The following is a 144,179-nucleotide window of genomic DNA, read 5'->3' as shown; positions in this document are numbered from 1 at the left end:
ACTGGGACTTGTTTCTACTGCATGTACTGGCTTTTTGGGACCCTAGTCTATTTGGATGGAAAGCTTCCTAGACCTAAATGTAGGGGCAGAGGGCCTTGGACTTCCCACACTGCAAGGTTCCTTGCCCTCTCTTAAGGAGGGAGGGGGAGGGAGGAGAGTGAATGGGGAGTGGGAGAGGAATGGGGAGAGGGAGAGGAATGGGAGGAGGGGAGGAAGTGTAAATTTTTGAATGGAAAAATAAAAAATAATAATAAAACAAACAATCAAACAAAAAAACATGATAAATGTATCTATTATTAGTTTTTAAAATATATTTGTTTGAAAATTTTATACATGATTACTGTTATGCCCAGATTACAGACCCCCCCCCTTAAAAAGAACAGCATGGAGTCTGCACTTATGCATAAAAGGAAAGAGCCTGGAAACACAGCCTGCTACTACACAGAGAGCACCAAGAGGTGAGTGACCAGCCTCTGGCAGGAGACATCACTTTCTAGGCCCTCCATACTGGGTCAAAACCCCGCCATCCCCCTCACTAGCCTCAGCTTCTCAATGGAGAAAACAAGATATTCTATGACAAAACCAGATTTAAATAATACATATCTACAAAACCATCCCTACAGAAAGTACTAGAAGAAAACTACAATCCAAGGAAGCTAATTGCACCCACAAAAAGATAGGCAACAGGTGCCAACAAAACCCAAAGAACGGAAACACACATACTACCACTGAAAATAACAGGAATTAACAATCACTGGTCATTAATATCTCCTAATATCAATAGACTCAATTCACTTATAAAAAGACACAGGCTAAGAGAATCAATACAAAAGCAGGATCCATCCTTCTGTTATGTACAAGAAACACACCTCAACCTCAAAAGCAGACATTACCTCATAGTAAAGGGTTGGGAAAAGAATTTCCAACCAAATGGACCTAAGAAACAAGTGGGTGCAGCTAATCTAATATCTAACAAAATAGACTCCAAACTAAAATCAATCAGAAGAGGTGGGGAAGGACACTTTACACTCTTAACAGGAACAAACTATCAAGATGAAGTCTCAATCCTGAACATCTATGCCCCTAATACAAGAGCAACCACATATGTAAAAGAAACATTACTAAAGATTAAATCACACAACAAAACCCACAGACTAATAGTAGGAGACTTCAACATTCTACTCTCCCCAATGGACAGGTCAACAAGAAAGAAACCTAACAAAGAAATAAGAGAAGTAACTGATGTCATGACTCAGATGGAATTAACAGACATCTACAGAACATTTCAGCCAAATGCAAAAGAATATACCTTCCTCTCAGTACCTCATGGAACCATCTCTAAAAATGAACACATACTCAGTAACAAAGCAAACATCAACAGACACAAAAATAATTGGAGTAATCCTCTGGATCTTATCAGATCACAACGGTTTAAAATTAGAGTTCAACAGCAACACTAATTTCAGAAAGCCCACAAACAAATGGAAATTGAACAGTGCTTTATTTAACCACCCCTGGGACGAGGAAGAAATAAAGAAAGAAATTAAAAACTTCCTAGAATTCAACACAAATGAAGGCACAATCTATCCAAATCTATGGGACACTTTGATAGCAGTGCTAAGAGGAAAGTTCATAGCACTAAGTACTTACATAAAGAAAGTGGAGAAAGTTCACACTAGTAACTTAATAGCACAATTGAAAGCTCTAGAACAAAAAGAAACAGACTCACCCAGGAGGAGTAGAGGACAGGAAATAATCAAATTGAGGGCTGAAATCAAAAAAATAGAAGCAAAGGAAACAATACAAAGAACCAATGAAAAAAAGAGCTGGTTCTTAGAGAAAATCAACAAGATAGACAAACCCTTATCCAAACTAATCAAAATGCAAAGAGAGAACATCTAAATTAACAAAATCATAAGGAAAAATGGGGGATATAACAACAGACACTGAAAAAATCATTAAGTCATACTACATAAACCTGTATTCCACAAAATTGAAAAATGTAAAAGAAATGGGCAATTTTCTGGATAGGAACCACATACCAAAATTAAATAAAGACAAGGTGAATAATTTAAATAGACCTCTAACCTGCAAGGAAATAGAAGCTATCATCAAAAGCCTGCCCACAAAAAAAAAACGGAGTGGATGGTTTTAGTGCACAATTTTACCAGAAATTCCAAGAAGAGCTAATACCTATACTTCTCTAAGTGTTCCACATGACAGAAACAGAAGGAACTCTGACAAACTCTTTTTATGAAGCTACAGTTACTCTGATAGCAAAAGCACACAAAGACCCAACCGAGAAAGAGAATTACAGACCAGTTTCACTCATGAACATAGATGCAAAAATACTCAATAGAATATTGGTAAACCAAATACAAGAACACATTTTAAAAAATACACCATGATCAAGTCGGCTTCATCCTAGAGATGCAGGGATGGTTCAACATATGAAAATCTATCAATGGAATCTACCATATAAGTAAACTGGAAGAAAAAAAAACACATAATGATCTCATTATATGCTAAAAAACATTTGACAAAATCCAATACCCCTAAATGAGAAAGCTCTTGAAGAGATCAGGGATACAAGGAACATACTTAAATATAATAAAAAGCAATATACAGCAAACCAACAGCAGGCATGAAATTAAATGGAGATGAACTCAAAGTGATCACACTAAAATCAGGAACAAGATAAGGATGTCTATCTATATCTCTTCAACATAGATCTTGAAGTTCTGGCTGTAGCAATAAGACAACAAAAGGAGATTGAGGGGATTCAAATTGGAAAGGAAGAAGTCAAACTTTTGTTATTTGCAAAACATAAGTGACCCCCAAAACTCTACTAGGGTACTTCTACAGCTGATAAATGCCTTCAGTAATGTAGCAGGATACAAGATCAGCTAAAAAAAAAAAAAAAACTCAGTAGCACTCCTCTATACAAATGATAAAAAAGTTGAGAAAGAAATCAGAGAAATATCACCCTTCATAATAGCCACAAATAACATAAAATAACTTGAGATAACACTAACCAAAGTATTTGACAAGAACTTTAAGTCTCTGAAGAAAGAAACTGAAGAAAATACCAGAAAATGGAAAAATCCCCCATGTTCTTGGATAGGTAGGATCAACATAATAAAAATGGCAATCCTATCAAAAGCAATCTATAGATTCAATGCAACCTCAAACTATCCCAACACAATTCTCCAGAGATCTTGAAAGAACAATACTCAACTTCATATGGAAAAACAAAAAACCCAGGATAGCCAAAACAATTCTGTACAACAAAGGAACTTGCAGAGGCATCGTGATTCCTGATACCAAGTTCTATTATAGAGCTAAAGTAATGAAAACAGCTTGGTATTGGCATAAAAACAGAGGGGATGAAATTGAATCAAAGACATGGATATTAATCCACATACCTATGAATACTTCATTTTTGAAAAAGAAAATAAAATTAGACAATGGAAAAGAGAAACTATCTTCAACAAACCATGTTGACATAACTGGATGTCTACATAAAGAAAAATGAAGACAGATCCATAGCTATCTCCATGCAGAAAACTCATGTTCAAGTGGACTAAAGACCTCAATATAAATCTGACCACATTCAACCTGATAGAAGATAAAGTGGAAAATAGCCTTCAATACATGGGCAGAGGAGACCACTTTCTAAATATAACCTCAGTAGCACAGACACTGAGAGCAACAATAAATAAATGGGACCTCCTGAAACTGAGAAGCTTCTGTAAAGCAAAGGACAGTGTTAATTAGACAAAAAGACACCCTACTGAATGGGAAAAGATCTTCAACAACCCCATATCAGAAAAAAGACTTAACTCCAAAATATATATAGAATTCTAGAAATTAGACATCAAAAATCCAGATATTTTAATTAAATAATGGGGTATAGAACTAAACAGAAATTTCTCAAATGGCTGAAAGACAGTTAAAGAAATGTTCAACATCCTTACCCACCAGGGAAATGCAAAATAAAACAACTCTGAGACACTATCTCATACCATTCAGAATGGCTAATATCAAAAACACCAATGATAGCTTATTCCTCAGAGGATGTGGAGTAAGGGAACACTTCCATTCCTACTGGAAATGAAAACTTATACAAATCAGTTTGGTGGTTTCTGAGAAAATTGGGAATCAGCCTATCTCAGGACACAACAATACCATTCCTGGGCACATACCCAAAAGATGCTCAATCATACTACAAGAACATTTGTTCAACTATGTTCATAGCTACAATTATTTGCAACAGCCAGAACCTGGAAACAACCTAGATGCCCCTCAATCAAAGAATGAATAAAGAAAACGTGGCACATTTATACATTAGAGTACTACTCAGCAGTAAAAAATAATGACATCTTGAAATTTGCAAGCAAATGGATGGAACAAAAAAAAATCATATCCTGAGTGAGGTAGCCAAGATCCAGAAAGATGAACATGGTATGTTCTCACACATAAGTGAATACTAGCATTAAAGCAAAGGACATTGAACTTATAGTTCGTGATTTTAGAAAAACAGTTAGAAAGGTGAACCCTAAGAAAAACATACATAGATCCACCTGGAAAGAGTAAATAGACAAGATTACCTGACATAATTGGGAGCATGAAGGTAGGGAGAGTAGAGGGGGCAGAAGGGAAGGTGGGGGGGGAGAACTTAATGGAAGGAGATAGTTGAGATGGAGGAAGGAAAGATGAGATCAAGGAAAGAGATATTTTGATTGAGAGATCCATTATGGAGCTAGAAAGACACCTGGCACTAGAGAAATTCCCTGGAATATACAAGGATGACCCCCCCCCCAAGAACCTAAGCAATGGAAGAGAGGGGCCCAAACTGATCTTTCCCTATAGTCAAGTTGATGAATATCTTAAATAACACCATAGAACCTTCATAGGGCAACTGATAGAAATAGAGGCAGAGACCTGCATAGGAGCACTGGACTGAGCTCCCAAAGTCCAGTTGAAGAGTGGGAAAAATGAGAATATGGGGACCAAAGAGGTCAAGACCATGATGAATATACCCACGAAACCAGTCTACCTGAGCTAATGGGAGCTCATCAACTCCTATTGGAAAGGGAAGAAAACAGCATAGGTCCAAACTAGTCCTTCTGAATGTGGTTGACAGTTCTATATCTGGAGCAGACTGAAAGGCCATTAGCAGTGGCACCAGTGTTTATCATTATTGCTTGTACTGGCTTTCTTGGATCCTATTTTTTTGGGGGGTGGATACCTTCCTCAGCCTAGATATACTAGGGAGGGCCTTGGACCTTCCCCAAAGCAATGTGCCTTACCCTCTCTGAGGAATGGATAGGGGGTGTGGTGGTGGGGTAAGTGGAGTGGATGTGAGGAGAGGATGGAGTGGGAACTGAGATAGTTGTGTAAAATGAAAAAGAGACAGTTTGTTCTCTTTTTTAAAAAAATATTTTTTTTTTTCTAAAAAATGCAGCATGAGCAAAGAAGTCGGGACCACGAGGGGTGCACCCACCCACTGAGACAGTGCAGCTGATCTACTGGGAGCTCACCAAGGCCAGTTGGACTGTGACTGAAAAAGCATGGGATAAAACTGGACTTTCTGAACATGGCGAACAATGAGGGCCGATGAGAAGCCAAGGACAATGGCACGGGGTTTTGATCCTACGCAATGTGCTGGCTTTGTGGGAGCCTAGCCAATTTGGATGTTCACCCTCCTAGATATGGACAGAAGGGGAAGGACCTAGGACTTAACACAGGGCAGGGAACCCTCACTGCTCTTTGGACTGGAGAGGGAGGGGGAGAGGAGTGGGGGGAAGGGGAGAGGGGTGGGAGGAGGGGGAGAAGAGTGGGAGGAGGGGCAGGGAAATGGGAGGCTGGGAAGAGGTGGAAACTTGTTTTTTTTCTTCCTTTTCTCAATAAAAAAATAAAAAAAAATGCAAGGAGCCTTTATTCAAGCTCAAGCTTGGATCTTCCATTTATCCAACTTAATGGTGAGGTCAGAGAGCCACAAGCCCAGTTGGGGTGGAGTTTTCATCATAGCAGAAGGTAGGTTAGGGGATTTCTAAGGGTTATGACCCCTGATTGGCTGACATTTGTCTAGGGGTATCTTGGTGAAAGGGGATGGGTATGTATTGGGCTGAGGGATTATCAGGTGATCCTACCTATAATGGTTGGAAAGTTAAGTATCTCCCTGTGGGTAGTCTGTTCCTGGGTGGTGCCTGGGTGGTCTGTTTATGGTCTTTCCTGGAACTAGGTATTGCCTTAGGGTAAACTAAAACTGTGTCCCTTTTATTCAGCTTTACTTGGCTGGGCCCTATAGTTAATTTCATTTTCTTTAAAGCTGCCCCTATTCCCTCCCCTCTACTCCTCCCATTCCTCAAGCCAACACTATCTCTGTCAAAATTTTTTTGTATTCTTTTAAAAATTGAGTTTGCTTAGTTCTCCAATATATACACGGGAATAGGACTATCCACTGGAACTTGGTAATGTGTTTTAATAGTCTTTAATGTAAATTTATGGTTTTACCATTTTCTAATAGAATTCTGTCTAAAATATTTTATGTGTGTTATTTTTTAATTCATGAGCCAATATAGGTGAATCATCATTAACTAAAAATCAGATTTCGATTAATAGAAGCTTCATGTGCTCTGAATTGTTAGGCATTTATTGTTTTTAAACAGATTTTATTAGCTTTTCTAATCCTTCAGTTTCTTGCCATTATGACTCTATGATGTTGTCAAATCAAATTAATAGAAATCCTAACTGTTACTTTTAAAGGTGATGCATCTAAACGGTCACACAAATATCTGTTTTGTTCATAAAACTACATTAGTTTGTAATTATCTGCCAGTCCCTTTTATATTCTGCTCATTCCAAACATTCCTGGTTAAATTTAAATTGTATTTTGTTTACATAATTTTTAAGCCGTAGAAATTTCACTTTATAGTCAAATTTTTCCACTGTTTGTCTTTCAGATGTTGGTGTTTCAATGAAAGTCATCCACCTTAAAAACATGTCTTGAAAATATACTTTGTTGAGTTTCATTCTCAAATTTTTAAGTTATAGGTTTTTAAAACATGAACCTTAGGTTTAATTAATCTTTCTGGCAAAATAACACAGTATTGTCTCTAAAAGTACAATGTGCGCCATAAAACTGTCTTGGATAAAAGATTATAAACCTTCTTTTAATTGTGCATTTTTAAACTCACCGTTCACCATAACCATGTGGGAAGCTTTTAAAAACTAGAGTTCCCCATTGTCAGTTTTGAATATTTGAATTTAGTTAGTTTTGGGTGAGCCATACATCAGTATTTTTCAAAGGTGGCCAACTGACACAAGTCCCAGCCATGCTGGGAACACATGTTTTTTTTTTTTGTTTGTTTGTTTTGTTTTTGGTCTGTTTGTTAGTTTGTTTGTTTTTGCTTCTGTTTTGATTTTGAGACAGGGTTTCCTCTGTGTAACCCTGCCTGTCCTAGAACTCTGTAGACCAGGCTGGCCCTGAACTCACAGAGATCCCTGTGCCTCTGCCTCCCCAGTGCTGGGATTAAAGGTGTGTGCTACCATACCTTGAACTCACAGAGATCTATCTGTCTCTGCCTCCCAGGCATTGGGATTAAAGTGTGTCCTGCCACACTTTGAAGTCACAGAGGTCAATCTACCTCTGCATCCCAAGTGTTGGGATTAAAGGTGTGTACCACCACACCCAACTACTCTCTTTATTTTAAAGAACTTTAACCGTTTTTCTTTTAAGCCTGCATATATTTTTAACACACTGTAAACCATTTAGAGGTTTTCTTCCTCTTTGAATCTCTCTTTACTGTATATCTCTCTTGTTTCTGACCACATGAGCCTTTAATTTACTAAGGAATATGGGTAGGATTAAACCCGTGACTTTGATGGCTGAATCCCACCCATTCCTTAGCTTTCTGTGATTCCAGCCTTGTGTTCATTATCACAACTCCACAACTCTACAGTGTTTCAAGGTCCCTGCTATCAAGCAAGCTGCAACACTATGTCCACAGACAACACTCAAGTCCTCTGTCTGTAGCCAGCCCTCCTGCCTCAAAGAGTCAGAGTTTGCACTGGCAAGATGGCTCAGAAAGCCAGCATTTTAAAATGGCACAGCTCTTTTCCTGCTACAGCTGAAAACCAAAAAGCATGCATTCAGCTTTTCATCAACACCTCTTAAGTGTTTTGTGGCAGGACCTTTTAAAAGAGCTACAAGGTTTTGTAGTTAAAGCTGAGTCAGGATCCCTTAGATGAGAGTGCTTGCTTGCCTCTAGCAAGCAAGGCAGACCCAAGAAATTGCTGCTACCAAGAAAACATGCTTTACTTGATTCTTTCCCAAGCTTTCTCAGGCTTTCTGGGGATGCAGTTATCCACATTGGGTGCCATTAGGATTTGCTGAAGGAGGCAGAGGCAGGAGGATCACTAGTTCAAGGCCAAAGAGCAAGCGGACAGCAGTGGCTTCTTTTTTAAAGAGATAGAAAGACCATGCCCCAATGGGCTGGTATGATATAGATATGAATAATTTGCACTGGTATGGATTTTAAGGTCAATTTTGTTATATGTATATATGTATTTCTGATATTGATTAAGGTATTGTGACTATGTATTTCATTTAAAAATGTAATGTATAATTAGAAAATATAGGTTGTTAGTGGATAATCATCAATAATAGTCAAGTTTGTAGTCATGTTAGTTAGATTTTTTTAGATATATAGAGATATATGACAGATAGGCATTCTTCATATCTTTCAAAGACTATAGAATATGGCATTTTAAATGTTTTAATAACTTAGGGCTTTTTATGACAATGTGACACATCTGCTCTTGATAGCAGCAGCTACTTCAAGAGGAGGATGGGCATCGAAGAGGCTCCTTATGGAGTTTGTTAGCCATTTGGGCAAGAAACTGCTCTTGCCTGAACTATTGCATAAACTGGACACAAAGAACCCCAGAGAGAGGACTGCTAAACTTGCCTAAAGGTGAGATGATCTTTCGGGGTTCCTGCTTCATGAAAGAGGCTGTGAGACATTCTGCAGGACATAGAAGAAAGTGACTGAACTGTCTTTGAATTTTCCTGCTTCATGGGAATGTCTGCTGGATAAAATGGGCCTGAAGGCCTAAGATGGATGCCCCAATGGTACAAAGTACAAAGGAACTTTGGGTGACTGTACAGGCAGCGAGATGTCTCTGTCATTTCTAGAGTTTGGAAGTTGCTTATTTCTTGTTTGCTTAAGTAATATTATATCCTTCTGGAGTCTTTGATGGAGTTGAAGAATGGATAGGTAGTTATAGTTTTCCTTTGTTATGATAAAAGATAAAATAGATATAAATATTGTAACTGTAATTCTTATTTGATAACTCTTTTGTTATATGTAATTTTACTATGTTAAAATTAAAGCCTTCTTTTTTTGTTTAAACAGAAAAAGGGGAAATGATGTGGGAGAGTCTTCTGTTTTGTGTTGATTTCATTGGTTAATAAAGAAACTGCCTTGGCCCTTTGATAGACCAGCCCTTAGGTGGTGGAGTAGACAGAACAGAATGCTGGGAGGAAGAGGGAAGTGAGGCAATTGCCATGCCTCTCCTCTCTGAGACAGATGCCATGGATTCAGCCACCAGGTCAGACATGCTGAATCTTTCCCACTAAGCCAGTACCTCGTGGTGCTACACACATTAATAGAAATGGGTTAATCAAGATGTGGGAGTTAGCCAATAAGAGGCTGAAACTAATGAGCCAGGCAGTGTTTAAAAGAATACAGTTTGTGTGTTATTATTTCTGGACATAAGCTAGCCAGGTGACTGGGAGCCACGCAGCAGGAGCACAGCCTGCCACTCCTTTCTACACTGGTATCTCAGCAGCTATTGGCTGAAGGAGCAGAAGAAGCTCTCACAACAAAGCAGTTTCTTTATTCATTAACCAATGAAAACAACACATGAACAGAAAAACCTCCTACACCACTCCCACTCTTGAACTGGACTCTGGGAGCTCAGTCCAGTGCTCCTATGCAGGTGTCTGCCTCTGTCTGTATCAGTTGCTGGATGAAGGTTCTAAGGTTATGTTTAAGCTTTTCATTAGTCTGACTATAGTGCAAGTCAAGATTGGACCCCTTTTCCTTTATTGCTTAGGGTCTTAGCTGGGGTCATCCCTGAGGATTTCTGGGAATTTCTCTAGAGCCAGGTTTCTTACTAACCCTATAATGGCTCTCTCAATCAAGGTATCTCTTTCCTTGTTCTCATCTCTGTCCTTCCTTTTTCTCAACTATCCCATTCCTGATGTGGACAATTGTCTGTAATCTGTCAATCATGTTTTAAATAAATGCTTATTAGCCAGGCAGGAAGTATAGGTGGGAAAACCAGACAGGAAATAGAGTTGATGCAATGAGAACAGGAGAATCCTGGGAAGGAGGAAGCTGATTCCTCCCTTTCCTGCCCAGACCACCAAGAAGCAAGATGTAACCTACCCAGCTGATAAAGGTACTGAGCCATGTGGCTAACATAGATAAGAACAATTGGTTAATATAAGCTACAAGAGATAATAAGAAGACTGAGCTAATGTTCCAATCAGTTTTATAACATATAGAGATCTTTCTGTGATTTTCTTTGGGGCCTGCTGGCTGTGGGGGACTGGGCGGGACAGAAAACCTGAACTAGCAGGACCCTCATGTTACAGAATGGTGTCCACATGGATAACTGCATCCACAGAAAGCCTGAGAAAGCTTGGGAAAGACTAGAGTAAAGCATTTCAGTTTTCAGCCATAGTAGGAAAAAAGCTGCACTGTTTTAAAATGCCAGCTTTCTGGGCTGTCCTGCCAGGGAAAACTGTGACTCTTTCAAGCAGGCGGTCCCGACTAGGAGCTTTTGAGTGTTGTTTATGGACACACTGTTGCAGCTTGCTTGCTGGCAGAGACCTTGAAATGCCATAGAGTTGTGGCAATAAACATGGCTTAGGCTAGTAACTCAGCCATGATTGCTTAGCAAATTAAAGGCTCATGTGGTCAGAAAAAGAGAGATATACAGTAAAGAGAGATTCAAAGAGGAAGAAAACCTCTAAATGTTTTACAGTGTGTTAAAAATATATACAGGCTAAAGGTTAAAGTTCTCAAAGTAAAAAAAAAAAATAAAAGAGTAGCCGGTTGTGGTGGCACATGCAGGTAGGATATGCCTGGGAGGCAGAGACAGACAGATCTCTCTGAGTTTGTGAGTTCAAGGATAGCCTGGTTTACAGAGGGAGTTCTAGGACAAAGATACATAGAGAACCTGTCTCAAAAAGCCAAAAGTTAAAAGTAAAAATAAAAGAAATAGAGGTTAAAATAAAGCCACGTAAAGATGGAAAATACACAGAGAATCTTGATACTGTATGCTATTATGCTCTCTTTAAATTGTTTGAATGCCAAGGAAGGAGCAATAGCTGCTAAAAGATATTGCTTATAAATGCTGCAGAATTAATCCAAGATAGGTATTTTGAAAATACCCTTACTTCAAAATTGAAGTTAAAAAAATATGTTACTTTGGAGAAGAGATTTTGCTTTTTGTTTCCACAGAAAATGAGAGGCTCTGAATTTATTCAGAGTTAAGAAAAATCAGTTTTGATCAAGGAAGATCACCTGAGAAATCTCCAGCAGGAATGGATGGCCCAGATATCAGAGTTCTACATCCAAAACAGATTCAGGACTGCTGACTGAGATAATTAAGACTCACAGGATACTCCAGTCAGGACTTGATGATAATTTTCTTTAGGTCCCCATAAGATTATTAGCGCCTCCAACCAGCAGGAAGTAGCCTGGAATACTATGCCCACACTCCCAAAAAATGGACTATGGATATTTTCCTTTTTTTTTTAAAGAGGGGGGAGTGGTACAGGAGAATTGTCTGTAATCTGTCAATCATGTTTTAAATAAACACTGATTGGCCAGGCAGGAAGTATAGGTGGGAAAACAAGAGAGGAAGTAGAGGTGATGCAATGAGAACAGGAGAATTTTGGGAAGGAAGAAGCTGATTCCTCCCAGTCCTGCGCAGAGCACCGAGGAAGCAGGATGTGACCTGCCAGCTGAAAAAGGTACCAAGCCATATGGCAAAAATAGATCAGAATAATAGGTTAATATAAGTCATAAGAGCTAATAAGAAGCCTGGGCTAATGTGCCAGTTTTATAACCTTATGGAGACCCCTGTGTGATTTTCTTTGGGGCTAAACAGCTGTGGGAACATGGTAGGACAGAAACCCCCAACTAGCAGCCCCTTCATGTTACACATTGCCTCAAGTTCTCTTCACCCATGCCATTCTTCTTTTCTCTTCCCCTTCCAACCTCCTTTCACCCCCCAACCCAATGCTCCCAATATTGTTAGGTGACCTTTTTTGTTTCTACTTTCCAGATAGATCTATATATGTTTGTCTTAGGGTTCTCCTTTTTGCTTAGCTTTTCAAGGATCATGAACTCTAGGCTCAATGTCCTTTGTTTATAGCAAGTATCTACTTATGGGTACATACTATATTCATCTTTTTGGGTCTGAGTTAAAATTGGGTTATTTAGAATTTTGATGTCAGATTTCTTGAATTCTTTACATATTTTGGAGATCAGTCCTTTGTCTGATGTGGGGTTGGTGAGGATATTATCCCATTCAGTAGGCTGTCTTTTTGTCTTATTGACTGTGTTCTTTGCTTTATAGATGCTTCTCAGATTCAGGAGGTCATTTTCGTTTATTGTTGGTCTCAGTGTCTGGTGCTATTTAGGAAGTGGTTTCCTGTGCCCATGCTTTGAAGACTACTTCCCACTTTATCTTCTGTCAGGTTCAATGTGGTCATATTTATATTGAGGTCTTTAATATATTTGGACTTGAGGTTTGTGCATGGGGATAAGATAGATATGGATCTATTTTCATTCTTCTATATGTTAACATCCAGTTATGCTAGCACTATTTATTGAAGATACTTTCTTTTTCATTGTATAATTTTAGCTTCTCTGTCAAAAATCAGGTGTTCATAGGTCTGTGGATTAATATCTAGGTCTTCGATTTGATTGGTCAACCTTTCTGTTTTTATGCTAGTGCCAAACTGTTTTCATTATTGTAGCTCTATAATAAAGCTTGATGTCAGTTTCTTTATTGTACAGATTTTTTTGATATACTCTTTGGTTTTTTTCCATATGAAGTTGAGTATTATTCTTTCAAGATCTGTGAAGAATTGTGTTGGAATATTGATCGGGATTGCATTGAATCTATAGATTGCTTTTGGTAGTATTGCAATATTTATGTTGATCCTACCTATCCAAGAACATGGGAGATTTTTCCATTTTCTGGTATTGTCTTCAATTTTTTTTCAGAGCTGGCTGGACAGAAAAGCGAGGGAGTTGGGGGGGAGAGGCTCCAGGGTTTTGTCCCAGTGTGGTTGTCCTAGAGACAGGTGTGTCCCACCAAGAAGCTGTTCACTCACCTCTTAAGTCCCCTCCACATATTTTCTTTAGAACTATGTTTATGTGGTTATGCATTCTGACACCTTTTATTGGTATCAAACTTTTCATGATTCCTGTCATTTGGGCATGCTGCCCCACATCGTAATATTTATGACCTATTGATAAGGAATGAAGTAGTAGATGTGTGTGATGTTCTGCATCAGCAAGATACTATTTAGATGATTTTGTTTACAGTGTCAACAAGCAAAGGTCTATAAGGAAAGTACAAAACATAACCATAAGAATAATATTTATAGAAAATATGAATCGCATAAAAGTACTTGAGTTGTCTTTATGAATTTTATTAAAATACTATACAGAAGCACGAAAGCTATGGATAATTAAAGACTTGGGCAATAATTGCTAGACTACTTCAAATGGTTTAACAATTAACAAATCAATCTAGTTATTTTCATTGCATATAGCATTCTAGTACTTCGGAAAACCAATGCTTTAATCCTTTTCACTACAAAAGTGGTACTGTTTGGATTGTGAAATCTTTGAAAGCCTTTTGTGAATTGATTGTACTCATACGAGTTATGCCTAGCAAAGACACTTATAGTAAATAAGCTAATAAAATGATTTTCAATATACATTATTTCATAGTATTTTGACTTTATTCTTTTTATTACAGTTTTCTGTTTTATTTTGCTTTTATCTTGGTTTGTTTTGTTTTTGAGGCTGGATCACATGTAACTGAGAGTGATGTGGAAGTCCATGTGGATCCAAGGATGGCCTTGAACCCCTTACCCTACTGTCAGCACCTTCCAAGGACTGAGAATGCAGGTGTGTATCTCCGTATCTCACTTTAAATATTTCTGTAATTGTGTAAATAATATGCTTTTATATTTCAGTAAGCTCATGCTTGAAAACCTCTATTTATTAAGAAATTGTCACAAAGGAATTGTGTCATTTTCATCCTTTACATACCAGTTTGAAATATACTTGAGATGAATCTAGTTTGTTAGCAAATCACTTCATTTCCTCTCATTTTCTACTATCCTTGGGGATGCAAAAAAGAAGCTGAAGAAAATTTAAGCTCCTTGTAGAACACCATTTTGGAGAAAATTCATATCAAAGTTTGGGTAGCCAATAGAAATTTGTAGAACATCAAATTTTCACTTGCCACTCAAAGAACTGGAGTGCATTCTTAGTAGGGCAAGCCTGCAGTAATTCTTCCTCAGGGTCACTGAATTAGTAGCAGCTTACTTCTCAGGCCCACAAAAATGTTACTAGAGATCTCTCAAAGAGTTATTCAGGCTGAAATACAAGCAAGTGAGTTTCGATGTATTTATGCTTCTGAATCTTTATTTCACAACAAAGCAGTACCTCAAGGCTAGTCAAGCCTCAGATGGTAGAGATAATTTATTTCATGTCTTGGTGATACTGCAAAGTGTTCAAACATGAGTCCAGATGACTTTCTGGCCCCAAATGTGGAGATGAAGATTTCTGCATAGTCTAAACCCATGAATGCCTAATCAGGTGACATAAAAATTTAAAATGATTACTCTGACTAATAAAATCAGAATGTTTTTGTCATGAAAGCAAACAACAACTAGTAAGGGGGTCACCTGAGTCTTTAAACTGGCAGACATTTCAAATGTGCCTTCTTTAGAACCTGGTATCAGGAACACAAAACAAACTAAGGACTGGGCCATCAAATCCTACCAGAAACTCTCCAAATCAAACAACAACTAGAGTTTCCTTCATAAATTATACCAACTCAGAAGTTCTATTCTTCCTGAATTTATCAAACTGTATTTATAGGCAACCTGATACCCAACTATCAGAGAAACTGGGAAAGAACTATGAACTGGAAAATACCCTGCATTTCAATGGTAGGTAACCACCATCACCTGTTGTTGGGCAAATACTGACCATCAACTTGACTTGGAGACAAATCTCTAAGTATATGTGTGAGGGAGTTTTTAGATTGGAAAACTGAGATGGAATTACCTACCCTGAATGTGGGTGGCATTGCCCAATGCATTGGGAGTCCTGGAATGATATAAGAAGAAAATTGAGAACCTTTTCCTTACTTATGGTTGCCTTATTTGGGTGCTAACATTCTCAATGTCAATTTCTTAAAGGAGAAAATATAAAGATCTCCTAATATTGAAATTTCTCCTAAAAAATAGATCTTATTTACTTATTTATTTTTGTTTGAACTTTTAATTCTAAACCAGAAACCAAGAAAGGAAGAGTACAAGAAAAGGAAAAGTGATTCAATGTATTGTGTCATTACAGAAAAATTTATTTTCTTTGCTGAATTCTTTGGAGAATTATTCTAGTACTTGGATTACCCTATTCCCCAATAAAAGTCAACTTCAATTCCCTGAAAGAAATGACCGTGACTATTTAGGAATGAAGTTTACTAAGGCCTTAGTTTAGATTGGCTTGTCCCATGTGTTTGTACTTTCCAAAACTGTTTGACATACAATCTTACTTTGAAGAATAGTTTGTAAGGATAAGTAGACAGTATTGTCAGGCACTAAATTAGATAAGAACTTGCTTGAACAGTATATACTCTAGGTTCTATGCATTCAACATTTGCTCATTACTTAAGTTAATTATTCTAAGTCCTCTACCTTTTCACTCTATTGTTGAGTGGCAGAAAATGATTTCTCTGACAAAACTGGTTACAGCTCTGCATATCAGTCCCAGGCAACCTTCTACTGATTGTTTCAAGACAAAATGATTTCTTTACTATGTGAATACATTCCCCATTAAATGGAAATTAAGGAAATTGCCATTCAGAAGTCTAGAAGGAATTGATTTCACTCTTTATCCTCTAAAAAATCGCAGGCAAGCAACATGCTTCAAGGGCCATATCTTTAGATACAATGAGAAAAAAAACAATGGAAACAGTCCAGAGCAGTGAATCTCAAATGCCTATGTACAACCTGTTCTGGATCAGTGCTTTCATAACCACAGGAGAATTTGTTTTTAAAAGAACCAGTATAGCTGGAATCCTGTTCCCTATGCTAATCACTCATTCCAGTAGATAGTCATTTACTAGGGCTGGTGTTTATGCTTCAGTAATCTCCTGTTTCTGGTACTAAGTCAAATATGAGCAAGAACATTCCAGTATATTTCATAGAGTGGTCAGATCATCTTGCTTTATTTTACAGGCATTGTCAGGGTCAAAGCAAAGTTAAATTTCCATATATAGGATAAATGCTTTAAAAACATTCAAGTTGTCATAGTGAAAGAATGTATCATACTGACTTAAAACGTCAATAATTCAAGATATTATATGGGTGTGAATTTATGGGAACAGTATATCATTTATTTTTAAAATTGTGGTCAATATAAAGCTATTCTAAAATAAGTAGGTTTATTTTTAAATTGGAGTTGTGAATAGAATAGCGGAGAGATTATAAAGTACCTAAACTAACATTAACCACTTTAAATTTCCCAAATCATATATGATAATTGGACTGTTTTCCAAATGAGGATGGAAAAAGAACTCAAATGACCTGACTGATTTTGTAGTCAATCAATTCCAGAACAGACCTTACCTGTCAGATTTTTCTCAAACTCCAATCCAATTTCTTTTCTTATTAATGTTTTCGTTGAGTATGCCATATTGGTGCCAATAAATAAGTCATTATTGATATAGTATTATTAACTAGGGTTAATTTTTTCAAATTTCCTTGCATTTTCCTTAATACTTTCTAATACCTTTTCTCTATTATAATTTAAAGATTAAATTTAGTCATATCTGTTTTGACCACATTTTGATTTGATTACATCTCCAAAGATGAAATTCCTAATTAATGTCATAATTATAAGTTATTCTTGGACATGAGTTGAGGAAGCCAATAATAACCCCACCACAAAGCCTGTTTTTTAAGATGTATATAGTCATTCTAGCTTTTATTTTCATAGTCTCTTACTTCTTTCAACCTATTTATGTCTGTGAGTCTAAGGTGTCTTGTAGACGAATACCATAGGATCATGTTTCTTTGATCATTTCTCAATATCAGCCACTTAAATGAGTTTACAGCCCCTATGTACTTAAATTGCTGATAACTTAGCCTATACATGTACCAGTCTACAATTGGTTTTCTCATTCTTATTTTCTACTCTGATCTATTCCTCCAGTATCATTGTTTCTGATTACACAGGTACATTTTTTTTAATGACATCTTAACCAATGTGCTTCTTTTACTTTAATTTACTTTAGTTATTTTCTTCATAGTAACCTTGAGGAATACAATCAATTGTTTAACTATTTTATTATGATCTAAATCTAATTGATTTAGATTAATCTGTTATTAATCTGATTTGATTAATACCACTTTCATTTCAATAGTAAACAAAATGTTCCTCATATTGAGTTTCATTTCGTCTCTTCTCTATGCTGTAATTGTTAAATTGCATTCATATAAATTCAATGGCAAAAATATAAGATTTTATAATTATATTTTTATAACATATTTACTTAAATTATAATTAACTTAACTCATAAAAATATTGCAAATAGCAACAATAAAATTCATTTTAATTTCATTTATATTTACCCTTATTGCCATATTTATCTCTTTCTGTGTGGCTTTGAGCTACTGTCAGTTCTGTTTGAAAGATGTCCTTTATTATTTTGTATAGAATAGGTATGCAAGGGAATATTAATCTTGAATCTTTCTACATTTGGTAACATCTTAATTACTGTTTTACTTTTTACTTGCTTTTTTGAAAAAGTTTTCTCAGTTATGGTATTCTTCCTGGATGAGTTTTTTTTAATAACTCTATGACATATGACTTCTTCTCAGCCTCCATTTTTTCCAATGGAAAAATCGGTTAAATCTTACGAGGATTTCTTTCTTCTATATCACTTCTTTCTCATAATTTTCAAGATTTGATCTCTTTGCTTTTCAACAGTTTGACTCTGTTTTATGTGTTAGCTTCTTTATGTTTATCCTCTTGGGAGCTGGTTGAGACTTTTGGATTAGTAGCTAAATGTCTTTTATCAAAGTTGTAGTATTTGCAACAATGATCTCCTCAAGTATCTTCCCTTTGTTCTTCTCCCTGTTTCTTATACACAGATATTCCTGGTAAGGTTACACAGGTTGATAAAGAAGCATTCATATTTCTCTGCTTTATCTTTTATGTTTCAACCCAACAAATGTTTTTTAAATAGTTTTGTTTCAGTTTGTTTGTTTGCTTATGCATGTGAATGTGTTTGCATGCCAGGACATGTACGGGTACTTTAGAGGACAACTTGTAGAAGTTGTTCCCTCCTTCCACCATGTGGGTCCCAGGGATTGAACTTGGGTTATTATGCTTGGCAGCAAGTATGTTTAATGGATGAACCATCTCACTAGCCCAACTTCACTCCTTCATTCATGGCTTTCATTGTTATATTACCATCTGAATTTAGTCTTGAGTTCGTTATGTTGAGAGGGGTTATGAGCAAAGATCATATCCTGCATTCGATGGCATAAACCAGGTGAGTTGTTTTAGTTGTAGTTGGAGGGCAAATGAACACAATGAGATGGTGAGAAGATGAGTCCAAAATGCATGAAATTTATCATTTAACATATCAGAGAGGATAAAGGCACTAGTAGGAAAGTAACAGATAGTCTGGCCATTGCAGAAATTTCAACCAGAAAATGAGGAACAAAGAACCTATGAGTGTATGGCTTTATGCATTGTTCCTTACTTTTTCTTAGTTCTTTTTCTTATCTTTAAATTGTTGCAGATACTCAATCTTTTTTTTATTTTTTTTAATGAAAAAAAAATTTCTGCCTCCTCCCAGCCTCCCATTTCCCTCCCCCTCCTCACACTCCTCCCCCCTCCCCTCACTCCTCTCCCCCTCCCTCTCCAGTCTGAAGAACAGTCAGGGTTCCCTGCCCTGTGGAAAGTCCAAAGTCCTTCCCCCTCCATCCTGGTCAAGGAAGGTGAACATCCAAACTGGCTAGGCTCCCACAAAGCCAGAACATGAAGTAGGATCAAAACCCAGTGCCATTGTCCTTGGCTTCTCAGCAGCCCTCATTGTCCGCCATATTCAGAGAGTCCGGTTTTATCCCATGCTTTTTCAGTCCCAGTCCAGCTGGCCTTGGTGAGCTCCCAATAGATCAGCCCCACTGTCTCCGTGGGTGGGTGCACCCCTTGTGGTCCTGACTTCTTTGCTCATGTTCTCCCTCCTTCTGCTCCTCATTGGGACATTGGGAGCTCAGTCCAGTGCTCCAGTGTGGGTCTCTGTCTCTATCTCCATCCATCGCCAGATGAAGGTTCTATGGTGATATGCAAGATATTCATCAGTATGGCTATAGGATAGGCTCATTTCAGGTTCCCTATCCTCAGCTGCCCCAGGAACTAACTGAGGACATTGCCCTGGGCACCTGGGAGCCCCTCTAGGTTCAAGTCTCTTGCCAACCCTAAGATGGCTCCCTTAATTAAGATATGTGCTTCCCTGCTCCCCTATCCAACCTTCCTTTATTTCAATCATCTCATTTCCCCAAGTTCCCCCCATCCTCCCCTTCTTACTTTTCTCTCCCTATCTTTCCTTACCCCCCTCCAACCTCACCCCCAAGATCCTAATTTTTTGCCCGGCAATCTTGTCTACTTCCCTTAACCAGGAGGATAGCTATATGTTTTTCTTTGGGTTCACCTTCTTATTTAGCTTCTTTAGGATATCAAATTATAGACTCACTGACCTTTATTTATGGCTAGAAACAAATTATGAGTGATTACATCCCATGTTCATCTTTTTGGGTCTGGATTACCTCATTCAGGATAGTGTTTTCTATATCCATCCATTTGCATGCAAAATTCACGATGTCATTGTTTTTACTGCTGAGTAGTACACTAATGTGTATATATTCCACACTTTCTTCATCCATTCTTCCACTGAAGGACATCTAGGTTGTTTCCAGGTTCTGGTTATTACAAACAATGCTCCTATGAACATAGTTGAGCATATACTTTTGTTGTATGATAGGGCATCTCTTGGGTATATTCCCAAGAGCAGCATTGCTGGGTCCAGGGGTAGGTTGATCCCGAATTTCCTGAGAAACCGCCACACTGATTTCCAAAGTGGTTGCACAAGTTTGCATTCCCACCAGCAATGGATGAGGGTACCCCTTCCTCCACAGCCTCTCCAGCAAAGGCTATCATTGGTGATTTTGATTTTAGCCATTCTGACAGGTGTAAGATGATATCTCAAAGTTGTTCTGATTTGAATTTCCCTGATTGCTAAGGAGGATGAGCATGACCTTAAGTATCTTTTGGCCATTTGAACTTCTTCTGTTGAGAATTCTCTGTTCAGTTCACTGCCCCATTTTTTAATTGGGTTAATTAGCATTTTAAAGTCTAGTTTCTTGAGTTCTTTATATATTTTGGAGGTCAGACCTTTGTCTGTTGCATGGTTGGTTAAGATCTTCTCCCAGTCAGTGGGTTGCCTTTTTGTCTTAGTGACAGTGTCCCTTGCTTTACAGAAGCTTCTCAGTTTCAGTAGGTCCCATTTATTCAATGTTGCCCTTGATGTCTGTGCTGCTGGGGTTATACCTAGGAAGCGGTCTCCTGTGCCCATCTGTTGTAGGGTACTTCCCACTTTCTCTTCTATCAGGTTCAGTGTGTTCAGATTGATATTAAGGTCTTTGTTCCATGTGGACTTGTGTTTTGTGCATGGTGATAGATATGGGTCCATTTTCGTTCTTCTACAGGTTGACATCCAGTTGTGCCAGCACCATTTGTTGAAGATGCTTTTTTTCTTCCATTGTATTCTTTTAGCTCCTTTATCGAAAATCAAGTGTTCATAGGTTTGTGGGTTAAAATCCGGGTCTTCTATATGATTCCAGTGGTCTACTACTCTGTTTTTATGCCAATACCAAGCTGTTTTCAATACTGTAGCTCTGTAATAGAGTTTGAAGTCAGGGATGGTAATGCCTTCAGAAGATCCTTTATTGTATAAGATTGTTTTGACTATCCTGGGTTTTTTGTTTTTCCATATAAAGTTGATTATTGTCCTCTCAAGATCTGTGAAGAATTTTGATGGGACCTTGATGGGGATTGCAATGAATCTATAAATTGCCTTTGGTAGAATTGCCATTTTTACTATGTTGATCCTCCCAATCCAAGAGCAAGGGAGATCCTTCCATTTTCTGGTGTCCTCTTCAATTTCTTTTTTCAATGCCTCAAAGTTCTTGTCAAATAGATCTTTCACTTCCTTGTTTAGAGTTACTCCAAGATATTTTATGCTATTTGTGGCTATTGTGAAAGGTGATGCTTCTCTGATTTCCCTCTCTGCTTCCATATTCTTTGTGTATAGGGGGGCGAGTGATTTTTTTTGGAGTTGATCTTTATCCAGCAACATTACTAAAGGTGTTTATCAGCTGTAGGACTTCTTTGGTGGAGTTTTTGGGGTCGCTTATGTACACTATCATATCATCTGCAAATAACGAATGTTTAACTTCTTCCTTTCCAATTAGAATCCCCTTGATCCCCTTATGTTTTCTTATTGCTATTGCTAGAACTTCAAGCACTATATTTAAGAGGTATGGAGAGAGTGGACAGCCTTGTCGTGTTCCTGATTTTAGTGGGATGGCTTTGATTTTCTCTTCGTTTAGTTTGATGTTATCTGTCGGTTTGCTGTTAATAGCTTTTATTATATTTAGGTTATGACCCTTGTATCCCTAATCTCTCCAAGACTTTTATCATAAAGGGATGTTGAATTTTGTCAAAAGCTTTTTCAGCATCTAATGAAATGATCATATGTTTTTCTTTCAGTTTATTTATATGATGGATTACATTGATAGATTTTTGTATGTTGAACCAGCCCTGCATCTCTGGGATGAAGCCTACTTGATCATTGTGGATAATTTTTCTAATGTGTTCTTGAATACGGTTTGCCAGTATTTTCTTGAGGATTTTTGCGTCGATGTTCATGAGTGAGATTGGCCTATAATTATCTTTCTTGGTTGAGACATTCTGTGCTTTTGGTATCAGAGTTACTGTAGCCTCATAAAAGGAATTTGGCAATGACTCTTCTGTTTCTATGTTGTAAAATACATTAAGGAGTATAGGTATTAGGTCTTCTTGGAAGTTCTGGTAGAATTCTGCATTGAAACCATCTGGTCCTGGGCTTCTTTTGGTAGGGAGGTTTTTGATAACAGCTTCTAATTCTTCGTGACTAACAGATCTATTTTGATTGTTCACCTGGTCCTGGTTTAATTTGGTATATGGTATTTATCTAAAAAAGTATCCATTTCTTTTACATTTTCTAGTTTTGTGGCATACAGGCTTTTGTAGTAATTCTCTGAATTTCCTCTGTGTCTGTGGTTATGTCCCCCTTTCCACTTCTGATCTTATAAATTTGCATATTCTCTCTCTGCCGTTGGATTAGTTTGGATAGGGGTTTATCAATCTTGTTGATTTTCTCCAGGAACCAGCTCTTTGTTTCATTGATTCTTTGGATTGTTTTCTGTGTTTCTATTTTGTTGATTTCAGCCCTCAGTTTGATTATTTCCAGTCTTCTACTCCTCCTAGGTGAGTCTGCTTCTTCTTTTTCTAGAGCTTTCAGGTGTGCTGTTAAGTCTCCAATGTGTGCTTTCTCTGTTTTCTTTAAGTGGGCACTTAGTGTTTTGTACTTTCCTCTCAGGACTGCTTTCATAGTGTCCTATAAGTTTGAGTAGGTTGTTTCTTTATTTTCATTGAATTCAAGGAAGGCTTTGATTTCTTTCTTTATTTCTTCCTTGATCTAGGTGTGGTTCAGAAGTTGACTGTTCAGTTTCCATGAGTTTGTAGGCTTTCTGGGGGTAGCATTATTTGTGAATTCTAACTTTAATCCATGGTGATCTGTTAAGACACAGGAGGTTACCAATATTTTTTTGTAACTGTGGAAGTTTGCTTTGTTACCAAATATGTGGTCAATTTTCGAGAAGGTTCCATGAGCTGCAGAGAAGAAGGTATATTCTTTCCTAATTGGGTAGAATATTCTATAGATGTCTGTTAAGTCCATTTGCTTCATTACCTCCATTAATTCTCTTATTTCTCTGTTAGGTTTCTGTCTGATTGACCTGTCCATTGGTGAGAGAGGAGTGTTGAAGTCTCCTACTATTAGTGTGTGCGGTTTGATGGCTGCCTTGAGTTTTAGTAATGTTTCTTTTATGTACGTGGGTGCTTTTATATTAGGGGCATAGATATTCAGGATTGAGACTTCATCCTGATGAATTGTTCCTGTTATGAGTATAAAATGTCCCTCTCCATCTCTTCTTGATTGATTTAAGTTTGAAGTCAACTTTGTTAGAAATTAGTATGGCCACACCTGCTTTTTTCTTAGGTCCATTTGCTTGATAAACCTTTTCCCATCCCTTTACTCTGAGTAGGTGCCTGTCTTTGTAGTTGAGGTGTGTTTCTTGTAAGCAGCAGAATGTTGGATCCTGTTTTCTTATCCAATCTCTTAGCCTGTACCTTTTTATAGGTGAGTTGAGTCCATTGACATTAAATGATATTAATGGCCAGTGGTTGTTAACTCCAGTCACTTTTTTAGTAGTAGAGTTTATATGTTTCCCTTCTTTGAGTTGTGCTGGTGAAGGGTCTCTAGATATTTGAGTTATTGTGGTCATTGTTGGACTCCTTGGTTTGTGATTTTCCTTCTATTACTTTCTGTAAGGCTGGATATGTGGCTATGTATTGTTTAAATTTGTTTTTATCCTGGAAAATTTTGTTTTCTCCATTTATAGTGAACGAAAGCTTGTCTGGGTATAGTAGTCTGGGCTTGCATCCACGTTCTCTTATTTTCTGAAGTACATCTATCCGGGACCTTCTGGCTTTCATGGTTTCCATAGAGAAGTCAGGTGTAAGTCTGATAGGTTTACCTTTATTAGTAACTTGACCTTTTTCCTTTGCAGCTCTTAATATTCTTTCTTTATTCTGTATGTTTTGTGTTTTTATTATTATATGGTGAGGAGATTTTTTTTTTTTTTTGGTCCAGTCTATTCGGTGTTCTGTATGCTTCTTTAGGTTGGGAAAGTTTTCTCCTATAATTTTATTAAATATATTTTCTGGAACGTTGAGCTGTACTTCTTCTCCTTCTTCTATCCCAATTATTCTTAGGTTTGGTCTTTTTATTTTGACCCAGATTTCCTGAATGTTTTGTGATGAGAATTTGTTGGTTTTGCTGTTTTCTTTGATCAGTGTGTTTATTTTCTCTATGGTATCTTCAGTGTTTGACATTCTTTCTTCTATCTCTTGTAATTTGTTGGTAGTACTTGTCTCTGTATTTCCTGTTCGTTTACCCACATTTTCCATCTCCATCCTTCCCTCAGTTTGTGTTTTTTTCATTACTTCCAGTTCATTCTTCAAGTCTTGAACCACTTCTCTTACCTGTTTGATTGCTTTTTCTTGTTTCTCTTGGTTTTCTTGGGTATCTTTGAGCGATTTATTCATTTCCTCTACCTTTTTGTTTGTAATCTCTAATTGTTTATGGCAGTTTTTCACCTCCTGTTTAAGGTCTTTTATTATTTTCATATAATTCACTTTTGAGTCGATTTCTTCTAATTCTTCTGGAGTAGGGTGTACAATTATTATTTCAGGATCCCTGAATTCTGGTGATGTCATGTTGCCTTTCAGGTTGTTGGAGCAATTCTTGCATTGGCACCTTCCCATCTTTTCCTTCAAATGGATCCAGGGGAGGCCTGGTGTCTTGGTCCAGTCTTTGCTGTGACTGACTCTCTGGGTGTATCTCTTTAGTGTAGAAGCAGGAACCGTCCCATCCAGATGGAACTCCTCAGCACCAAAACATGGACGCCTGGTAGTCCAATGACCCGCGGACAAAAGGGGAAAATTGGGGGGCAGGGCGGGGACGAGTAGAACACAGGAGACCCTGCTGCACAAGCTGAAGGTGCACGTGCTCCCTTTTGGGGGGCCTTGAGGCCTGCCGGGTAAGCAGGCACTCACCGCTCTGGGTGGGTAGCTTTAGTGTAGGAGCAGAAAAATGTTCCTGAACAAAGGACTTTGCAGAAAATGCAGGCTTGGGGGGCTGGGTAGTGTGTAAGAAAGACAGCCCTGCAGAAGGAGCTCGGGGAAGGGGGTTTGTGCTCTCTTCCGGGACAATCCGCCCCTGGACAGCACACACTCACCTGTCCAGATGGAACTCCTCAGCACCTAAACAGGGCCGCCTGGTAGCCCAATGATCCGGGAACAAAAGTAAGAACGTGGCAGGCAGGGCGGGGTCCAAGAGAGCACAGGAGACCCTGGAGCACAAGCTGAAGGTGCCTGGGCTCCCTTACAGGGGACATTGAGGCCTGCCTGGTAGGCAGGCACTCACTTCTCTGGGTGGGTAGCCTTAGTGTAGGAGCTTAAAACTGTTCTTGAGCACTGGTCCTAGCATACAGCAGGGCAGGGTTGGGGGGGGGCCTGGGGGGCTGGGTCGTGCGTAAGAAAGACAGCCCTGCAAAAGGAGCCGGGGGAGGGGGGTTTGTGCTCTCCTCCGGGACAATCCGCCCCTGGATAGCACACACTCACCAGTCCAGATGAAACTCCTCAGCACCTAAACAGGGCCGCCTGGTCACTTTTTCTTATTTCTTATAGTGATTTGGATTCTCTAATTTAAAGTAAACAGATGGAATAGAGTATCTGACTTACATGAGTCTAGTGTCAACCATTAGATTTTATATCATCAACAGCTGTGTGATATGTTAAATTTTGGATGAGGGAAAACAGGCCACATAATATCATCCACTTGGCAATAAGTTTGAATTAGCCTGAAGACAATGAGATACAACTAGATTTTTAGACAAATTATGTGAGGTCTAAAAAAGATGTGCAAACAACAACTGTACTAGGCAAACTTAAGACATCTATCATTATATTCTTAAATACTTTCATCGCTCCCCTCACCACATATGCTGTTATGTCTTTTCCATGAATTATTCCAATTATTAGAATTTTAAAGTTCCAATTTTCAAATTTTCTGTTTTTGCTCTATATTAATGTTCTCTATTTGGTGTATCAGCATTTTCATAATATTCTGTAATCCTTTATACATGCTTTCCTTTAGTATTTTGAGACTATTTTAAAGTAACTTACAACTGGGACTGGAGAGAAAGCTCAGGACAGCAAAGAGCTTTTACTTCTCTTGCAAGAAGACCTGTTTGATTCTCAGCACTAATATCCAGCAGCTCACAACTGCCTACCACCAGTAATGCAAGTTCCAAGGAGATCTGACACCTCTAACTCCTGCTAAGTGCTGTACTTCACGTGCTCATACATACCCATGAATAACTCACACACGTGGACATAATTCAAATAATAAAAAAAAATCCTAGAACAACAACAAAACAGGCAACTGGATATAGTGGTGTCCACCTAGAATCTCAGCATTTGGAAAGCTGAAGAAGAAGGATCATGGATTCCAGGCCAGGTGTAATGACCCAGAAATTTCATGAGACTATATGTGAAGGCCCAGTTTTGTTTTGTTTTAAAAAGGTAATTACAAAACACACTAATGAGATAACTCTGGGTGCTGGGAACTGAAATCTCATTCTCTGCAGCAATAATACATACTCCTAACAATGGAGCCATGTCTCTTGCCCCTCTATTGGATATTTTTAAAATTTTATGTGTGATTCAAAATACAATCCAAGAAAGCTAATTGCACCCCAAAACACAGGCAACAGATAATCCCATGCCGACAAAACCCAAAGAAGGGAAACATACATAATACCACTGAAAAATAACAGGAATGAACAATCATTAGGCACTAGTATCATACAAATTGTCAAATGTATAAATCAGAACTCCTCGATATTTTCCACTACTCTTTTGTTTTATTGCTTTCCTAGATTCTGTAAAATCTTTATTTTGGCATCTATGGCTACCACAAATGTCTACTTATGAATAATAGTTTAGAAGAATGGGTAGAACTAATAGATTGGATAGACTCAGTAGCTACAATAACTTGGTTGATTGAATAGAATTTCCCTAAATTTCTGATACTATTTTAATTGCCTAAGACAGTCATGAAATAATTAAATCAGAAGAAATTAAATACTAAATAGGTGAGATGCAGATAGCAAATGACAACATAAATTTAAATCAACACAAGAATCATTTTCTTTATAAAAAATAGACTTTTCCATGCAGAGCATTCACAGTGTGCCCTGTCTCATTCCCCCTAGTTCCTTCTCACCTCCCCATTCTTACAGCTCTACACCTTCTTTCTCTCTTTAGACAGCAAAGTGGCAGGTAAAAACAATAAAATAAAACAAACAAAAAACAACAGAAATACATATATATTCAAGCTCTCACACACTCTGTCGTCTCTATCACTCTCTCACACACATACACAAACACATCATAAAGTCACAACACTGAAAAGCATCACATACAAGCAAAAGACAGTAAGGTTTAAAAAAATGCCCAAACAAAACAAGATGAGACAAAAAAATATTCAAATTGCCTTTGAGTTCATTTTATTTTTAGCAATCTAGGGCTGAGTATGGGGCCTTCTCAGACTGCATCTGAGCTCCTCCTGTCTCCTCCTGACTTATATTCCTATCTCTGTCCAGCCATATCACTCCTGTCTCCAGCTCCCTAGTGCCGGGATTAAAGGCATGGGATTCTAGAGTGCTGGAATCATCTTTGTGTGAACTCTGTTTCTCTTTTAGACAGATTCAATCTTGTGTAGCCCAGGATAGCCTTGGACTCACAGAGATCTATCTGCCTCTGTCTCCTGAGTGCTGAGATTAAAGGTGTGTGCCATCACTGCCTGGCCACTAGCGGCTTAACTTGACTCTCTCTTCAGGCAAGCTTTGTTTGTTAGATTACAAACAAAATATCACCACATTGTTCAACAAATGAGAGAAAAAAACTAACATTTCTGGGCCTGAGTTACCTGTCTTAAAATTATTGCTTCCAGTGTCATCCATTTACCTCCAAATTTCGGTTTCACTTTTTTTCCCCCCAAGACAGGGTTTTTTTTTTTTCCGGTAGCTTTGGAGCCTGTCCTTGGAACTAGCTCCTGTAGACCAAGCTGGCCTCAAACTCACAGAGATCTACCTGCCTCTGCTTTCCAACTGCTGGGATTAAAGGCGTGTGCCACCACCGCCCAGCAATTTCACTTTTCTTAATAGAAATTCGTATTTCATCTGTTGAGAAATCCATCAAGTCCAACAATGACTTTCCCCTGACACAAGGATCTAGTAGTTGTTCAGTCCAGATGATTATAAACCTCAGCAGTGTTGATCTAGTGCAGGAGTCCCAGGGAAGTCCCAGAGAGCTATCAGTTCTCCTGTTTAAGTTGGAATCCTGAAGAAGCGGGTTCTAACACCAGTGAAGGAATGACTCAAGAACAAGGGAGATGGACATGAGATTCTATCACTGTTGAGGAGGCTTGGAAATAGTTTTGGGGAAGGGAAGGGTCAATTGTCTCTAAGAGTGTAGCATGTGAAAATCAACTCCTCCCCAGTGGAAGGTCATATGCCCAAGAGTATCTGGACAGTATATATTGACCTTCATAACATTCTCCATTTCCAACCAATTTCTTTTTCCTTATGGTTTAAAAGAAATCCCATGTACCACATTATATTTCTTTTTTAATTTAAAACACACATCTTTCATTCAATATTTCAATCTTTATTTATTTACTGATTGACATCTAGGAAGAATCTATTTCCTTGCTGTTGTGAAGACATTTGTGAAAAGGATGGATGTTCAAGCATCTCTGTGTTAGGATGCAGTGGACTATCAGCATATGCCAGCAGTAGTATAGTTTTAAAAGTCTGAAATCCAACAGTTCATCATTTGATGCTATATAAAAGTAAGTTTGAAATCAACAACAAAAGGATATCTAAAACAGTAATTGCTGACATATGGAATTTAAATAAGAACTTTGATTCTGAAGATTTCAAGCTCATTTTTAAACAAACAATAGACTTCTTTAGATAATAACAACCAAAGCAAAACAGTTCTGCAAACCCATGTATGGCATAGCCCAAGTTAAATTATTTGAAAATTGTGCACAGATGTGTGAAGTCTAAGAGAGGTGAGATCTCGAAGTCCCTCAATGTTAGAGAAATTAAGAAATACTGATTCCCACAGGCAGCCTGGACAAGAAAGATGTTGAAAAATTATATATCTAACATTAATTTATCGTGGATTGCTGCATGTTCTCCTCATGTTTCAACAAAATTTTAGCACCTAGAAAAATCAAGACATGTTTGGTATCTGTGAGCTGATAAAAATCACAAATTATACTGAACTAAACAGTTTGTAAGGCACAACCCTAAAATAGCATTATCATGTATGGCCTGGGAAACAGATGAAAACAAAGATAAATTATTTATGTTTCAGAGCTACTAGGTAATAGTCCACATACCATTCTACTTACTAAGCCATCTTATCCTGCTTTCCTAGTGAAACATGTCAGGTATGGACTATATAAGATGAAGTCCATGTTTGTGTACATGTGGAAAAGATAAAATTTATCTGCAGTTCACTGGTCAAAAGTAATAGGTTTCACATAGTTTCAAAGCACAACCATTCATTTAAACATGGGGCTGAACAAATTATACTGCAGAGTCGTTTTATAAAAACAATTCTTAGGACAGAAAGATTTTTACAATGCCTCATAAAAACAGTTCTTCCAACAATACTTTACGCATCACATGCAATGTTCACTCTAATTCACAGGCTGACTGTAGACAGAAGTTTCTGTCCCACCTGATCCTGCAGCCGTTCAGTTCCAAATAACCACACTGAGGCTATATTAGTTACAAACTGTTTGACCTATCAGCTCAGGCTTATTATTAACTAGCTCTTACAACTTAAATTTACACATAATTTTTATATATCTTTAGCCACAAGGCTTGGTACCTTTTCTCAGCTAGGCATTCTTATGCTTCCTCTCCATCTGGCTAGTGACAGAATTCTCCTAGTCTGGTCATCCCACCTATACTTCCTGTCTGGCTACTAGCCAATCATCATTTTATTAATGCAATATGAGTAACAAACCATTACAGTGTACAAGAATATTATTCCACTGTAACTAACTATGGAATGGACAAATAATGTGGTGTTTCTTTTTCTTTTCTTTTTTTTTGTTGTTCATTTCCTTGTTTGGTTTTTCAGTACAGGGTTCCTCTTTGTAGTCCTGGTTGTTTCTGTAGATGATGCTAACATTGAACTCACAGAGATCTGCTTGTGTCTGCCTCTAAAGAGCTAGGACTAAAGGCATGTGAGACCACTGTCTGTGGTCTTCACATACTCTATTCCACTACAAGTTGCTCCCTCTCCAAAGTTTTCTGATTTATACTGTTGAGACAACAAAAGCTTTCTTATAAATAAGTATAGCAAGAAGAGATCAAATATCCTCTTCAAAGAAACCTGGCTTCCACGGGGCAAATGGCACCTCCAACTTTAGCCCTAAAATCTTTCACATCAGGGACTCAACCCCATTTGACCTCCACCACAGGACACAATTCGGAGCTCACAGATCATGGTAAACATGACCCAAATGGACACATGTACATTACAACTCTTGTATCTATGGTTCAGGGAACAACTGAAAGGGAGCAGACAAATTGCAAGAGCAAGAATACCGGGAACTCTTCTATATAACAGCCTCTCCTGGAAATAACATGAACAATAGCAATAGCAATAGACTAACATTGATGAAAGTAATTTCACAGCATCCACCCTTAGATAAAGAACTATAGGCAACCAATGACTACGGAGAAAAGGAGATTTAGCCTCTTTCAGATATGAGGCACATGGTTGGTTATCCAATACAATGGCACTTCACAATGTTGTGATGACTATGATGCCTCCTGATCCAGAGAATAAATTGATTACTTAGAGATCTGTAAAGACTGGATTACTCATAAAAATTTTTCCCCAAGTATCTGGTTAGATATTAGCAAAATGCAAGTCAGAGAACTGCCATCTAACTGTACTTGGTGATCAGGGGTTAAAAGGCATACATTGCTGACACCCAGTGGAAAGCAGGTATAAAGCAAGTTATTCCAAACCTCAGAGAGCCCTCTTACTACTACATTTCATTTCATTTGCTTTCTTCCTATATTTTCTAATTTTATGTTTTATACACACAATGCTCATCTAAAGAATGTTTAAAAGTCTAGAGATTTATAAGAAAATATGGCTCATTAGCTTTTTAACAAGAAGGAGCAGGGTTTGACCCAGACACTGGGGCAGTAGAAAGGGGGGGGGGTTATCAAATTTTTAGTGCAATTTTCAGCATAACTGAGGTTATAATAATAGTGTTATAGAAGTAATTTCTCTCTCACACACACAATGCAAGGTCATTTGTCTCCACCATGAAAAGCTATATCCATGTAATTATTGAAAGAATGAAAGAAGCAAAAGCAGGGAAGGAAGTAATTTTCCAATAGAACCCAGTATTTTGTGCTTTTGTGGTGCATTAATCTTCCCAGACATTTTAAATGCCTTAAGAAACTTGAATGCAGAACAAGTTCTTGACTTCTCTTCATTCTTTTTTACTGCTAAGATTAGCTTCCAAGAGTGTAAGACAGAATCAATATTCTTTTGCCTTAATTGTCTACCTACTAAAAGCACAGTAAGTCATAAAAACTCCTAAAGTGACAACTGGAGGTCACTGACACCATCACCATGAATCTTCTTGTCAAAGGTTTGAGCAAAACCTTTGCTGTGTTTAATGTCAAAGTGGCAGCTGCTCTGGGAAATTTGTCAACTGAAAACCAAAACCATGCTACAGGACAGCTGGAGGAAATGTGTATTTGCGCTGGGAGTGAGCCAGGAGAAACAAGCAGTGTGGCTTTGAAGTTTCAGTTTTAAGTTAATGGCAGAGTGATCACAGCCCTTAGCATGGTGGTTCTTTAAATGCTTGATTTTCACAAGGCAGTGAAATTTTATAAAACAGCCAGCATTCTTGAATAGCTGTGGCACAGTTTTTCCAAGCACAAATTGTTCGTGAATCTTATGAATTGTTATGATTCTTTCAATCAAAATGTAAGATTAAAGTAATTGAGATAGTCCACATTTTATTTGGAAGTGGGACTATTTTGGCTAACTGTAGCCTATGAAGGTATTCTGAGATTATTTAAGGTATGTCAGTTGAAGCTATAATGCTTGGTAAGTTAAGTATACTAACATGAAATGTTTATTTTGGGTTTATTGGGTATGCTTTCTATCCCTTTTTGTAAATAGAGGAGCACCTGTATGGAGAATTCCAAAATAACACAACAAAGCATTATGCCACATCCTTTCATTCTATTTTAGTTTTATACTTTGTTTTTCACTGGTCTCTAATGTGTACTTCTCCTGCCTGTACTTTTCTAGTGCTGGGTCACATGTGTGGGACACTGTCTTATTATGTTGTTCTTTAAAAGAGTACATTTTAATAAAAAAAACAAAGAAGTAATCTGTGTGCAAAGTGAATTCCGTTACAAGAAATTACAATGACAATCATCCTATCTTGTTTTTTCCACTTTACACAGTTTTGGGAAAAACACAATCAAGTACCATTAACTAGAGATCTATTCTCTAGAACATATTGTTAAATCTTTCCCTCTAACACTAGGAGGGAAATGTGGTTTCTATTTGAGAGGTTGTTTACTTAACCCACTGTGTATTTCAAAGAATAGGGACAGAATTCTATGGAAATTGGAATATATTTATATAGAAAATTCTTTATTAATTACAATGAGATATGAAATTGAACAGCACGTCTTATTTGTCAAAATCCAGGAATTCTTTTATTACTTAAAAAAATACCAATCCAAGTTCCCACTTCCTTCCCTCTTCCCACTCCCCTCCCACTCTTTCCACACACACTCCTCCTCCACCTCCTCCAATCTTAAGAGAGGGAAAGCCACCCTGCCCTGTGGAAAGTTCAACGCCCTTCCCACTACATCTAGGTTGAGCAAGGTATATATCCAAAGAGAATAGGATACCCAAAAGCCAGTACATGAAATAGAGACAAAAGCCAGGAATAGTACATTCATTAATTAATAGAACTGTATGAAATAAAAACTAATGATACTACCCCTATTATGTTTGAGCACATTCTCTAAAGTTACATATTCAGCAAGGAGCCTTGAAAGTATCTAAATGTAAGGAATGTGAAATCATAACTCACAATGTTAAGCAAAAATACTATAACCTTGGTTTTGAGTAGTTCTTTTTTTCTTATTTTCACAGATAAAAAAATACAAAACAGAGGGGAAAATTAAGCAGCTTTGGAAGAGTACTGCTAATTCATATTGGCTACACTGGAATTCAGTCCTCATCAAAGAACATATACCACATGTTTATAGAATAGGACACTGTTCAATCTCTAGCAAAACCAGTGGAATGTGTGGGAGCTGTTCTCCATGGAGGATCACTTGCCAACTATGGAGGAAACCCTGGGCTCAGGCTACAGTACAGCCAAGCAAACAACATATACATCTAATGACTTCATAAGCTTTTTCAAGGGATACAGAAATAGAATATTCCATTTTGTTTCTCGTTAGTATGTAGAAAAACACATCATAGTAATATATTGTAGGAGAGGGAGGGGAAAACAGATAGAGGGAAGGGGAAAGAAAAAGAAGGAAAGAAAAAAGGAAGGAGGAAAGGAAGAACTACATATCTGTACCACATCTCAGATTTGCTGTAAAGAAAACTCCAAGGATATTTGTATTTAGCAACTTCGCAGTGTTTTGGGTTATCCAGGGCTGTGGAGCTGACCCTCTTGGGATTACCAAAAAGACTTCCTTCTGTCACTTACAACTCTTCTCTTTTCCAGATACTGTGAACTCCTACTAACCTTTGTTTCAAGCATAATCTCCCCAACCACAACAAAAAGTGGACAATATAAAGGCAAGATGGAATGAACCATGTAAAAACTTGCTAGGGTATATTGATATTGTTTTCAAGTGAACTATTATGTCTGAGCCATAGATCACTAGTAAAGGACTTATTAGCATGTGCAAGACCATGGGTTCAATCCCCTTAACCACAGAAGCAAAATAAACACTTTCCAATTTTGACTATGAATTACTTTTACCAGAAAAGCAGGAATTTTTCAAAACCAGGTTCTAAAATGTGCTGAATTATTAACTCTAAGAACAGCTTTTATCTATCTCTATCTATCTATCTATCTATCTATCTATCTATCTATCTATCTATCTATCTATATCTTATCTATTCATTTATTTTGACAGTGGGTCTTCTTATATTGCCCAGGGCGGCCTGAACTTTATAAATCTGCCACAGTTTCTTAGAAAAATCGGATTATAGATAATAATATAAAGCTAAAATCATCAGCAATTTTATTTATCTAATTTTACAATATCTGCATGGGTTCAGATAAAAAACCATCCACAGAGCACAACAAGAGATCCACTGCATCCTAAAATTTGGTAGATATATTCCACCAATAAATTTCAGACTTGTTCACAATTCAAACTTAATAACTCTGCCTTTAAGACAATGATGATAATTTAATAAGAACAGGGGCTAGCACGCATTAATCACCATGAGCAAGGTACGGTATAAAGAAATTTACATTCACATCTGCAGCAAATCAGTGAAATGGATACTCTATTTAGGTTCATGCCATTGAGGTGCAGAGAGGTTAGGTCATTTTATCATGTTAGTAAAATTCAGAAGGTGTAGCCTAGAATTTAAGTACAAGCTTAGTTTGGTGAATTGAAAGTCAATCCTTTGTTTATACAAGCATGCTATCTATTAATTAGAGATTCATGGAGACTTCGTGAAATCCTGGGTTTTGTCTTTCTTAGCATGGATTACACGGCCAAAAGGGAAAATAAGCTGAGGATGTAGGAAACTGAACAAACAAGAGGAATGAGACTGTTTCTGCCTGAAGTTTCATAGACTGGCTAAAAAAGATGAAGTAAGGGTGAGGTAAAGCTAAATATTCACCATCTGCTATCCAGGTAACCACGGTTAAGGAAGAAGAGGAATAAAACACCTCTTATTGTTTACAATCAGAAAAAGAGTACCCTATAGTAGACATATTCAGTTAAATTTAAACTCCTTTTAAATCCTTAAAGAAGAATTTACTTTGTCTCATCTCAGCCTATTTTGTGTTATGCCACATAATATCATAGGCAGGGTAACTGACTATCAACAGAAACTTACTGATTAAGTGTTATAGGCTAGGAAGTTCAACATGCAGCATCTGGCATCTGGCAACAGACTTTTTAAGGTGCCTTCATGTGACAGAAGATGAATAAAGAATAGGAAGCTGAGCCTACCACTTTATATGAAACCAATTCCACATGTTATTGTTGAGCCCTTGTTTCTTAATTATCTCTCTCTTTTTTGTTGTTTCTTGTTTTTGTTTATATGGGTTTTTTATATTTTTTTCTTTTTCTTTTTGAGACAGGGTTTCTCTGTGGCTTTAGAGCCTTTTCTGAAGCTAGCTCTTATAGATCAGGCTGGCCTCGAACTCACAAAGATCCGCCTGCCTCTGCCTCCTGTGTGCTAGGATTAAAGGCATGTGCACCACCGCCAGGCCTTAATCATCAATCTTTCACACTATTACACAGGTGTTTAAAACTCAGCATGATTTTTTGAGAACACAAACACTCAAACCTAAGCACCCTTCAAAGAATGTTACTCTCCCCTAATTATCACATATAAGAAAATTTAAGTTTATACACCATAGTTTAGTAGACAAGGGTAGAAGTATGGTAGCAACATGCTTGGATTCTTTTTAACATAATAACAGTGTGACTATGGTTTAGTCTTTGTGTGCTTTGTATATATATAATAATTGGGGTGGGGAAATAACTCAGAGGGTAAAGTGCTTGCATGCAAGTGTGAGGACCTGAGTTTGAATCCTCAGAGCTTGCATAAAAGCCAAATGCAATGAGGTGTTCCTGCAATCCTAGTGATGATGTGGTAAGATAGGAGGTGGAGACAGGAGGATCTAAGGAAGCTGTGGGGCACATAGCCTACCATGTATCAGGAAACATCAAAGAAATACTCATCAAACAAGAGGAAAGGTTTAGGCTGACAGCTGAAGTTGTCCTTTCACATCCACATGTGTCCTGTGCTTCCCACGTGCCCATTTTCACGCGTGAACATATATGGGGGCAGGAGGAGAAGAAGAAAGAAAATGAAATAAAAAAGAAATAATAGCTACTCCTCTTTTAATTACAAGGAGTAAATAAAATAATATAAATAAAGTTATTCAAAAAGTTCCTGGCAAACAGTACCAACTTTTTACATCTTTTAAACTCCTGTGTCTACATTACTTATATTTTGGAAGAAAACTTTATAGTAAAGGACAATAAATTTATAACTAGTTCCTTGTAGTCACCATATAAAAATGATTTATTTAAGACCATTAATAAAATAATCATAACATTTTCTCTTGTGAGTTCTTTATGAATTGGTACATTATAATTGATATTAATTTCAGATATGATGTTATATGTAATTTGCATGCCTTTAGAGGGTACCTTGTGTTGTTTAGACATTTGTTATATCTTTAGTTTTTAAAAATAGAGAAAAGCACTTAACATGTAATTTCTACTCATTTTAGGACTTTTAATTTTTGTAATAAATTTTCTAGTCAGGCAGATAAATGTAAGTAACATATTTGGGTATATGCTGTACTATCTGTATATTACAAATCTACCAAATCTTCAAAGTCAAGAAGCAAATTTGTGCTCTTACTACAGTAAGATTTTTGCTTGTTTTGTTTTCCGAGACAGGGTTTCTTTGCACAACAGTCTTTGACTGGCCTGGAACTCACTCGTAGACCAGGATGGTTTCAAACTCAGCTTACCTCTGCCTACCGTGTGCTCGGATTAAAGGCATGCATCGCCATACCCAATATACAATAGAATTTTCAATGTGAGGAACATTAAGGATAAGTTTTTTTCTATGGAGAAGATCCACTTCAATTTTCTCCTTGAGGTTTTCTTTCACAAAACTAGTGGACTGAGCTCTGTTGCCATCAAAATGAGCTCATCCATGAGAAAACTAAAATCATCACAGGGGGGAATCTAAAAAAAATTACGACGAATAGCTTAACAAATGTTTTAGATTTTCAGGGGAAGCACTGTGTTTAACAAAAACACATTTCTTGGGTTTTTTTTTTTGGTATCTTTGAAGATAAGGAATCTATACTCTAAAAGAAAACACTATCAATTAGGAAAGAGTGTGACCATGAACAGGCCACTGACATTTTCCATTAGTAGAGTTTCTTATACTTAAAAGTTTAAAAATAAAAGTACACTTCTCACAAGGGTGTGGTAAACATTAAATAATTTAGCTACTTTGTACATATCAGACACATATGAAATGATTATTATAGCATAGCTATAGTTCTCCTTAATAAAAATAGAAAAAAGATGCAGATGAAAAGAGCAGACTCAATATGGTTTTAAAGCAGAGGAACACTGTTTTCAGAATATACACCTTTAGAACACATGCTCTAATTTCAGACATGCTATTGCTCAAGATGTGATTGGAACTGAACTTTTAGATTTTTCCCTTAGAGTTTGTAAACTAAAAGCACAATAAAATAATTTTGTTGAGAACTGCAAAATTATATTGCTATTAAGTAGTCGGAACACTCACTTATAATCCAGTCTTGGCTACACATTCTTTCTGGAAGTTTCCCCAACTCAGAAGACAAGATTTTCGCACCTGGAGATTATTAAAACTTTGCATGACTCTAAGCAAACTGCCACTCCTTTTTACTGCATTTCTCTGCCAAATTGCAAGGCCTTGTTAGGTGACGTCCCTTTCAAAGAAGTGGCACAATTCAGTTTGACCTGATTTTAAGGATAAATGTTTTGGTGGATGAAAACAAAAGAGTACATGATGTGATCTGCCTTGGAGCCAGGATATCTTGCACATCCCTAAGGATAGTCATTATTCTGCTAATGCAGAAGATGCCGTTTGCTAACTGATGCTCTTTGTGACTGAGAGTGGAAATCCCCAAACACAATACCAAGAAGGAAAGAAAGCATGGAACACGTATAGAGAATGACAGTTGACTCGATTTGAAGCAAATGTCTTTGCTGAGCATGATAGAGAAAAAAAAATAGGGAAATGGGCCAATCTCTTATTATGGAAGGCTTTTAATGGAAGATTAAGAAATATGGGACTCACTAAGCATTTTAAGTAGATAAATAATGTTACTTAATGCATCTTTAGGAAATTTGACCTGGGACTGTGCTTCGGAGAGGAAGGATGCAAAGAACAGAATCTATGATGCCATGCATACACTTTACTACTGAAACATATCCATAGCCCCAACATTGTCTTGTTTGGTATACAAGGATAAAAAAGAGACCATTTGGAAAAAGTCTAGCTCAAAATCTGATAAAATACTTCACAAGAAGAAAGCTAATATTTCATCTTGATAATAGAAAGAAGTAAAGAGATAATCTGTGGGGCGTGAAACTTAAGAGGTCTTATAATATGTTAGGTGTTGGGCTCAACAAAGAGGAAGGAGTTAAAGTAAAACTATGTAGTCCTGAGAATGGATTATGGTACCGCATCAAGAGAAACTGAAATCAGAGGATAGATCTAAAGTATGGCAAAAGAAAATACTTTTTTAAGGTATTGATAGTAATATTTATATTACTGCTTGAATCTGAAATGACCTTTCATGCTCTTATTTTGAATGTTCAATGTCTAGGTTTTTTGTGCTATTTTCAAGACTGTGAAGCTTTTTTAAAGTGGGTGCTGACTGTCAAAAGCAGATCACAATAGGCCAGACTTTGAAAACTTTATCTGTCCCTGAATGCTGGGCTCAAGTTATGCCTCCTGGTCCATGGTAGCTGAAAAATAGTTTCTACATGATCTTGCTGCTATGGATGGGGCTACTGTCTCTTCTGGGCATTCCCTGCCACAGTATATTTAAATATTTTTTTTCTGGAACTGGAGAGATGTCTCAATGGTTAAGAGCACTGACTGTTCTTCCAGAGGACCTGAGTTCAATTCCCATCACATAGCTTGGGTGGCTAACAATTACCTGTAACTCCAACTTCAAGGAATTCAGTACCTCTGGCCTCCAAGGGCACTTGTACCCATATGCACATACTCATACACATATTCATAATTATAAATAATAAAAACAAATTATTAAATACATTTTACCACTGTCGGCTCAAATAAACCTTAGGCTATCTTTGTCAACTAATTTGGTTACAGCAACATAAAATAAACTGATTTAGAAAGTCAGGCTTTAGAGTGATAAGAATGATCATATTATTCTTGGAACCAATTTGCAGAAGGAATGAGAAAGAGTTTGGACATAGGGGCTAGAGTAGCATTAGAATATTGTAATTTCTGTTAGATAGGCATTGTGGTCACAGTTCAAACCAAAATGTTGATAGATGAAAAGATGAAAAAGACTGCTTATGAGGTTTCAGATAGGAGGAATAAAGACTATATTGGGGATTGGTTTAAAGGCCATACTTGGTGTATTCTGGTAAAGAGTATGCTGACATTGTCTGAGGCCTGAAAATCTGGGTAAAGCAGAATGCAAAGTAAGGGTTGATTTATTTGGTGCAGGGAATTTTGTGACAGCATAACAGGTAGACTATGACATGGTTATTGCTCACTACTTTTATCCATGTTTACACAGAAAATTGGGAGAAAAAGGTGAAGTGAAAAGATGTGGAAAAATAAAATTTGGAAAGGGAATGACTGCAGTTGTAGATAAGCAATTGTACGTAAAATAGTTGTAATTATTAAATAAATTGACTTAATATAAAAGCAATGCATTTCCTACAGGGACAAAGAAAAAGTACGTGACAGAAGGACCCCACCCCTCAAAGTTGCCAAGACAAACTCATCGCAAAATTTTTCACCCTTAAGGAGATAGTGCTTGAAAAGATAGAGCAACAAGGATGACATACCAGACAACATATTCACCCAGGAAAGTATATTTCTTGGTGCAGATACTCAGGCACATGGAGGTCACTGTAGATATGCCCCAATGGGACCTGACTATTTGTTAGATGACAACAGAATATGGCATCATCTATTTGGTTCTAATTTTGCACACAGGCAAAATTCATCATGGTTTGTGATAGATTTCAGCAAAATGAAAAAAAAAAAAACACAGAAAAAATTCTGTGAGACTAACCAATTTATAGCAATGTTATTTTTCATGCAAAAAGCCTCAGAGTGGGTGGCATAGGAAGTTTTGAGGATGAAGCCTAAATTGCAGTGGATATGAGATACTAGGGGCATCAAATGTCTGTCAGGACAAGTTGTTGAGAGTAAGAGGATTGGCCAAAGCGAAAGCACATGTATATTGCAGGAGACAATGTCATTAAGTTGGGCAACACAAGTGCCTAGAGTCTCAAATAATGCTGTCATGTGGTCTGGAGGCAATACATGGAGCTTTGGAGTTAATGTTTGTTCTGCTAGGTTTTAGTCTATTTCCTTGTGTTTTCCTTTTGGAACTGGAATATTTATTCCATATTGTTGTATGTTAAAATAATGTGATTTTATTCTTTTAAAAAATTAGGGGCTATCAGCTACATGTTTGCAATCTTAGAAAAGACTTTTGATTTGTAAATTGTGCTGGAACTGTTAAGATTACGGTGATCCTTGAAGTTAGACTAAAGGAGCCTATGAGGGTCAGGGACAGAAAGTTATTGTTCTTATCTAAATTGTCTCTGATAACCTCAATTTATCATATGTATTCTCCAGATTGTGATGCTATTTTAAATACTGTGAAATCCTTAAGAGGTCATTCTAATGGGCAAAAGATGGTTACTAAGGACAAGACTTCAAAGTGTATATCTGCTCTCCAGCCAACAGGGAGAGAATCATTTTCACCACTATACCTTCTTAGTCAGGATGAACTGAAATCTGTATAAAAACACGAGTCCAAATAAAATATCTTCCTTTAATATGTTTTCCTTAGTTATTTTGGTCATAAGAACATAAAAATAACTTATATAGTAGCCATGTGCTCCATATAATAGCAGTCTGGGTTTGTTCCATCATTGATTCAGCCAGAGTGTTTTTTTCCCAGGCTCCTAACTGTTAAGAAGGTTTCTGGGTCTACCTCAATCCACTGGCAGTGTTGTAGGATCCTTACCCTTTAGGTGCTCACACGGTGATACTAAACAACAAACTACCAGAGGATTTGGGACATATATTTGACTTAGCTTGTTCTCCAGTACTGAGACAATGAGAACAGACCAGGAATAGCTTCCTGGCAAACTTGGACTTAGGTCCGCATCTAAGACAGAAATAGTAGAAGTGATGACAGACTATTATCATTAAGATTAATGGTAAGCTTCTTTCACTACCAAATAGTGTGTCAAAAGGCAAAGTATCTTTTTATGGGGCCAGTAAGTTGTTTCATTAGGAAGAGGTTCATGCAGACGTGATGACCTCAGTTCAATCCCTGGATCCCACAAGGTACGAGGAGAGAACCGACTTCCAAAAAATGTTCTCTGATTTCTGTACTGAACCATGGCCCGTATGTACCTACACTCATACACATACATGCAAATGCAAATGCACATATACTCCCTCAAATGGACAACCAAGACTAAAGTAAAATTAAAAATTAAAAGTTTTTTTCTTAAGTCGTATAAGAATCACAAAGAAAAAGTAAAAAAAAAATGTAACAAAAATGGTGGAGCAAAACACACAGAAATAGATGAAGGCTATTGTAAGAATTGTCAGAAATTGAAACTCTAATAAAGCTAGAAAACAAGGGAATAAAAGTCACACTACAGGGATGGGGAAATACATCAGTTGGTAAAGTATTTGCAATGAAAGTCCGAGGACCTGTTTTCAATTACCAGCCTACAGGTACAAAAGTTGTACATAGCAGCATGTGCCTGTAATCTCAGAGCCAGATAGTTAGAAGTAGGAGGCTCTCTGAGGCTGGCTAAGTGGACCATCTAGCTGAATCAGAAAGTTTCATATTCAGAAACAGAGCTCTTTTTTCAAAATAAGGTGGAGAGGAAATTAGGAAGACACTCAACACTGACCTTTGGTCTTCACATACACTGGAATATATATGAATGTGCATCTGAACACACATGTGCATAAACATGCAAACCCACAATGCAATATCACTTCACTGCAGTGAGGATTGCTATCATTATAAAGACAAAATTGATAGTATAGATATATAAAATAAAGGAACTGTTTGTACATGGCTGGAGGGAATGTGAATTTGATAGTCATTGTGAAAAACAGTATTGATGTTTTTAAAAATATAAAATATAGACACCACATGATGCAGCAAAACACTACTAGGTATGTATTCAAAAGAAATGAAATCAGCATATTGAATGTACAATCATACTCTCAGGTTTACTGTGTACTATTCAAAATAGTTAAGAAGTTTGAAGCAACTTATGTGTCTAATAAATTAGTAGATAAAGAAAATAAGACACATATACAAAATAGAATAGTATTCCGTCATAATGAAGAATGAAATAATCTTATCTGTGATAATATGTGCAGAACCGTAGACAATTATGGTAACTGAATTAAGTCTGGCACAGGCAAACACTACATAATCTCACTCATATGTCAAATGTAAAATAGTTGACCTCGTAGAAGCTGAGAGTAGAATAGTGGTTACAAGAAAATGTGGAGAGGAGAGATAGAAGTTTTGCGGTGCTTTGGCACAGTAGAGGCACTATAAATGGCAATAATGTACAGCACATATAAAAACATCTAGATAAAATGATTTTGAATATGTCTACCACAAATGAAAGATCAGTGTTTGAGAACAGAGATATAATTACGCTGATTTGAACGTCATGCCGACTTGAGTTTGATGCCTAGTATGCATATGTTGGAAGAGGAATTATTACATAGTACTTGATAAATGTACTTTTTACATCTGATGCTACCAAAAAGTAAATTTAGCTGGGTATGTGGCAGACATCTATAATCCCTCTATATCCATCTATAATTCAGCTACAGAGAAAGAAGATAACAGGTGTTCAAGGTCAGCCTGATCTAGATAGTGAGTTCTAGGCCAATCAGTGCTACAAAATGAAACTGTGGCTCAAAGGGCCAGACTACAAATTAATTTAATTTAAATTTATAAAGTGATAGTACCAACACTGCCCAGCTAGATAAGGATGTTTTAGGTGTCTCTTTTGCACTGTGTCTGTAAAGAAAATTCCCAAATTTCTTTACATGTATATTTCTCAACAGATGGTTGCTGCTCTATGAAGGTGAGATCATCAGCAAGCTATTGGTTATTCAACACAACATGCTATAGAACCAAGCTTTATGGTGTCAAAAGGATGAAGAGACTCCTGGTTTCTGTAAAGGAAATGACTGACTTGCTTTGATTCTGTAAACTCTGTAAACTGGGGGGGAAGGAGCTAAACTTCACTCATGTAGGATCAGCAGGATCTGTGCTTGGTCCTTTTTACCATGGAAGTTTAAACCCCCATGGAAAAGAATAGAGAGGGAAATGCAGTCAGGCCAGTAGAGGATTTTCTGGTTCTAGCAGAAGTCAAGGTAACAAATATTAGATCATAATTTTAGTTGTAGTACAAAGGTACTACAACTGGACACAAGACTGAGCTTTGAAAAAATTGTATTTGCATGTACCACCAGTAATCAAATGATAATGTTTCAAAATACGTATCATTTGCAGTGACACTGAAAATAAGAATATTACACAAGCAAGATGTCTCAGCAAGTAAGGATGCTTGCTCCTAAGCCTGATACCTGAGTTCATTTCCAGGAACCTGCATGGTAGAAGAAGAAATTGTCTTCTTAGAGCTTTCCTCTCATCTCCACAAGTATGTCACAGGGCAAGCACACACATACACACACACACACACACACACACACACACACACACACACACACTCACACACACACCAAATTTTTCAAAAACCTATAAAATATTATGAAAAACTGACCAAGACTGAGTATAGCAATACATCCTTATATTTTCAGCATTAAAAAGGGATAAGACAGAAAGAAGATTTTTTGAGGTCGGGAGGCATGCATATAGCATGTTCAAGACAAGTCTAGGATAAATAATGAATACTTTGTCTCAAATCCAAAATTAACTACTTAACTTATTATTCGAGTGTTACTCTGTTAAGGAATAGAAAGTTTTACTATAATAATGGCAATGTGTCCCACAAAGTGATTTCAATAAAAGTCTCAGTAAATATTTTTGTGGAAATGGGCAAACTAGTACTCAAAAAGAAATAGAACAAAGCTGAACTTCACACAAATCAGGTAGCCAAACTCATAAAACTACAGTTATTAAGACAGAGTGCTATTGTTCAGAATGGCAAAATGCACTAATGGAATTGAATAGAGTCCAAAACAGATTCACATTCTAGTTCCTTAATTATGACAATGATTACAATGAAGAGAAACAACTTCTTTCAACCCCAAGTATGCATGCCTTTGAGTGTGTTTGTGTACATGCACACACGGACATATACACACAGAAAGAAACAGAGCATGAAAATCAAGGGGGATCGGGAGGCAGAAGCAAGTGGATCTTTGTGAGTTCAAGGTCAACCTGTAGTAGGAGCTACGGGCTGTGTTCCTGCCACCCAGCTCCCGGCCTCCTGGCTAGCTTATGCCCCGAAATAACAACACACAAACTGTATTCATTTAAACACTGCTTGGCCCATTAGTTCTAGCCTCTTAATGGCTAATTCTCACATCTTGCCTAACCCACATTTAGTAATCTATGTAGCACCAGTCTTACCGGCAAAGATTCAGCATGTCTGACCTGGAGTCTTGCTTCATCGCGGCTGCCCTGGAGAGGAGAGGCATCGCGTCTGCCTCACTTCCTCTCTTCCCAGCATTCTGTTATGTTTACTCCACCCACCTATGTTCTAACCTATCAGGCCAAGCAGTTTCTTTATTAATTAACCAATGAAAGCAACAGATATATGACACTCCCACATCACCAGCCTGGTCTGCTAGCTCCAGGACAAACTCCAAAGCTAGAGAGAAACACTGTCTTGAAAAACCAAAAAAAAAAAGAAAGAAAAGAAAAAAAAGGAAGAAAGAAAGAAAGAAAAGAAAAGAAAATCAAGGGGGAAAAATTTGCTTTATCAGAGAAACAAGTCTATTATAGATATACTGTAGGTGTAGGTCTAAATGTAAAAACATGAAAGTGTATAGAGGAAGTAATAATATTAAATAAATCTGCATAACCTGGAATAAGAAAAGCCATTTTGTTAATCATTTTTGCATCTTATGACAAATAAAACAAAATACCTGAGAAAATCAACTTAAAGGATGGTTAGATTTATTCTAGCAGAAGACTTAAAGGTTTACTATTATGGTTATTTTGTTTTATTGTTTCTGGTGCCAAAATGAAGAACATGTAGGGGATGAAAGTTTCTAACCTCATAGTAACCAGAAAGCACAGAAGGAGGGGAACAAGGGAACCCTCAATCACGTCCATTAACCCAGGAGTCACAACTTACCAAGATTTCCACCATCTTCCAATAGTACATTGAGCTGTGATTTCATCAATAGACTATCCATTGATGAGGTTAGCATCTTCATGACTTCCCAAAGACTTCAACTCTGAATAGTACTACAGTGATGTCTTAGTTACTGTTTATAATTCTATGAAGAGACACCATGACCAAGAAGACTCTTAAAAATGAAAGCCTTCAATTAGAAACTTCTAGAGTTTTATGAAGTTAGTCCATAATCACCAAATAGAAAAATAGATAAACATGGTGCTGGAGCATAGCTGAGAGATTTCTATCCTGATACGAATCAGGTAGGGAAATAAAGAGACACTGGGCTTGGCATATGCTTTTGAAACTTCAAAACACACCCCATTGGGCACACTTCCTCCAACAAGAATACACCTAATCCAACAAGGCCATGCCTCCTAATCCTCAAAAAGTAAAAACTATAAAAGTATCAGAAAGGTAAAAGCTGAAAAGACTAATAAAATCAAATGCAAACATCAATGTAGAGTAACTAAATCTCTTACAATGTGCTGGTGGAAATATTAAATGTTACTAATCTTGGAAAAATTATGAGTTATTTACACAAAGTTAAACATACATATACCATGTGACTCTACAATCTGCTCTGAGGTATTTACTTTAAAAACAAAAACATATTTGCATTAAAATAATTGAATATAAATGTTTATTGCTGTTATGTTTTTAACAGCCAAATGCACAATCAACAAAAAGTCCTATAGGCAATGTACAAGTGAACAATTTATTGTGTATCTGCTATAGTTTTAATCTGGAATGCTCTCCAGTTTAAAAACTTGCTTCCCAGCTTGGCACTATTAAAAATGGCAGAAACTTTAAACAGTGGACTTTAGACAAGATGTTTGCTTGTTGGAGGGGCACTGTTAAAAAGAACTATGGAACTCAGTATCTTAATTCTCTTTTTCTTTATTTTATAATCTGCCATTAGGTGAATGGATTTTTTCTCCCTTGTGTTACTGTCATGAGGTGCCACCACAGGTTGAAATTAAGGTGAGAGTCATGGGTGGAAACCCTCAAAACAGTGACCACAAATCAAACTATAAAAGTAGAAAGTAGAACATCTTTAGTATTTTCTTACAGAAAAGAAAAACTAACACAACATAGGAACAATGGAAGACTAATAAAAAGGAAAAAAATGCTTATACATGCAACAATGTAGATTAATCTCATGATCAATAAGAAAACTTTTAGTGCCCAGATCTAAAAGACTGTGTAGTCAAAGAGTCAATTGTAACAACATTTTTGGTAAAGGAAGAAATAGTAGAACCTGAAATGTAGATTCATAAATGCCATTGATTATTGAGGATGTAAGAGATTGAATACAAGAAATCATAAGAAAACCTTTGAGGATAATGAAAATAGATGTATCCTAATAGTGATGCCATTTACATCGCTAGAAAAAAAATCAAGGGACAGATCTAAGACTGTGGAATTAAGGCTGTTGACTTCAGATTCATGGCCATCCTCCTGTCTCAGTCTCCCAAGCGCCAAGATTACAAGAATGTACTACTTTGCCTGGCACTGGGTGGATGTATTTTAAGCCTTATCTAAATGTGCTTTATTTGCAAAGGGCTAAGAATTAAATTTTATGAAGCTGATTTTTAAAGGCAAGTGATTGTGTTAAAGAAGATTAAAACCACTAATGAAAATTTGATGTTAAATGCTCTTTAATCATCAATAAAATATTCAGTACAGTAGAATAAAGCATATTTCAATAATAAAAGTATAATTATGACTACTCATCAAAGATACTGGTAAGTACAAAATGGTTCGCACCTGCCCCTCAGCTGCTGAGAAGACTAGTTCAGGAGTTCAGAACCAGCCTCTGGAATATTGCAAACCTCACCCCTTTAAATAGAGATAAAGGGACTAAAAATACCAAAGACAGATCGTAGAAAAATTATTATAAAACATAATTAGATGGTAAGATCTTGAAAATTTATCTTCTCTGTAAAGCAATAAACTGCCAAATATAAGGATCAGCATTTTCAGAACTCTTGCAAAATAACAGACATGCAGCCATCTGAGAGATTTTTCAAGTTGATTCTTGTGAAAAGTGTTTTCACTTACAGTGTTCTTATCCCTTTTTTTCTGGCTTTGATACCTTTGAAGATTAATAGCTAGCTGTCATATGGGAAAGCTGCAGCCAAGCAAGCATTGGAAAGACAGCATAGGATTAAAAGTACTTCAAAGCCTCATTCCCAGAGAAATGCCATGGTTTTACATGACTCCTAGTTCTCCAGAACACTCAATTGAAAACTATTTTTATTGGATAAGATTCAGGGCTTGCCCAAAGCTAAAAAAGACTTTTCCCCCAAGAAAGTCTAATGAAAGCATCCAGGGCTAGTTTGAATTTTAGACTGTCTGAGGAGGTTGAGAAGTGTTGGCACAAATGTTAAACTGAAAAGCAGAAACCTAAAAAGGACAATCTGAGGAATGAGTTACCCATAAGGGATTTGCGAGGCTCTAGCATATTCGTTAGAGTTGAGAAAGCAAGTGTTGTCAGTTGTCTGAGTATTGTAAGTGTTCCACCAAAATGCTTACAGAGATTCTCAGTAAAAACTGGCAGAATAATTGGTTCCAGGAATTTGAGGAAAATTCTGTATGTTTGTCAGTTTCTAGCTAAGTGAGAGGAGATGTTAGAGGTTACACACAGCAAAGAATACACACTGCAGAAATAATCATCAGCGATGTTAAAAATAAAAACAAATAAATACTTGGGCTGGGCTGACACATTAATTAATATTACTGAAAATGCCCAGTTTAGGTCTAAGAATACAGGAAATATGCAAAGAAGCGACAACAAAAGATGTATAGCTCATACACAAGAAAAAAGAAATTATGGAAATTATTTCTAGAGAAGTTTAATGTTAGACATACTCGATAAAATTTTTACAATAATTTCAAATGTGGTCAAAGAATTCAAGGAATTAGATATAAATTATCTTAAAGAAATTAAGAGTATAAGATCCTTCAGAAATCAGGCAATAAGAAAATTCAGTACTCTAAATGAAAAAGCTACAAGAGTTAGCACAACAACAGATGGGAGCTAACAAAGAATAAACCAAAATGTAAAACAACATGGGAAGACAAATATTTCTGATTTCAAAACTTACTATAAACCCATGCAGACTAACACAATATGCTACTAGTACAGCCTGCTATTCCATGGGATGTGGCTGCCAAAACAGAAGTAGATCTCACATTTATCATCTGATGATTTTCCACAAAAAAATTCAAGACAATCCAATGGGAGAAAGAATAGTCTTATCAACAAAGGATGCTGCGAAAATTGTTTTAATGAGAAAAGAATAAACTTCTACATTCATACACAAAAAACAAGTCAAAATCAGTTAATGATCTCACACCAGAGCCAAAACTAAAGTTTCTTAAAAGCAAATATTAAAGTCAAACTCTGTGACCTTAAAAATGACATTAAATTCTCAAGTAATACACAACTAATTATGAATTGATTTTATCATGTTGAAGATGTCGCTGTTCCAAAAGTCATTATCAAGGAAATGAAATGAAAACTCATAGAGAAAGGAAACTTTTATTAATACTGTGTATTTTGTTTGAACATCTATTTTCAGTGCCAATGGATACATAATTAGGTGTATATATTGGAATATGTAAACAAAACTTACAGTCCTATAGCAAAATGAATATTCCCTTAATTTAAAAATGGGCAAAGAAGATCTATAATAGTCTAAAAAGAACCTGAGGAAATGTGAAGCATTATTAGGCATTAGAAAATGCAAATTAACTTACAGGCCCATAGTATCCAGCAGACTTTTCCACGATGCAGGAAATTTCAAAGACAGGTCTGCCTATATTGGCAGTTTGCCAATCACTTTCTTCTGTATCCTGTAGAATGTCTAGCAGACTCTTTCATGAAGCAGGAACCCAAAGTATCATCTCACCTTTAGGTTAGATCAGCAGTCATTTCTCTTCACGTCCTTCATGTTCATGCAAGAGCAGTTTCTTGCCCAAATGGCTAACTAACTCCATAAGGAGCCACTTCCGATGTCCATCTTCCTCTTGAAGTAGCTTGTGCTGCCAGGAGCAGATATGTCTCACTGTCATGAAAAGTCTCAAGTTTTAAATATTCTAAATGCCATATTCTGAAGGTCTCTGAAAGATATGAACAATATCTATCTAACTGAAATATATCTCTATAAATCTAGAAAATCTAACTAACTTGACTACAATTTTAACTATATGAAGATGGATGCTCCAATGGTACAGAAGAACTTTGGGTGACTGTCCAGGTAGCTAGATGTCTCTGTCAATTCTAGAACTTTGGAAGTTGCTTGCAATGCACTTCCTGTTTACTTAGGTAATATCATATTTTTCTGGAGTCTTTGAGTTGAAGAATTTATGGTTATAGTTTTCCTCAGTTATGATAAAACATAAAGTAGATATAAACATCATAACTGTAATTCTTGCTTGATAACTGTTTTGTTATATGTAATTTTACTATGTTAAAGTTAAAATCTTCCTTTTTATTTAAACAGAAAAGGGGAATGTGGGAGTCCCCTCTGTGTGCTGTGATTACCATTAATGAATAAAGAAACTGCAGTGGCCTGTTGATAGGGTAGAACTTAGGTAGGCAGGGAAAACTGGACAGAATTCTGGGAGGAAGAAGGCAGAGTCAGACAGATGCCATGGAACTGCCAGAGTCAGACATGTGAAACTTTGCCAGTAAGCCACTAACATGTGGCGATATACACATTAATAAAAATGGGTTAAATTAATATGAGTTAGCCAATAAGAAGCTAGACCTAATGTTATAATTAACATTAAAAAAGAAACTGCAAATTAAAACACAAATATTTCATATTAACTAAGGCTATCTCCATTCATAAGAAAAAACATGGGATAAATCCGGACTAGCTGAACATAGCGGACAATGAGGAATACTGAGAACTCAAGAACAATCGCAGTGGGTTTTTGATCCTACTGTACATACTGGCTTTGTGGGAGCCTAGGCAGTTTAGATGCTCACCTTACTAGACCTGGATAGAGGTGGCCGGTCCTTGGGCTTCCCACAGGTCAGGGAACCCTGATTGCTTTTCGAGCAGATGAGGGAGGGGGACTTGATCGGGGAAGGGGGAGGAAAATGGGAGGCGGTGGCGGGGAGGAGGCAGAAATCCTTAATAAATAAATAAATAAATTTTAAAAAATAAAATAAAAATAAAAATCCTAACTCTTAAAAAAAAGATAACATGTAACAATTTCTAGTAAGGATTTGAGAGAGATAAAGCTTTGGGGAAATTTTATATATGAACATTATGTTCACATCATTTTTCACTATGCTCCTTCTTTTCCTTTCCCCAATTCTATACACATTTTCACTGATAATATAAAAGAATTCAATGGTTTTTCAGAAAAAAATAGTTATCACATGACTTAATAATTGTAGTCTGAGGTATACGTACCTATGTGTATTGCAAAGAAGCATTCAAGTGAAAGCTTGTTTATAGAAATCACAGTTATTTTTAAAAAGCAATGACTGAAGATGACTCAAATATAATTAATGAAAAGATAAAGAAAATTTAGAAAAACAATGGAATATTAATCACTTATAAAAAGAATGAAGTGCTGATTCATACCACAACTCAGATGAATCTTGAAATTTTTATTGTAAATGAAAGGAGGAATACATGGAAAATTTGTAAGAAGAAAGGGAAGGTAAAATGATGTAATTATATATCAAAAAATGTAAGAAAATCATTTTTAAAATCTTACCAAATGATAGAATTTTGCTAACCTAATAAAATTATCTAGCAAACCCTATAAGAAATACCGTTCTATATATTTTAAACCTTAAAATATTTCCTTTAAAATGAGGAGAGCAGAGATACTACTTCTGCTACTTTCATTCAAAGATACAATGAGCAAGTCATAGAAATAAAGTCATCAGGTCTAAAAGGAAAAAGAAAAAAGAAAGCGAAGAAGAATGATGCTGCTAGTTCATTTAGTAACACAGGTTGCTGGTTTGCTGTTGAGAACGACCTATGCTTTTCTTCCAGAGTGTAGCAATTTCCCAGTAACCTCACACTTGGGTGGAATCATGAAGTCAAGTTTCAGTAAGAAAATGTGAGTGTAAGTGATTTCTGCCATTTTAGTCACAGTAGTTAAATGGATGTGCTTGCACACTCATTTATCTGAAAGCCAAACCTTAGGACATGCTTGGACTTTAAGAAAAAAAAGCACCCTGTGTCCTCAGATCACCAGCTCAAAAGGTAGTCCCTCTGAAAATGTACATTGCACTTTCCATTAAATGACAAACTACTATTGACTTCAGACACTCAGATTTATTTGGTATTTCTGACAGAAAACTAGCTCTTAATTAATATGCTTATAAAAGATAAAATTATCAACAAAGAAAATGCAAAGAAGAGACCACAGAAATGGTTCAGTGTTTAAGATCACTTATTTACTCTTGTAGAGGATCAAATTTCACTTCTTAGAAGCTACACGGAGGCTCCCAACACTCTGTAACTCCAGTTACAGATCTGACATCTCTTCTAATCTCTGCGGGCATGACATGCATTTAAGTGTGCAGCACATGCAGACAAGAACGTACCTTATGATCAAGCTATACAGTTTTTTGGCATATGAGCATAGGACATGATATCCTACTCCAGATACTTGTTCAGTCTTGTTCATTGATAATCTATTCACATTACTTAGAACAAGGAAATAACCTAAATAGCTTTCAATTGATGAATGGGTAATGAAAATGTGGAACATCTACATTATGAAATATTAGTCATATGTAAAATTTAAATCTGGAAGGAAAATGATAGAACCAGAAAATATTATATTAAGTAAGTTAACCCAGACACAGAAAGTTGACTAGCCCCTGCTCTCATTCGTCTGTGATTCCTAGCTCTAAAATTTCAGATGTGACTATAACACCTGTAGCAAATTTAGAAACTAGGAAAGTTAAGTGATACTATAGAGGGGAGAAACATGGGGGGGGGAGCACTACAGTGAAGAATAACAGTATACAAACAATATGATGAGGAAATCAGGGAGGCCTTCACTGGAATGGAAAGAGGGTGCTCAATACAAATAAGGATGAAGGAGAAGAGGGAAAAATAACAGCAAGGATGCTTGAAAAAAGACATAATGTGCTGGCTAGTTATATGTCAAATTTATACAATCTAGCATCATTTGAGAAGGGGGAGCCTCAACTGGAAAATACCTCCATAAGATTGTAATGCAGGCAAGCCTATAGGACATTTTCTTAATTAATGAATTAATGTGCCATCCCTGGACTGGTGGTCCCAGGTTTTATAAAAATTTAGACTGAGAAAGCCATGGGAAGAAAGCCAGTAAGCAGCACACCTCCATGGCCTGTACAACAGCTCTTGCCTCCAGTTTCCTGCCCTGTTTGAGTTCCTGTTCTGACTTCCTTTGATGATGAACAGTGATAAAGAAGTATAAGCCAAATAAACCCTTTCCTCCTCAACTGGTTTCTTGGTCATAGTGTTTCATCACAGCAAAAGAAACCCTAACTAAGACAATGATTATTTACCTAAAATTGTGTGTGTGTGTGTGTGTGTGTACTTTTGTAGTTTAAATGTGTGTGTATACTTCTGTAGTTTAAATGAAAATTTCTCCAACCAGATTGTTAATATTTCTTTCATGATAGGTTGTCTAGCAAAATTCCAAGTACCAAGGATGAAACACTCCCTTTTGAGTTCTTGGTAAGGGGAGTCCAAGAGAATTCCAAAACAATATGGGATATTGACATTGACATTGGTTGTCTCACAGAAGTTGAAGGCAAGTCCCTCTTGTTGAAAACACTATGTCCTGTGCTCGACTATGTTTATAGCAGCATTGTTTGTCATAGCCAGAACCTGGAAACAACCTAAATGCCCCTCCACTGAAGAATGGATAAAGAAAATGTGGTACAGTTACACAATGGAATACTACACAGCAGAAAAAAAATAACATCTTAAATTTTGCAGGCAAATGGATGGAGCTAGAAAACATCATTTTGAGTGAGGTAACCTAGACACAGAAAGACAATTATCACATGTACTCACTCATAAGTGGTTTTAAAACATAAAGTAAATAAAACCAGCCCACAAATCACAGTCACAGAGAATTTAGACAACAATGAGGACCCTAAGAGAGACATACATGAAACTAAAGTACATGGGATGTAGAAAACAAGATCTCCTGAGTAAATTTGAGAGGCAGTCATGAGGAGAGGATATGGAAGGGAAGAAAACAGAAAAGAAAGAATGTGATTTTATTTTCATTTCTAAACTGTTAAAACTTAAGATATAAATAAATATTTATAACATAATGCAAAGAATGAGCATCTTATATAATATTTAGCATATTGAACAACATATAATTAATTAAAAAATAATTTATATAATAGCAAAAATCACAATATGCTAATAGATTTCAGTATTGAAAATTTAAGTTCCTTAAAATAAAGTTATTAATGTAGGAGTGCAGTTTTACAGGCAATTATAAATTTTTATTCAAATATAATCATCAAGTCATATGTAAATGGAGATAAATTTCTCTGGATAGAATTTTTGTGTCAATATATTATTTCTTATAAAATTCTTATAAAGATTTAATGATTCTAATACAAATCCCAACAGAGACTTATAAGAAATTTGACAAGTTGAATCTAAAATTTACAGGTTACAGTAAAGATCCAAGAATAGGTAAGAAACTCCTGAAGAACAACGAAGAGGAAAAGGGAAACAGGGTGCAGAAAAAGATAAATAAGAAAATTTGATCTATCTGATCTCAGGACTGACAAATCCATAGAAATGAAGGCTGTGTAGTTTTACTACAAAACACACACACACACACACACACACACACACACACACACACACAAAGCAATGAAACAGAACTGAGGTCCCAATCATGTACTCATAGACTTCAGAGTATAGATTCCATATATATTTTAAAATTTATAACTTGTGGCTTTTTATTTCCATTGACCCTATTATTGAAGATACTTATACTTGAGTCTTAGAACATGGCTGAATCAAGTTGGTAATGACCTAAATATTTCATCCCTGGTGGCTGGATTTTATATGCTGGAAGGCGCTATTTATCCTACCGAAAGAAAAACAGTAATCATCAATCATACCCATCTATGAGCCCTTTGAGTTACAACAATGATTAGCATAACACATGGTCATTGGTGCAATCGTAACACAAATATTTTTGGTGCAATCAATCACTTTTTTATTGGATTTAAGGCTCACTCCAAAAGATAAACCCCATACGTAGCACCATTTTTAGACTAAGAATATATAGATAGCAGTCATAGGCCCTAGGTGAGCGCTTACTGCTATTATGCTGCTAAATGGATATAGTATTAAACTGACTCCTAATGACTTATCCTTATACCTATAAATCAATATATCTCTCATCCCCCACCTAAAAATCTTTGATTTGCAGTAAATGGTGATTAGCATAGTGATCCACAACTGGCCAAGGTGCAGAGAATAGGGGACAATAGAATGCTCAGCCCGAAAGGGAACAATTGTACCCCACCCTAACCCTCCCAAGGCTCAGAGATCATTGGGGAAGAGGACAAAGAAAGAAGAGTTTAAGAGTCTGAGGTGGTAGCTGAATAAAGGAAACATTTGGACACAGTAGGGCAGATGTACATATAAACACACAGAAACTGCAACACTATGAAAAAGAAAACTTGCAAGTCCAATTCAGATCAAATCCCAGAATGGAGGTGGGAGCTAAGCACACAGTTCTCCTCTATGTCTGGGAGCTATTGACCACTGCTAGCTACTGGAAAAAAAAGAGACAATTTTGTTTTAAAGAGTGTAGGTCTGGGAAGTTGACTTCTCTCCAGTTGAAGAACACACATTCAAGGTTATCTGGGCACTCAAATTTGGTATTGAAGAAAGGTTTTGGGGTTTATTTTCTTTTTACTTATTGATTAGTTGGCTGATTTTTATTGAGCTCTACATTTTTCTCTGCTCCCCTCCCTGCCTGTTCCCTCCCCCTCAATCCTCCCTAAAGGTCCCTATGTTCCTAATTTTCTCAGGAGATCTTGTCTTTGGAGAAAGGTTTTTTTTTTTTGAAGACAAATAGTTAAGTAGGTAGGAAGTGGGGGAATGAATTGAGAAAGAGGGGGGGGGGCAGCCAAAACACATTGTATGGAACTCTGAAAAAAAAACAATAAAAACAATTGAAAAAATTGATAAGGCCATTTCCCCAGGGTTGTTAGATTATTTTTTTCAACTAGCCCTGTAGGTAATTACAGTTCAAAATGAAAGGACTGTGTTACTACAGACTTTTCTTAGACCTCCACTCCCCCTACCCCCACCCAGCTAATCCAGTCTGATTCCTCTGGTCATGAGAAGCAGTCTATTCTCACACTGTTGACATTTCTTAGGCCTCCTCAGTTGTTAGCCTTTAAATCCAGCACTTGTGGCGATAAGGCACTTGGTGTTTCAGAAGAAAGCCTGCTCTGTTTGTTTCTCTGTGCCTAATCTTTCTAAATCTAGGAGAGGAAACACAAGCCCTCAGGCAATCTGAGTTCATGTGCATTGTCAAAATTTCCATATTTCTGTAGGTGATTTCCCAGAGTATTTTCTCCAGAAAGTTTTTCAACATGACCTCCTAGATTGCATAACTAATTAAAACACAGAAACAACTAGTCAAAGCTAGTCAGTCTCCTCCAAATGCTGCATTCCAAAGCTATAGAGTCACTTGGAAAGATACAAAGAGTTTAATTGTGAAAATCATATATCAACAGCTTTATAGGGTGTGTTAATAACATAATCATTAATGAAGCAGTGATACATAAATGCTCAGGGTTGCTTTATAAAAGAGTCAAAACCTTGCATAGGGACAGAGTGTCACCAAATTCATGAAAATATGTTAGAATTGAAAAGTGATCCCACAAGTTAACTTTTCAGCTACATTACAGAGGACAAATGTGGTACAGGTTAGAGCTCAGTGCCAGAGCCTTGCTCAGCATAAAAAAAATGCCCTGGATTTAATCTCCATAACCCAAACTACCAGTCAAACAAACAAAAGACTAGTTCTAGAAGAAACATTAACCAAGGTTAATACAAGTTTAAAAAAACATACTAAATTCCCTGCAGGAGGACTGTTCATGCTATTTGAATGTTACAGTATGAGTGAAAGAAACCTACTGCATACTGCTTGAGCTAATGCATCCTAAGTACATCTAGTCATGGTCCATACTCTTGTACTAACATGGGGCCATTATAGTGTACTTCAAACATGCTTCAAGAAATATGACACTAGTTAAATTTTTGCATGTGAAAGATGAGTAGGAAAGACAAATAATCATGTGTGACATGCCCCATAGTAGCAGAAGTAGAAATCTGGCTGGTCAAATGTCACAGCAGTTTGCTAAGCATGTAGCCTTCTCTTCTGCCCTTAGTTTTTCCGAATCCCTGGGAAGAAATGCCATTGCAAACATAATCACAAAGCACTTTCCTAGCATTGTTCTTCAGTCCTTCTCAAATGAAAATTTACCTTCCTAGAGCAGTGATTTCCAAAGAGACTAGTGTGATAGCAAGCAACATCTTTCGGACCGGATGTGATAGGACTTCAAAGGGTGAGTGGGGAATGTTTTTGAAACACGTTATATGTCACAGTACAATTGAAAAGGCAAAGATTTTAAATTGCAAAGAGAAATGACATTGTTCACCTAAAGGATATATTGACTTTAAAAGGTTGAACACATCACCAACAATAGAAACATGTATGAAGGGAAAATGACTTAGCCTCACATAAGGCTGTCTGAAAGAAACTGCATTTTGTTCTATGAAAAACAGATGATAGACAGCCAAGGCAAAGCAAGAGTAGTTAAAAGATCTCTAATGAACTACAGCTTGTTCTGTGTGATAGAAAGATGGAGGGAAAGATAAAGAAAACAGGAAGGGAAAAAGTGAAGTTTAACAGACACGAAGAGACAGAGAACAGGGAGTAAAGTAGAAGCATATGCAAGCTACATAGTGAAAACCTACAAAGAGCCAAAATCAAGAAGAGCCTTTTAATCTATACAACAAAACTGAACATTACTTTAATAACAATAACAATGCACTAAAAGGTTTAAGCCAGGGATTTAACAGAATAAGATATCATTGTAGAAACCATACTCAGTGGGGGAAATCCACACTTCTTTGCAGACAGAAGCTATTATGATTAAATATTTCTATTAATTTCTGTTGTCTTAACCATCATGGCTGATTCTGATTGCTGAATGATTAATCTAGAGGGCCTAAGGAGAGATGCTGACAATCTAAATCACCAGGAATTAAGACACTGGAGTAAATGCAAGCAAATGGACAATGATTCATAAGAGTCACATAAATTCCTCATGGCAGTTGTGTCAGTTGAGAACAAAGTTCAGGAAGAAACTTCAACTGGTTATTTCTGTAAGAAAATCACATCCCTGGGAATACTTTATGTTTAAACAGTCTTGAAGTTTGTAATTCTCCCATTAAAGGAGACTTGAATTTTCTTTATTCAACTTTATTTAATTTGTCTTAATTTATTCCTTCTCTGGAATTAGTTATTTACCAAGAAATTGAAGAATTCCCCTTCTTACTGTAAAGCATATGTGAAAGAAATTCATCATTCCAACATTTTAGAAGAGCTGCTAACGATGACAATGTAGCAACTCCAGTGACTCCACCAAATATTTTTCACTATATAAATCCACCAAAATATTATTCACTATATAAAAAAATATTGCTTTTTGACTGGAAGGTCCCAAGCTAGCAAGTGGCTCTGATCCTCTAACAGAAGATCCATCGAAGAGGTGAGTGTGTACCCGACCAGCTGGTGAATGGCCCAGAAAGAGAGCAAAGACACCCTTCAACCCCCTAAAATTTATGGTCATTCAGCCGGGAAGTCTCTCCCTGGCTATTGCCTTTCTCTTCTTATCCCATCCCAGCTTGCTCCCAGGCACCCCTTCCCTGTGGGGGGTGGTTATAGGATCCCCCAACTCAGCCTGCTTTTGGGCTGAGGGTCTGGGGACAAAGTGGTGAGTGCAACTGCAAAGGAGTTCCTTTGTTTCATTGAGCCTGCACACAGCAAACCTGCCCTTTTGTCTGTGAGGTCCCTGGCCAGCAAGTGTTCCTTATCCTATACCAGAAGATCCATCAGAGAGCATTTGAAGGAAGAAATGGGCAGGTGCCAATGCAAGAATTCCTCCAACAATCTGAAAAACAACATGGTAACACCAGAATCCAGCAAACATACAACAGGAAGACTTGAACAGCCTACACCAGCATAAGTAGAAGAAATAGACATTAGGAAAGTGATAGAGTCCCTTAAACAGGATGTGAAAAACTCCCTTAATGAAATGGATGAGAAGAATAATAAAAAGAAGAAATGAATAAATCTCCAAAAGATATCATAGGAAACCAGAAAAAAAAACCAATCAAACAGGTAATGGAAACAGTTCAAGACTTGAAAAATGGAATGAAGGCCATGAAGAAAACACAAATCGAAGGATGGCTGGATATGGAAAATCTGGGTAAACAAACAGGGACTACAGAAACAAGCATAACTAACAGAATACAAGAGATAGAAGAAAGAATCTCAGATGCTGAAGACACCATAGAGAAAAGAAATGCAGTGATCAAAGAAAAAAGCAAATCCAACAAATTCTCATCACAAAACATCCAGGAAAGCTGGGACACCATAAAAACACCAAACCTAAAAATAATAAGGGTAGAAGAAGGAGAAGAATTATAGCTCAAATTCCCAGAAAATATATTCAACAAAATTATAGAAGAAAACTTTCCCAATCTAAAGAGGGATATTCCTATGAAGGTACAAGAAGCATACAGAACACCAAATAGACTGGATCCAAAAAAAAAAAAAATCCCATCGCTATATAATAATCAAAACACAAAGCATACAGAATAAAGACAAAATATTAAGAGCTACAAAGGAAAAAGGTCAAGTAACTTATAAAGGTAAACCTATCAGAATTATACATGACTTCTCTATGGAAATCATGAAAGCCAGAAGGTCTTGGATACATGTGCTGCAGAAACTAAGAGACCATGGATGCAAGCCCAGAATATTATACCCAGCCAAACTTTCATTTACTATAAATGGAGAAAACAAAGTTTTTGTTCACCATCAATGGAGAAAAGAGGATATTTCAGGATAAAAACAAATTTAAAAAATACATAGCCACAAATCCAGTCTTACAGAAAGTAATTGAGGTAAAATCACAACCCAAGGAACCTAACAATGCCCAAAATAACTCAGACATCTAACAACCCTTCACCAGCACAACTCAAAGAAGGGAAACACACAAACTCTACCACCAAAATAAAATAAAATAACCGGAGTTAACAACCATTGGTCATTAATATCACTTAATATCAATGGACTCATTTCACCTATAAAAAGGCACAGGTTAAGAGATTGGGTGCGAAAACAGGATCCAACATTTTGCTGTTTACAAGAAATACACCTCAACCACAAAGACAGACATCTACTCAGGTAAAGTGTTCGGAAAAGGTTTTTCAATTAAAACACACCTAAGAAAGAAGCAGGTGTGGCTATACTAATATCTAACAAAATTGACTTCAAACTAAAATCAATCTGAAGAGATAGAGATGGACACTTAATACTCATAACAGGAACAATTCATCAGGATGAAGGATCAATCCTGAATATCTATGCCCCTAATATAAAAACACCCACTTATGTAAAAGAAACATTACTAGAACTCAAGGCATACATCAAACCCCACACAGTAAGAGTAGGAAACTTCAACACTCCTCTCTCACCAATGGACAGGTTAATTAGACAGAAACATAACAGAGAAATTAGAGGACTAATGGAGGTAATGGATCAAATGGACTTAACAGACATTTATAGAACATTCCACCCAAATAGGAAAGAATATACCTTCTTCTTAGAATCTCATGGAACCTTTTTGAAAATTGATCACATACTCGGCAACAAAGCAAACTTCCACAGATACAAAAAATAAATATTAGTAACCACCTGTGTCTTATCAGACCACCATGGAATAAACTCAGAATTTAACAATAATTCTACCTCCAGAAAGCCTACAAACTCATGGAAACTGAACAGTCAACAAGTGAACCACCCCTGGGTCAGGAAAGAAATAAACAAAGAAACAACATATCCAAACCTATGGGACACTATGAAAGCAGTGCTAAGAGGAAAGTTCATAACTCTAAGTGCCCACATTAAAAAAATAGAAAAAGCTCACATTACCGACTGAACAGCACAGCAGAAATATCTAGAATAAAAACATACTCAGCCAGGAGGAGTAGAAGACTGGAAATAATCAAACTGAGGCTGAAATTAAAAAAAAAATAGAAACACAGAAAACAATCCAAAGAATCAATGAAACAAAGAGCTGGTTCTTTGAGAAAGTCAACAAGATTGACAAATATTTGTCCAAACTAATCAAAAGGCAGAGAGAGAATGCAAATTAACAAGATCAGAAATGAAAAGGGGGACATAACAACAGATACTGAGGAAATTCAGAGAATCATTAGGTCTTACTGCAAAAGCCTATATGTCACAAAGTTGGAAAATGTAAAAGAAATGGACTTGGTTTTAGATAAATACCATTTAACAAAATAAAATAAAGACCAGGCAAACAATTTACATAGACCTATAGGTCATGAGGAAATAGAAGTTGTCATAAAAAAAAAAAAAAAACTCCCAACCAAAAAAAAAAAAAAAAAAAGCCCAGGACCAGATGGTTTTAATGCAGAATTTTATCAGAACTTCCAAGAAGAGCTGATACCTATACTCCTTAATGTGTTTCACATAATAGAAACAGAAGAGTCATTGCCAAACTCTTTTTATGAAGCCACAGTCACGCTGATTCCAAAACCACACAAAGACCCAACCAAGAAGGAGAATTACAGACCAGTCTCACTCATAAACATCAATGCAAAAATTCTCAATAAAATTCTGGGTAACTGAATCCAAGAACACATCAAAAAATTATCCATTATAATCAAGTAGGCTTCATCCCAGAGATGCAGGGCTGGTTCAACATACGAAAATCTATCAATGTAATCCATCATATAAATAAACTGAAAGAAAAAATCCATATGATCATTTTTTTAGATGCTGGAAAAACATTTGACAAAATTCAACACTCCTTTATGATAAAGGTCTTAGAGAGGTTAGGGATACAAGGGTCATACCTAAATATAATAAAAAACAATATATAGCAAGCCAAAAGCTAATATCAAATTAAATGGAGAGAAACTCAAAGCCATCCCACTAAAAGCAGGAACACGACAAGACTCTCCACTCTCACCATATCTCTTCAACATAGTTCTTGAAGTTCTAGCAATAGCTATACGACAACATAAGGAGATCAACTAGATTTGAATCAGAAAAGAAGTCAAACTTTCGTTAATTGCAGATGATATGATAGTGTACATTAGTGACCCCAAAAACTCTACCAAAGAACTCCTACAGTTGATAATTACCTTCAGTGATGTGGCAGGTTAAAAGATCAACTCAAAAAAAATCAGTAGCCCTCCTATACATAAAGGATAGAGAAACAGAGAAGGAAATCCGAGAAACTTCACTTTTATGATAGCCACATATAGAATAAAATATCTTGGGGTAACTCTAACCAAGGAAGCAAAAGATTTATTTGACAAGAACCTTAAGGCTTTGAAGAAAGAAATTAAAGAGGACACCAGAAAATGGAAGGATTTCACATGCTCTTGGATGTGCAGTATCAACATAGAAAAAACAGCAGTTCTACCAAAGGAAATCTATAAATTCAGTGCAATCCCCATCAAAAATCACAGCAAAATTCTTCACAGACCTTGAGAGAACAATAATCAACTTTATATGGAAAAACAAAAAACCCAGGATAGCCAAAACAATCCTATACAATAAAGGAACTTCTAGAGGCATTACCATCCCTGACTTCAAACTCTATTTCAGAGCTACAGTAATGAAAACAGTGTGGTAATGGCATAAAAACAGAGATGTTGACCAATGGAATCGAAAAGAAGACCTGGATATTAACCCACAAACCTATGAACACCTGATTTTTGACAAAGGTGCTAAAATTATATAATGGAAGAAAGAATGCATCTTTAACAAATGATGCTGGCACAAGTGGATGTTAACCTGTAGAAGAATGAAAATAGATCCATATCTACCACCATGCACAAAACTCAAGTCCAAATGGATTAAAGACCTCAATATAAATCTGACCACACTGAACTTCTTAGAAGAGAAATTAGGGAGTAGACTGCAACAAATTTGCACAGGAGACCCCAGTAACACAGATAATAGGGGCAACATTGAATAAATGGGATCTCCCAAAACTTAGAAGCTTCTGTAAAGCAAAGGACACTGACATTAAGACAAAAAGGCATCCTACTGAATGGGAGAAGATCTTCACCAACCCTGTATCAGACAAAGGACTGATCTCCAAAATATATAAAGAACACAAGAAACTAGACTTTAAAATTCTAATTAACCTAATTAAAAAATGGGGCACTAGACTGAACAGAGAATTCTCAGCAGAAGAACTTCAAATATCCAAGAGACACTTAAAGTCATGTTCAACTTCCTTAGCGATAAGGGAAATGCAAATCAAAACAACTTTGAGATGCCATCTTACACCTGTCAGAATGGCTAAAATCAAAAACATTAATGATAGCCTTTGCTGGAGAGGATGTGGATTAAGGGGAACACTCATCCATTGTTGGTGGGAATGCAAACTTGTGCAACCACTTTGGAAATCAGTGTGGCGGTTTCTCAGGAAATTGGGAATCAACCTACCTCAGGATCCAGCAATACCACTCTTGGTAATATACCCAAGATGATGGAGGAAGGTCATTGGCTAATAAAGGAACTGCCTTGGCCCATGTTATTGGTTAGGACATAGGTAGGTGGAGTAAACAGAACAGAATGCCGGGAGGAAGAGGAAGTGAGGTCAGACCCGACAGCTCTCCTCTCGGGAGCAGATGCCTCAGGAGAGACGCCATGCTTCAGGCTCCTGGGCAGACACACACGATGAAGCTCTGAACTAGAATCTTCCCGGTAAGACTGGTGCTCACAGATTGTTAGAGATGGGTTGATTGGGATATCAGAATTAGCCAGTAAGGGCTAGAGCTAAGGGCCAAGCAGTGATTAAAAGAATACAGTGTCTGTGTAATTATTTCGGGGCATAAGCTAGCCGAGCAGGCGGCTGGGGTGTTGGGGACGCAGCCCCGCCGCTCCATATTACTACAAATGACGCCCAGACATGTGGCTAACTGAGTCCACAGAAAGCCTGAGAAAACTTGGAAAAGAATAGAGTAAAGCATGTTTCTTGTGGAAATCTCTTGGGTCTACTCTGCTTGCCAGAGGTAAGCAAGTGCCTCATCTAAAATAGGCTTCCTGACTCAGCTTTAGCTGCAAATCCTGCAGCTCTTTAAGAGGTCCTGCCACGAAACACTTAAACTGTGTTGACGAAAAGCTGAACGCATGCTTTTCGGTTTTCAGCCGTAGCAGGAAAAAAGCTGCGCGTTTAAAAATGCCGGCTTTCTGGGCCATCCTGCCAGGGCAAACTCTGACTGTTTGAGACAGGAGGGCCGGCTACAGAGAGAGGACTTGAGTGTTGTCTGTTGTAGCTTGCTGGCTGGCAGGGACCTTGAAACGCCATAGAGGTGTGGCTATAAACATGGCTACAGCCAGTACCTCAGCCATGAGGCTGGAAAGCTAAGGAATGAACTGGATCTAGCTGGCAAAGCCACGGCTTTAGTCCTACTGAGATTGCTTGGTACATTAAAGACTCATGTGGTCAAAAAACAGAGAGATATACAGTAAAGAGAGATTCAAAGACAATGAAAATTTCTAAATGTTTTACAGTGTGTTTAAAATATATGCAGACTAAAAGTTCAAGTTCTTAAAGTAAAAACAAAAATAAGGAAGAAAGAGAGTAGCCAGGTGTGGTAGCACATGCCTTTAATCCCAGTGCCTAAAAGGCAGAGACAAACAGATCTCTGTGAGTTCAAGGTGTAGTAGCAAACACCTTTAATCCCAATGCTTGGGAGGCAGAGACAGGCGGATCTCTGAGAGTTCAAAGACAGCCTGGTCTACAGGGTTATTCCAGGTCAAAGATATACGCTCAAAAAGCAAAAAGTTAACCTAGAAATGTCACAGCTTAGATTCTTAAGCGCCTAGTGATTTAAAGGCGCAAATCAAAAGTGCTCCTGGATAGTAAAAAATTGCAGATTCACAATAGGACAGATTCAGACCACTAAATGAATCACACTGTTGGATGAATGTACGTAGGCTTGGGAGAGAGAAGAAAAAGAATATAGAAAATAAAGTTAATGTTAAAAAAAAGGTAAAGTCTTTAAAGAGACAGAGTACAGATAGTTAAGAGATTAAAAGAAATAAAGAAAAATAAGCCAGGTAAAAATGGAAAATTCACAGAGAGTCTGGATTCTTTGTATTATTGTGTTTTCTTTAAAATTTTTGACTGTGAAGGAGCTAAGTACAGAGAGACATTTCATTATATGGGCTGCCCAGTGGAACCAGAACGGATATCATGAGGGTATGATTTCAGAATTTGGATTTAAGGATATGATACTTTGGAAAAGAGATTCTTCTTTTGTTTTCACAGAGGATGAGACTCTATGGATTTCTTCTATTCCGATTTGGTATGATAGACCACAACCTCCTGAAAAGTTCCTGTGAACACCCTCAAAAAATTACTTCACTCAACTGCCAACTGAGATGACCCTGGCACACAGGTTATACCATGAAAGACCTAATTAACGACGCCCCCATTCAGCAGGAAGCAGTTTGGAGAGAAATAACTGCGCCCATATTCCCAAAAAATGTTTATAAATGTTCTTTTACATTTAAAGGGGGATATGACATAGATATGAATAATTTGCATTAGTATAGATTTTGCTTTATTTATAGAGATTTAAGGTCAATTTTGTTATATGTATAAGTGTTTCTGATTTTGATTAAGGTATTGTGATTGTGTAGTTCATTTAAATATGTACTGTATAATTAAGAAATATAGGTTGTTAATGGATAATCATCGATAATAGTAAAGCTTGCAGTCATGTTAGTTAGATTTTCTAGATATAGAGATATATTTCAGATAGGCATTCTTCATATTTTTCAAAGATTATAGAATATGGCATTTTAAATGTTTTAATAACTTAGGACTTTTCATGACAATGAGACACTCTGCTCCTGGCAGCACCAATCTACTTCAAGAGGAAGATTGGCATCGAAGAGGATCCTTATGGAGTTTGATAGCCATTTGGGCAAGAAACTGCTCTTGCCTGGACTATTGCATAAACTGGACACAGAGAACCTGCAGAGAGAGGACTGCTGAACTTGCCTAAGGTGAGATGATCTTTCGGGGTTCCTGATTCATGAAAGAGTCTGCGAGACATTCTGCAGGACACAACAGATAGTGACTGAACTGACTTTGAATTTTCCTGCTTTATGGAAATATCTTCTGGATACCATGGGCCTGAAGGCTGAAGATGGATGCCCCAACGGTACAGAGGAACTTTGGGTGACTGTCCAGGCAGCGAGATGTCTCTGTCATTTCTAGAGTTTTAAAAGTTGCTTTTTTCTTGTTTGCTTAGGTAGTATTATATCTTTCTGGAGTCTTTGATGGAGTTAAGAATAGTTAGTTATAGTTATAGTTTTCCTTAGTTATGATAAAGATTATTGTAACTTTTACTTGATAACTGTTTCGTTATATGTAATTTTGCTATGTTAAAGTTAAAGCCTTTTTTTTGTTTAAACTGAAAAGGGGGAAATGATGGAGGAAGGTCATTGGCTAATAAAGGAACTGCCTTGGCCCATGTTATTGGTTAGGACATAGGTAGGTGGAGTAAACAGAACAGAATGCCGGGAGGAAGAGGAAGTGAGGTCAGACCCGACAGCTTTCCTCTTGGGAGCAGACGCCTCAGGAGAGACGCCATGCTTCAGGCTCCTGGGCAGACACACGCGATGAAGCTCTGAACTAGAATCTTCCCGGTAAGACCGGTGCTCACAGATTGTTAGAGATGGGTTGATTGGGATATCAGAATTAGCCAGTAAGGGCTAGAGCTAAGGGCCAAGCAGTGATTAAAAGAATACAGTGTCTGTGTAATTATTTCGGGGCATAAGCTAGCCGAGCAGGCGGCTGGGGTGTTGGGGACGCAGCCCCGCCGCCCCTAATTACTACACCAAGAGATGCCCAATCATACTACAAAAGCATTTGTTCAACTATGTTCATAGCAGCATTATTTGTAATAGCCAGAACCTGGAAGCAACCAAGATGCCCTCAATGGAAGAATGGATAAAGAAAGTGTGCAATATATATATATACACATTAGTGTACTACTCAGTGGTGAAAAACAATGACATATTGAATTTTGCATGCAAATGAATGGAAATAGAAAATACTATCCTGAGTGAGATAACCCAGACCTAAAAAGATGAATATGGTATGTACTCACTCATTTGTAGAATCTAGCCATAAACCAAGGACATTAAACCTATTGTCCACAAGCCTAGAGAGGCCAAATAACAAGGTGAACACAAAGAAAAACATATATAGATCCTCATGGAAATTGGAAGCAAACAAGATTTCCTGTCTAAAGTTGTGAACATGGGGGGGCAGGGGGTGAGGTTGGGGGAAGGGGAAAGGAGTAGAGGGAAGGGAGAAGGGAAGGACTGGCAAGAGCTTGGGAGAGTGGATGGGTGGATATGGAGGAAGGGAGGATATAGTAACAGGTAAGGAGATACCTACATTAAGGGATCCATTTTAGGATTGGCAAGAGACTTGGCTCTAGAGGTGATCCCAGGTGTCCATGCGGATGTCCCCAGCTAGGTCCTTGGACAGCAGAGGAGAGGATGCCTGAACTGGCCTTGCCCCACTATCACACTGATGATTATCTCAAATATCACCATAGAATCTTTGTCCAGCAAAGGATCGAGACAGAGGCAGAGACCCTCATCAGAGCAATGGCCTCAGTTCCCAAGGTCCAGTTGAAAGGCAGAAGGAGGGAGAACATGAGCAAGGAAATCAAGACTACGAGGGGTTGGTTCACCACCTGAAGCAGTGTGCCTCTTCTAATGGGAGCTTACCAAATCCAGCTAAACCAGGTCTGAATGAGCCTGTGATCAAACCGGACTCTCTGATTGTGGCTGACAATGGAGGCTGACTGAGACGCCATTGATAAAGGCACTGGGACTTGTTTTTAAGGGATGTTCTGGCTTTTTGGGACCCTAGTTTATATGGATGCACAGCTCCATAGGCCAGGATATGAGGGGGGGGGCTTGGACTTCCCACAGGGCAGAGTTCCCTGCCCTCTCTCAAGCAGGGAGGGAGAGGGAAGAGGTGGTGTGGGGGAGCAGGAGGGGATTGAGAGGAGGGAAGGAAGTGTAAATAAACAAAAAAATGAGGAATTATTTCAGTGAAAGCACCCCATAATATTAGATCTATGTCCTAATGAATTACCCGGGGACCTACATTTATTCAATGTCCTATGTTGACTTTTTTGGTGCCAAAAATTATAACACACTCTGTATAGAAATATAGCTAATACTTGTAATGGGGAAATAGAAATAGTTTACCTACCCTCTATGTGGTAGACACAAGATGCATTACCTCATAAGTATACAAAATTCTTTACAGAATTCTATTAGCTGGCTGGAAATTTCCTCCAAGTTATCAAGCTTTCATAGTGCTAGAATGTGAATGCTATGAAGGTAAACAAATTATTCTCTGATAGAGTTTCAGATCTGTTTTGTAGGAGGTAATTCATACATAGTACTCATAAAACTAGGCAAAAAAATTTGAAGTCTTTGGCCCGAAAAGGGCCTACAATTTAGCTACAACTGTTTTTGTAGCTAAATTGACATGGCACTAAACTGTTTCTAAAATATGTTTATATTCATACATTAGTGCTGCTCTCAGCTTTGGTCATGAAGCTTCTGTTTGCATTGGAAACAGTTAAGCTAGAGATTCATAGCTTGTATAAACAATAATTAATTCTTAGCTATAAATAGAACATCCATATTACCCTCTGAGACTCAGGGAACATCATAAAAGAGGGAATGGAAAGAATGCAAGAGATGTAAAATCGGGAGAAAAGCTGAAAAATACACTCTTCTGGGCATGATATAGATGTTGCAGTCATGACTGCATAGCATTTAGGTCAGATTGTACTGATTTATACAAGACAAGAGCTGCCAATAGTAAATTATGAATATGGAAGGGGTTCATAGACTACTACTATGTCCTACTGAACTATGGGCTACTGATGGTTTCTGGGGGAGGGTCAGTCATTTTCTTCAGTTCTACACCCACTGATGAGGTTACTGGGCTCCAATGAGTAGTACCAAATCTATGGTCACACAGACAGTCTTGGTGAAATTTACTGGGTCAGAAAAAGGGCATGAATGTGGAAAAGGGACTTGAGGTGATAAGTAAGTGGCAATGATGGGTAAGAGTGATAAAAGAAGTCAAGATTGACAGTAATCAGAATACATTATACACAAATAAATTGTCAAAGAGTAAGTTTAATAATGGTTATGTTTAATGGGAAGAAAGCAAGAGGAGAATGAGAGAAGAAATACAGGAAGATACAGGTAAGATTAAAGGGCTATTTGAAGGGTTATACAGAACTCTGATACAGTAGAAGCTTCCTAAAATAGATACATATATAAAGAAGATCAAAATAAGATCCCCCAAACAATGGGGGTGATAGAGTCTCAACTGGGTAATTCTCATCACCAAAATGATAATATGCTATTATTTTTGGTTTTGTATTATTATGAGATTTCTGTGTGTGAGAACTTGTGTGTCTCTGCATCTATATGTGTTTCTTGAGCATTTACTTTGGTTCTTTTCCTTTTCTTTGCTTATCTTCCTTTATTCCAGGCTGTCTGTTGTTTTTTAAAAACTTACTTTATTATTAATTTTCAGAAGTCTATTTGTCTTCTAAAGAGAGATGGAAAGGGGGTTGATTTGGATTGAAGGGAAGTTGTGCCGGGGTTGGGGAAGGGAAAGCACCATCAGAATATATGGCATGAAAAAAAAAACATTTTGGATAAAAGAAAAATAGGAAAAATCCATTAGTTTAATAGTGTTAAATTCTTAGCTTACCAAAGTAGGAAACTTAGCCTATTAGACATTAAGTAAATGGTTTATAGTCACACAGCTGTCACATCCACTGACTATGTGGTTGGAAGTGAGCACTCTTTATACAAGCCCTATGCCATTTAACTTTCAAACCTGCGTAGCAAAAGGCAGCACTGTATGTGGTTTCCAGATGAAGAACATGAATTTCAATAAATTTACTCATTTTCTCAATAGTTAGATAACTAGAAAGAAGCAGAAATGGTCTGGGAATATCTCTGTCAGCACAGTGCTTGTCTAGCATTCATAAAGATAGCATCACATAAAACCAACCTTCATGGTACAAGCTTGAAATTGCAGCCTTTGGGAGAAAAATAGAAGAGGACGAGGAATTCCCAAGGACACAAATGAAATAGAAACATCTTAATGCTCACAACTAAAATATAAAGTTTCCTGCCTCCAAATGATACCAAGAAAATGCCAAAAAGAGCCCACCAACTTAACATCCTCACACAGCTAGGAAATATACCATCAGTCTCCTGGACACATTTGTGTTGACAAAAATCTCTGAAATAAGCAACCTAAGGACTTCAAAATGATTCTCTAGCAATGTTCTTGCCCCATGTCCTCTGAGGTGAAGTTGCTTTTCTCTATCTGCTCTGTTCCTTAGGGAAACCAACATTTTACAGTCTTAGCCGGTTCTCTGAGAAAGATGCCATCTGTTCTCTAACAATAATTTAAATCTAAATTTATTAACAATAGATGAATAATAAATAAAAAAATAAAAATAAATAAATCTAACAATAATAATAAATCAATAGATAGATTAAACTATTCCTTGAAAAAGGAACTGAAAGATAATGGTTCATAAAATTTTCTAATTAGTAGCTTGTCTTTAGATTTATAGAGAGCACAACATTCCATGGCCTACAGATAACAGGAGTCCATAGCCAACAAACTACCTAATAATGTAGCTGTCCTGGAATTTATGACTGCCCTGGTGCCTGTCTACTCAATATATCCCTGTGGTTTAAGCCCCAAATCAAGATTGCCTCTATCAGTAATAACCAACCTATTCTTTAGTGTGTTGGTTTCCCAAGTAAATCTCTTTGTCCCAACTTTTCCTTGAGTTGTTGACCTTTTGAAGCAGCCTAACTGATCACATAATCCATTTAGAACATCAAAACATTGAAAGGGAATTTGTGGTAAAGTTATATGTATAAGAACTCAGGATTATGACAAGAAAATTTCCTCCCTGCTGGATGGCTTTCATAATGACAGAAAGTGCTATGCAGGGAGGGAATTTTCTATGTAATCTCAAGTTTTTATAAGAACCCACATCTCATCATCTTTCCTGTCTTAGCCAGGGCTTCTATTGTCACTATCAAACACCATGAACAAAAGCAACTTGAGGAGGAAAGGTTTATTTTACTTTCAGTTTATAGATCTACCACTGAATGAACATAGGGCAAGAATTCAGTAATTCCACATAACAGTAAGTCATAGGATCTTGGCCTGTGCATTATCTCTGGACAATGACTGGAGTCTCCCTTTTCTTTTAGATAAGCATTTGGAACAAAGCCACAGGTGCTTGTGTTTATGCTGTCACTCAGACTATGTCCAATATACGATGTATATCCTTTTCACACAGCACTGAGCAGCAGTGCAAGGAGTGGGTTTGAACTATTAAAGGGAGTGATTAGATTTTATTTTTATTGCGAGAGGTTTATTGTGAGTGTGAAAGAGCAAAAGGCTGTGTTGGAGTGGGGACATGAGAGGCAGAGATACAGGGAAGGAGAACAACAGACAAGAAAGGCAAGAGAAGCAAGAGAGAAAATTAGGGGGCCTGAGAAGAAAGAGGAGGCAAATAGAGGAGTTGAGTGATTAGATTTTGAAAAGGATGGATTCAAGAGTTTGTGGGACCTCTGAATGGAGACATATGTCTGAGACTGAAGTCAGAGCTCTGTGTTAATATCATAGCGATGGGAAATTATCACTAAACTGGAGAGAATTATTGAAATTATACAAAAGAATGATAAAGGGAAGGGAAGAATTTCTAAAGAAAAGAAGAAGGATTGTATGAGGGGGTATTTCAAGATCAGGATAGGGGAACCCACAGAAAGAGTTGACCCGAGCTCATAGGGGCACATGGACTCTGGAACAACAGTTAGGGGGCCTGCATGGGACTCACCAAAGTCCTCTGCATGTGGTGACAATTGTGTAGTTTGGACTGTTTGAAAGACTTCTAACAGCAAGATAAGGACCTGTCCCTGCTGCTTAGCTGACTTTTGGGAGCCTGTTCCCCATAGTGGATTACCTTGCCCAGTCTTGATACAGAGGAAGGAGCTCTGTCCCTTACCCAACTTTGATGCAGGAGTAGGAGCTTGGTCCTAACTCAACTTGATGTGTCAAACTTTGTTCAAGTCTATGGGATGCCTGCCTTTTTCTGAATGAAGAAGGAGGAGGAGAGGATGGGGAGGGGTAGATGTGAGTCAGGATAGGATATGGGAGGGAGGGAGGGAAACTATGGTCGGTATGTAAAACAAATAAAAATGTTAATAAAATAAAATTAAACTAAAAAAAGGCAATGTCCCCCAAAGGGGTGACACTATTAGGAGGTGTGACTTTGTTGGAGTAGGTGCGCCATGCTGGGGGAAGTGTGTCACTGTAGGGGTGAGCTTTGAGGTCTCCTATGCAAAAGCTAGGGTACTAGTGAGACAATCTACTTCCTGTTGCCAGAATATAAACACATAGCAGCTCCTTCTCCAGCACCATATCTATCTGAGCACTGCCACGTTCCCTGCCATGATGGTAATGATTAAAACTCTGATAATGTAAGCCACCATTTCAATTAAATATATTCATTTTGTAGAGTTGCCATAGTCATAGTGTCTTTTCACAGCAATAGAAACACTAATTAAGACACTTGCAAAGAAAGGAAAATATTTAATTGGGAATGGCATACCCAGCTTTGCCTAGTATAGATAATTTATAAACCTAAAAACTTACCAAAAACAAGGAGATCAACATTACTGAAGTGATAATAAGTTAAATACATATTTCATTTGAATTTGATGATTTTTTCAAATAATATTGTCATTGTGTTCCAGGGTTCCATGAAAGATACCTCTGTGAATTTAATCGTTATTTCTCCATAGTCAACTCTAGTAGGACAATTCCTCAGTCTTCACTGGACTTTGCAAACTCAACATACTTGAAAATTTCTGGTCAGGGATACGTTCTAAATCCCAGTCAATTTTGATATGTCTCACTTAACATTTATGCATAGTGTGCACAATACTGCATTTGTTATGACACTTATACACATATATGTATATTTCATTACATAAAATCTATATATAATAAAAGTAAAATGAGGACTGATTGGATGGAATAAAGGGAATGTAGAAGTGGCAAGATGAGTAGAGAACAAAAAAACATAAAAAGTCAATATAAGTAAGAAATCATTATATGTATATCTACATACATATTACTTATTTCATATATGTTTGTGAATAGATGTTTAAGCCTAATACTGAATATGAGAAAACACGTTATATTTGTCATATTGAAATTCTTATTATTGTGTGGTCATTCTGATGTCTGCCTCCTCATAGTTACTTATATCTTTACTTTGCAGAAGCTTATTTATTTTGTGCAATCTCACTCATCAATTCTTTTTATTTTCTGAGCTGTTGCCACAATCCTCACAGTCCTTTTTTTTTTTTTTTAAGAAAGACTGGGGCATACTTTTGGTTTGGTTTTGTTTGGATTTTGAGACAGAGTTTCTCTGTAGATTTAGAGACTGTCCTGGAACTAGCTCTTGTAGACCAGTCTGGCCTTGAACTCAAGAGACCCACCTGCCTCAGCCTTCAGAGTCCTGGGATTTAAGGCATGCGCCACCACCACCTGATTATACTCATGCCTTAAAATGTTTTCCTCTCGCTTTGTTACAGAGATTTCAAGATGTCCCATTATACATTAGGATCTTTGTTCTATTTTGAGTTAGTTTTGGAGGAGTGAGGGACAAGAATGAATGATCATCCATTTAGATTTAGTTAGCCAGTTTTACCAGATCCTTTTCTTGAAGTAGTTTCCTCAATGTTCGTTTTTTTTTTTTTTTGGCTTTTTTAGAAATGTATAAGTGGCTGTGGTTGTATAATTTTATTTCTGAGTCTTCAGTTCTATTTCAGGGGTCTACTTATCTCTTTTTTTGCAATACCATTCATTTTTGATGCTAGCTACATGGTAAAACTGGAGAGCAGGTGTTGTGCCACCTCCAACATTGCTGGGGTTACCAATGCCTTCTTGCTCTCCTCCCTGTATTTTAGGAACTTATTTTCCTTTGAGATGAATACAATTGGGATTTCGCAAGGCATTGCATTGCATCTGTATACAACATTCAGTAACATAGTCATTTTGCTCATTTATGTGAGTGGGAAGCTTTTTACTCTTATAGTGTCGCTTTCAAATTCTTGAGAGTTTCAATGTTTTAATTTTAGAGAGCCTTAAAATTTTTTGCCTTTAAGACTCCCTTTAAGGGTTCAATTAAAAATTCCATAAATAGCTAAAGGAGGGCTAGAAATCTGAGAATAAAGATATGAGAAGTAAGGAATCTGCTCACAAAAAGAAGTCATCTGTCTACATTTCTTTATTCTTCTCTCTTCAATACATCATTTCTCATTGTTTTACCTTTTACTTGTTCTCCTTGTTCTCCATTGTTCTTAGTTCTACATTATTGCTTAAATCTACATCATTCCTCCTTATCTTCCTTGTTACAAATGTTCCCAGTCATATATACCTTAAAATCAGCAATTCCCCAGACACATAGAAAATCAGATAAGAGTTTTTACACACATACACACACACACACACACACACACACACACACAGAGAGAGAGAGAGAGAGAGAGAGAGAGAGAGAGAGATCCATGAGAGTGGCTGGTACATGTCTGGTGAACTCCTTAACTGAGAAAGTTAAGAAAGGAATTAAATCTTCAGGGAATTCTAGAGAGGGAAAGTTAGTGTGCTATGCTACATTTTTAGGTGGTAGATAAAAGGTTAGGAGGTCTATTTTCAGTAAAATAATGAATAGGGTACAGATTGTATAAATCAGTGTGCTACTTCTTTTCTCCCAGTATGCATAGAGGCTACAAGGTAACTAGACAACCTAGGGGAAGCTGATGGGTCTTGATCAGATAGCACATAGACAAGACCCTGCAGTTTCTATGGACCTAGGTCTGGAGTTAGACTTACTGCTCTAGGTGGTAGAAACAATGAAGGGACCCAGGCCTCTAAATTGTTAGTTCCAGCATTTGCTGTTACCAGTGGGGTGAAACCCAGAGCAACAGTTTGAGCAGGTAGCAATTCTATGTTCTTGGAGATCTGTGAATATGTGAGATGGGATGCTCTTTGCCTGAACCCTAAACTTTGACCAAATACCTGCTGAGAAAGATAATTGCAGGAAGGCAGATCTTTGCACTTACCTAGGAGAGAGGAACAAGGCCTGGGAGTGGGAAACTGTTCTGAACCAGGGAATTAATCCCCAAATATGTAATAAAAAGGGAGTTAGCTACAGCGAAAAATCTACAGCAAAGGACAGTCATGTATTTACAAAATAATAATGCCAAAAGCCTTGCTTTTTGGTTTAGCTTTTACCCGATCCCTGGGTTCTGCTAAGTCACTTGTGAAAAGATGGCTGAGCAATTACTGTATAATTTTGCGGCTTGTAGCATTGCATTGTTCAAGTACCTCACTCATGAGTCAGGTTTATTCATAGGTATTTTGAATTTCTGAAAGCAACCATTGTGCATGGAATTGTATTTCTGATTTATTTCTCAGTATCAGGGTATTTGATCACTATGGACTGGACAGTTTCTTATGTTGCTGTGCACCCTCCTTCCTTGGTGAAAGTTTCCAGGACACAATAGTGTTTGTGTTTGAGTATTTGTACTCTTTTAATCATATGCGCACATCACTTGTCCATAGAAACTTCTTTGTTGTTTGCTTTATTGATCTTTATTGATTCTTTGTGGATTTCACATCATGCATTCAGATCCCAGTTATCTCTCATTCCCCTTGAATCTGTCCCCTGTCCTTGCTACCCACCCAATCAAAATTAAAGTTAGAAGAAAAACCAACAGAGAGAAGAAACAAAACAAAACAAAATATAAATGAATAAAAGAGAGAAGAATGTTGTTGTGGAAGCTGTAGTGTGGCCGATTAAGTCATACATGAATGAACTCTTTAGTTCATTCATCTTGTACTTATTCTTTGCTATGGGTCATTGGTCTGGTTCAAGGTCTCTGACGACTGATAATGGGCTTTCATTGGTGCTCCTCTTGAATATCCCGATGTTGTCCTGCGTCGTGGAGATCCTGCTGCTTTGGATCTGTAATTTTATCCCCTTCACATGGACCAGCATTTCATAGATAAGGTTGGTGTTGGGGTGAGCTAACTCATAGTCCTGGTTCTGGGCCTGGGGGTGGAAAGGGAAGGGTAGCTGGATTGGTCAACCCACCTTCTTTCCCTCGTCAACACTACTGGGTGAGCTCTCTAGCACTGCCTCTGCTAGCTCAACCAATGCAGCCTGCAGCAAGGAGAGGCGCCAGTTTTCCTGCTCTCAGGTCCTCAGATCCGGTCTCCCACACTCACACCATCAGGGCCAGCTGCACAGTTTTGCCCATGTTAGGTGCAGGGCCCTTCCTCCTCGTTGTTGTATGGGGCATACATGGCCTGTCAGGTTCAGCTCTCCTGCTCTCAGGCCATCAAAGTTGGCTCATCTTTGTCCCAGACCACAGGGTCAGCTCTAGTGTGCTGCTCAGACAGGGGGCAGAGCCTGCTCTCTTGCACTGCAGCTGCTGTGGGTTAGGGCTAGCTCTCCCACTCTTGTGACCCAGGGACCATTCTCTCACCTGTTGCAAGTGGTAATGGGTGAGGAAATCTTTCTCTCACCCATGCCACAATGTGACAGATGAGAGGAGATGAGTTCAGGTCCCCTGCTCTCATGCCTTTAGGGTCAGCAAATCTGCTTCCTGACCCACAGGTGTGCTATAGTGTGCTGCCCACGTGAGGGGCACAACTGTGGAGGTGGGTGGCATTTTACCTGTGTTGGGGTGACCTCTCTCGAGAGGAGTACGGACAGCTCCCCTGCTGTAGTATCCAGTGAGGGGCAGGGACAGCTATCCAAGGGCCAGTGAAAGGTGGGCCTGGCTCAGCACAGCATGATTCTAATGATCCCTTCTACTAATGTAGGCCATGGGAATCATCACAAATCCCAGCTGCTGCAGGACCGTGGACCCAGATATGGTCCTAGACCTGTGCCAGACACCTCAATGGCTTCAGGTAGCAGCAACAGCCACCCAGATATGCAAGGTCCTGGTAAAATCATGGTCCTCAGGCACCAACATTGTCTGAGGTGGCTGACATGTCCCCTGTTATCTGATTGTCCCTCGGTGGTAATAGGAGCCACAGACATCAGCCTCAGACTTTGACTGTGGGGACAAGGAACCAGACATAGCTCTAGTCAGCAGCCCTGGCCTGGATGACACCATGGTCCTGGGTACCAGCAGTGGTCATTAAGGTCAGCATGTCCCTAGTGGGAGCATGGCCCTCATACATTCTTATGGCCACAGATTTTGGCTCAGACCCCGGGCATCTGTGTGGTCTTTGGTGACAACATGAGCCAAGGACATTAATATAGACCCTGTCTGTGGCAGGACCACAGAATCTGACATGTTCCTAGGCAGCAGCCTGGGCCCAGATGTCACCATGGTCCCAGGTGGCAGGTCCAATATGATCCACAAAAGATGAGAACAAAAAGATTTTATTGGATATCATTGGGAAAGTTGCTTCATTAAACTGTGGTTCTCCCTTTATCTTTAAGATACATGTTTGTCTTTTAAGATTATATTGGAACTGGTATTTATGACTATAAGCTCAGATCAGTTAGAAGAGCCTAATCATCTTCCTTTACCCATATCTCTTGCAGTGTTTTGTGTCTTCAATTGCCACGAAGGTTACCAAATATGGTAAGTTATGCATAGTGAAATTTGTTGATTATCTAACAAACAAAGCTTACCTGAAGATCAAGAGTGCAGATCTAGCCACACTAGTTAGCCATAGAGGCCGGGCAGTGGCAGTACCAGCCTCAAATACCAAAGCTAGAGAGAAATAGAAGGCTGGATGAGACAGGAACTCATTGTCTTTTCAGTCTGAAGCTTTCGTAGAGGTAAGAGCTCTCTAGTGGTTGGCTTCACTGCAATCTTCAGGTAAGATTTATTTGGTAGATCATAAACAAAATATGACTATAGTCAAGGGCTATAATGTCATTCTTTGTTCTTTAATCATAGTTAATTTGATGTCTTAGCATATTCTATTTCCAAGACAGTGATGATACTATCACTTTTGTATAGATTTATACTTTCTTTTGTGATGGTTAGTATATTATTGAGATCAAATATCAGGAGTCCAGTAGCTAAGTGACCAAAATTATTGTCTGCTCACCTGGTGCTCATTTCTATTCATATTTTGTCACATATACATATTTATAAAGCCATACATATATAAAGGATTTAGTTATGTGTGTATTCATATACAAATAGACCTTAATACACTCACAAACCAATTTTGTTTGCCTACAAATAGAAGTGGCTATTTTGCTATTTAGTCTACAAATAGTTATCTATATTGCCAACAATGGTTGCAAAGAAGACTCTGTGTATATCTGTGAAGTTTTCCAACCATTTCTAACACTTATGTAGGTTCATTAAGATGAACAACAAGGTGCGTTTCCTGTATGTAGCAGGATGGATTCTGTTTTCAAATCCAATCTGTTAGCCTGTGTCTTTTTTTATAGGTGAGTTGAGTCCGTTTATATTAAATTCTCAAGGATAAGGAAAATTATTTTTAATTAATAAAGTACTATATTATTTTAAATAAAGACCTTTAGCATTCAGCTTTCATCTGGCAAAAACAAAAAGATGGACAAAAAGAACCACTCACAGCCCTGGATCTTGCTTTACACCATCTCCTGAGTAATGAATGTGCAGCCATTCATGCTCTTGAGGAGATCCCAAGGGAGCTTTTAGTTCCACTCCTCTCTGCTACTTTTAAAAGAATATAGTGAAGGCAATGGTGAAGGTTTGGCCCTTTACCTAACTCCATATTGGAACATTAGGTATGCATGAACCCCATTGTGAACTCCTGAAAGCCATGCTGGAATGTCTTCAATTCCTACCTGTTCAGGACTCAGGTTCTAGGTAAGACCCTGTATGATAGAGACATGCGAAGACACAGGAGGTTATACCAAAGCCTGCTACACTTCCAAAGGTAATAAATGCAAATAGTGACAACTGTTAGTCCAATACTTGAAGTGGCTTTGAAAACAAGCACCTTAAAATGTTGGATATGGAATGTAAGTGATCGAGGGTACTGTTGTCAGATTTGCATTATAGTGTTATTATTACATAGAGGAAAGACACGAGTGTTAAGACTGCTGAGGATGGTGGCAAATAAAAAAATGTGTGCTGTTTAGTGATAATGTTTTTTTTTCACTGCTATCTCCTCAATGAATGGGCATAAGAAGACACTGACAGCAATGATAAAGACTTGACCCTTTTTTTGTCTCCGCATTAGAAAATTAAGCATACAAGAAACACAGGGAACTGAAAGGCATTATTGATGGTCTTCAGGTATTACTCCCAAGAACTCAACTTTTCAGTAAGAATGTGTATAACAGGTATATGGTAAGATAGCAAAACATTTTCTTGGAACGTGTTGCAAAAGAGGCCCAAATAATCTCTCACAGTTAGCTAATAGTGAACGATGAAAATCAATGTGAGCCGGGTGGTGGTGGCGCACACCTTTAATCCCAGCACTTAGGAGGCAGAGGCAGGCGGATCTCTGTGAGTTCGAGGCCAGCCTGGTCTACAAGAGCTAGTTCTAGGACAGGAACCAAAAAGCTACGGAGAAACCATGTCTCGAAAAAAAAAATCAATGTGAGGTCGTTGGTACATCAGTTAGGTTATCTTAAAAACTCGGATGTCTTACAGAGGGTTTTATTTTGTAACAGAGGTGAGGCTACTGTTGACAGATATTCATAATGGAGAAATTTCATGAAGACAGGCATAGCAAGGCATTATGAAAATTCATTGATTACAGAAAACAGTAAAAGATATAGTATTTGCATAACAAAATCTTGCTGGTTACTGGTGTATGAAATGGCAAAAATAAAAAGAAAGATGATTTTGTCATTACATGTTGTCATGGATCCTGCTGGGTTATATTAGTATTTCTAACTCATAATATTCTGTGTTCTCTTATTCCTACAAGGAGACTAAACTGAGGATCCTAGATTTAAGGGAGGATTCTGGCTGCAAGATCATCTGCCTGGAGATCAGTACTAACTCACCTGCATGCTTGTTCTCCTGTGTTCACTCTGAGCACTCTATCTTGAAATCGAATTCTACCATAGTATTCCAAGTTCAGAACCAGAGATTCAGCCCTCTTTTCAGGCTATGGAATTAATCGTGAACATTTCCCTTGGTAGCTGGAGCACCTTAAGGGAACGTGAATATTTGTCTTTGCTTCTGAACAAAGTGGAAGATAGTTCAGGGTCTTTGCACCTATGCTGCCGAGATTTGCAAATTGATAAATTGGGTGGTAGACAAAATATCCTGAATTGTCTAGATCTAGATCTCATCTTGATCGTCTGTCAGTATTTCAGGGTCTAGAGATTTTGTCTGTCTGAAGTCACTTGTAGATCTTTGAATGGGAAAGTATTCCGGAATTTTGTCTTGCAACTTAGGTGTATGCACTGTCTCAATGAACTTAATTACTTAATTTGCATTTTTGGGCTTCACAGATCATCTTGAAACTCTTTGTTTAAGATATACTACAAAAACATATAAAACCAATTAATTAGTAATGTTTTTATGTTCTTAATGTGTTGAAATGGGAAAACACTGCATTGCGAAGACATAGAAACAGTATATAAAATTTAGTTTGTTTCAGTCACATGCTGAAATGTCAACGTCACTGCATTTTAATTACTTACCAAAGAAAAAAATAAAAATAAACATCTGTGCAGGTTTTTGAAATAAGTCTAACTGCATTTTAAAGATCTAGTAAGAAAAATCAAAAACAATAATATGTCTATATTGTTTTAATTTTTAAATGATAATATACTGGATTTCAGATGAACCAAGCAAAGGTATAGTTAAAATTTACAGAGTTTTGTCCATAGTTCTCACATATTGAGATGATATTGAACTTTATTTTAGACATATAAAACATTAAAATGCATCTCCAATACTAAAGTTTGCATGATCATATTTATATGATAAAAGATTATCAAAGTCAAGAAGATATCAGTAAAAACACACATAATTCTGTTATATTATTTATTATTTTGAACTCACATATATGTTATTTTATCATTAACATTGCTAAGAACATATACAACACATATGTTAAAATTATTGATTCAAATTCAGAAGAACCATAGCAAAATAAAATTCAAATCATTTTGGCCAAGGTATGGGAACATATGCCTTTAATCCCAGTACCTGCTAGTCAGAGGCAGAGAGATGCCTGTGAGTTCAAGGCCAGGCTGTTCTACTTAGTGCCAACCATTGCTATATATTAAGATCTTGTCTCAAAATAATTAAATAGGAATAGAAAAATTTGATTAACTCCTAAATTCATGCTTCAATATTTTCTTTAATTTTTAAGAAAAATATCTTTTCTTACTTTACATACTAATCCAAGGTCCCACTCCCTAACTTCTTTCCACTGCCCTTCAACTTCTCCCCTATTCCACCTCCCCATCCACTCCTCTGAGAGGGTAAAGCTTCCCATGGGAAGTCAACAAAGTCTAGCATATTGCTCTGAGATAGAACAAAGGCCCTCCGCACTACATCTAGGCTGAGCAAGGTATCCGTCCAGAGGAAATGGGTTCCAAAGAGCCAGCACATAAATCTTGGTCTCATTGACAGTGGCACCACAGTCTGCCACAATCATACAACTGTCACTCACATTCACAGGGCCTAGTTTGGTCATTTGCTGGTTTCCCTAGTTTACTGGTTTGCCCGCTTTCAGACCAGGGTTGCTGATCTCCCATTAACTCAGGTAAACTGTTTCCATGGATATCTTCATCATGGTCTTGACCCCTTTGTTCATGCTATTGCTCCTCAGTCTCTTTGACTGGACTTTGGGAGCTCAGCCCAGTGCTCATCTGTGGATCTCTGCATCTGCTTCCATCAGTTGCTAGATGAAGGTTCTATAATGACAGTTAAGAGAGTCATCAATCTGACTACAGGGTAAGGTCAGTTCGAGCACCCTTTCCACTACTGCTTAGAGTCTTAGCTGGTGTCATTTTTGTGAATTCCTGGGAATTTCTCTAGTGCCAGGTTTCATGCTAGCCCCATAATTGCCCCCTCAATCACAATATCTCTTTCTTTGCTCTCCATCTATGTCCTTATTCCATCTCAACTATCCCATTTTCTTAAGTTCTCCCCCCTCCTCCCCTTCTGCCTTCCCTTCTCTCCTCACCCCCATGTTCCCAATTTTGTTCAGAGATTTTGCCTATTTCCTCTTTCCAGGGGGAAATCTATGTATGTTTCTCTTAGTGTTCTCATTGTTACCTAGCTGTTCTGGGGTCATGGACTATAGTCTCCTTAACCTTTTCTTTATGTCTAATATCTACTTCTGAGTGAGTATATACTGTGCTCATCTTTCTGGCTTTGGGTTATCTCTCCCAGGGTGTTTTTTTTTTCTAGTTCTATCCATTTGCGTGCAAATTACAAGTTGTCTTTTTTTTCCACTGAGTAGTACTCCGTTGTGTAAATGTACCACATTTTCTTTATCTGCTCTTTGGTTGAGAGGCATCTAGGTTTTTTTTCAGTTTCTGGCTATTACAAATAATGCTTCTCTGAACAAAATTGAGCAAATGTCCTTATGGTATGATTGTGCATCCTTTGGGTATATTCCCAAGTGTGGTATTGCTGGGTCTTGAAGCATGTTGATCCCAATTTTCTGAGAAACCTCCACACTGATTTCCAAAATGGCTGTACAAGTTTGCACTCCCACAAGCACTGGAGGACTGTTCTCCTTTCTCTGCCTCCTCTCCAGCATAAGCTATTATTGGTGTTTGATCTTAGCTTTTCTTACTGGTATAAGGGGTATCTCAGAGTTGTTTTGATTTGCATTTCCCTGATGGCTAAGGATGTTGAAGATTTCCTTAAGTGTCTTTTGGCCATTTGCGACCTTAGTGAATCTCTAATGCACAGTCTGTGAGTGAGCAGAACAGACCAAGAGGTGAGTGATCAGTCACTCAACTAGGCACCCCAGTCTCTAGACCCTATGTACCTAGACGAAATCCCGGGCCCCTAGCTCACCTGCCTCAGCTTCACTAGCTAGCCAGCAGGCAAGTCAACTGTAGGCAGGATGCTCCAACACCTCCCCATTGAACGAGAACACCCTGAAACCCATCAATCCCCCGAGGCCTTACTGACTCCATGAGACACAGACAGTGACTGCACAGAGAGGCCCTTGGGCATCTCCCTAAGACATTGACAGCAACTGCAACAATCAGTCCAAGAGAGGACCCCTGAGACACGGACATCAACTGCAAAGATTGGGCAAAAAGGCAAAGACACTGCCAGCACCAATTGGAGGAAGAGATGTGTAGGTGCCAATGCAAGAATTCATTCAACAACCTAAGAAGCAACATGGTAACTGCAGAACCCAGTGGTCATATGACAGGAATACCTGATCATCCTAACCCAGAAGGAGCAGAAGAAAACCACCTTAAATATAACTTTATGAAGACGAGAGAGAACCTTAAAGAGGAAATGAAATTTTCCCTTAAAGAAATGGAAGAAAAGACAAACAAAAAATTGGAAGAAAACAATGAATCTTCTTTAAAAAAAAAAAACCAACCAAGTATAGACAATCAAACAGGTGAAACAAACAGCTCACATAGTTTGACTTGAAAACTGAAATAGAGACAGTAAAGAAAACACAAACCAATGGAATTCTGGAAGTGGAGCATCTGGGTAAATGAACAGGACTACAGATGCAAACAAAATCTCTTCTTAAGGAATGTTAAGAGAACTCATTTACAAATTAAAGATGGAATTTATAAATAAGAACAAAGTTTTGGTAATCTTTAGCTCTACTAAAACAAGGGTTTAAAATAAGATACCTGTGGAAATAAAAATGATAAAATATAGCATAAATGTTAGAAAAAGTAACAATCTAAAATTAATGTCTTCTCAAAATATAGACATAAAATTGAAACAAAATATCACTACATACTTTCTTAGAATTGGTTTTCGTTTGCTTGTTTGTTTCAAGAAAGAACTTAGAGTTGGATGGGCAAGAAAGGGTAGAGGATTTAGGAGGACTTGGGGGGTGGAAAAATATGATCCAAACATAATTAAATTTAAATATTGTCTTAAATAATAAAAAATATAAGAAGAAAAAGAATTGTCAATGCAAAGTCTGGAGATTAGTGGCAAAACTTTCCCCTGGTATTTCAAGACAGAAATATGGAGGCGGAATCTGCCTCAGAGATCATGAATGAATGCTGCCTGGTGGTTTCTGCTCTGTCTTACTCTGCTACCTTCCCTATATAGCCCATGCTCACCTACATAGGCGTGGTGCGACCCACACGGGCCTAGATCTTTCGTATATCAATCATCAGTTAAGAAAAGATTCCACACAGCTGCCCAAAGGCCATCCAGCAAAGGAAGTTCTTTTTTTTATTTCATTTTTTTTTAATTGAGAAAAGGAAAAAAAGTTTCAGCCTCCTCCCAGCCTCCCATTTCCCTTCCCCTCCTCACACCCTTCTCCCCCTCCCCCCACTCCTCTCCCCCTCCCTCTCCAGTCCAAAGAGCAGTCAGGGTTCCCTGCAATGTGGAAAGTCCAAGGTCCTCCCCCCTCCATCCAGGTCTAGGAAGGTGAACATCCAAACTGGCTAGGCTCCCACAAAGCCAGAACATGAAGTAGGATCAAAACCTTGTGCCATTGTCCCTGGCTTCTCATCAGCCCTCATTGTTCGCCATGTTTAGAGAGTCCGGTATTATCCCCTGCTTTTTCAGTCACAGTTTAGCTGGCCTTGGTGAGCTCCCAATATATCAGCCCCACTATCTCAGTGGGTGGGTGCACCCCTCGTGGTCCCGACTTCCTTGCTCATCTTCTCCCTCCTTCTGCTCCTCATTGGGACCTTGGGAGCTCAGTCCAGTGCTCCAGTGTGGGTCTCTGTCTCTATCTCCATCCATCACCAGATGAAGGTTCTATGGTGATATACAAGATATTTGTAAGTATTGCTATAGGATAAAGTCATTTCCGGTTCCCTATCCTCAGCTGCCCAAGGAACTAACTGGGGACTTCGCCTTGGGCTCCTGGGAGCCACTCTAGGTTCAAGTCTCTTGACAGCCCTAAGGTGGCTCCCTTAACTAAGAATTGTGCTTCTGTGCTCCCCTATCCAACCTTCCTTTATCGCAATCACCCTGTTTCCCCAAGTTCCCCCCATCCTCCCCTTCTCACTTTTCTCTCCCCATCTCCCCTTACCCCCAGCCCACCCTACCCCCAAGATCCCAATTTTCTCCCTGGCAATTTTGTCTACTTCCCATAGCCAAGAGGATAACTATATGTTTTTCCTTGGGTTCACCTTCTTATTTAGCTTCTTTAGGTTCACCTATTGTAGACTCTGTGACCCTTATTTATGGCTAGAAACCAATTATGAGTGAGTACATTTCATGTTCATCTTTTTGGATCTGGGATAACTCACTCAGGCTAGTGTTTTCTATTTCCATCCATTTGCATGCAAAATTCGAGAAGTCATTGTTTTTTACCTCAGCATAGTACTCTAATGTGTATATATTCCACACTTTCTTCATCCATTCTAAAGGAAGTTCTTGAACTAATGTTTCTTCTTCCCAGGTCTCTCGTTTGAGTCAATATGACAAACAAAAACAAAACTAGACAGTATATCTAGTTATACAAGTAGAAAAAAATAAAAAGAAATGACCAATTGTTTTTTTTTAAATTAGTATCAGTCATTTGTTAAGATACAGAGCAAGGGGGACATGCATTCATTTCTAATAGACACAAATAAGAATGACACTTTAGAAGAGGTTTGATAACTCCTTACAAAGCCAAACATTGACATACCATTCCGCTAAATATTGACCCATAAACAGACACACACAAACACCCCGATAATGATGGAGGTATGCCAAAGGAAGAAAAAAGTCTCAATTATCAAATCATAGCAATATGAACAATAAAATAAATAAATATTGGATTGTGACACAAAGTATAGCATAAGTCTGTATGTATCCACATTGGCATAAATAAATATGAATGTTATAACTTGGATATAAAATTGCTCGAAATAGGCTCATATGTTTGAGAACTTGATTCCTATATGTTACTGCTGTTTTGGGAAGTTGGTGGAACTTGGAAGATAGGGTCTCCTAACTAGTAGATATAGGTCACTAGGGATGGGTTTTGAGGATATAGCCTACCCAGATTCTGGTCCCCTTTCTGCTTTCTGATATGCTAAGACCTGAACACATCTCAGTCACATATTCTCCCACCATATTGTTCTACCTAGTCTTTTCTGTCATTGCCTGACTGCTGCCTCAGAAATTAGGACCCACAAATTGAAATTCAATGGCAGAAATGGTCTTCAAGGGCTTTTCTTCCTTCCATCCTCCCTCCCCCCCCCTTTGGTTTTTCTAGGCAGGGTTTCTCTGTGCAGCAATCCTAACTGTTCTGGAACTAGCTTTTGTAGACGAGGCTGGCCTCGAACTCACAGAGATCCCCTTGCCTTGGCCTCCTGAGTACTGGGCTTAAAGATGTGAACCATAACCGCCCGGTCAAGGGGTGTTTTCTTAGCTGCTTAGTGCTCTTGTTCTCAGGTGCTACCAGCACTGTTATGTTTACTCTCTTTTGATAGCTTTCCAGTAAGTTCTAAATTTTTAATATAGTCCTTATATTTGTATTTTCTCATTCTTGCTTTAAAATAAAGTGAGCTCCCTTAGGACGCATTATAGAACTCTATGTTCTAATAGCCTAAATCTAACCATTGGCAGTCATTTTTTTTTATTACTGCTCTGTGAATGGAAGCAGAAGTCTATTATTCTTATACCTGTACCTCTTAATGGCAGGACAGAGTCATCCCTAGATTCCCTGGATCCCCTTTACCTCTAAATATGAAGAATCTTCTTTATAAGTCATCTTAGGTAAGGTTTAGGGGAACCATCATTCTTGACCAGCTATGTGTGGAATAGGGTTCACATCCTACTTATAGTACTTATGTAGAGAAGGAATTCTCAGACATCACATTCTAGAATGCAGCATCTGTCTCATAGAGTGGGTGAGGATAAGAAATATTGACCACCAAACCTCAAAGGAGAAAAACCTTAGTCGTCTACTGGCAGCTGGGATAAAATAAAGCCCTGTGTTACAGAATACATTCAGACAGAAGGAGTTTCTATTCTTCTGTACTAAAACTGAGTAAAGAAGGTTAAAATGCTACAGATTGTCTGTGTGGTGTGGGAGAATTGTCTGTATTCTGTCAATTATGTTTAAAATAAATACTGATTGGTCAGTAGCCAGGCAGGAAGTATAGGCAGGACAACCAAATAGGAAGTAGAGGCAGGGCAATGAGAACAGGAGTATTCTGGGAAAAAGGAAGCTCTTCCTGTAGTCCTGCCCAGACCACAGAAGAAGGAAGATGTGACCTGCCCCACTGAAAAAGGTACTAAGCCATGTGGATAACATATACTAGAATAATAGGATAATATAAGTTATAGGAGCTAATATGAAGCCTAAGCTAATGAGCCAATCAGTTTATATCTAATGTAGACTCTCTGTGTGATTTTATTTGGGATTTACTGGCTGCGGGAACAGAGTAGGACAGAAACCCCCACAAGCATGGGCCTTAGTCAACATCAGTGTTCTAAGATACAGTTGCATTTTGTAAGTAAATATGTGTAGGCTTCCTGTAAGCTTTTGCCAATTTACCATAAAATTTAAATTTGGTTTTTTTTTTTTACATATTCCTCAACTGTTACTTTTATTTTTTTGACAGAGTAGGTCAATAAAGACAATCCTGGCACTAATCTGGAAGTGTTTGTCAAATGATATGGAACCTCCTTTCTGTATTTGTGGAGGGGGTAAAATTTTATTTATTTATTTTTAATTGTTTTTATTGAACTACATATTTCCCCTCCCCTCTCTTACGCCCCCTTCCCTTTATACCCTTTCTCATGATCCCTATGCTCCCAATTTACTCAGGAGATCTTGTCTTTTTCTACTTCCCATGTAGATTAGATCCATGTAGGTTTTTTGGGAGTATACAGGTTTGCACTCCCACCAGCAGTGGAGGAGTGTTCCCTTTACCCCAGATCCTCTCCAGCATAAGTTGTCATCAGTATTTTTTGATCTTGACCATTCTTATAGAGTTGTTTATTTGCATTTCTATAATTGCTAAAGATGTTGAGCATTTCCTAAGTGTCTTTCAGCCAGATTTTAGATTCCTCTGTTGAGAGTTCTCTGTTTAGGTCTGTACCCCATTTTTTATTGGGTTATTTGTTCTTTTGATGACCAGTTTCTTGAGTGCTTTATATATTTTGGAGATCAGCCCTCTGTCCAATGTGGGATTGGTAAAAATCTTTGAGCCTTTTTTTTAACAGCAAACACTGTCAGGTGTTTCCCCAGAACAGAGTAGCTCCTTTTAATTAATGACTATTAGAAATAAGAAGAATTGGTATTGATTTTTGAAGCTCTGAAAGTCAACCAATGTTTCAGAAAAATAACTGTTTAATATCTAAGTACCTGGACTCACTAAGGTGACATATCTAGGTTATAGGCTCATCATGCCTTTTATATAACTTGACAACTTACTCATTCTATATTCCAATTTACATCATAATTTAGATATTTGAATTTGGGGTTTTGGTTTCTACATCACACCACTAATTTTAATGATCTCTGATTATAATTATGTGCCTCCAAATTGGCAACAGGAAGCCATCAACTACAACTACAAATCTCAGTAGATTTTTTTTCTCTAGGCTATAGAACTATATAAACAGTTATACAACTGAAAACTGCCTCACAAGAGTACCTTTTCTCTGTCTTTGTGAAATTATTACAACTAGTTTTCCCTGAAATTGTTACCACATATTTTAATTAAGAAAATGTATAAAATCCACATGATACTAGCTTTCAACTAGGGTGTATGCTTTATGAAGACAGTTGTCCGATTGCAATAGGCCAAGCATTCCAACCACCAGTTCTCTTTGACATCACATTCATTCTCTTCCTGTAATATGTGGTTCTCAGAGCTACTTAAACTCATGCCCACCACCAGCCCTAGGCACTGCCTGATGATCTTTACAAAGAAATTCTTCCCCATACTTCTCATCACACTTACAGAAATTCTAGGGAAAATAGCTAATGATCAATTTACACTTAAAATGTGAACTTTTCATGTATATTTTTTGTATAAAAACAAAAACGAAAAGAATTTATATTAAATTATGGTACCTTCTATCACCAATGACAATTATTATAAATAATGGTATTTGGGCTTACAACTCAGGTTTAGCAATTTTTCTTCTTTAAGAGATGATCAGCAGCAATTATAGTAACCCTCCTCTCCATTAAATGATCTCAGCAATTCTCATTCTGTGACACTGAGATATCAGTACTTTTAATATGGAGTGTGTAAATGAACCCCTGAAGCACACTCCTCAAGTGTCAACTGCTGGATAGGTCTTGAGTAGAGAATTCTAATATGCTCCCAGAGGATGACTGACTTAGAATAACATTGCATAAAAATTAATCTAAACTAGACTTAGTTCTTGGCTGAAATTTGGAGTCTAATATTCCATTCAAAATTTAAAAAACTGTCTACTACACCAAGGCAGTTAAGTTACTTAACTTTGGAATTTACTTTTAAAATCTTCTTACTAAATTCAGATTTGATCATTGATCTTGCCCCCTCCCACTCCCACAAGCCTTAACACTGACAAAAATTAAGACAGTCAAAGCAGCAAAATGCTTAGCAAGTAAAGGGATTTGTAATGCAAGCCCAACGACCTGAGTATGAACCCCAGTTTCCAGTGTGGAAAGAGAGAACTGATTTGTAAATTGTTCTTAAACCTCCACATTAGGTCCTTGACACATGTTTTTAGACTTCCTCACACAGTCATATTTTTAAATGAAAGTTTACCTGTAGCTAACAGGGGATTCCCATGTTTTTACTGTATTGTGTACGAGTTCTGAACTTTTCAAATATAGTCCCTGGTCAGTTCACAAATTTCAGCCTTATAAGCATCCTTTTCTTTTGTGAAATGGTATACTCAAAGAACTGGGATTATGTTCAAAGATTCCTTCATTCTTATTTGTGGTGAATATTTTTACCCAGAATTCAGATTAAAACCAGAATCCACACAACAATTAAATTGTGTTTCCCAAGATTTGGCAGTACCTCCATAGGTTAGTTCAACTTACAAGATCATATTATTTTATCAGTGCAACACTGAAAAAAATCTGATCCACCTCTTGTTTTTTCTACATATAAAACTCTTACTATATATTTATGTAAAAACAAATGATTACTAGAACGTAGTAAGTCTACTATCAGCTAACGATTTGAGCACCATAAAATGTACCTAAATGCAATGATGAAGGAGAGCATGGTGCAAGGTCAGTACTTGAAATGTTGAGTCAGTACTATCACATGCTAAGGCACCTTGAGATACATAACCACTCCTTGACTCAAAAACCCAACAGTATCAGGACAAACACTGTTTTGCAATAAGATGTATTTGAAATTTGAAGAGAAAATGAGTTTAATATGACTCGTGCTGGGTGGCTATAAGCTTAAAAAGGGTAGCTTAACAGAGGGTCTCTTCATAAGAATAAACTTCCTTGTTCAGCTCCATATGGAAGCTCTGAAATACAAAAAGAGCTCTGTTACTAACAAATTGTTAATACAATCTTACTAAAAATTAACAATTCATAATATAACCAGCAGAAAAGTGAAACATTTCCTGCATATCCCCTATTCTATGTTTACAAAACACAGTACTAAGGTCTTTTTCTCACACATGAACTCTAGACTGACAGCTGTGGAAACTTCACCCGGGACTGAAGTAGGCCCTCCATATGTGGGAGACAACGGTGAAGCTTGAACTACCTGTGAGGCCCCTGGCAGTAGGACCAAGATCTATCTTTGGTGCAGGAGTTAGTTTATAGGAGCTCATTCCCCATGGTGGGATGCCATGCTTAGCCTTAATGCTGGGTGGCAGGGGGAGCTTGCACCTGCCCTAACTTAATGTGCCAGACTTTATTGACTCCCTATCAGAGACCTTAGTCATTGGGAGGAGTGGATAGGGGGTTATCTGAGGGAGACGTGGGGGACAGGAAGAGGTGTGGGGGAGAACAATGATTGGAATGTAAAATGAAATAAAAATATATAAATTTTAAAAAGATATTTTTCTCCAAGCACAGTTTTTCCTTAAAGTCTACATCATAGATAGTTTTAAGTGTCAACTTGACACAATTTCAAATCATCTGGAAAGGGGATCTCAGTGAGAGTTTTTTTCAGTTCAGGTTGACCTGTGGTCACATTTGTGAGGGATTATCTTAATTCCATTAACTGACATCATAAGGCGCATCCCACTGTGAGTAGCACCATTACTTTGGCTTGTGTCCCAAACTGTGTAAGAATGGAGAAGGTAAGCTGAATGCTAAGCATGCAAGCATTCATTTCTCTCTCATTTTTGCTCTAAATATATGTGACCAGCTGTTTCAGGTTCCTGTCACCCATATTACCTTTCCTCCTCCCAATCCAGTTCTTCTGGAGTTCAGGCTCTGTACTGTTTTCTAACCTAAAGACCTGTAATTTTTTCATGTTCTAATATATGTAATCTTCCATTTTGACAAATTTAACCACCACTCCCAAAATTGTGGCTTTGCAGTATCAATTTTGAATTTTCTGATATCTTCATAATGTATAGCATATTAATTGTAACTCATAATGAGCAAGCAAAAGTATAAAATGCAGGTCTCTGAATTCTGAATGCATTGTTCTTGTGTGTCTACTGTTTCAGCATGATATGACATAAAACAACTTACCAGTGTTGGTTCTGGTTCTTCCTTCTCCACAATCAAGCAGAGAAGTAATAAAAGAAATACAAAGAAGAGACAAATTGGCACTAAGAAAACAATCTTTGAGTCTGGTCCCATGTAGCCTAGGATTAAAAGAAAAACAATTAAAAGGAGAAATGCTAAAAGTTTATAAAGACCTTTTAATTTGAATTATTTCACAAATATCCTGTCAGTGTTACAGAAATGTAGTTAAGGGGGCACAGTTGCCAACGCACAAATACTACATCAGGGTCTGAGTTTAGCATTCCTCTTGTTGGCAAACATTTCATCCAGAAGAACTACTTTGCTCAACTGTGAGATCTATCCCATTTCAATTCCAAAGCACATGTGATTTTGCTTGTAATTTGATGTTGTGACATTGTTCATTAAAAACACATAATACAAGAGTCAAGAGCTTAAACAAATAAGTCCTATGTGTCTTTTTACTGTGAGGAACAAGATCTGGGCTTCAATAAACATGCATATGAGGGTAATGACACTAACCTTACAAGGTCACATTTTAAAATTTGTCTCACACTTTAGAGGCTGAACTGAAGAACAAGAGATGACTTTACTGTTTGGCATTTAGATGTGACATTTTCTTCTTTCTTTCTCTCTTTGGCAGTTTTTCTTTTGTTTTAGCAAAAGTAGTTGATTGAACCACAGGCCTTGAGCATGCTAGGCAAGCATTCAAGTACTAGGAGATCACCAGGACCAGAAGTGGAGTGTTAATGTTGCTTCTGCATAGTGGAATTGTCGGTGGTGATACTTAGATTCTAAACAAATGTGTCCTTCCAAGTCCAGTATCTCTGACTTGTTTTGGAATAACATACAGCATGTCAACTTTTAGTTCCAGATCTATAAATCTACCCCCATCTCAATTTGTCTTTGTCTTATTCCTTTGAGCTCTTAGTTGCCTCTAGAAAATTTTGAGCCAAATTCTAATGCTTAGTATCATAAAGATTTACAGGGGTAATTTCCAGAGAAGTGACAAACAGGACAAGTCTCCTGACATGGAAAGTTAACAAGGGCAGGGCAGACAGTTCCTTTCGTAAGGTTCTGTTTGTGTTCTCTCGTCAAGATAATTCCTAAGAACTTATTTTATTGCCAAAATATTATTGTACTACTTCCCCCCCCCCATTAAGTCCAGCCTATATTGCCCAACAGCTGGTGGGAATGGGACATGACCGGAAGTGTGGTCAAAGGCTCGGGGGTCATGTTAATAAAGAAAGTTGACTCTCCCTCTCCCAGAAGGTATAAAATGAAAAACTCAAAGTTTAGAGGGTAGAAAGGGCAGATAGGATGAGAGGAGTTGGCAATTTTAATATGATCAAATTTTAACACATAAAATTCTCAAAAAAACAACAAAAGTAGTATTAAAATTTTAATTGTCCTAAAAAAGACCCTTCTGAGGGCCTGCCTGTGTGTGGTCTGTGGCCTAAGCTCACATTTTCACTCTTCAAAATTGTAGGAGAATAAATATATGCTTTTAAACTAAATTTAGACTCTACCAAGTGATACCTGTCAGGACGAAATAAATCTGAGTCATCAAAATTCCTGATGTGATTATATGAATGCAAAAAAAATATACATTTTGATAATATAATAAAGAAAAATCTCCAAATCTACATGAAATTTATGGTCTAATTACAAAATATAACTCAATACAATACACACAGAGAGATATACACACATACATTTTCCAGATTTCTGCTTTCTGACAGTGGAAACAAAAATGAAAACTGTAGAGGCAGTAACAGTGTTCTTTCTGTTTACATACACATACTCCTCTTGTTGAACTCCTCCTTACCTTGACTATTTTCCTCCAGAACCCCTAGTTGTTGTATAACATATTTTACTTGGCTATTATTTATTTCTTCCCAACGTGAGAATAACATAGTTACAACAAAGTAAAAATTACTGCTGGATATCCAATCCCTAGAACCTAATTCACAGTAGGTACTCAAAAAATATTTGATAAACAAAATTGAACAATGATTCTGCTGTTTTTGTAGGGAGGTAGAGTCAAAAAATCCAGTCTAGTCAAATCATGTGAAAGAGTAACAACTAATAAAAGATTATTGTCTAATTTGTACATTTATTACAGTTGCATCCACGTATGAATATCTAAATAAACAATGCTAAAGTGATTTTCTTCAATTTTGAATAATTACAAGCAATTTGGAGTTTTTTTGTTTGTTTGTTTGGCTGGTTGGGGTTTTTTGTTGTAGTGTTTTGATTTTTGAGACAGGGTTTCCCTGTATAACAGCTCTGGTTGACTGGAACTTACTCTTTAGACCAGGTTGGCCTTGAACTCATAGAGTTCTGCCTGCTTCTGCATCCTGAGCACTGGAATTAAAGGTGTTTGCCATCAATACCTGAACTTAGTAATTTGTAATAATGTTAATATATTCTGAAACAAACCTTCTAGGCTTTTAAGTTTATATCACTATGAAATTTTAATATCTTTTTGAATATTTGAATAACATAAATCACTTTCTATTAGCATGGGAACTGATTGTTTCTCCCAATTGTAGCATCTGTGATGGTATGTTGTAATTGTCAGCTTTCTGCTCTGTGCAATTGTCTGGGAAGACAGTCTCATAGAGAGGATGTTTGGAGCAGGTTGGCCTATGGGTATACCTGTGAGGCATTTTCTCATTTGTGTTAACTGAGGTGGGAATAACCACCCTCGATACGCAGCATCATTTCATGGGCTAGGTCCTGGATTGAATGACAAGGAGAGCTGCCTGAGCAGTGGTTAGATGCATGCAGTCATTGTTTTCTTCTCTTTACTGCTGGTGTGAGGCGCTCTTTTAAATTTCTTCCAACTAGACTTCCCAGCTGTGATGGACTGTAACCAGGAATCTTGATCTAAGTAAGTCCTTTCTTCCTCAAGTTGCTTTTGGGCAGGATATTTTAATCACAACAACAGACATGAAGCCAGAACAACATCTCAATTAGAAAAATTACCAGTACTTTGTATTAGATACTTGGAGTCAGTTACAGCCCTTGCTATAAAAGTTATGTTCTTATGAAAATTGAAAGCTCAAAAATATTGATTGAAATGGACTCTGAACCTTCCCCCAAGAAAAACTATGAAATTTTCATAGCAGATAAATGAAATTGCTAAATATTAAATTAACTAAAGACAAATTAAATAAATACAAATATAAGAAATACTATAATGTATAAATTATATAATATAATTTGTTATATTTATATATAAATTAATAAAATATTAACATATAAATTATAATAACATGTAAACTAAATAACTATAGATTAATTAAATATGAATATTGACTATTAAATATTATCATATTAAAGCAGAATGACTTCTTCTTCTAAATGAGTACTAGATTTTCAGTAAGCATATTATTTATTGAAGTACTTATTCCCCCCATTTATAGATGATGCTCAAGACACTTTGATCTTCCATTACAAGCACACGAAGAGAAAATAAATTTTCTAGCAAACAGCCTAGAGTTACTTAGTGCCTATCCTTTTCTTAGTGCATACCTTCCCAGCATTCTTCTTCACTCCATTCACTCCAAATTCCGTCATCTGCACAGTATATATTGACTTTACTTCTTACAAAAAAGCACAGCTCTTCACTATCATTTGCTCTTTTTTTCATCTTCATGTCATTTTTATCTGTGGCAGACTGAAAGTCAAGAAAAAAAAATATGGTGTGTTTATTTGACCTAAGTGCAACTGCTGTGATTTTCTTTCTCAGCTTCGAAATGTTTGTGGACATGAAACACCTGCATTGGGATACTAGCAGTGATCATTCACTATACACTTCTACTTTGTAGCTGTATTTTAGTTTATCTTTTGTCCTATCACAGTAGTTGGCTACTTGTACTAAGGAACAGCATGTGTGATATGTCACAACTCTGTGTAATTTGATGTCCATAATGTCCAGATTCGTCTCTGATATTCCAGGTTGGACAAGGGGGAACAGAAAGGCTACATAAGAAGAATTTACTGAAATAAAAAAGTGTCATGTGAATGCAAATTTTCTGGAAACTGGAATGTTCATATATAAAATGTATCCCCTACTCTTTTTGCTCTGATTAACTTTTGAAGACCCAAATAGTAGTCCTCAGTGATTGGCAGAAAACTACCACTTCAGATATGAGACTACCACAAAATACGCGTATACTCTTCATGAGAATCACGGGGGAAACAAAAACTAAAGAAATGACTTCAGATTTCCACTTCAAAGTACTAAAGAGTTCTTCACATATGCTATGATTGCTTTTCATTTATTTAACTTAGCTTCAGAGCCTAGAGAATATGTAGTGTAAACTTAAGTGGACTGGGAATCAAGTTTTGAGTATACTTCTATTTGTCTATGAAGTCAATAACCTTCCTGGAACAAGGATACTAACACAATTACCATTTTTCTATTCTGTGAATTGAATCATTGAGAAACAGTAGCTCACATTTTTTGTGTTTACCAATATCTAAACTGGAAACAAACAAGTCAAAGCAATGTATACCAAAGTGGGGTTAAAGAAATCACCAAATCCTTGATGTTTGGAAGTAATTAGTTTCACAAGTATCACTGCTTTTAAAAGTCCCTCTTCTCTAGGAAATCTCTTATATCCCTGAGGACTCTTAATTTTGACCTCATGGTTGGACTTCAGAAAGTGATTTCTCTCTTTGTGTGAGAGAGATTCTTGTAATTTAATTTATTAAGACAAAATTGGAAATATGTAACCATATTGTCTCCAGGCTCTTTTGCAACTTTAAAATTGGCATGATTTGGTTATACTTTTTTATATTTTCGTTGTCCACTGGATTTGGCTTTCTGAAAGGAAACAGAAATACTTGTTATGGTCCATCCTTCTTTTGAACAACAACAGATTTTAATTCTCCAGTATCCTATTATATTTAAATATTACATTTATGATTTTAGCCAATAAGTACAGCATACCTCCCAGGAAATATCGTCTTCTCGGACCACAACCTCGTAAGTGTAACACCTTGGTGGAATGGGGCCTTCGGGTGTGCTCCATTTCATTCTAATCTCAACGGAATCCTCCATGCCAATGTGAAGGAATTCTGGTGGCAAGGGTTTAACTAAAAAGCAGAAGGAAACAGTTTCAACATGAAAGTTCCTAAGTTAGCAGCAGCCCTCATCCAAAGCTGGGGACACTCTGTAACAGAAACTTTCAGGGACAAACTAAGTGGCTCAAGATTATTCTCCTGATGTGACTGAAAACCAAAGTTGCTTGCCAATGAAGATGAACTTCTTGAGAAATTTGATTATTTGGGAAACTCATTTTTGTTCATTTGGTTTTGATAAATTCCACAGTAATAAATATTGGAGGCCAAGAGGAAAAATAAGAAGCCCCAAATCATTGCAATGATTTCCCCATTTTGCAACTTTAGAAACAACAACCAAACTACCATTACTACAACTATGAATACTTTCTAACTAATCTATATGCTCTGGCTACTATTCATCTAACATTGCGCCAGTGTTGCATGGTCTTCCACTGTCTTCACTTACATGATAAGGAAATGTAAACAGAGACCTTAAGCCAATCACCCAAACCCATATAATTCATAAATAGTAGACCCCCAGGTGTGGGGGTGCCTTTAATCCCAGTACTAGGGAGGCAGAGACAGGCAAATTTCTGAGTTCAAGTCCAGCCCTGTCTACAGAGCAAGTTCCAGGAAATCCAGAGCTACATAGTGGGACCCTGTCTTGAAAGAAGAGAGAGAGAGAGAGAGAGAGAGAGAGAGAGAGAGAGAGAGAGAGAGAGAGAGAGAGAGAGAGAGAGAGAGAGAAGAAAGATAGAAAGGGAAAAGAAAAAGAAAATGGTAAACCAAGTGTTCAAAGCTAGGTTCTTACTCTTAAAGTTCTTGGAATAAAGAATACAAATTCGGAAGTCATGAAATGTTTTGGTTTTCAATAGTTTATCGTATGAAGCCAAGGTTGATAGATTCTATAATTAGTAATTCGCTAAAACTAAACAGAAGTACTAAATAGCAAAGAGTCAAGCTGGAAAATGAATTGTGATCTCTAAAAACAGTTCTGTTTTATATTTCTCTCAATATCTTCTCTACTTCCTCATATACTCTGCTTCCTTTGTGTTTCTGCCTTTCGCTTCCACAGCTTTTATAAATTTCACTCTTTCCTTTTGCCTCTCCTGCTCCCTTAGGAATGTCCAGAACTAGAAAGAATAGTTTTGAAGTTGACATTGTTTGTTCATATTTCACCTATATTTTGAAGTTGAAAAACGGTATAGCTGGATCTGATAGGTTCTGTGTTTGAGGATCCATTAACACAGATAAAGAAGTCTTTATAGTCTGATGACTCCAAGTCGGAAAGCTTGCACCCAACGTTTTTTTCATTATCCCGAAGGTAATTGGTACACTGCAAGGCTTGATCCAAGCCCTCGTACCTATAGCAAAAGGAATATTTCAGGAATTGTTTAGTAGCATCTTTTTTTTATCCCAGTGATCAGTTTTGAGTCATCTAGTGATATTATATGAAATATACATATGAGCACAGTATATTGATTCAGTAGAATATATATATATATATATATATATATATATATATATATATATTATATAGCAACATAAACACAAACACATATGTAAAAAAGTAATTTTTAAAAGAGTTCATGACTTTGAGAGGTCACTACAGCCGTTGGAGAGAGGTAAGGGAGAGATAGAAACAATGTAAATATGGTACACATGTATGACATTCCCAAAAATGTTGTTATAAAAAAGCTACAATATAAAGAAAGAAATCATGTAGTACCTGATAGTTGCTACATGCAGTATATTCACCAGCAAGAAAATCAGCCTAATTAATTTCATGGAGCTTCAGTTCAATATGAATCCTTACAAAGAAACTCAAGTATTATTATTAATAGATTTAGATTTTGTTGACTCACCAAAGTTGGTGAATCAAAGATTTGGATTATTAAGGTAACCTTAATAACATTTGACTGAGAAAATTATTTGAAGAGAAAGCATACTTAAAAGCAGATATAAAATATTTCCAAGTTATAAAGTACTGTGATATAAGTCTGAGAAAAACCAACTAGAGGAGGGGGTAAAATGAGCAAGACAAAGTAATTTGTAAAGTGCAGTGTAATTTTTCTTTGTCTTAAGCAGGAATTTTCGTCGCATCATTTAAAGTTGACTTTGTTTCAGCAATACAGCTGATGGAAATGAAAGAGGTCTTGGGTTGTTAGCAACTGATTTATAAAGCAATGATTGCTGATATATTTTTCTAAAGACTAGCTTGCAGTTCAGAGTATGACTTTGGCTTTGAAAGCAGCCAAAACTCCCTTATGAAATGAAACCAGCATAGTAGCTGATAAGGAGCTACCGAAAATATCTAGACTCTAGTAAAAGAACTTTATATGTCATGCCCAACTTTAGGGATGTGTTTTTAAATTGTAGTCTCTTGGTTAATTGTCTGCTTACAGCCTGAGAGCCTTCATAGCTATGATTTTGTTTATTTATTTTGCTCTGACACAAGAATTCACTATCCGCTGTCTTAGAGCTTAATATGTAGCCAGAGGACTTAGTGTCAAACTCATGATTGTTACATGTTACCTTCTCAAATTCTGCGATGACATGTATACATAACTATCTCGAACCGATGTTCGAGTTTGCAAAGACTGACTGTGTGGCTTAGGTCAGTGAAAAAACTGATTCACAATCTTTAAAACATTAATATTTGTTCATCCACATTCCACTTAGTAAGGATAAGATTATGTTAAGCATGAATGAGTGAAACGTGTATTCCTCTTTTGTTTGTTGTATCTTTGTAATCAATAGTAGTGTCTTTTATTTAATAAATGTTTAATATTTATTGATTTATTGACCAAAAATTAGAAATTTATCCATCCAATTCAAGATATTGAAAGTCAAACATTCCCCCTAGATGAAATGTCTGCCAAAATCTACCCAGAATCATGTTTCCAGAGCAGAGTTTAAAGCACAATTCTCAAAAGCACTAATCCTTCATACCCCATCATTTATATATCATGTTTTTCCTTTAAAAGATGCAACCATACTTGGAGCTGAAAAATCACAAATACTACAAGTTTATCTTTTCTTGATTTGTCTTTCTTTAGTATGCATAATTTCTGATGTTTTTCATTTATCGATGTTATCACCATTGTTTTCATTCTTTTAGTTGTAATCTATTGTGAGTGTGGCCTTCTGTAGACAGGTAAGAGAAATGTAAGGATTGGGTCACATCCGCTAATTTTAAAAGAACTTGAGGATCCAAACTATATACATGAGATACTTTTGAATACCCTCTGAACAACAAAGGAAGTTGTAAGAAGCAGTAGTTCAACAGCAACGTCAGTGAATTAGCTACCACATAGGCCTGTAAGGCTAAAAAAGAATTGGTAAAAGGATGAGCCAGAGGCCATTCCAGATCACAGGATGCGCATGACATGGATAAGGAAAAGAATGTAGAGATGGATCAACACAGAATAGAAAATTTCATAGCAGATTACAGTTTTGGAAAGGTAGTGATACAGTGAGACAAAAACTTGAAAGAAAAATGTACCTACAGCGTGCAGAATGAGCAGGAGGGAGGGGTAAATGCTGCATTCACAGCAACCACCATTTGGGAGGTCATGGCAGTCATCCAGGTGAGGAATGAGAAGGGTCTAAATGAAGGTTCTTACAGTAGATATGGGAAATGAAAAACAGATGAACAACTTAGCAAAAAATGTCAGAGTGTAGTGATTGTCTTACAACAAAGCAATTAAGGAAGTGGCTACTGGTGTAGGGGACTGTGTTTTCACTGATCTGTCACCCATGCTCCAAACGTATGCCCACACAGGTGGCCCTTGTTAAACTCAGCTGACCACAACATGAGAATTAAAATGAAACAAAGGAGATGATAGTAGGAGAGGGTTTGCTAAGAGGGATGGAAGGAAATAAAGGATGGGAGGGCTAATTGTGACCAGAACATATTAAATATGCATAGGAAATAAAATCTTTTAAATTTTTTTTAGGATCAAGAATAATTTAATAGTATCAGACATAAAATAATTGATCGTTTAGCAGAGCTGCCAGCTTGCCCTCCTTTTCTTCACCACGAAGGGCATTATATAGGTAACATACAGATTTGTCCCAGAGGCAAATTTGTCTAAGAGCAAGAAGAGTATTAACCTCAAGTTCATGTCATTAACTGAGTCACTCTTGATTTTCCAGGAAATAAAATTTTAAAAGGCTCTATGTTTAAAAGCTTCAGGAGCAGTTAAGAAACAGTGAGAAGATCGAGTTTAACAGAGAGCTGCTTTTAAAAAACTAAGTGAACAAAATGTACAAAAACTTTTCAAACTATAAACCCAGATATCTATAGGATACAATATTTCCTCATGTGTAGAAATAGTCACTTGATGCCTTACAGTATGCTCAGTCTGAAATTCTCACATAATTATGATTAATTATCATCATAAATATAACTTTGGTGAAGATAGTTGTTGCAGTTCAGTTGAAATATAGTTATTTGTACTGTGTGCTAATCTTGACAGATGTTTGCCCAATGTTGGATTCTAAGTACAAAAATACTTACCAGAAAAACATAGTATAGTTGGCATCAGAATGTGCTACTTTTCCAGGCTTCCAAGAGCAAACCAAATACTGCCAGTTATAATATATACACTTCATATCCTGAATTTTAGTTTCCAGGCTTCCTAGGAAATGAATGAACTATGAATACTTGGAAGACATAGTGACAAATTTTCTACGTAATCACAATGAAATTTTATTTCCTTTGGCCTTTCTATTTTATTTAACAATCAGCATAATGAGAAACTCTGCAAAAGGAAGCTATCAGAAATCACTTCACTGTTAAAGAGGATATTGCAAACCTGAAAACATGTGAGGGCTTATTTACTGACACTAGTTTATGTCAAAATCCTAAATTAATTATTCTAAGATGCTCTCAGAAATGGAGCAAATACCCATTCATGTTTAGTAATATGGCTCCATGTTGAGGACTCTACTAATAAGATGTAGATTTATTTAAAAAAAATGTTTGGGTACTGGAGTGATGGCTCAGTGATTAAGAGCACTCACTGGCTGCTCTTCCAGAGGACATGTGTTCAATTTCCAGCAACCACATGGTGGCTCACCACCACCTGTAATGAGATCTGGTGCCCTCTTCCTGAACACTATACACAATAAAGTGTGCACCACAATTTTTTTTAATGTGCTCAGAAAGCCACGGCACTAACAATAAAACAGATTCTATTTTGTGCCTAATTGTTACATGTTTTACTGTGTATATAATCACCTATACAGGGGTTAAGGAATTTATTCTCTACATGTTTTTTTTTTCCTGATAGAATCAAATGTGTAAAAGAAACTTTGTTTTGACCTGCATCTGATGTCCGATAAGAAGCTTCCATCCATGAACTTTCAACTTCTGATACATTTGTACACTGCTCTGATACATGCGTACGTATCTTTCCTTCGATGCCTTTGTTAAGATCAAACCCATCCTTGTGAATTAGATTCCTAGTAATGATAGTCTATTTGATAAAAAAGATGAAATACTTCCATTTTAAAAATACATTGAACAGTGATACATATTAGTAAGACTAAACAATTATTAAAATCTAATATAATTATTCACTATAGTGCCCAAGTTACATTTCTAACAGATATCACCTCTGTAGATAATATTATTTGATAAGGTCATTTGAAAAAAAAGACAGAAAACATTTAGTAAGGGGAAAGGCTCTGTGATGGGACCATAAGCTTTTTACGACTTGGAGTTAAATAGATAACTTTCAACAATGTGAGTATTGCATGGCTAATGATTTGTCGTTTTCAGATATAATCTGAAACTTTCAGAAATCCCATAAAATAAAATAAAAAAGAGCCTCAGAGGTACCTGACACAAACTGGACAATTTGTAAGTTTTCAAAGGATGAAATCATATATAATACAGTTTTATGTTTCTGGAATGCAGTTAAGCATTTTGCCTAAAACATCGTTCAATAAATAACATGGATTAATCATTGAAACTACCTTGCTGAATTATAGCACTGATGGGACACCTTCAACAACAAAGCTCTGAATGAATACAACTGTTATTGTATAGAAAATCAATAAGCATTCATTGAAACCTTCGCATACATAGAACAAGCAATGTCATGTTCTGTGATGTGTATGCAAAGATTTAACACATCAGGTATTTTGTCAGAATTGTAGAAAGTGAATTGATATAATAATAAATTGTAAAAGTACAGCAAAATGCATAAGTATTCTTGAAGCTTACATTCTAGGAGACCTGGTTTCCTTTGTTGTCCTCTCAAAAGTAGTCTTAGTACTGGACAAAAGGAAAATATTTTCCTGAGGATACACAGAAGCTCCCATGAGAGCTTTTCATGTACTGATTACAACAGTTAAGGCACACAAAGTGGTGGATACTAGAGTCAGTAATACAAGAAAACCTCTAATGAACAGCTCACTCTGCTGTTCCAAGCCTTGCTTTACTTACCTTCCATTTGTCACTATCACCATTTCGGTATTTTAACTCATATTCTAGTGTGCATTCCTTAAAGTTTTCCACAACCACGGGAGGTTTCCATTGCAAATAGAGATAACCTAGTAATCCGGGATCCACTATTTCAAAATCCTGAGGAGGATTAACTGAAATGCAATTAATAAAATATTTATATTTGTCCTGTATTTTATGACTAATATTGTTGAATGTGAATAATTCTCAAATGTCCGTTAGATGATTACTTAATAAAATTCTAGCATTTCTATAAGCTATAACATAGCTAGCAAAATGAATAAAGCACCGATAAAAGACTGTAACTGAAAATAATTTTTTCTAGCTCCTGACACAGAAAGACAATTATTACATGTACTCACTCATAAGTGATTTCCAAACATAATGCAAAGAAAACCAGCCTACAACCACAATCCCAGAGAACTTAGACAACAATGAGGACACTAAGAGAGACTTACATAGATCTAATCTACATGGGAAGTAGAAAAATACAAGATCTCCTGAGTAAATTAGGAGCATGGGGACTTTGGCGGTAGGGTTGAAGGGGGAGGAGAGAGGCAGGGAGAAGATCAAAGAAAATATAGAGCTCAATAAAAATCAATAAAAAAAACATAAAAAGACTGTATCTGGAAAAGCTTTTAATGATTAGGCTAAGTGAAGGGAACCCATCTCATAAACCTATATATCCAGTGATTTGGCAGGGTGGTGGTGGCACAGGCTTTTAATTCCAGCACTCGGGAGGCAGAGGCAGGTGGATCGCTGTGAGTTTGAGCCCAGCCTGGTCTTCAAGAGCTAATTTCAGGACAGGCCCCAAAGCCGCAGAGAAACCCTATCTTGAAAAACAACAACAACAACCAAAAACAACAAACAAAAAAACCCCAGTGATTTCATTTATACAAAATACCCTATTTGAAGACTAGTAGATTAGTGATCACCAGAGGCACAGAGTTTCTCTGGAAGAGAATGAAGGAATTTGTTGGTAGTAGCAGCTTCATAACCTTGTGGCTATACTGAAATAATAATGTCCAAATGCTACATTAGAAAAGTTATATAAAAATAAATCTGTTGAAGTCCATAATTTTTCTCTGTAGCTGTCCTTTTTAAAGAAACCACATAAGCAACATGTGATTATTGCCTCTCTAGGAACGATGGCTGCACAGAAATACACTCGCTATGGAATCTTTTTAGCAGACAAATACACCAGGATTTGTATAATATTACATAAATGGTAGTTATATAAATATGTCTAATAGTAAAAAGCAATCAATACTGATTCAGTATCTTGATACAGTCAGTATAAAACATGGTGATAGATGCAAGAAAAACATATTCCCTATGCCTGAGCAGCTTAAGAATTTGGAGAATAGGCATGTCTTGTGAGTAGTTCATGGGGTTAATTGAATACATAGTTCCCCACAGTTCATAATTATCTGGAGTTTGGCAAAGCAAGACTTTCCTATAAACTTTCTCTGTAAAAACTCGATTAGCACTATAGTACTGCCCTCATGCTAATGTTTGGCTAATTCTCTCTGCTGAATGTTGAATTTAACTTCAAGTTGACTAGGGATTCCTCTCAGCCTTTCCATTGAGAATGAATCTGTGTCAAATTCAATATTCATTAGACACTGAAAACTCAGATTTTTCATATACTTTAGTTTAAACTTCCCTTTTCTGGTTTATCCAGTTGTCATAGGACTCATGTTGTGCTAGAAGAATATAATTTTCAAATGCAAGAATATACTCTTCAAATGCTTAAGTTATTTCCTCAAAAAATCCCATAAAAGAGGTTTGAAAATTGCTGTATGATTTGGCATTTTACCTAAGAAAATGTGATCATTAGTTTATCTTCTACTTGTACATATACAAGAACATATTTTTATATCATGGAAATATTACTAATAATGTTATCTACTAGTTTTATATTTTCATGATAAAGAGTGAAAATACCATTCATATCCTTTAAGATGACTCCATTAAAAGAAATTTAATTTGTTCATTTACCTTTTATTTCCAAAGAAGGTTCAATTATTGCACAAAGAAGTAACAGACCCAGGCATCTGGTATCCACACCCATAAAAGCCATTTCTCCAGGACTTAGTGTGCTGAAGGCTCCACTCTAAGAAAGAGAAGATGACAGTGGGGCTTTATCACACTCAAATAATCATGTGGGTAAATGTAGCTAATGATATTTCTGGGAGTTCTCTGTGTACTTTCTACTGAGACAGGAAACTGTGATCCTTGAACCATGGAAATGGAAATCAATCTTGGAGTCAATGCAATAGCAACAAATGTGTTCTGGTCCTCAAATAATCAAAACCAACTCAAATAAAAATAATGGTAAAAGCTCAACCATACAGACTTATTGAGACTCTAATTAAGATATAGTGACTTCCAGAAGCCTTCTTCCTGAAATCAAAGCCAGAAGAATATCCCTACTAGTGCTTAGGAGAATCTTAGACCCTCCACCCTGTATTCCTAGTAACCACTTATTCTAGATGCCAACAAAACATGCTGAGGTATGCTACTTTTTACCAAAAAAGTATTTGAAATTATTCTACTCTTAAACTAATTTAAAAATCCACATGAACACCCCAGAAAACTAAGAAATTTGTTCTAGTTCTTCATAACTATTAAATCATCACTGTCTACTCTTAACTATCCCAGATATGCCCATTTTTGGCTCTCAGTAAATATCATAATATTTAAGCCTTCCTTACTTCTTCCCTCTTCCATTTACTCTTGTTTACAACTCTTAACTCTAATTGATCTTGTCATCAAGGATCTTATCCAGCCATTCCTACCTCCAGCACATTGTCCACACAACTCACAGGAGGAGTGATACATCTAAAGGGAAAATCGGGGCTTCTCCTTTCTCTTCAAAGCTGTAACAGCATTTCATTGTCACAGGACACAGTTGAGCTTTTTTAAACTTCAAGAACACTGTTTTTATGATCAAAATTTCAAGGATTAATACCTACAAATATCTACATCATTTTAAAATTTTTTTTCATTTTTAAATTATTTGAGAGTTTTATACATGCATATGATGAATTTTAGTCATTTTTACACCTATTTCCCTTTCCTAACCTCCGTCCCTCCTGCTCTAACACTCAACAATTCTTCCTTCTACATTCATGTCTTCTTTCTGCTTATGACAAACTGAGTTTAGTTCATGCAATGTATATGAGCATAGATGGGAGATTATTTACTGGAGCAGGGGTAAGGTATCAGTGACTACATTACCAAGAAAAATGGTACACTCCTTCCCAACCACCATTAACTGTTGTGGGTTGTTCAAGAAAAGCCAGTTTCCCCATCTTTGTGGGTCTTATTCAAATAGCCGCTTCTTCAGTGAGTTCAATGTCTATGCCGTATCCAGAAGACATTTTACTGTGTGTCTTGCCGTATTCATGTTCCTTTCCACTCTGTTTTCTGAGCTTTCAAAAGAGCTATACAGATATGTGTGCAACAACAACTAACGAAAAAAGAGGATATGAACTGAAAGAGAATAAGGAGACGAGGAGGGAGATTTTGTATGCAAGAAAGTAAAGGTGAAAGAAGAAATTATTATAATTTCCAAAATAGAAGAAATGGTAAAGGTAAGGAAATTTTACCATGCTTAAGTTTGCACATTTCTTTTGGAATCTCCATTCCTGGGACCAACCATTTCATAGAAAGTTGAGAATGAAAGTCTATGCATCTAAAGATCTGTGGACCACTTTTATTTTCTCCTTCACAGTTTAAGTGGAAGGTGGAGCTCTTCTCTTATTCCATCCTCTTCAACCAGTTTGCTTAAAACCTTCTAAAGTTAGTAAACTTCAACTGCAACCTATTAGAATCTTGTGGTCAAATCACTGGCTCTTAGTAGAAAGTTTTCAAGTCTTCTGTCCCATTTCTACCTACAGGCTGCTAAAATTAAAGTTCAGCTATTAAATACCATTTACTTGATCAGTCCAAAACACTTAAACAGAGAAAATAGGATAGATAGCACTTGGGGACATTTTTAGATAAAATCCCAACATAAATTTGTGACTTACACCTTGAAGCCAACCCAGACCTGTCGAAAAGAATACAAAGACAGTTCTATCATTGACTTCCTGGATGCAGGACTGTCACTAGAGCACTGAGACTGGCATTAGTACACTGGTTCCAGGATTTTTTCACAAGGTGTATTTGAAGACAAAAGGAAGGGGAAGTAATCAATGCACACATACACAATATTAAATGTCCATGACATACTGGAAATGTATCAAACAACTCATCTTGACAGAAATCCAAGTTTTTAAATGAAGAACTAACCGCCAAAGAGGAAGACTAGTTGTCCAAGTTCACACAACTTACCACTGGCAGAGGTAGGATCAAAAACCAGGTCTTTTTGACATCCTTTCCATAACTAGCCACTTCGTTTGCTTGTCCTACAAAGTCGGGCTACACCTATTGTATCAAAAACCTCCTCACACCCAACTTTCCACAACCTACTGTCCCTACCCACGCCAACTACCATACCATTTACTTTTCAACCACATTTCCCAAGAGAACAGAGGAAAACTCTCTCTCTCTCTCTCTCTCTCTATATATATATATATATATATATATATATATATATATATATATGTGTGTGTGTGTGTGTGTGTGTGTGTGTGTGTGTGTGTGTGTGTGCATTGAGTATAGGGACTTAGGGACTTTGTATGTTTTACCTGGTAATATCCAAATAAATTGTTTATTTTGCATAAGAACCAAATAGCAAGTCACAATTTCTGTCAAGAGAATAATATCTCCTACAATGAACCCTGAGCATTGTTCATTTTACAGGTATTATTTCACACAACTGTTAAAGTCAAGCTTGAACATTTATACTGTATTCATGACATCTTAGAAACCAGAGGCTAAGAAACTCAGAAGTTAAACAACATGCCTCAGGTCGTACAGACTGTAAATGCTGAAGCAGGGATTTAAATATAAATAATGTAGAACCAGAGCCATGGATATCAATTACGGCTAGGTATTTTCCATGCCTAAGAGCAATAAGAAAAGCAGCTTCCTGTTTCTACCCATTTGGTTTTACGTAACACTGTTGCTGACACAGTTTCCCATTGAAAGTCTCCTTTGGAATGGCAAACCTACAGTGATTTCCTCTTTTCAGCCTTCCTTCCGTACTTCTTTACAATAATACAACAAAACCCTTTGCTATAAGGTTTGGCCAAGGCTGAGGGTGAAGATTGAACTCAGTGATTGAATGTCTCCCTTGCCTGAGCAAGGCTTTGAGTTCCAGCACCAGCAACCACACACACGCACACACGCAGAGAGAGTCACTCATGCATTCACAAGCACACACACAAAGAATTGGCTGGATTATCCTTGCATTACTGGAAAAGCTCCAGGTACTTACCAATAATATGGTTTCTCAAGAAATGGTATTATCACAGGCAGTTATCACAAGCTCTCTTTGTCCTCTCCTCTCCACATTAGACACTAAATTGAATCTCTACTGTTTTCCTTTCCGCCAGATAATAAAGAACACAGAAAAACTTAAGGTAGGTGTTCCTGAAATAGCCAGAGGGCCAGGACAATGATTCCACAAATCACAAGCAAGAAAAGCTTATGGGTGGTGCTAAATGCCATCTAAGGCAAATTTTTAATTATGACAAAGTATTTTAAAGTCTGACAATTATTATTTGGGGAAAGTAATTGGTTTATAGCCTAGAAGTTTATTAGTATAAATAACCACCTATGTTTTATTGGTACTTAAACTACTGAGCAAATTAGAAGCAAATATCTTCCACCTATAAAATAAAGATAATAATACAAGTTTGGCTGGAGTTTCTTGATGTTCAAATTATATTACGTATATGCAAGTACTTTGAAAATAATAAATTGCTCTATAAACATGAAAGAGGGTTGCTTACAAGGATCTTGCCACTAGTCAAAACTTGAAGATAACTTGCTTCTATCTATTTATCCCCCCCATTTTTGATGTTTTTTATCTCAATGTTGACAACTAGGCACTTAAAATTAATCTCCAGTTTCAAATACTCTTGATGATCCATTATGCTGACTTTATTGATATTTAATGACAATAATTTCTTTTGTTTGTTGAGGTTTCAGTAGTGTATAAATAGTTTATTGAATCAGTTTAGCTCGTAGGTTTGGAGAATCATTGTTGCAAACAGTACGAGAGAAGTGATGTGACTGTCACAAGGCCACATGTTTGAGAAAAGCCATAGAAAAGGAAGGCAGGCAGGAGAAGGAAGAAACAGAAAATATTCTAAAGCAGTGGTTCTCAACATTTCTAATTCTGCAACCTCTTATTACAGTTTCCTCATGCTGTGGGGACCCCCAATCAGAATTATTTTCATTGTTACTTCACTACTATAATTCTGCTACTGTTATGAATTGTGTTTTCCAATGGTCTTAGGTGGCCCCTGTGAAAAGTTCATGATCCACAAATTGCACACAATTTTTCTAGTCCAATAATATATAATTTGTTGCTTTTCTATATTGGCAAAAATAAATAATTTTTCCTAAACTATCTAAAAATCAGCCTAGTTTTTTCTTTTCTTTTTTTTGAAATCAAATGACTTTTTTATTTATTTATTTATTAAAGATTTCTGTCTCTTCCCCGCCGCCGCCTCCCATTTCCCTCCCCCTCCCCCAATTAAGTCTCCCCCCAGCCCGAAAAGCAATCAGGGTTCCCTGTCCTGTGGGAAGTCCAAGGAACCCCCACCTCCATCCAGGTCTAGTAAGTTGAGCATCCAACCTGCCTAGGCTCCCACAAAGCCATTGAAGTTTTTTTTAAAAAGTAAGAGAATAATTTGCAAAGACAAATAATTATTTATTATAGGCAAACTAAATAGAATTAGTGTTAAAAAATTAGGTATTTTCTATTCACATTTCAAGGTATCTAAAGATATAAGCCAAGCAATTTATAACAGAACTTGGAAAGAATGAAAATGTTAGTTAATATAAGAAAGGAGAGAGAGAGAGAGAGAGAGAGAGAGAGAGAGAGAGAGAGAGAGAGAGAGAGAGAGAGAGAACAATGATTCCTTGATTACTTGTACAGCAGGTAAAATGAGAAAACAATTTGAGGCTCTAATGCCAACTTTGCCATATGACCTTAGAAAATGATCATAGTATCTGTAGTTTATTTAGCCCTTACCATGGATCAATCTCTGTACCAGGTACTTCATGCAAATTACCACAGCTAAATTTCTCAAATGTTGATAGCTAATTTTATTACCTCAATATTGCAAAAGAGGCACTTGAAGCTTAGAAAAAATACACTTTGGAAGGTCATAAAAACAATCAAAGATATTTATCGTTTTCTAAAGCTCATGCACCTTTAAACAGAGAACACAGTCTTCCAACCAGTCTTAGCCATGGTCCATTATCTTTCCCTAGGATGTTGTTCTCAATTGCATCAGTCAGTCTGCAATGCTTTTAGTGCTTCTTGTCATGGTTTTAGGATGTGACTCAAAAGTACTGCATTACTGGATAACTAATCTTCTTTCAAGGACACCATCCAACAAGTGTAAACTATTCATAGCTTCTGGATACGGCCATGACTCAGCATCAGAATCAGCATGTCTAGAAGTTGCCAGGTTTTTGAGACCTAATAGCGTGCTGAGATTGATTCATGCCTCACACATACAGCAGTCAGCCTATGAACTTTTGGTGAGTCAAATGTAATTTTGATAATAACATGTCTCACAGTAGATAAGCAAGTAAGGAATTCTGAATATGGTTTCACATACATTAAAACAGTAACTTTGAGCCACACAAATTTATCATGACTGCCACCAATCAAATAATGCAAATAGTTTCATACAAAAATAAGACATTAGGAATACTGGTACAGGCTGAATGATCACGGTAATTATATTTAAATTAAATACAGGTAGGATCTTTATTGTAACATATCATTTAAGCACTCAGTTAGCTACAGCATCATTATATTTACATCCCTGCTAAGATTGAGTGCTGATATAAATGCTCACTAATATTTATAGAATACATTCAACAAATCTTATCAACCCATAAGGAATCATCGTATTCTTTATTCCCCCTTTAGATAGATTCCCATATGGTATTCTGAGTTCATCTGGCAAGCAAGTTTCCTAAAGTGCTATCCAAGCTAAAGAATTTGCCTTTGACTTCCATAGTATTATCTAGGTTCAAAGCATACATTCAAAAATCATCTCACACATTTCAGCATCTGTGCACAATTTACATAATTCAAAATCTGTCTCTAATTTAAGCAGATGAGAACTTTGTTATTTTATAATCCCACCCAACAAAGCAATAAAACACTTTTCATAATAACCCTCTAAAGATGGTGGCTATATGCTTTTTATGTAGGGCATCAATTTGAAAAAAATTCTTAAAAATCAGTAAAGTATTAATTTAAAAATACCTTTTAGCTGAAGAGAAAAGTACTGCCTTGACAGAGATCACTGCTCAGGATATAACAAGCAATCTTTCTCTCTCCTCCCTTTTTCTATCTTTATCCCCTCCTCTACTTCTCCTCCTCCACACTCCTCTGATGCTTTCAAAGGCTAGTTCGTAAATATCGTGTCCTGTACCCAAAACATTCACATCATGCAACTACTTCAAAGGCAAGGAATAGGCTGTCATCCAGCACCTCAATAGTCATTACAAGCACAATGCACAATGTGCAAAAGTAGGTTTTAGAATCCTTACTTATTATTTTGCCAGTCTGTTCTTTCATGTCTACAAGATACAGGCTGAAAGAACATGGGACTGGTATTTACTAGATCATAATATATTGCATCATATTATGCCTTCAGTTAGAGAAACAAATGTTTGCAAATACAATTAAGTATTTATATTATATATCTATTATACAGAAATTAATTTTAGGAGCCTATTATCTGCCACATACTGTTATAAGTACTGGAGATACAGCAATGAACAATAAAAAACAGTATTTACCTTCACTTCTTGTGTTGGAGGCAGATAATGAAGTCATCAAATCTTTATAAATTGTGCAAAAGCTTGGTATTAAGAATGACAATGATGGTGGTTCATTTTTGATAGGATGATGAAGGAATGTCTCTCAGAGAAAGTGACATTAAGATTCTCAGGGAGGGAATTAGCCAGAGTAAGATATATGGAAAGAATTTCCCAAGGAGAAGAAATCGCACAATCTAAAGCCCCATAGCAGTAATAAGCTTAGGCTTAGTAGTTCCAGGAATAGCAAGACCAGCGAGACAGAGAATAGGAAAGGCTGATTTGATATTGTGGTTTGGTATGAGGTGTGTGTGTGTGTGTGTGTGTGTGTGTGTGTGTGTCTGTGTCTGTGTGTGTATGTGTTTAATGCTGCTTTGCTTTTAGAAATAAGGTTTCATGTAGCTGGAACTGTTCTTAAACTTGCTATATAGTGGAAGCTAGCCTTGAACTCCTTATACTCTTGTTTCCACCTACCAAGTGCTGGAATTAGAGGGGTTTGCCATCATACCAGGCTTGAGAATAGGAAAGGTTGGAAGATAATTACATCTACTTAGACATGGCAGGGGGTGTCACAGTAGTAAATATTTTATTTACTTGTAGTGAAACATGAAGCAGCTGGAGAGCTATGAGCATATTGATATGACATAAATTATATTTTTCTTTAATTATGTATGTATTACTGTATACATGCACATGTGCATGGTTTACATGTATGTGTGTACACATATGTGTGGAGGCCAGAGAGTGACATCAGTTATCTTCCTCAGTCACTCTCCATTGTAGGTTTTGAGACAGAGTCTCCCACTGGATCTGGATCTTGCCAATTTGTCTAGTCTGGTTGGCCAGGAAAGCCCAGGAATCCTGCTCTATCTGCTTTCCCAACACTGGTATTACAGACCCATGCCCATATCACATAGGTGCTGGGGTCTGAACATAGATCTTGATGCTTGTACAGCAAGCATTTCAATGATGTCACCACCTCCCCAGCCTCATAAATTATATTTTAAAAGACCATCACATAAAAAGATACTGTAGAAGCAATGACTCATGGTAAAGCACTTAGTGAATTGGAACAGGATGACAGCAATGGCGATACCGGAATAATTTAATAGTGTATTGGGGGTAGACTATCAAAGGAAAATGCCTCTATTTTGGCATAGGCAACTGATAATTACTTCTGGGGCCTGAGGGTGAGAATTAGGAGTTCAGTTTGCAATACTTACATTTAATCTACCAGAATAATAATGGTAGAAGTAAGTGAAGAGTTGACTTTGCAGAGTAAGGGAAAACCATTGCTGTAAGTACAAATTTGAGAGCCATGGAAGTACTGAAAGTACTTTGGCACAATGGAAGTTACTTATAAGATACTGTAGATGAGGTAGTGTTGACATGTATGGTAGAGGAGGATCGTGGACTAGAACCTTCAAATATAGAGAAGGTCAGTGTATAAAGAGGAAGGTACAAAGGACATGAAGCAGAGGCCAAAATGTCAGAGTTGGTGGTGTCCCACTTTTTTCCAAGTAGAGAAACTGTTTCCAGGACCAGTACAATGACAGGCAGTGTCAAAAGGTCCTGCTAGATGAAGTAAGATGGGACTTGGGAATTGTTTATTAGATTTAGCAAAGAGAAACTGAAAGGTGCTCTCTATAAATGAACTCATGCAGTAGAATGGCTGAATCACAACAAATTAAAGAGAGTTCAAAATAGAATGGGGAGGCAAAATTTGAAGACAATAAGTACACTTAACTCTTAGGAATAGAAAAGAAGGGACAGGGCTATAAGTGGGATCAGGATGCATGATCAGAAATCCACAAGAAATCAACAAAAGTTAAGAAAAGGGAATGGGAAACACGAAGGATTTTCCCTGTTTTTCACACAATTAGAGTCATACAAATTATTTCACCTCTGGCCATCCAAATCTGTAAGCATTTCTCTCTACCAGTAACCAACCAGTTACCTAACAGAGAGCATCTGGGTGTCCTCTGATTTATTTCAAAAAGCATGGCAAGTTGAGGGCTGCTACAGCTTACCTACAAATCAGGGCTCTGATAGCCTCCTTCTCGAGTTACATTCATTTTCTATCATAGCTCACAAAAGCCAGGAAACATCGCTTAAATGTCTTCGTTCACTACAAATAATATTATGGAATATGCAGATGAATAATTTGGTGATTTGAATGGCATGTGAGACAGGTCACAGAGCTCCCCTGCCTTCTCCAGGCACCACCACATATTCAGCTACCCAGAAGCACCCTGACCCCAAATCTTTGGGCTTTGTGAAGGCTTTAGAGCAGGGGCATGATTGATTAAATTGTTGGCCATTAATGCCCAAATTAACTTTTAAATTTGTCTTTTTTTCCCTGCGCATAAGACAATGGCATCTGTGTGGGGGAGATGAGTCTTACCTCTTAGCAGAGAACAAGAGTTGTCTTCCAGGAAGGTAAGTCTTGAAACAAAGATCCTTTACATCAAAATGAGCATATATGTAATAAAGGCACACTTTCTCTCATGTGTGAAATCTAGCACAGAAAAACAATGACATGGAAGAGGAAGAGGAAAGGTGACTATTATGTAAGTATAAGAGTGAGAGGAAGGGGGACAAAAGAGGGTGAACGTGGTGTAAATATGATGAAAATTTGTTATATGTATGTATGTATGAAAACAGAACAATGAAGTCCACAATTGCATACAACTGATACATACTAATACAAATTTGAAAACAAGCATAGCAGCATTGTTTGTAATAGCCAGAACCTGGAAGCAACCTAGATGCCCTTCAATGGAAGAATGGATGAAGAAAGTATGGAATATATACATAACAGAGTACTACTCAGCAGTAAAAAACAAGGACTTCTTGAATTTTGCATGCAAATGGATGGAAATAGAAAACACTATCCTGAGTGAGGTAAGCCAGACCCAAAAAGAGGAACATGGGATGTTCTCACTCATATTTGGTTTCTAGCCATAAGTCAAGGACATTGAGCCTATAATTAGTGATCCTAGAGAAGCTAAATAAGAAGGAGAACCCAAAGAAAAACATATAGGCATCCTCCTGAATATTAACTTTCATCAGGCAATGAAAGGAGACAGAGACAGAGACCCACATTGGAGCACCGGACAGAAATCTCAAGGTCCAAATCAGGAGCAGAAGGAGAGAGAGCACGAGCAAGGAACTTAGGACCGCGAGGGGTGCAACCACACACTGAGACAATGGGGATGTTCTCATGGGAACTCACCAAGGCCAGCTGGCCTGAGTCTGAAAAAGCCTGGGATAAAACCGGACTCTCTGAACATAGAGGACAATGAGGACTACTGAGAACTCAAGAACAATGGCAATGGGTTTTTGATCCTACTGCACGTAGTGGCTTTGGGGGAGTCTAGGCAGTTTGGATGCTCACCTTACTAGACCTGGATGGAGGTGGGTGGTTTTTGGACTTCCCACAGGGCAGGGAACCCTGATGGCTCTTTGGGTTGACGAGGGAGGGGGACTTGATTGGGGGAGGGGGAGGGAAATGGGAGGCGGTAGCGGGGAAGAGACAGAAATCTTTAATAAATAAATAATTAAATTTTAAAAAAAAGAAAACAAGTGCATCCTATCATACTATGAGAGTCCCATTCAGTCACTAGTAATGAGGTCAATCCTTCTTCATATCATGATCAAAGATCATGACAAGGACACTCAAATTTTCAGATTTTCAAAATTAACAAATTCCTCTTTGATAAGTTTTCTACGCATTGCAGGATTTACATTTGTGAGGAGATCTCTCATTATTTATCTCTTTAAAATATGGACAGTGACCATCTCATGTAAAGGCTTGCTCCCATCCTACACTTCCTTAGATTGTTCAAACACACACACACACACACACACACACACACACACACACAAAAAATCACATTTAGTAACAGGTATTCAGTATTTGAGAGGCTCATGTCAGGGTAATTTAGGATTATTTATCAAAAGGTATCGTGAAAAGTATGAGCATTTGTGTGAGGAGACTAGAATCTTCCATCGTTTGAGTTGGTAGCCTGGCTCAGTGTATAAGTGCATTGCATACAAGTCTGTGGACCTGAATTCAAATCCACAGAACACATGTCAAAAAATTGGTTTTGCTGTTCTCTAATCCCAGTGCTATTACACAGAGATAAGCAATGGAGGCAGGGGAATTCTTGGATGTTCCTGGCCTTATTCACCTGGTGTCTGTAGTGGCAAACGACAAAAGAGAGACCCTGATCTCAAACAAGGTAAAAGGCAAAGGCTGAAACTCAAAATATCCTCTGTCATCCACATGGGTACCATGACAAACATGCATCCACACTCACAAATATGAATGCACACATATATCATACATATTCATATATCATGTACACTTATGCACATACATATATGAACATGTGTAGATATGCATGCATTCATGCACACACACACACAGACAGAGACAGAGAGAGAAACTACCCCAGTTTATTTCACCAGTGTTTACCAACTATTTCCCATTTGTTCAAATTATTTTGTTAAGCTGTGTTGACTTATTGTATTTTTAATAAATAGTGTTATTTTTATAAACTTGAGGCCAACATGATAGCTCAATGAATAAACGTGCTCACTGCCAAACTTGATGACTCTATAGGAGTGTAGTGGTATAGCCACACCTATACACACACAAAATACAGATAGATAGATAGATAGATAGATAGATAGATAGATAGATAGATAAATAGATAGATAGATGGACAGACAACAAGATAAGATAAGATGTTAAAATATGATAAGATAAGATAGAAAGGTTGGCTTGGCACTTAAAAGTCCTTACTGTGTAGTCCTAATGACTAGAGTTTGACTCTCAGCACCCTTGTTACTAGCTAAGCATCCTTAAAAAGACTTAACACTAACTTGGATTCAAAAAGGCATATACATATACATAAAGACAAATAACAAAGAAATAAATAAATAAACCTACCATTTTCTTACAATATTGATCATCTCTATTTTCTGAATGCAGTCCAAAATTTCATTTGCTTTCTTCTATGTATGTTTTCTGTAGAAAACCATGAGAAACAATTTTAACTACACTTTACATAAATGCTTTAAAAACATTTGCTGACTGAAATAAAATTGAAGGTCTGAACCAATAGAGCAGCAGAAGTAAATTCTGAATTAGAAATCAAGAACAAGAACAAATAGTACCTGTGTCCTACTAGACTTTGTCCCCCCCCCTTCTTTTTTTTTTTGGTGTCTTGAAAACACTCAGGGATAAAAGAATGTAGTAGAACACAGTCCCAAAGAGTTCTAGTAAGTGTATTCCTGTAGGCAGCATTAGGTCTGTTCTGATTAAGCCTGGAATGCAAAATTTGGAGAGTCAGACTACTTCAGCTCCTTGCTGTTGTTTTTTTTCTCCTTCCTCCTGCATTATGATCCTCAAGCTGCCTTCTCTTGCTTTGTCCTTTCTGACTTTCTTTTCTCCCTCTTTCCCTTGTTTTTTTACTCAGCGTATAAAGCAGATACTTACCCGGGCAGTTGTGGCACAGGCCTTTAATCCCAGCACTCAGAGGCAGAGGTAGATGGATCTCTGTGAGTTCGAAGCCAGCCTGGTCTACAAGAGCTAATTCCAGGACAGACTCCAAAGCTACAGAGAAACCCTGTCTCGAAAAAACAAAAAACAAACAAACAAAAAAAGGACTTTATACAGTCGGAAGCTATGGATGACCAGTCCTATATTCACTTAGAAGATTTATCAAGACACATAACAGGATGAGATACAATAGGAAGATAACCCCAGATGTTGAACACACCAAATATATGGAATTTCAAGTGTGGTCAAAGGACACAAAGGCCCAGTTAAGAAAAAGCACTGTAGACAGAAACTTAGCATACCAACCCATGTCTTTGCTGTGGGTCACTCAATGTTATCAGAATATCCTCTGGCTTAGAGATTGCCAAGAGACAAATTTTCAATGATCCTCCGGTTCAGCTCAACATATTTTTGCCTGGCACCAGTGCTGCCCATTTCCACACCATTGGGCCCTCATCATTAACCTCTGTGATCTGTTCATCAACTCAATAGCTGGATGGATATCTGTCCTGACCCTTCACAATGATACTCTAAGTTGCTTTTTTACTCCTATTGTCTCGTTAAACCTTTTAAAGGTTTTGATAATTTGTAGGTATGTGATTTGAATGTTATGAATGCTAACAGTCAATTTGAAATGTAATGAAAATTTGCAATTTTCTCTTGTCATGAACCCAAGTCAAACCGAGAGTATTCAGATAAGTAAAGCTGGTGTAGCCAATGTAGCTTGTGAATCTACTGGCATTCAATAAATCTAACATCATGGAAAAACACTGACCTGCATTAGTGGTAGAATTTACTGACAAATCTCATATTTCTCTTTTCTACCAGTGGATGCTGATATATATTTGGATAACTTGTTATCCTTATTTTTTTCAAAACTAAGGATGCCTTTCTTTTGTTTTTCAAATTTTGGTCTTACAAGTTTTCACTTTTAAAGCCAGGCATTAAGTTCCCAAAATTGCTCTAAATCCTCTAATTTGCTACATACCCCAGCCTAGCTTCAAACTCATGATCCTTCTGCCTATGGTGGCTGAGATTACAGAAATAGACCTCCAGGCCTGGTAAAATGTTTCTTTTTGATACAATTTTTATTAGTACTTTCTCTTCAGAAGAATCATTTCCATATTTATGTTGCAGATTAAGTCATATTTCAACCCTAAATTTTCTCTTTTAAAGTTATTTTTATTCATTTTTAGCCAGAGCTTTCTCATTTCTGGGCAGACTGAAAACCTTTATTGCAACAAATTCCCTTATTTAAAAGTACTAATGCTATGCATCCCTCCCCCACAAATTTAAGAGCTATAAATGAACATCTTAATCCTAAGCAACAGGTCTACTTGTATGTATTGTCCTTTTTGACAGCTGTGTTGAACCTATGCCTGACACTTCCCTAAGTGAAATTAGAGTTTTTTTTCATCAAAATAAACCCCATAGTTTCTGTTTGTATAATATTTGCCTAAATCCAACTTTGCTTACGGTACTAGTGCTGACATGGTCATGGGCGTGTATCCAAATTAAATCAAATCATGATTTTAGGCATTTCCTGAGCTTCCATCTCGCACCCAATTCTGAAAACAGACAAGGCATAGTATTTCCTGGCCTTGTTTCTATTGATGGAACAAAGGAAAATAATTAAGAATTATAATGTATTATAATGTATGGTTTTCATTTGTTACCAGTAGAAAGATGACTTATCTTTGGAGGTGATGTGGCTGAGATTACAAGCCATCAGCTTCAGACACTGTGGAAATCAAGCATACATAGATGGGTACATAGCCAGGTAAAATGAAGACCCGTATTTGAAGAAGGTGTTTCACACTGTCCTTTCAGCTCCATGAAGCATGTTATTAAATTTCTTGACTAGGAGATGCAAATGGCAGCATTACCTCTTATCTTTGAAACCAGCCTTTAAAGAGATTAGGCCTTTCTTACCCTTCTCATCTTTTTTCATCCTACATAATAGAGTATGGTCTTGGTACACAGCTTCTTTTGATCATGCAGATGAGTAGAATACCTCAAGCATGATAGAACAACAAGTTCACTGAGGCCCAGGGCCACTGTTGACCTATGGCAATGAGGCTGTGAACTCTTCATGCAACTCTGGACTCACTAGCCCCAGGTAGTCACATGAAATCAAAGCAAGCTTTCTTATTTTAGCAGAACCTGTAACTTAAAATTCGAATTAGATGGAAACTTGGCAATGTGTATAAAAATGGATTGAAGTTTATATCAATTTATTCTCAGATATCCAAGAAACCACATATACAGTGCCACCATTTGTATATATATATAAAACTTTAGTGTCTGAACCTTGCATAGCGTTCTTTGGAAGAACCTCATCTAATTATCCTTGGTTGAAGGTCTCATACATACTCATTCCATAGAGAAAACATATAGAACCATCAACCTACTTCCTACTTTCAAGCATTGCAGCTACAACATTCAGAAGTGATAAAATAAATTATGACAACATTCCAATGCTTCAGTGTTCCTCTTTGAGGCTTTCAAAATCCTTGATGCTGTTAAACAACAGGAAATATCTACTGAAGGAGCTTCTGAGGTTTGTTGGCAGTGCTGCTTTTATGATGACACTCACACAGCTTTACTCCTGTGTGACATCTGCAGGGCCCAGTGATGCCTGCTTATCCAATATGCTTTGTGTATTACCACAATGTCCTGAGGTAGAGTTCCTCTTGGTGAAACACTGTTCCTTCTCTCAACAGTATGCACTATTCTTCCTGCAAAACTGCTAGATGAAGAAAGCTAGTTTGTTCCATAACTAGTTTAATCACTGTTGGATAACTAAAGCCAAGCTGACCTCAGTGAATAAAATGACTTACTTGTTGTAAGGCCAATCATAGTGTGTAAGCAAGCATGATCAACTCATTGGATCCCCAGAACAAAATTTGGTGAACTCATACATTGGTTTGTCGTTGGAACTTTAGAAGGAGAGGGTAGACCTTGTTCACAACACTTGTAGTTGAATGATGCCTCCAGAGGGTGTGGCCATGAGCCATTCTAAACAATGAGTTTAAACTCATTGTTTAGAATGGCTGGTACCTCCTATCCCTCCAAATTATTTCACACCTTGAAAGAAAGTGAGACACTCATTCTTCAAGATCTCTTTAGCCCTCCTCATTCGCTTGAAACTTACTATATGAAGACAGTGAGGCAAACATACAAAATTACAAATGCATACTTGCCTTCTACCAATCTACTTTGCCTCCAGCTTATGATTTTAAGTATTGCAAATAATTATTTTTCAGCTTGGAAAAACTTTTAGTTCACAGACCTATTTTCTTTTCCCAGTACATGGATCAGATTTATCCTTACTTCTATCTTTATTCCGTCCAGACCATTTTACATTCCCTCCCAAACTCAGGTGTCCACTGTCTGTTTGATCATAACTTTTAAAAATATAGAGGTCTCTTCTTTTGTAAAGAAAAAACAGAGGGGGAGTGAAACTGGGGAAGAGGGGAGTTTGGGGGGAGTGGGGAGGAGTGGAAGGAGGGGAAATTGAGAGGAGAATCTATTTTCAATAAAATAAAAATTACCACATTCCTATGTAAATCTAACTTACATTTTCTCTGTTCCTGAACCTAAACAGGTAATTGTTGATGAAAGGAGTCTCACTGTAGATGAGTTCCATGGTAAATGTATAACATGCAAGGTTAAATTAGCCCACTCAAAAGCTTTACTACATGTCTCTGTCCAATCTGCTTCATTTTTTTGTAAGCACAAAGCTCTCCAACTCTCTTCAGTCCTCTTATTCCCCTTCATCCCTCACATGCTGAGCACATGCCGGTGATTTAGCATTAAAATCATGACTCAGTGATGCTGAGCAATTACTCAAGTCAGTAAAGTGTCTGCTGTGAACACTTGTGGATCTGAGTCTGAATCTCCAGCACCCATGAAGAAGCTGGGCATGGCCATGCATGTCTATCACTTTAGTGCATAGGATGGGGAGCAGAGACAGGCAGATCTCTGAAGCTCATTGCATAGCCATTCTTAACAAACTAGTGAGCTCTGAGTTCAGTGAACGAGAATGTCTCCAAAGACAAGGAGAAAGCAATAGTTGAAGACACCTGCTGTCAAGCTCTGGCCAACACATACATATGCACAGCACAATGCCCATATATTTGTATGAACATAATATACACTACACATACCAAAAAAAAATGAAATTATCAAGATAGATAATTCCTGCATCATTCCAATTTGTAAGAACCTTTCTCTAGAGCCAGGCGGTGGTGGTGCATGCCTTTAATCCCAGCACTCAGGAGGCGGAGACATGCAGATCAAGAACCTTTCTTTAGTGTTTTCCAAGTCTCTCCTGTTATTATAAAGGAGATAAATTTCTACCAAGTAATGTAAAAGTCCTCATATATGCTCACATTTGTTGATGTTGCCTGAAATATTACAGTAGTTTCTTTCATTCTTTCTGGGTGATACTGAAGGTGGAAACCTAATAGCCTTTTTTTTTCCTTTTCTTTTTTTTTTATTGATAAAAGGACAATAAAGAAAGAAAAAAAAACAAATTTCCACCTCCTCCCAGCCTCCCATTTCCCTCCCCCTCCTCCCACCCCTCTCCCCTTCCCCCCACTCCTCTCCCCCTCCCTCTCCAGTCCAAAGAGCAGTCAGGGTTCCCTGTCCTGTGGTAAGTCCCAGGTCCTCCCCCCTCCGTCCATATCTAGGAAGGTGAACATCCATGGCTAGGCTCCCACCAAGCCAGCAGATTGCGTAGGATCAAAACCACGTGCCATTGTCTTTGGCGTCTCATCAGCCCTCATTGTTCGCCATGTTCAGAGAGTCCAGTTTTATCCCATGCTTTTTTGGTAGCAGTCCAGCTGGCCTTGGTGAGCTCCCAGTAGATCAGCTCCACTGTCTCAGTGGGTGGGGGCACCCCTAGTGGTCCCGACTTCTTTCAATACCACTCTTGGGAATTTACCCAAGAGATGCTCTATCACATGTCAAAAGCATTTGTTCAACTATGTTCATAGCAGTATTATTTGTGATAGCTGGAACCTGGAAACAACCTAGATGCCCTTCAATGGAAGAATGGATGGAGAAAGTATGGAATATATACACACTAGAGTACTACGCTGCGGTAAAAAACAATGACTTCTCTAATTTTGCATGCAAATGGATGGAAATAGAAAACACTATCCTGAGTGAGGTATCCCAGACACAAAAAGATGAACATGGGATGTACTCACTCATAATTGGTTTCTAGCCATAAATAGGGGTCACGAAGTCTACAATATGCGAACCTAAAGAAGCTGAGTAAGAAGGTGAACCCAAGGAAAAAGATATAGTTATCCTCTTGGATAAGGGAAGTAGACAAAATTGCCGGGGAGAAAAGTGGGATCTTGGGGGTGGGGTGGGATGGGGGTAAGGGGAGATGGGGAGAGAAAAGGTAGAAGAGAAGGAGGGGGGACTTGGGGAAACAGGAGGATCGGGATAAAGGAAGGTTGGATAGGGGAGCACGGAACCACAATTCTTAGTTAAGGGACCCACTTTAGGGTGGGCAGGAGAATTGACATTAGAGGGGCTCCCAGGTGCCCAAGCTGAGGTCCCCAGTTAGTTCCTTGGGCAGCTGAGGATAGGGAACCTGAAATGACCCTATCCTAGAGCAATACTGATGAATATCTTGCATATCATCCTAGAACTTTCATCTGGGGACGGATGGAGATAGAGACAGAGACCCACACTGGAGCACTGGACTGAGCTCCCAAGGTCCCAATGAGGACCTAATAGCCTTTTAATGTCTCTCTGAATTTGCTCTGTGCATCATGCCAACTCTTTCCACTGTGTAAACAAACTGTATAGAGTTGGTTTGAAAATGTGAACCAATTACGTAACTTCTGAGCTGAGAATTACCATTGTTCCCTTCTTATTTTAGAATTTATGAGTAAAGATCAGAATCCTTGTTTGTATTCATGGCTCTTAATATTATAGCACATGTTTAGTTTTACAGCTACTTTTTAGGAACCGGTGTACTTGTGTTATACCCTCAGACTACAAGGGCTATATATGTATGGTTTTTATTCCCCAAAGATTTTTGTACAAGTCTTCAGACTTCCAATGCAAGACAAAGTTGCCAACGAAGTATTCTAATTATCTTTGTACTTGCACAATGTCACTAAAGGATTTGTCTCTCTAAGATTCCTTAAGTTGTATAAATACTAGACTTATCAAAGAAAGAGAGAAAGTGAAAAGCATGTATTTCCTGTGTCAGAGCTAAGCTCGTCTTATGGAGATATTCTTAAAATACACACATCATCAATGCTTTAAAAAACATATGGATAAGGTCATTCAATTTTCTCTGTTTCAAAGAACATGAGCTACCTAAAGATATGAATACTCAAAACATCTTCATTTCCCCTGCTTAATCTGTGATACAGTAACTTCCCAAGCCACAATTCTATGTCATTCTACATTCCTTCCACTTACTAACCCCCACCACAATTTTATCAGCGTGTGTCACATAAGAAAGATTCTCTTCTTAACTACTTTTGTGTTTCATCTGTATTACCACATACTTCCCTGAAATGCTTCTAGTGCCAAGCCTTCAGAGTCTTTTGACTGATCAACTACTATAACTGATGAATACACTTTCCAAGTTACAATATATTAAGTTCATTCAGACCATTCTCCCTACTGTAGTTGCTACAAACTATGAAAAGTTCAGATATGTACAAACTCTCCCAAAGACTTCCCATTGCTTTATTGAATGATTTATAATGATAATTCCCCCTTGGATGCATAAGCATCTCTAAGCATATTACTTCTGCAACTCTCTTAATATTAATACAGCACAGCATTGTGGGATACATAGATACGTACTGATGTAAGCACACTTGACTAATAAAGTAACTGGAGGCACAAACATGCTACATGAGTATCTTGGAGTCTTATTAGTTAGCAAGTGATGAAGCTCAGACAGAAAGTCAGCTGGTTCTTCAGGACTTTGCCTTTAAGCTCTATGCTGCTACTGTCTCTAGAAAATAATAAACAATGTACACATATATGTACAGAACACTAATGGTTAAGGAAGAAAAGGCTTTGAATTTGAGAGAAAATGATTGGGGCATGTGATAAGTTTGAGGGGGAGACAGAGAGGTGTCAATAATGTAAATTCAGTACCTGTATATGCAATTCTCAATAAAAAAAACACCCACAATTTTAAGAACGTAAATATAGGAACACAATTTTAAAAACCTTCATCATGGCAATCAAGGCTTTCCACTCTCTGGATCCTACTAGCGAATTCAGTCTCATATCCTGTACTGTCTTGCTTTGTCCCTAAGCCTTTGTCCAAGCAGTATCATTAAAATCAATTATGGTTTACCAAACTTCATCATGAACAGATAACTAATGACGTTTAGGGGAGGTAGTAAATAGAGACTTCTGTTTGATTTTATGCTTGTGCAAATTATTCAGTAGTAATAATGATATTCTAAACAGACCCTAGTACCCTCACTTTTGGGTATCAGACTATTGAAACAATAATCTTCATGGGACTAGAATTTCCCCCAGAAACCTCATGTTGGGAAAGGAAAAGGCTGAAGCATAGTGCCAGTCAGATGAGGAACTCTTCTCCCAGAAAGATGTTTTACATACTTCTGATGACCTGACCGAGTACCCTGCAGGAGACAGTGGATCCCAGATAAGGGCCAATAATTGGTAAAACCACAGCTTATCCAGAATTGTTGAGTTATGCATATCCTTTGCCTTATGTTTAAAACTAAGTCTCCTTGAAGGGGGAAAGGGACCCAAAATTTTTGTACCTCTTGCAAATGTAGCCACCATTAAAGATATGTTTTTCTGTCCTTCATTATTACTTGTCTCTTTAATTGACCTGTGGAGGGCAAGTTGCCAAGCATAGCTTGTGGTGCTGTCAGGAACCAGGCTCTGATCCTAACACTAGTAAGACTTGCTCTTCCAGATGAAAGTATGTACATCTCTTCTGTATTCTGGACCAAACCAAAGAGAAATAAAATTGCCATATTTTTAAAGCACTTTTCATTTAGTAAACAACCTTCTCAAATACTGAGTATGTGGACTTAGAGTAGTGGCTCAGCAGTTAAGAGCGCTAACTGCTCTTACAGAGGACCCAGATTTGATTCCCAGTACGTACAGAGTGGTTAATGGTCTGTAAGTCCACTCCTGTGAGATTCAACTCCCTCTTCTGACCTCCCATGAGCATGGCATGCAAGCAAAAATACGCATACACATAAAAAAACACATCTAAAATACAGCTAAGTATGTGGACAAAGATAAGAGTTCTTTCTGTTTGTCATTCTCCCCTATTTCAAGGAGATAAATGGGGCTATCATTCCTTACCTGACTGGATAATCCCCAGCCACTGTGATTGCTAGAACCCAAATTAACAATGTGAAAACCCAAGTTGACAAGAAAAATAGCATGCTTGGCAAAGTCAGTAAGGGTCTTAAGGGAACAGGTGAAATTAATTTTAGAATACTAAGAGGAAAGAGAGTGGCATATTTCTTTTATTGATTTTTATTGAGCTCTACATTTTTCTCTGCTCCCCTTTCTACCTCTCCCCTCCCCCATCAACCCTCCCCCAAGGTCCCCATGTTTCCAATTTTCTCAGGAGAGCTTGTCTTTCTCTACTTCCCATGTAGATTGGATCTATGTTAAGTCTCTCTTAGTGTCCTCATTTTCGTCTAAATTCTCTAGGATTTTAATTTGTAGACTGGTTTTCTTTGCTTTGAATATAAAGCAAAGAAACATGGCCTATTCTTAATTCAAAAAACAATTCAGAAGTTTGATACAAGTAAAAGGTGACAGAAAAAACAAGGAACCACTCAGCAGTAGATGGCAGTAGGCAAGGCGGAGATGTAAAATTAGATGCATTTGCTTAAGTGTACTTGATCATAGACACAAGGGGCACAATCTCAGGAATGATCCAATCTCCTAAGCATAAAATACAGTTGGCAGCAGAAAATATAAAACAGATAATTCCAGCATTAGACAAAACAGTAGTTTAGAGAGTATATTAAGAAAATAATGGAACTTTAACACTCAATAACCAAAGGGAATACCAGAACTTGAGGGCTATCTAAGGCTTCAAATATTTGCATAACCCAGCAGTCAGTCCAACAACTAACTAAAATTGTACATTTTACTTTCCTGGGAGACTGTTAAATATAAGATGGTTTGATAAATATTTTAAAGTGGAAGTTTCTTACATACTCACATATTTTTGTGCCCTGGATTCGCACAATGACTAGTTATCAAATGATACGGCAAGTTACAGGAAAGAAGTAGGCACTTAGAAGTCCAGAGGACAGGTATAGGTACTCAGTCTGATCTCGGGGATGGTCATTCAGTGACAGGCATTTAAGAAACTGAGATGCAAGCTGTCCCACAGATGAGAAGTATTTGCCAAAGAGATGTTGACAAATTAGGGGGAATCGTGTGTGCTCAATGTGAACCGATTATGCTAATGTAAAGAATGGATAAATCTTAACACATTCGCGGAGCTGCGGATGATTTGTTTTGGTTGTGATATAAGATAAGATTAAATAGACATACCTTAAGGATAATGCTCTAAGATTTGGTTTTAATCCTGAGAGTTATAAGTAAGAACTGAAGCATAAAAGGTTGTGTTTTCCTTGTAAGACTGGACAAGAAGTGCGAGTGAAGATGAAAATGAATGACTCTTTAAAACAAAAATAGATGAGTGGATTAAATAATGCAGCTACACCTGAAAACATTGAGTTTCTAGGTGAAACAGGTGGCAAGATCACCTTATAAAAATAATGGGTACCAGCTGAAAATTGAATTTAAGAAGAGAGATGAACTGGGAATGTGGCTCAGTGGTATAGCACTTGTTTAAAATGAGGCATGAAGACAAGGGGAAAAGGAGAGTAGGAGGGAAAGAGATGATGAATGGAAACAGGGGGAGGATAGAGAAGAGTGAGAGATGAAGGGAGGAAAGGAGGAAGGGAGGGAGGGAGGCAGTTTGTCAGCCGCAAAAGAGGATGCAAAAAATCTGAAAAGATTCAGATGGCTCATAGATGGATGTGTCCTGGTTAGTACCAAGTCATTCTTCAGATTCCAGCTTAGGTATCACCTACAGAAGCTACAGTGAGGCCCCTCTATTTTCTGCTTTTGAATTACAAACTATCTTCCCTGCAGTTTATCATCATGTTAAATTTATATTAATTTGTAAGGTTATGAGATTAGGATCCACTCCATACCTGTTCGTTCACCACTATACAGGTTAACTTTTAGTTTCCCATCTGTAAAATATGAAGAACAATAATCTTTACCTCTGTTGGCACTTGCTAAATGACTGTGCCCGTACGTTTTACTCAAGACAAGAGGGAAGAAGCTCTGAGGTGTAAACCATCACGTACAAGTTCAGGAACTGGTACAAGCAGAATTCAATCCAGGCCTGCATCAATCCAAAATCCAAACTCCCTCTTCTTGTCTGCACTGCTTTCTTAGGCACTAGGCAACTAAAGAGTTAATACATGAACCCTTCTGGGGTTATATATTTTTTAAAGTTCCTGTTTTAATATCCCTGCTTATAAGGAAACCAAAATGAACAAATGTCGTATATCCAAATGAATTATTCTAGAAATAAATTCTCAGGAGATCTTGTCTATTTCCCCTTCCCAGGGGAATCCACGTGTTTCTGTTAGGGTTCTCCATGTTACCTAGCTTCTCTGGGGTAGTCTATTATAGGCTGGTTGTCCTTTTATTTACATATAATATCCACTTTTGAGTGAGGAGATGCTATGTTCGTCTTTCTGGATTTGGGTTACCTCACTCAGGATAATTTTTTTTCATTTATTTGCATGCAAATCTCAAGATATCATTGTTTTTCAACACTAAGTAGTACTCCATTGTGTAAATGTACCACATTCTCTTTATCCACTCTTCGGTTGTGGGGCGTGGGACTTGGGGGAGAAGGGAAGGTGGAAGGGAAGGAGAAGAGGAGAGGAGAAGGGGAGGGGGAGGAGAATATGAAAGAATGAGATGGTTGAGATGGGGAGAGGACAGCTCTCTACATCTGTATTTTCTTATGAAGAGAGTAAAAACAATAGCACTTGTTACTGTACAGCCTATGAAATGATTAATGGGATAATGCATAGAAAACATCATTGACAAAGTTAATATAATAATTCAATTTCTTTTCCTTCTGCTTCTTCTATATCCAGAGGCCCCTTCCAAGGAGTTCCTTGAAAAGTACCCCAAATGTCCACTTCAATTCTTACCAAGTTTTGGCAAAAGTAACAAAATATCCTGAAAGCAGTTTTCATTTAATGGTAGAGTATTGGCATTACAAGAATTTCTGTCTCTTCTTTGATTTCTCTAAGTGATTAAGCAATCAAATGTAACTATTACATCACCAGGCAGAGTTGGGTTGGAAAGCTGGGTTACTTTACAGATAAAGAAATTAAGATAAGGAAAGCTAGGTAACAGGTATACACAGGAAAAATTTAAACAAAGCCCTGCATTGTTCGTTATTAGTTTAGTACTATCCACAATAAAAAAAACATCAGCAATACCAGTGCTAATACATTAATATGATTCTTGAACTGAAATGCACTGCAGTATTCTATGATCACAGTATATTATATACATGTATAAAGTAGCATAACAAAGTACACTGTTCTGTACAATTAAAAGATGCTAATAAAATAGGGAGAAAATAGCAGTTAAGCTTTTGGTGTTGATGGGCTGGTTTATGTGCTCTCTTTTATTAAAAAACATTAACCTAGAAAAGAAACCTAATTGAAAGCACTTGCAGTGTATCCAGTGACTGGCATATTTCAGTGTTGACTACTGATATTTTTTCTTGCAGGGAAAATAATAATTGCTAGTATATTTTTAGAGCCAAGGCGGTGAAACTGGAACTTTTCTTTCCATAACAATTCACACATAATCAGAATACGAGAGTAAATGAAGCCACACACAGAGAGAATATGCATGTTCTCCAAAATAAATCAAAGCATCAAAAGTAAATGAAATCATCTTTCTTAGAGTCCCTATAGTTGTCTCCAGGCTTAAGAGATTTCTACTCTGTGGAAACTTCTCCTTTATAATAATAATCACATAGAAAATTGTCTCAGAAAACTCTAAAAAGATCACTGTTGCTTGAAAGAGATAATATTTTTATAGCATTATAGGTTGATAAAAATTAAGCAATAGTATTATTCATGTCATCATACAGCATATACTAATTACCTTCATTGAAATCATGTAGTATTTTCCCCATTTCTACTTAATCAGACTTTAGCCACACACACACAAATGATTCATGTGCTCTTTAAGCAAAGATGATAAAAGCAAAATAAGCAATTATTCAAAACAAGTTATTTCTCATTACCAAATTTCACACCCAAATGAAACTTCAAGACTTACTCTATGTGAATAATGTGCCCAGTTGTAATCAAATTCTTCTGAAATACCACTGAAATCTGCCTCAAGGAACAGCTTCGAAGCTTAAAGGGTTTTAAATGACCTTAGAACTAAAGCTTCTATTTAAGTAGGAGGAGCTCCAGCTTTAGCTGCAAAAAGTACCAACTATCATGAAAAAATTTGCATTGAAAGCAAATCAGCACTCAAAGTTATATTTGCTTAAAATTTTCAGAGGAAATTATATCCTGAGTGACTTTCCCTTTTAATTATTTCCTGATATAGCCTCTTAGTATTGCCAGTGTTAATCTGCTACGTGACTCATCACGTTATAAACAAAATGATAATCTAAAGGCAAGTATATGATTAATAGGTTTCTGTTTAATCAGCATATGCTATGCAAAGGCATCATGGCTTTGAGTGTTAAATATCTTTAAGTAGTAAAAGAGGAAACCCTAAATCTAGATTCTATTCTAGGAACTGGTTTTATAGTTAGCTCTGGAATCCTGTGTGATTTCCTTAGCTCTCTTAGCACTATTTGGAAAGAAAATTATTTCAGGAGATGATGATGTAGCTCAGTGGTTAGCTCAGTGGTCGATTGTATGCTCACCATGTGCAAGGTAATGGGTTCATTTCCAAACACTATGAAAAAGAATGAAAAATATTACTGAATGAGACCACAGGTGTCTCATTTTATGGTTGCCAGGGAAAGATAGATACATTTTCTTTCACTACCAACGAGGCAATACAATACTCCAGTAAATAATCATATGGGAGTCCTGTAAAAACCAAAACAAAATTCAGTAGGGTTAGAGAAAAAGGAGTATAGAGAGTCAGGCAGGAAGAATAAAAGGAGGTAGAGACAGAAGGAAGGAAGTAAAGGAAGGAGAAAGAGGAAAGGAGAAATGTGGAAACAGGAAGAAAGAGAGGAAGGGAAGAAGAGAGGATGGAAGGAAGAAAGGGAAAGGAAAAGAAGGACGGAGAGAGAAATGGAAGGGAGAAAGAAGAGAGGGAAGGAAGGAGAAGGAAGGAAAGACAAAAGGAGAGAGGGAAGAAAGAATGAACAGATGAAGGAAGAGAAAAGAAGGAGAAGGAGGAAAGGAGACGGGGACGAATAAAGGGATGGAGGGAGGAAAGAAAGAAGGAAGGAAGAGGAGGGAAGGAAGGAGAAAGGAAAAGAGGGAGGGAGGGAAGAAAAAAGGGAGGGAGAAAGGGAGGAAGGAAGTGAAGGAAAAAAGAAAGAGGGGGATAGGGAGGGAGGAAGGGAGGGAATCAAAAGAAAAAGGAAGGAAGAAAAAGTTAAGATATGATAAGAGAATGGGGATTGCATAGGAAGAAGAAGCAGGTGGGGGATGGGAAGTGAAAAGACAAGAAAGGGCCATGGGGGTATGTAATGCTCAAAATGCATACATGTATGAAAGTGTCCTAATGAAATACATTATTGTGTATAATTAGTATACGACAGCACATAGACTTTAGTGTTGAGTCATTTTAACCTTCTATTTACACAAAATTGCCTCTTCACTTTGTCTACGAAGTGGGCCTTTATGAGCTGAGGGTGGAGCTTTCATACATGTGTATGCAAGAACGTGGATTTGAAATCCAACATCACAGAACAAACAAAGAAAGAAGATTCTGTATTTTATATACTTTAAAATGGCGGACAAAAAATAGAGGATATCCAAAATTTCCTGGTCCTTAAAAACCCTGATATAATCCTTGGTACTGTAGTTAAAATCCATTAAGTGTCATGAATTTTTTTATTTTTTTCACTGAAAATATCAAATCTTTCTTCACACAATGAAATGAGATTTTATTTTATTCTAGATAAGATTAAGAGACCTGGGCTAACAATCAACTCTTCTTCACCTTATGAGTCTTGATGGAGATTTTCTCTGGCCCTGATTTGATCTCCATGTTCATACAAAGAAACACTTGAATCATACAAAAGCTAAGAAGCCAGAATCCTTTTGCTATTTTCCTAAGTAGAAGAGGTGACCTCAATTGGTAAATTCTCAATAAGAACTAACTGAATTTGAGCTGTGTCTCCAAACCACTAACACTTCAATAGATGAAAATCACACTCTTTACGTTGGAATGAGAGGAATGTATTTAAAGATAAGCTACACTTTTTATTAAAGAGGTAATTAAACAAAGGTAAGGCACCTACCCAGAGGGCTAAGTATACTCTTCTCTCCATTACAAAGTTCTCATTTTATCCAAAGATGGCTTTCTCCCTTCCCCAAATGGCTTTTTGTAATGAAATGTAATGAATTTGTATTCATTTTCATAGTTGATGTTTCTCTGTAATTTTTTTATGAGACAGGGTCTCAGCCCATATCCCCAGGTGACCCCAAACACGCAACCCCCAGTCATGTCTTACACTCCAGAGTGCTGAGATTAGAAGCGTGTGCCACCAAATCTAGTCTAATGTTTCTCCAACTTGGATGGTTGGAAGGCAGAAAGAAACTCCAATTTAGGTAGAGAGTATGGCATTTACTTGCCAGACATTGACTGATTTGACTGTTTTGCAATCATTTTGGTGTGAAATTTCTTATCAGACTTCTGTGTGAGAATTTAGTGTCCGAATTTGCTGACATGAAAAAAATTAAAGGAAACCTAGATTCAAACTTTCCTTTCTTTTCCCTGAGATTGCAATTTCAATTAGCTCCAGGAAGTTTTTCTCAAGTTTCCTGCTTCCTGTAAATATTTTGGCAGCTGCAGACACACCAAAGCACTCTAACTCATGTTCAATACAATAGACACAGCTTTGTGGTGTTCAATATCTTGCAATAAATAATATAAATAATACGGTACCTGTAATGACAGTTATGAAAAGGATAAGTTAGATTTGGTTAATGGAGCTGCTGTTTTAAATAATGGTACTTATGTGTTTGTTGTTGAACTCTTACTAAGATTGTCCCTTCTATTTTAATTAGACAACTCAATTGGCAATAGCATAAGCTAAGCTTTGCTGCTTCAAGGGAAGAGAACTTCACCCAAAAAACAATTCATTTAATTTTCCTAAACATTCTATTTCAACCTTTTCCAGTGACAGAGATGCATATATAAATCAATCATAGCTTATGACTCTGATTCAGATAAAAAAAATACATGGCAACTTCTGAGAAATAGAAGACTGAGGAGTAATGAGTGAGAGATCCTGTTTTGTTTTTTGTGTTTTTTTTTAAGCCGGAAAGATATTCAACATCAATCTCTGGCCTCCACACATGCTGCTGCCTAAACTATGCATTATACATGTGTATGCACACACAGAGACAAACTTTAAAATATTAGGCTAAGTAAAATCCAAGTTTCTTATAATTTGCACCTATGTTTATGTTTTTTCTATACTTACTGAAGTGCTGCAGATATTATATGAAATGGTTGCCTGACAGGAATTAAAATATCACTTTCTAGGTATGATGTTCCATTTTTCCAAATATTGTGTTGACCACCAAAACAGGAAATGGGTAGTTAGACTGGGAGGAAAGGGTGCACAGTTGTTATGTTCTGTCCATTGGCAGTTGGTTCTAGGCTCTCTGAGGATATCAAAGTCCACAGATGTTCGCACCCTTACATAACATATAATGTCTGCGTAGACTCTACATTATCTAAAAATTCTTCTAGGCATTTTTAGACTAGCTCTATTATCTCACATAAAATAAATGCTATGTACATGGCTGGTATATTGTATCTTTTAATGGTTAATTACAAGAAAAATGCTTCTCTGTATGTTTAGTACAGATACAATTTCTGTGTTTGCTTAAACCCAAAGATATGAAGCCTCCAGAAAACAAGGCTTCACTGCATCTAGCACTTCCAAATGTTATTTTGATTTAAAGATTAAGAGGTATTAATTAGAAAAGGCGAGAGAGGGAAGAAAGAAGGAAATATGATTATATAAACACACAAGGTTTATAACATAATTCTAAATTTAATAACAATGTCTAAACAATCATATAAGCATACTCTGTGAGACAGAGAGTGCCAAGACTTCCCACACATCTAGTTTTATTTTGCTGTAATAAATCTGTGACTTACGCTACCAAGACTCAATAGCAGGAATCCAGAGCTGAGATTACCGGGAAACTCACTTGAACCAGAAAATACAGTTGGCAAGAAGAGAAGCCTCTCCCCAAGTGGTTTTCAGAAACAGGAATTAGCACCAACCAGGTGTGAATGCAGGCAACAGAGGTCAGGAATGCCAGCATGCTTCTCTTCTTTCCCTCTCATATCACAACTACCAGGCATCCAAGGCCTCAGCACCATACAGGGATGTGTTCAATGCTACAGCATGATGATTGAAGTCTAGCTGGAGGGATGGAAACTAGAAATTATTGAATGTTTACTCCACGGCGTGAGAATGTTACCAGACCTGGGAGAAACTGGGGCTGGACTCCTGTTAGAACCAACAGCCTGTAAAACCAAGAACTGGCAGTGCAGGACTCTCATCACAGGCTGACCCTGAGTGAAGATGTGACAACCTTAACTGATCTATAGGTCATTAATAGATTGCTATTCAAACCTGATTCCAGGAACCCAAAATCTTACAAGATTACTGTCTAGCAGGAGGTTTTCTGACAAAGAACAAAGACATACCATCAGCCCCTCCTCCTGTAACAGTTGATGCAAATGTAACTGTCAGTCAGCCAGAGGAGAAAATGTCCCTCAGAAGAGGTTTCTTGTTCTAGAGACTTTATAACTATTTAAAAAAAAAAAACCTTCCTAAATGGGCTTAGAGAGAAGGGTTAGGTAGGACCGAGGTTTGATTGCCAGCACCCACATGGCATCAATGAACTCTCTGCAACTCTAGTCCCAGGGGATCTGATGCCCTCTCCTGGTCACCTCAAACATTAGGCATGCATGTAGTATGTAGACATAAAAATGTACATGCACATATAATGTCTATGCTCACAAAAATAAAAAATAGGTTTTCTAAAGTCTTCCTAAAGTGTGGAGCCAGAGAATAGTCTCATTGATCATTGTCCACTCCCTCCCCTTAAGAGTGTGCTGTCCTTGACTTTACCTGTCTTTGACATTATGCTATGGGTGTTATTTATTTATTTATTGGAGACCATAAGGATAAGGAAACCTATGCAAGATCCTGCTCACAAGACCAAAATCCTCTAACAGAGAAGACCATTGGCATCTAAAAGAATTTTCTACTTGTGTCATGAAGAAGATGACCATCTTCAGGCAAAGATCATTTGGAGGATGATCCTGGTTTTGTTAATATCAAGTTGCAAAATGCATTGGAATTTTTAGCATTGTTCTCTTCCAAAATCCCTTGGAATTTCATGAGAGATAGAAATGAATTTTGTTACCCTTTGTCAATGTTCTGCGTCTTTTAGGAAGCAACTGCATCTAAAGCTATCTTTAATACTGTGGCAAAACTCAAGTGTGGGTGGTACATGCCTTTAATCCCAGCACTTGGAAGGATGGTGGATCACTGTGAGTTCAAGGCATGCCTTGTTTACCTGAAAAATATGAAGCAAAACTAAACATCTATGGCAGAGACTAATTTTTTCCCAGGTTCCATATCTCCTTTCAGCCATATATACTGTGTTAGAATTACATACACAGCTTCCCAACTGAAGCCTGCATTTTTTTAACTCCTTCACATCTTGGCATGAATATATGGTGATAAATTAGACAGTAATATACAAAAAAGAATCGTGTAATTTTTGAATCAGGCATTAACAAGAAAATCACATGTTCTTGTCCCTTTTTTAACCTAATCAACAAGCTTTGGCCTGGATGTAATGGTGGAAGCCATACTTGACCATATAAACAATGTCAATATAGAACAAGATTGCAAAGTGACACAGGGTACGGAACCCTGACTGCTCCTTGGACTGGAGAGGGAGGGAGAGTGGGAGTGGAAGGGAGGGGAGGGAAGTAGGAAAAGGGTCAGAGGTGGAAATTTTCAATAAAAACATTAAAAAAGATTGCAAACTGACAATATAAAATTATCCTGGGCATTTGAAGTCACTATCTATCCATATTTTAGTTTTATTTTGATTTCTCTGGGTTATACATGTTTACTATCCCTTAACTAATATTGCAATAAGTCCGTGTTACAAACAGATATTACCATTAAAGCATTGCTCTATAACAAAAATATCTGAACATGAAATCCAGAAATGAAAGACTGCACAAAATTTAAAAGAAGAATATAAGAATGATGTTTTAAATCTACTAAGTTTAAAGGCATTTTTGGTTTTGCTTCTTGCCTTGACCTCCCATTAAATCCTATCAGAGCAGCGTTTGCCCACTGTGTTCTTTTTTTATTGAAAAAATTTCTGCCTCCCCCCTGCCTCCCATTTCCCTCCCCCTTCCCCACTCCTCTCCTCCTCCCCCCACTTCTCTCCCCATCCCCACACTCCTTTCCCTCTCCCTCTCCAGTCCTAAGAGCAGTCAGGTCCTCCCCCCTCCATCCAGGTCTAGGAAGGTGAGCATCCAAACAGGCTAGGCTCCCACAAAGCCAGTACATGCAGTAGGATCAAAAGCCAGTGCTATTGTCCTTGGCTTCTCATCAGCCCTCGTCTGCCATGTTAGAATAGACCCTGACAGAACTTCCACATGCCCCTTACCTTAGTATGTAATTTCCTTATGGGAAAAAATAGTGTGTCTCTTGCTTTTATAAATCAAATTCCTACACTAGAACAGATATTCCATACATGTTTAATGAATTCACCTATGTTCCCACCTTCATTTTTTAAATTCTTGGACACATAACATTTATTCTGATAGTGCTAATAATCAAAATTCTCGCATAGGAAGTGAAATTCAAATTTAATGATAAGAAATGATCTTTTCTCCACAAACCAACTCTTGGTACAAATACTACTACAGTATTTATCAGTATTTATCACTAGAGGGGTACCTAATGTGAGTTATAGTGGATAACTGAATCCATGGATATTATCAGCACCCTATGGAAACTAGGGTTTTTTCTCTATACATACAGATCCACAATAAATTTAATTTATAAATTAGGTACAGTGACAGAATAATAACACTAATTTTAAATAGAATTATTTAATAATATATATAACAAATTTCCCTGTTAAAAACGTTGTACTAAATTTAATTATTTTTCTTATCAGTAGCTAATGATAGTTTAGAGAATTTATGGGAAGTCATATCTCTGATAAGAGAAAGAGTACTATCTTGACATTCCTATTGTACAGAAGAGAAATTTAGGCCAGCAAAAGTTCAACATTTAGCAAACGGAACTCAAAATTGTTTATCATCAAAAGGTACTTTCCTTGTTCCAACAAAGTCAGCCACACTATGTTCCAGAAAGCCTGGCAAAAAGCTGGATGGCAATGAAAAGCAATAACATCTGTGTCTTTAAAACAAATTAATTAGATACAAATAATCAAACCAACCTAATTTGTATGCTCAGATTTGCAAAGTAAATACAATGTATATCTTCTTTACAAATACTTTTCCTGCTTTTTTGTGGGGCTTCTTCTGTAGCATAAGATGACTTGAACTCAGTGTGTTGCTGATGATGACCTTGAAATTCTTATCTTCCTGTCTCCACATTTTAACTGCTAGAAGTATAGGCATGCACCACCAAACTCAGTTTATGCAGTTCTGGGAGTTGAACCCAGGACTTTGTGCATGCTAGGCAACACTCTATAACCTAAGCTACAACCCCATCACTTTATGCTGTTTGTTTGATCAGTGAACACTTTCACTTTTAAAATATTAGCACAGGGACATTTTTAAATCTGGTCCATGCTTGACACAGCTTGCTGAAAAGTGCTCTGGGATGAACAGGCAAAGCTGCTAACGATTATAAATATCTCACAGCACAACAAAAAATATTATAACCTTGAAATAGGTTTCCTGAGATCAGTTACAATCTAGCAAATTATCTGTAAAGCAATTTATTGGTTTTATTTGTAAATTTCTTGTTACAATAATATCCAAACAAATAGAAATGTAAATTTCAAAAATGACATTGCACAGGTCTTAGGGCATATGGAGCTCAATAGAGTCCTGGGTTCTGTTCTGTACATCAAAAACAGCAAAAAAGAAAGCATATCTTCACTATAAGATTAAATACTAAATGTTAATTAACTAGATTAAAAATTATGAGATAACAAAATAGTAATTAAAATAGCATAATGTGATATCTGACCCACTTAGTCTCAAAAATCAAGAAAGAGCCATTCATAAAATAAAATCTTAAATGGACAAGACTGAACCAAATCTAAGACTTAGTCTAGCTAGTTTTTTAACAGGGAAATCACTGTTCAGAAAGGAGAAACTGAGTGGAGTTAGAGATAAAGTTTTATACAGAGAGGAATTCATTATTCATTTGTGCCATATCGCAATGCCTCCTGGCATTAAATACTCTTTAGTTTAGTTGACTTACCTGAAAATTATGGAATATGTTGCACCATTTACTCCTTAAGTTCACTGAACTTATTTGGGCTATTTTAGGCATTGCCAGATACAAATCATTTCTACATGAAAATATTCAAATAGTAAACATTGCAAAGTAACTTGTTTCCATTTATCTCTTTCAAATGTCTAAATGCTATTATACAATAAAGTTTATTAATCAAAAAATCTTAGAGAAATAACACATACAACTTTACCATAACATCATGGTCATTCCTGGTTTCCCATTGATAATGTAGAGCCAGAAACAAGTGCATAATCAAATTTTTAATGAGTGATTATTGGGAAACACAAGTGTACACATGAGTGTTCTTGGATTGAGCCTTAATACAAATAGGAATTGAAGTCCCAGATGAACACTGAACAATGAACAAAAAATTCCTAACAGCCAGGGTAACCATCATTTCAAAGAAAAATAAAGATCAAAACTGAGCATTAATCTTCTCAAATTATCATTTCACTAGTGACATGTGGACTTTAAAGATGTTTTAATGAATTACTAAATAGGATTTTGAAAGAAACTAATTTGTGAATTCTTTCATTTAATTTGAGGAGAATCACAGATTTTGTAGGTCATATTCTCCATGTATAAAACTGACTTAGAAGGGGTGAAATTGCCAGAAAATGCAACATCCGGATTATTTGATCATTTACAGTAACATTGGGATGGTCGTGTGAACAATTTTCGATTGGCTATTTATCTCTCTTTCTCTCTGAGTGCCTTGCCTGATTTCTATTTTTTTCTCCCTTTTTAAGACAAAGTTTTTTGTTCTGTAGCTTTGGAGCTTTCAGTCCTCTTGCCTTCCCCTCCCAAGTGGCTGAGACTACAAGCATGCCTCACCACACCCAGCCATATTTTGGCAGGGTGTGTTTTAAAACATGTTTTAGTGCTTTATTCAGCCCAAGACTATCTCCATCGGTTAATGCTAATTAACTGTTCATTCATTCTGTAAGTTATTTATTCAATAAATACTAAATGCTATGCTAGACAACTGGGACCCAGTGATGGATAATTCCTGCACTCATTGTACTTACATACCCCTGAAAAGGATAGATTGTAAGTAAATAAACAAGCAACGATATATACTCCAATGATAATCTATTTGTTCAAAGTTCAGGTAAAGTCTAGATATGCTGTTCAGTGACAAGATAATCTGGTTAATGTACTCAGATCGCTGGGTTCCATTCCCAGCATGGAGGGAGGGAGGAGGAGATACAGAAGCATGGGGGATTCTAGACCAGGTTTTGCTCTTATATAAAGAAACTGCACCCCAAAAATGTACAACAAAATAAAATTTTAAAGGGTTAGTAATTGGGATTACTACAAGGTTTTAGGAGGAAATAAGTAAATTTATTTTCACAATCTATCATGCCCCTGGACTATAAAAAGTCAAGATATGAATTATTTGGTGGAAAGGTTTTATTAGAAGTTGGATAGCCTGATGCATGAAAGAAAATTTACCTATCAGTCTGTCAGTACTTAGTCCTTGTCATCTCCTCAAGCTATACTTCCCAATATTCACATACCTAGTTTTCAAAACTGGAATTATTTGTTCTAATAAATTCCAACTGACAAGGTTGGAGGTGGAGCAGAGTTACAAGAGGGTTTTCCTAGTATGTATGAAGCCCGGGTTCAATTCCAACCACCACTATACTTAGCATGATGATATACACCTGTAATCCCAGCACTGGAGAGGACCAAGAGGGAGATCAGAAGTTCACATGAAGTACTCAGGAAGAAATACTACATAGAGAAGGAGCACTTATGTTTTAGTGTTTCAAATTTCGATATTTGTATAGTGTGCCTTATCTTTTTCTTGATGTTTAAGGAGCAGTGTCTGAATACATGGATACATTCAACAGTGGAGGAACAATTCTCAGAAGAGGGAATAAAGGAATAATAATATCAATTGAGAATGAGTTGCGAGTTAAATGACCAAAGACCTTATTGTCATAATTGACCGTGCTGAAGCCTCCTCGATTGTTTTCAAAAATAAAGAAACTAATTTCTGTAAATAGTTACCAGAAAGTCTTCCAATTTCACTGCTGAAACATGACGTTTTTCTTCTGGATAAAATAAATCAGAAAGTATCGCAGGATAGATATCCACAGATCAACCAAACTACTAAAATATCATATAATAAACAATAAACAATCTCTTCTCTGAGATGAGGACTATATGCAAGAATGGATTGTAGAACCACATACATATTTTCATAAAACAGAATGAGGAAGAAGTAGTCATCATTTTCACTTATTTTTAAAAAGTTTAATAAGATAAACTAGGACAACAGTCAATAGAGAAAAACCTACCAATTTTTGATACATTAGTTTTATTTATTCCGTGTGTTGAATTCACTATCCTTCCCACATATTAATGAATATTAAATTGTCTTTTCTTGTGACTGATTACTTTGAACTAAACTTTTCATAAAAGTGCAGGAAGATAAGCAAGCTTACAATAAGTGCAGTTAGGTAATATTTAAAACATCCAAGGCAAGAGATATAACAGGATCTTCTTATTTATCACAGAGAAATCATTCCCTTTACAAGACCTATAGCTTAGATATTCACAGATCCATTTTCAAAAAAAAATGTTGTCCTCTATCCAATAGATTGCATCATAATGTCGATTTACTGTTCTACCTCCTGAACCGAGCTGCAAGACTTCCATGTTAATTTATCTTTGTGCTCTTGCAGTGCATGTCTACTGAAGATACAAAGGATGTGCCAGAAGAAGGAAAACTTACTGTTTTGACTTACTAGCTTTGCTCCCATTTAGCTATCAGTGATGTTAACCTTTTACATTATCATGGGTCTTTCAGACTGCCACACTGCCTGACAATTCTCATTAGCTATGCTGTTCAGATACCTAATGACAAAGACAGGGCGCCAATTTCAAGTAGCATAGATATTGCTTACTACAGTCATTTTAAAGAACTCAATAGCTATAAACTCTATATTTAGTAAGATTTAATGGGATTTTCTTGCAACCAATAATTACCTTACTTAATTTCTTAACTAGTGCATATGACATTTGAGGAAATTTCCCCCTACACCAACAAATTGTTTATATTCTCATGCATGGTAAATAAACACCCACCCCATCCTAGAATTTCAGGAAGGAAAGGCTGTGTTTAAATTAATAAAAAAAAAATATAATGATACTTTATCTCACGGTGTCTTTCCTTCACCTTTTATTTATTTTATTTTATTTTTTAGAAAAAAGATCCTTCTTAATTCTGTCTCTTTTAATCATGGCTTCTGCAAATTAATAGACCAATAAATTCTTAAGTTTAACAGATATACACAAAACAGAGCAAGACACATTGGTGTATGCTGTGAGTTATGGGACCTGAGTTTTGACCCCAGTCCTTCCACCACTGTAAGTATGAACACATCTTTCTTTTTCTCAGCACATCATTGGTCTGAATCCTGAAAAAGCAATGCTAAACATTAGAGTCAATGCCACGTACTCACAGAAAAGCCCTTTAAATAGTCTTTACCTTTGTTAAAAGGGCAGCTATCTTACACATCTTTTTACAATTTTAATAAAATGTAAACCTACCTTTTGTAATATGCATGGGATCCAGAAACTTCTTGTGAAATGTCTCTAGAAGGCCTGTGTAAAGCTATTACTATTAATAAAGCTAACAAGAACAAAAATTTTAATCTGTTACCATTCTGATATCTGTAAAAGGGTAATTACTCAAATAAATGTTGATTTCTTTTACAAAAAAAGCTTAAGATAACAGAATGTGTGTGAATAATATAGCTCATATTGTATTCTCTTCTCCCAAAACAGAATGGCTTATACTAATACTATTCATCACTGATGAGACAGTAATTAAAGAAACACATGAAGCATATTAGTACTGGCTGTGATATTTTTACAGAGAATACATTCAAAGAAATATATACAATATACAACCAGCCAATGAGATCGAAATCATGCTAATGCAATGCAGCCTTATATGAAGACAGCATGATTCCCAAAGAGCTAGTGCACAAAATCCAGTCCTACACAAGAAACCTTAGGGTCACTAGGTCTTGCTGCTATTCTCGTACCATCAGCAGATAAGACTCTCTTATTTATAATCCCGTCTAGTGAAAAGATTCCGCAACTTTCTTCAGGAGCCATTTCCAGTGTTTCACAATAAAGATTCCTGCTTAAGTCTGCCCCAAATCTCTCATGGCTCTTCCTGTGTCCATTGCATCACCCAAAAGTAAAGAGAGGACTGACTGACTGTCTCCTGCATCTGAGTCATCAGCACATTTAAAGGCAAATATTAAGTTAGGCACCAGGCTTCTCTTTTCCTGTGTCAATGAATACAATTCTTCAACAATCCTCTTTGAAAATGCATGTTGTATTCCATAACGAACCTATATGTGTATAGCTATGCCCTTCAAGGATTCTCATAAGATCTGCCCAGATTTGATTTAAGCATCTGGAGAAATGCTGTTCACTTTAAACTCAGCATTTAGAACTTTGATGCAATCTACAGAACTGCTCTTTCCCTAGGATGTTTCTCTTTCAGGATAATATTAGGCACTGTTACTGAGATGATCTGAAATGTAATTGCATTACCAAAGTGTAAGAAATACCCATTAAAATATTAAAAAATTCCTGGCTCTAGCTAACAAACAAAAACAAGAGCATTGCGATTTTAGCCTTGTGGTATCCTGTCCAGAGGCCAAGAAATTATTCAAGTGGTATTTCTCAGGAAACAAATGTTTAGACTCCTGGGAAGAAGCCAGAAAGCTGGAGTGGTGATGTGGTTCTTGGCTCCCCAAATATTATGTCACCAGAAAAATATTTTGGCTGGGTATTAGATCCTCGTCCTCATTTCCAGTCCACTGCAACTTGTAAAGTTATATTCTTTGGAGAATATCACAGTGCACTCTAAGGTGCATTTTCATGGTTAGCTTGTCATGTGTTATACATTTGAAATTTGACCTTCTGGAATTTGTGAAGGTATTGCCAACATAAAAGCTATCTTCTTACATATTACTCAATAAAAGAGAATGAATGTCTCTCTAAGGCTTCTATCCTTCATTGCTGTATCAGATTCAAGAAGATAGGGGAATGGTGTTTTCTGTA

At 37.2% G+C, this 144,179-nt stretch overlaps 1 protein-coding gene and 1 pseudogene across 2 annotated transcripts; one reads left to right on the top strand and one right to left on the bottom strand.

Annotated features, from left to right (window-relative positions):
- The first annotated feature begins 77,270 nt into the window (after positions 1-77,270).
- LOC142841574 (melanoma antigen preferentially expressed in tumors-like) lies at positions 77,271-80,887 on the top strand (annotated as a pseudogene).
- Positions 80,888-90,843: 9,956 nt separating this feature from the next.
- Il13ra2 (interleukin 13 receptor subunit alpha 2) lies at positions 90,844-143,122 on the bottom strand. Of its 2 annotated transcripts, XM_075957148.1 has the most exons (13): positions 142,647-143,122; positions 117,643-117,724; positions 109,112-109,218; positions 105,724-105,838; positions 103,705-103,856; positions 102,577-102,730; positions 101,770-101,890; positions 98,427-98,611; positions 97,135-97,280; positions 96,973-97,008; positions 95,712-95,856; positions 92,178-92,293; positions 90,844-90,991 (listed from the first exon to the last, which is right to left on the bottom strand). In XM_075957148.1, exons 4-13 carry the CDS (start codon positions 105,803-105,805, stop codon positions 90,935-90,937), a joined length of 1,194 nt encoding a protein of 397 aa, XP_075813263.1. In that variant the 5' UTR covers positions 105,806-105,838; positions 109,112-109,218; positions 117,643-117,724; positions 142,647-143,122; the 3' UTR covers positions 90,844-90,934. The 2 variants fall into 2 exon arrangements, with proteins under 2 accessions (XP_075813263.1, XP_075813264.1); XM_075957149.1 differs by lacking the exon at positions 96,973-97,008.
- Positions 143,123-144,179: the final 1,057 nt, after the last annotated feature.

The sequence above is a fragment of the Microtus pennsylvanicus genome, chromosome X (assembly GCF_037038515.1).
Source record: "Microtus pennsylvanicus isolate mMicPen1 chromosome X, mMicPen1.hap1, whole genome shotgun sequence".
Lineage (NCBI taxonomy): Eukaryota > Metazoa > Chordata > Mammalia > Rodentia > Cricetidae > Microtus > Microtus pennsylvanicus.
This window is presented reverse-complemented; position numbering and strand designations above follow the sequence as displayed.

Coding starts and splice junctions, on each gene's coding strand:
- Il13ra2 (XM_075957148.1), bottom strand. CDS start 105,805: ATGGCTTTTATGGGTGTGGATACCAGATGCCTGGGTCTGTTACTTCTT. Junction 103,857..105,723: donor ACCTTCTTTGGAAATAAAAG/GTAAATGAACAA, acceptor ATTGCATTTCAG/TTAATCCTCCTCAGGATTTT. Junction 102,731..103,704: donor GTGATAGTGACAAATGGAAG/GTAAGTAAAGCA, acceptor TTTATCAAATAG/ACTATCATTACTAGGAATCT.